Source organism: Hyla sarda, chromosome 1 (assembly GCF_029499605.1).
Source record: "Hyla sarda isolate aHylSar1 chromosome 1, aHylSar1.hap1, whole genome shotgun sequence".
NCBI lineage: Eukaryota > Metazoa > Chordata > Amphibia > Anura > Hylidae > Hyla > Hyla sarda.
The window spans coordinates 314,554,436-314,698,614 of NC_079189.1; the positions used below are offsets into that span (position 1 = coordinate 314,554,436).

At 45.0% G+C, this 144,179-nt stretch overlaps 1 protein-coding gene across 5 annotated transcripts in view; it reads right to left on the reverse strand.

Moving 5' to 3' along the window:
* Positions 1-137,884: 137,884 nt before the first annotated feature.
* PAX5 (paired box 5) overlaps positions 137,885-144,179 on the reverse strand; it is a 324,504-nt gene continuing 318,209 nt past the window's right edge. For all 5 annotated transcript variants that reach the window (XM_056518288.1, XM_056518291.1, XM_056518287.1 and 2 more), the window contains one exon: positions 137,885-140,391. In XM_056518288.1, the coding sequence (XP_056374263.1) occupies positions 140,318-140,391 (74 nt within the window). In that variant the 3' untranslated portion in view covers positions 137,885-140,317. The remainder of the gene's footprint in view (positions 140,392-144,179) is intronic.

Genomic DNA, 144,179 nt, shown 5'->3' on the forward strand with positions numbered 1-144,179 from the left:
ATTTTCTCTGAATTACTATCAATCTGACAATTAGACCAAATATTAACCTTTAATTATAGGTAGAGAACAAAGTTGGTGTGTTAAAAAAAAAATCCCATTGCATCCTAATTTTAAATATAGTACTTTGAAATAAGTAATATATATATTTAAATAGATGTAGGAAAACCCAGCATTTGTGCTCAGTCAACTAATTTCTTTTTAAACTGTTTATCTATCAATTTATTTCAACTTTTTTTTTCCTTCATAAGAACAAGAGTTCCACAAGGTGGAGAAACATGAACAAAACAAAAGATGTACATAAGTCACAATGAGTACATAGTTACAGCAATTCCCATCATATTATAACATTAGGTAAATAAGAAAGAAATGTCCAATACAACCTAAAAAAAGACCTATAAAGCTATAAGCTCAAAGGAGACAGAAACAAAAAATACATTTTAACGTACAGGTCCTGAGATATGCATAAATTGCAACCAAAAGGAACATTTATTTCTATAATAATAGAAAAGCTTTTAATGTATCTGCAGTCTGAAAAGAGTAGATTAATAAAAGAAAAAAGAAAGGGAAAAAGAGAAAAAAGGAGGAAGATAAGAGAAAGGAAGCAAAAAAAGAGAAAAAAGAGAGAGAGAAAACTTGAATGGCCGGCTATACATAATGAGGATATCTACCTTAGTCAGTGGGTTCAAGAGTTAAAGCATACCGTATATGCCGGCGTATAAGACGACTTGGCGTATAAGATGACCCCCAACTTTTACAGTTAAAATATAGAGTTTGGGATATACTCGCCATATAAGACTACCCCTCCTACCGCGATGTGCGGTACTTTGTAGTTCCCCCCACATTAGGTAGGCATCATGTTCCCCCACATTAGGTAGGCAGTATAGTTCCCCCCCACATTAGGTAGGCAGTATAGTTCCCCCCACATTAGGTAGGCAGTATAGTTCCCCCCACATTAAGTTGGCAGTTCCCCCACATTAGGTTGTCAGTTCACCCACATAAGGTTGCCAGTTCCCCCACATTAGATTGCCAGCTCCCCCACATTAGGTCGGCAGTTCCCCCACATTAGGTTGGCAGTTCCCCCACAATAGTAGGCAGCTCCCCCACAATAGGTCGGGAGTTACCCCACATTAGGTCAGCAGTTACCCCACATTAGTAGGCAGCTCCCCCACATTAGTAGCAGTTCCCCCCACAATAGTAGGCAGCTCCCCCACATTTGTAGGCAGCTCCCCCCACATTTGTAGGCAGCTCCCCCCACATTAGGTCAGCAGTTCCCCCACAATAGTAAGCAGCTCCCCCCACATTTGTAGGCAATTCCCCCACATTAGGTCAGCATTTCCCCCACAATAGTAGGCAGCTCCCCCACATTTGTAGGCAGCTTCCCCCACATTTGTAGGCAGCTCCCCCCACATTTGTAGGCAGCTCCCCCCCATTAGATCAGCAGTTCCCCCACAATAGTAGGCAGCTCCCCCCACATTAGATTGGCAGCTCCCCCCAACAGACATACAGCTTCCAGCCATATACAGTGTATGGCTGCAGGCTGTATGTCTGTACTGCCCCCACAGTGTTCCGATCACCGCTCCTCCGGCCCGGGTCACCATCTACTGCTATGGCCTATGGACCATAGCAGTAGGTGCCGGGACCGGGGAGCGGTGACCGGATCACTTAAGATAGCACGGCCTGTCACTCACCAGGCCCGGTCGGCGCGTCCTCCTGCGGTCCTCCTGGTCCTGCGCTCTTCTGCCTCTATGGTTGTAGGCACTTGACGTCACTGACGTCCCGTGCGTACAACCATAGAGACGGAGGACCGGACCGCAGGAGGATTGAAGGAGGATCGCAGGAGGACACGCACTGCCGGGGAATGGTTAGTGACCGGCGGACATCCTTATGTCCCGAAAACATTTTTCGGGACACAGGGATGTCCGGCATAGGAATACCTGTGATTATCTGCCCGGGCCGGCTCCCGTGTGTGGCTGCAGGCGGGGGGCGACCAGAGCAAGTAAAAACTAATACTGTATACTAAAAACCAGGGGGCCTCCAGCTGTTGTAAAACTACAACTCCCAGCATGCCCGGACAGCCTTTGCCGTGCTGGGAGTTGTAGTTTCATAACAGCTGGAGGCACCCTGGTTTTTAGTATACAGTATTAGTTTTTACTTGCTCTGGCCGGCCCCCGCCTGCAGCCACACACGGGAGCCGGCCTGGGCAGATAATCAGAAGTTTTCCTATCCCGGACCTCAATACCCGGCGTATAAGACGACCCCCGACTCTTCAGATGAAAATTTGGGGTTAAAAAGTCGTCTTATACGCCGGGATATGTAGTCTTTCCATGGTTTCCACACTTTATGGAACTATGGGAGTTTATTGTCGATCAAAGCTGAGAGGTTTTCTATCTGTCTCTTTGTCTTGATTTTGTTGATTAGAGCTGGAGTGGGCGGAGCTTCATTATGCTTCCACCACTGCGCATGAAGCAACTTCGCCGCCGTTAATATGTGAAGAAGGAGTCTGACTATTGTGTTAGGTAGGTCAGAGGGAAGGAGATTCGGGAGATAGGCAGTAGGGTTAAGGGGGATATGAACTTTCGAAACCCTAACTATAATGGATTGCACCTCAAGCCAGTAATGTCTGAGCGAATGACAATCCCAGAAGATGTGAGGGAGGGTGCCTATGTCGGCTTCACATCTCCAACAATTAGGAGATAGGTGAAGAAAAATACGATGTAAGTTATCAGGCGTGTGGTACCAGTGCGTGAGAATTTTAAACTGGTTTTCTTTGAGGGATGCACAAAACGAAGATTTAGAGGCTCGTTTCCATATAGTTTGTCACTGAGGCAAGGATAGTGGGCAGTTCAGGTATGTGTCCTATTTATCCATATATCCATGTTGGACGGTAGAGGCGTCATCTGGTGAGGATAGGATGTCATAAATGACAGATATTAGACCTCTAGTGGAAGTGGAACTCTTGCATTGCATTTAAAAGGGAGTAGGTTTTGGGAAATTATAGTTATCAGAGGGAATATCCAAATGTATTTTAATCTCCTGATAGCAGTAAACTCATTTCACCTCTGAAATATAAAAATACTTACTGAGAAGCTGGCAAAGCCCCTAAAAAATTTCATTGTATGGTTGTATTTTTAAATGTATTTGGAGAATAAATTGTGGTTTTATGCTATGTTATTGTGATATCCTAGCACAGGATGTTATCCTGTGGACTAAAGATTGCCTTGGGCATCTCTGCTGTCTCTGTGTTCAGCCCACTGCTCCATAGTGTAATTTATTATAATGTGTTGTATTCCTGTGTTGTGTTATCATTAAATAATGTACTGTTACTTTAACCCCTTAACCCCTTAAGGACCCGGGTTTTTTCCGTTTTTGCATTTTCGTTTTTTCCTCTTTACCTTTAAAAAATCATAACTCTTTCAATTTTGCACCTAAAAATCCATATGATGGCTTATTTTTTGTGCCACCAATTCTACTTTGTAATCATTTTACCCAACAATCTACGGCAAAACGGGAAAAAAAATCATTGTGAGACAAAATTTTTTAAAAAATGTTGTCAATTTTGGGGGCTTCCGTTTCTACACAGTACATTTTTCGGTAAAAATTACACCTTATCTTTATTCTGTAGGTCCATACGATTAAAATGATACCCTACTTATGTACCGTATTTACTCGAGTATAAGCCGACCCGAGTATAAGCCGAGGCCCCTAATTTCACCCCAAAATCCCAGGAAAAGTTATTGACTCGAGTATAAGCCTTGGGTGGGAAATACATCATCCCCCCCTGTCATCATCCAGACCCCCGTCATTAACATCCTCATCATTATCACCCTGTCATCATCCAGACCCTCATCATCATCACCTGTCATCATCCCCTTGTCATCATCCCACCCCCCCTTCATCATCCCCTTGTCATCATCCCCACCCCCCTTCATCATGCTCTTGTCATCATCCCCTTGTCATCATCCCCACCCCCCTTCATCATCCCCTTGTCATCATCCCCACCCCCCTTCATCATCCCCTTGTCATCATCCCACACCCCCCTTCATCATCCCCTTGTCATCATCCCACCCCCCCCTTCATCATCCCCTTGTCATCATCCCCACCCCCCTTCATCATGCTCTTGTCATCATCCCCTTGTCATCATCCCCTTGTCATCATCCCCACCCACCTTCATCATCCCCTTGTCATCATCCCACACCCCCCCCTTCATCATCCTCTTGTCATCATCCGCCCTCAGTGGTCTTCAACCTGTGGACCTCCAGAGGTTTCAAAACTACAACTCCCAGCAAGCCCAGGCAGCCATCGGCTGTCCGGGCTTGCTGGGAGTTGTAGTTTTGAAACCTCTGGAGGTCCGCAGGTTGAAGACCACTGCGGCCTTCGACATCATCCAGCCCCCTCTCACCCCCTTTAATTCTGTACAGTACTCGTCTCCGCTCGGCGCTTGTCCGGTGCTGCAGGACTGTCCGGTGGGGAGGTCGTCTGGTGGGATAGTGGTTCAGGGCTGCTATCTTCACCGGGGGCGCCTCTTCTCCGCGCTTCGGGCCAGAATAGATGCGTTGCCTTGACGATGACGCAGAGGTACGTTGGTAATGAACGTACCTCTGCGTCGTCGTCAAGGCAACGTGACTATTCTGGGGCCGGGCCCGAAGCACTTAGAAGAGGCCTCCCCGGTGAAGATAGCAGCCTGGAACCACTATCCCACCGGACGACCTCCTCACCGGACAGTCCTGCAGCATCGGACCAGCGCCGAGCAGAGGCGAGTACTGTACAGAACTAAAGGGGGTGAGAGGGGGCTGGATGATGTCGAAGGCCGCAGTGGTCTTCAACCTGCGGACCTCCAGAGGTTTCAAAACTACAACTCCAGCAAGCCCGGACAGCCGATGGCTGCCCGGGCTTGCTGGGAGTTGTAGTTTTGAAACCTCTGGAGGTCCGCAGGTTGAAGACCACTGCGGGTGGAGAGTTCACTCGAGTATAAGCCGAGGGGGGTGTTTTCAGCACGAAAAATCGTGCTGAAAAACTCGGCTTATACTCGAGTATATACGGTAGGTTTGATTTTGTCATACTTCTGGAAAAAATCATAACTACATGCAGGAAAATGTATACGTCATCTTCTGACCCCTATAACTTTTTTATTTTTCTGCATTTTAGGCGGTATGAGGGCTCATTTTTTGCGCCGTGATCTGAAGTTTTTAGCGGTACCATTTTTTAATTGATAGGACTTATTGATTTTTTTCATGATATAAAAAGTGACCAAAAAATGCACTACTTTGGACTTTGGCATTTTTTTTGCGCGTACGCCATTGACCGTGCAGTTTAATTAACAATATATTTTTATAATTTGGACATTTATGCACGTGGTGATACCACATATGTTTATTTTTATTTACACTGGGTTTTTTTTTATGGGAAAAGGGGGGTGATTCAAACTTTTATTAGGGAAGGTGTTAAATGATCTTTATTCACTTTTTTTTTGCAATGTTATAGCTCCCATAGGGGCTATAACACTGCACACACTGATCTTTTACATTGATCAGTGGTTTCTCATAAGAAACCACTGATCGATGATTCTGCCGCTTGGCTGCTCATGCCTGGATCTCAGGCACTGAGCAGTCATTCGGCGATCGGACAGCAGGAGGCAAGGTAGGAGACCCTCCTCGTGTCTTACAGCTGTTTGGGATGCCGCGATTTCACCGCGGCGATCCCGAACAGCTCCCTGAGCTAACCGGCATGGTTTCACTTTCATTCTAAAGGGTTAATAGCGCACCGCGATCAGTGCTGCGCGCTATTAGCCACGGGTCCTGGCGGTGGCCCCGCGTTATAGAACGGGAGCGGACTCATGACGTTCCGGTACGGGTCCTTAAGAGGTTAAGAACTCAGGGATTTTCCGTTTTTGCACTTTCATTTTTTTCCTCCTCACCTTTTAAAAATCATAACCCTTTCAATTTAACACCTACAGACCCATATTATGGCTTGTTTTTTGCGCCACCAATTGTACTTTGTAAAGACATCAGTCATTTTACCAAAAAATCTATGACGAAACAAAAGAAAAATCTGTGGGACAAAATTGGGGAAAAAAAATGCCATTTTGTAATTTTTGTGGCTTTCGTTTCTATGAAGTGCACTTTTTGGTAAAAATGACACCTTATCCTGATTCTGTAGGTCCATACAATTAAAATGATAGTTTTGATTTTGTTTTACTTCTGGTGAAAATATAACTGTTTGCACAAAAATTAGTACGTTTAAAAATGTTCTCTTTTGGCCCCTATAACTTTTTTTTATTTTTCTACATACAGGGCGGTATTAGGGGTCATGTTTTGCACTGTGATCTGAAGTTTTTGTTGGTATAATTTTTTTATGGGACTTTTTGATCACTTTTTATAAATTTTTTATGGTACACAAAGTGACCAAAAATACGCAATTTTGGACTTTGGAATTTTTTTTACGAGTACGCCCTTGACCGCGTGGTTTAATTAACATTAGATTTTTATAGTTCGGATATTTTCGCACACGGCGATACCACATATGTTTATGTTAATTTTTGTTTACATTTTTTTTATGGGAAAAGGGGGGTGATTCAAACTTTTATTAGGAAAGGGGTTAAATCACATTTAATAACTTTTTTTTACCTTTTTTTTTTTTACAATTGTATAGCCCCCATAGGGGACTATTACATGCAATTTTCTGATTGCAAACATTGATCAATGCTATGCCATAGCATAGCATTGATCAGTGTTATCGTGCTCTGATGCTCCAGCATCGCCAATCGGACGCCAATCGGACGCCGAGAAGGAAGGTACCGCGGTGATCCCGATCAGCTCCGTTGAGCTGCCACGAACCATTTTTTTTTTTTACATTTTAGATGCGGCAAACAACTTTGAACACCATGTCTAAGGGATTAATACCGGGCATCACAGTGATGTATGGTATTAGCCACGGGTCCCGGCCGCTGCTAAGTGCTGGAACCGACCAGCTATGAAGCAGGGGTCAGCGTGTGACCCTATAGCACGGAAGCGGGCGCAGGACGTACAGGTACGTCCTGCGTCCTTAAGAGGTTAAGGGATTGTAGCAGAGTGAAACAGAGGACCTTGACACCCCAATTGGGTACCCACAAACCTAGCCCTCATGTAGTGTAGGGGGGGAGGGGATGAACTGGTCAGTTAGTGAAGAGCTGCAGTTCAGTGCAGACCAGTTCAGAGGAGTGTGGAGTCAAGGAGTGTGTGGAGAAGTTGGAGGAAGCCTAAAGAGGAGAAATCTAAAATCTACAGCCATGCCAATCTCAGGACACCCTCTCGCTCAGGTGAAAGCCAACGCCTAGCAGTGAGCATAAAATTCTGAGGGGAAAACAGTCACTTCACTCAGTCATTCTTAAAATCTTCAAGTTAACGTTGCCCTGGTGTCACAAATTACACCCTTTATTCGGTCACCCCACCATCATCCCCACTGGGCACCACATTTTGTCTTTTTGGGATGGTATGTTCTATTTGTACTTGTTTCTGAGAAGTTTTACAGAATAAGCCTGAAGTTTTATGCACTGGATTGCTACGTGCTTGTTTCTACATTTGTATGGAGATTGCCGTGCGCATGGATGAGTGAAGCTGACTTTCACTATTTCTACTTAATCATTGAGTGTTAGTGGTGGACTGTAAAGACATGGGTTTTGGTACAGTGTTAATCTGTCAAAAAAATATTATTGCTCTCAGAGAGAGAAAAAAATTGCAGTCTTGCAGTTATGATACCATTTAATGAAAAAAAGTTAACAAATGATGTTACATGGCAAGCTTTCAGACCTGCTTAACCCCTTAAGGACACAGCCCATTTTGACCTTAAGGACCAGGCCAATTTTAGTTTTTTTCACTTTCTTTTCATCCTCTCCTTCTAAAAATCATACCGCTTTCAATTTTGCACCTACAGACCCATATAATGGCATGTTTTTTGCGCCACCAATTGTACTTTGTAATGACATCAATAATTTAATAACAAAATCTACTGCAAAACCAAAAAAATATTTATTTGTAGGGTGAAATTGAATTAAATTTTTTTTAAACTTTTGGGGGCTTCCTTTTCTACACAGTGCAATTTTCGGTAAAAATTACACCTGATCTTTATTCTGTAGGTCTATATGGTTACAAGGATACCAAATTTATGTCCATTTAATTTTATTTTCTACTTGGGGGTTTATTTTTGACACCGTGGTCTGTAGTTTTTATCGGTACCATTTTTGTTTTGATGGGACTTTTTTTTATTGCTTTTTATAATTTTTTTATGGTACATGAAGTGACCAAAAATGCACAATTTTTACGTGTACGTAACTGTGCATCGACTGTGCGGTTTAGCTAACCTTATATTTTCATAGTTCGGACATTTACCCATGCGGCATTACCGCATGATTATTTTTATTACATTATTTTATTTAAAAAAATGGGCAAAGGGGGGGGGGATGATTTAAACTTTTAATAGGTAAGGGGATAATTCACTTTTATTAACCTCTATTTTTACACTTTACAAATTTTATTTAGCCCCCACACTGGGCTTTAACATGCAGTCTTTTGATTAGCATAGCATTGATCAGTGTTCTCGGCACTCTGCTGCTCTAGCCTGCTGAGCAGGCTTGGAACAGCAGATCGTCAAACGGACAACAAAGAGGCAGGTGAGAACCTTCTCATCGTCCAGTAAGCTGATCGGGACATCGTGATTTTGTCACGATAGTCCCGATCAGCTCTGCTGAGCTGCCGGGATAGTTTTAGTTTCATTTTAGACGCCGCGATCAACTTTGATCTGGCATCTTAATGCCGGGCATCAGCCCAATCGGCCGAGCATTAGCCGTGGGTCCTGGTAGCCCGTAGCAACCCACCGGGTTTAAACTGTTCTCTGCTTGTGAGAATGGTTTAAACCCCGTTAACGGGACTCAGGACGTACAGGTACACCCTGTGTCCTGTGTCCTGGACAGGTTAAGGTTCTTCTTGTGGCATGGTATGACAAAGTATCAGAGAAGACATTAAAAAAAAACACATAAGAACAAAAGTTTGGAAAACAAATCCTTTCACAGTTCACAGATCAACAGGAGAGTTAGGCTATGTTTACACATCAGAATTTCCATGCAGAATTCTACATTTCAGTTCTGCACAGAGATTCCGCAGCAGCAGAGTCCCAATAAATTCAGTGGAATTCTGCTGCACTGTGCACAGAGCAGAAATTCCGTGCCAGATGTTTCTGGCGCAGAAATTCTAATTCCGGTGTCCACAGAAAGATTAAATATATTCATTCTTTTGGCAGACTCTGCATGTAATGCATTGCCGTCTATGAGATGGTGCATTCCTGTGCGGTCCTAGCACCGGCAAGTCATGCTGGCACCCGAAATCTGCAGAATGTCCACACAGAGATTTTTTGTGTGGACATTATGATGTCTGACCATAGCCTAAGAGTTTTATTGTGTTTTAATTGATGTGGACTCAAGTCCAGACACCTAATGCCCCGTTATATCTGGATCAGATTCCTAAGACTTTGGGATAAGTGATGTCGCGAGCATAAAATTTTCGGTTCGCGAACCACAAACGCGAATGTCCGCAAAAGTTCACGAACCGGGCGAACCACCATTGACATCAATGGGCAGGCGATTTTTAAAACCCACAGGGACTCTTTCTGGCCACAATAGTAATTTAAAAGTTGTTTCAAGGGGACTAACACCTGGACTGTGGCGTGTCAGAGTGGGATCCATGGCAAAACTCCCATGGAAAATTACATAGTTGATGCAGAGTCTGTTTTTTATCCATCAAGGGCATAAATCACCTATTATTCCTAAATGGTTTGGAATAACGTTCTTAAGCCCCCTTTAGGCAGCAGATAGAGCCCCCTTTAGGCATCACATAGTTAGATTCCCCCCTTTAGACAGCACATAGATGCCCCCATATTAGGCAGCACATAGTTAGAGCCTCCCTTTAGGCAGCACATAGTTAGATCCCCCTTTAGGCAGCACATAGATTCCCCCATGTTAGGCAGCACATAGTTAGAGCCCCCCTTGAGGCAGCACATAGTGGGATTTGAACACAAGGCCCGAGTGCTGCAAGGCAGCAGTGCTAACCTCTGAGCCACCATGCTACCCTTAGTATACATCTAATATCCACGGTTGCAAAAATGGACAGAGATGTCAGCAGAGAGTACTTGAAAAATTAGGAATGTACACGTGCCTGAAAAATTTGGTATTGTTGCAGCCGCTTCTGTAGCAGCGGCCATAAAAATTGCAGCACCATAACAATTGCAGCAGCAGAGGCCAGAAAAATTACGCATGCACACATGAATGAAAAATTGGGTATTGTCACAGACGCATCTGTAGCAGCAGCCAGCAACATTGCAGCACCAGAAAAAGTGCAGTAGCAGAGGCCAGAAAGATTAGGCATGTACACCTGGCTGGAATATTTGGTATTGTCGCAGCTGTAGCAGAGGCCATAAAAATTGCAGCACCATAACAGGTGCAGCAGCAGAGGCCAGAAAAATTAGGCATGTACACCTGGCAAGAAAATTTGGTATTGTCGCAACTGTAGCAGCGACCATAAAAATTGCAGCACCATAACAAGTGCAGCAGCAGAGGCCAGAAAAATTAGGCATGTACACCTGGCTGGAAAATTTGGTATTGTCGCAGCGGCCTGAAAATTTGTTTGTTTTGCCAGACAGAAAGTGCCCAAAAAAATTGCGGCTTGAACCCTAGTTGGTGGCGGATAAGTCACCAGGCATTCAGAGTTCAAATACAGCAGCGTGTGGACCATTTTTAGGCCAAGGCAGCTCATCTGATCAGGCCTTGTTTAGTCAAATGTATCGCCCAGTGTCAGTCCCTTCGGGATCCATCCCTCATTCATCTTAATAAAGGTTAGGTAATCCAGACTTTTTTGACCAAGGCGACTCCTCTTCTCAGTGACAATACCTCCTGCTGCACTGAAGGTCCTTTCTGACAGGACACTTGAAGCGGGACAGGCAAGAAGTTCGAGCGCAAATTGGGATAGCTCAGGCCACAGGTCAAGCCAGCACACCCAGTAGTCAAGGGGTTCATCGCTCCTCAGAGTGTCGATATCTGCGGTTAAGGCCAGGTAGTCTACTACCTGTCGGCCAAGTCGTTCTCTGAGGGTGGACCCCGAAGGGCTGTGGCGATGCGTAGGACTTAAAAAGCTCTGCATGTCCTCCATCAACAGCATGTCTGTACAGCTTCCTGTCCTTGCCGGCATGTTTGTGGGAGGAGGAGGAGGATTACTTTCACCTCTTCCCCTGTTAGATCTCTGTTGTGCTGTGACATGACCCTTATACGCTGTGTACAGCTTACTTCTTAATTTATTTTGGACCTGCTGAATCCTTTCTGCCTTGCTGTAATGCGGTAACATGTCAGACACTTTATGTTTATACCGGGGGTCTAGTAGCGTGGACACCCAGTACAGGTCGTTCTCATTCATCCTTTATATACGAGGGGCCTTCAACAGGCACGACAGCATGAAAGACCCCATTTGCACAAGGACGGATGCCGAGCTACTCATGTCCCGTTCCTCGTCCTCAGTGATGTCAGGGAAGGTATAATCTTCTTCCCCCCGCCAGCCACGTACAACACCACAGGAACCAGATAGGTGACAAGGAGCACCCTGGGATGCCTTCTGTGGTTGGTCTTCCTCCTCCTCTTCAAAGCCACATTCCTCCTCTGACTCCTCTTCCTCACAATCCTCTTCCAGCGTTGCCGCAGGTCCAGCAAGCGATGCTGATAAGGCTGTTTCTGGTGGTGATGGTGTCCACAACTCTTCCTCTTCACTCTCATCTACTGCCTGATCCAGCACTCTTCGCAGGGCACGCTCCAGGAAGAAAACAAACGGTATGATGTCGCTGATGGGGCCTTCGGTGCGACTGACCAGGTTTGTCACCTCCTCAAAAGGATGCATGAGCCTACAGGCATTGCGCATGAGCCTCAAGTAACGTGGCAAGAAAATTCCCAGCTCCGCAGATGATATCCTAGCACCCCGGTTTTTTCTTGTTGGAGCAGACGGTCGAACATTAGGAATGTTGAATTCCAACGTGTCGGGCTGTCGCAAATCAAACGCCTCACTGGCATGTTGTTTCGCCGCTGGATATCTGACAAGTGCGCCATGGCCGTGTAGGAACGCCTGAAATGGCCACACACCTTCCTGGACTGATTCAGGACATCCTATAAGCCTGGGTACTTGAGCACAAAGCGTTGTACAATCAGATTACACACATGTGCCATGCACGGCACATGTGTCAACTTGCCCAACCTCAATGCCGCCAACAAATTTGCTCCCTTGTCACAAACCACCTTGCCGATCTCCAGTTGGTGCAGAGTCAGCCACTCGTCCACCTGTGCGTTCAGGGCCGACAGGAGCGCTGGTGCGGTGTGACTCTCCGCTTTGAGGCAAGTCAACCCCAAGATAGCGTGACAATGCCGTATCCGGGATGTGGAATAGCCCCTGGGGAGCTGGGGGGGTGCCGGTGATGTGGAGAAGGACGCAGCAGTGGAAGAGGACTCGGCCGAGGATGTTATGGAAGAGGATTGAGTAGGAGGAGTAGAGGAGGTGGCAGCAGGCCTGCCTGCAAGTCGTGGTGGTGTCACCAACTCCTCTGCAGAGCCACGCATGCCATGCTTGGCAGCCGTCACCAGGTTTACCCAATGAGCAGTGTAGGTGATATACCTGCCCTGACCATGCTTTGCAGACCAGGTATCAGTGGTCAGATGGACCCTTGCCCCTACACTGTGTGCCAGACATGCCATAATTTCCTTTTGCACAATGGAGTAAAGGTTGGGGATTGCCTTTTGTGCAAAAAAATTTTGTCTGGGTACCTTCCACTGCGGTGTCCCAATGGCTACAAATTTTTTAAAGGCCTCAGACTCCACCAGCTAGTATGGTAAAAGCTGGCAGGCTAGCAGTTCCGACAAGCCAGCTGTCAGACGCCGGGCTAGGGGGTGACTTTCAGACATTGTCTTCTTGTGCTCAAACATCTCCTTGACAGACACCTGACCGTGGGCAGATGAGCAGGAACTGCTCAAGGCGAGAAGGAGAGGCGGATGGTTGAGAGGGGGCAAGGAGGGCAGCAGTGGTTGACCTGGCTGAAGATGCTGGACCAGGAGGAGGATGGCGGCTTTGACTTTGTGTGCTGCTTGAACTGACGTGTTGATCCCATAGGTGTTTGTGATGTGACATCATGTGCCTTTGCAAAGCAGTTGTGCCTAGGTGGGTGTTGGACTTCCCACGACTCAGTTTCTTCTGGCACAGGTTGCAAATGGCCTCGCTGTTGTCAGAGGCAGACACAGAAAAAAAATGCCAGACTGCTGAGCTCTGCGATGACGGCATTCTGGTGGTTGCAACAGCATGCGTTGATTGACGTCCCGTCTGGCTGACCCCGGGTGCCGATGCATGCTGTCTGACTGTGCCACTAGCTCCTTACGATGACCTCCCCCTGCTTTCAACTCGTCTCCTCCTCCTCTCTGTCTCCCCATCTGAACTTTCCCCCTCTTCTTCTCTTCTAGCGGGCACCCACGTGGCATCCACGGACACATCGTCATCATCAACACCTTCACCGCTATCTGACACCTCAAGAAAGGAAGCAGCAGCGGGTACAACATCATCATCACACCGTACGTCTATGTGTGTAATGCTGCCTGACTGAGACATATCCCTGTTAACTACATCCTCTGCCAATAATGGTTGTGCATCACTCATGTCTTCAAACTGATGTGTAAATAACTCCTCTGACGGATCAAGTAAAGCTGCTGTGGTGCTAGTGTTGGTGGTGGCGGCAGGTGGGCAAGTGGTAGCATGAGAGGTGCCCGAAGCTAAGCTGGAGGAGGAGAAGGACGGTGCGTCAATGTTCCGAGCGGAAGCTTTAGTAGTAGATTGGGTGTCTTGTGATAGCCAGTCAACTAAGTTCTCAGAACTTTGGGGGTTCAGGGTACGTGGCCTCTGAACACTGACCATTCGATGGCCAAAGGGAATCCCAGCACCACGACGGCCCCTGCGGGGTGGCCTTCCTCTGCCTGTCATTTTTTTGGTTAAATTTGCACAAGTGTCACACCTAATGTGATTTGCACTAGGGTGACACAATTTGCCCTGCAGGCAAGAAAAATGGCAACTGTGACGTGAACTAACAGTGACAACTGATTTTATTTACCAGCCAAAAAGGTATTTTTTTTTATTTGCACAACTGTCACACCTAATGTGATTTGCACTAGGGGGACACAATTTGCCCTGCAGGCAAGAAAAATGGCAACTGTGACGTGAACTAACAGTGACAACTGATTTTATTTACCAGCCAAAAAGGTATTTTTTTTTATTTGCACAACTGTCACACCTAATGTGATTTGCACTAGGGGGACACAATTTGCCCTGCAGGCAAGAAAAATGGCAACTGTGACGTGAACTAACAGTGACGACTGATTTTATTTAACAGCCAAAAAAGGAATTTTTTTTTTATTTGCACAACTGTCACACCTAATGTGATTTGCACTAGGGTAACACAATTTGCCCTGCTGGCAGGAAAAATGGCAACTGTGACGTGAACTAACAGTGACGGCTGATTTTATTTAACAGCCAAAAAATTTTTTTTTTTTATTTGCACAACTGTCACACCTAATGTGATTTGCACTAGTGTGACAATGAGCAAAAAAACTTGCCAGCGGAGTTCCCCTTTTATGCAGTGGTCCCCAACCAGGGTGCCTCCAGCTGTTGCAAAACACACGGACTGATATCTTTCAGCCCTTTGAATACTGTAGTAGTTAGTTGCTTGAAGGAACTTAAGTTTGATTCTGGAGTACCCCTTTTAACCAGCGGTTCCCTCCCAACCAGGGTGCCTCAAGCTGTTGCAAGACTAACGGACTGATATCTTTCAGCCCTTTGAATACTGTAGTAGATAGTTGCTTGAAGGAACTTAAGTTTGATTCTGGAGTACCCGTTTTAACCAGCGGTTCCCTCCCAACCAGGACTGATATCTTTCAGCCCTAAAAAGGGCTTTTTTGGGTGCTGTCCTTAAAGCAGATGTTACACTAGTGCTTTAGGAGTAAACTGGACCCGGAATACACCACCTAGCAGCAACCTAGCTATCGCTTTCCCTATACAGCAGGAGCAGTTTCTCTAACCCTCCACTTCCTAAGCCTGCAGCATGCTGAATGAGGCTAAAATGGCGTCCGTGCAAGAGGTAGGAGGGTCTGGAAGGGAGGGACTGCTGCTGATTGGCTGTAATGTGTCTGCTGACTTACAGGGTCAAAGTTTACTGCAATGTTAAAGTATAGGGGGCGGATCAAACTTCACCTATGTTCGCCCGGCGATGCGAACATGAACATACGAAATTCGCCGGCGAACAATTCGCGACATCTCTATCTAGGATAGATTTCTAAAAATCTGTGAGAGATTTAGTCCTATTTTCAATGTGTCAAAGATTCTCATTCTTAGAATTTGCACACAAACTGTTGTAAACCTCTAACTAAGCTGCTTGGCGATGGCCTTGTAGCCCATTTCAGCCTAGTGTACATCTACAATGTTGCCCCTGACATCCTTGGGCAGTTCTTTGATCTTGAACATATTAAAGAGTACCTGCAACCATCTCCATTGCTTCATATTCTGCTGCTGGTATGTTGCCCTCTTCATTACCTGCCCCCTGCAGTTTTTATTTTTCGTTTTCACCCAGTATTTCCTTCATAATACTCATTCAAAGCTTGCACACTGCAGGCAGTGTTCAATGTAGCTGAGGTGTGCCATGCAGCGTGCACAGCGCTTGCATCGCGTCTGATTGACAGGAAGGGAGCTGTGCTGTGCTCGTCAGTGTCCAGGCTGCACTATGAGAGATAGGACCCGTGCATGTATACAGGGTGGTATGAGGGCTCATTTCTTGCGCCGTGATCTGAAACTTTTATTGGTACCATGATTGTTTTGATCGGACTTTGTGATCACTTTTTATAAAAAATTTTAGGGTATACAAAGTGACCAAAAATTTAGGACTTTGGAATTTTTTTGTGTGTACATCATTGATTGTGCGGTTTAATTAACATTATGTTTTTATAGTTCGGACATTTACACATGCACTGATACCACATATGTTTATTTTTACTTTTGTTTACATATGTGTTTTTTTTTTCGGGAAAAGGAGGGGTGATTCAAACTTTTTTGAATTAGGAAAGGTTTAAATCACATTTATTTGCTTTTTTTTTTTTTGTTTACTATTTTTAGTACCATAGGGGATTATTACTTGCAATCCTCTGGTTGCATGCTCTGAACAATGCTATGCCATAGCATAGCATTGATCAGTGTAATGTGTGCTCGATTGCTCCAGCCTTGATTTCACCGTGGCAGTCCCAAACAGCTCCGCTGAGCTAACCAGCATTGATTTCTCTAGTTTTAGATGCTGGTCTAAAGCCCGATCCGGGATGTCCAGTATTAGCTGCAGGTCCTGGTTGCTAATAGCAACCAGGGCCCCGCAGATACAAAGCGCGCTCTCACACTACGGGAGCCGGCCACGGACGTTAAAATACTAATTTCACTGAGTACAATGCAAATCAATTCATAACTTATGGACATGGCCCATTTTGGCCTCGAGAACACTTTTCATTTTTGTTTTTTTTTCCGTTTTTTTTTCCTCCTCTCCTTTTAAGAGGCATTACTCTTTTATTTTGACACCTACATACTCATATGAGGGCTTAGTTTTTTACATAGCCAATTGTAATTTGTAATGGCACCTTTAATTTTACCATAAAATGTACTGCAAAACCCAATTTTTTTTTATTTGTGAGTAACACAATTTTGCAACTTTTGGGGGGTTGGGTTTCTACGCAGTGCAGTTTATGGTAAAAATGATACATTATCTTTATTTTGTAAATCAATGGGATTAAAAATGATACCCAATTTATATAGTTTTTCTATTACTGTGCTACTTTTTTTTTTTAAATGCAAACTTTTTTTAAAATTGGTATGCATAAAATTGTCCTTTTTTGACCCCTATAACGTTTTTATTTTTTTATGATATATATATATATATATATATATATATATATATATATATATATAGTAGAGGAGGGAAGCAGCACTCCTGCGATAAAGGTGAACGGGTGCCTGAACGGGTGCCTGACTGTTGTTGATCTGGGTCAGAGATCAAAAATAATGTAGTAAAGTAGGAGCAGTGGCACTCCAAGCTGGTGAAATAAAGTGATGTCTTTATTTACTCCAAAGTGAGCTAAGTTTCGGCAGCCTCCCGCTGCCTTTGTCAAGCAACAAAATGGTGGAGAAGGAGGGTACTTATAGGTCACTCAGGACTGCCCTCATAATTAGAGTTGACATGTAAACATGCAATAACAGCGATCAAAATCAAATAACAGTGCATGATACATGTGTACGTGGTGTGCATAGAAAAGGCGCACAGATAGTACAAAGAACAAATTATGTGACAATGAAATGCTGTGGCAGTTCTACAATCTAGATGCACAAGTGGGCGGGGGGCCGCGGTCACTCACCCGGCGAGGCAGCATGACGTGAAGGCAAAGACCAAGGCATTTCCGGCATGTACGGGAGCTTCATGCGGCGTGCGGAAGTGACGAGTATCAACAAACACCATGTGGGCTGTTCTGTGCACTGGATCCTGGAGACCGGGGCGTCCTGTGCGGCGCATGCGCACACTTGGAAGGAGCGAGGACAGCGCCATCTTGGAAGTGGTATGTGTGGGCTCCAGTGTTTCACGGCAATCTCCTGGTGGGTGATTTCAGCACAAGGTAAAAACCTGAGTGTCGCGGGAACCGCAGCTCTCTAGTTGTCCTGTGGGGCAACTCCGGTGGCCACCATAGGCAGTCAACACAGAGTGCCTGTGTGCCACCCGTCACTGGAGAAATGACAGCACCTGGTTGGAGTCACAAATGGGTGGGCTGCCCAAGGAGGGGGTGGTCTCAGGTCCAAATGCTGGTGGTGTGTTGTGTGTGGACAAGGTGCCTGGTCTGCCTGGAGGGTTGACATGGGTGAGTGAGGGGCCTCGAGTCCACTTCTGCAAAGAGAAAGAAAGAAAAGTTCCAATTTCTCATTGTACAATACCCCATCACCCCAGTACTCTACCTTCTTCCTAAAATCCACAAGACACTACAAAACCCCCCTGGCAGACCGATTGTCTCCGGCCGCGAATCACTAACCAGTCACATTTCCAATTTTTTAGACAAAGTGCTTAGACCCTATGTCTACAATGCACGTTCTTACATTAGAGATACTGGCGATTTTCTCAACAAAATCCATGACCTATTCATTCCGGACAACTCCACACTTGTCACATTCGATGTCACCAGCCTGTACACCTCCATCCCACATGATGGAGGTGTGCAGGCAGTTAAAACATGCATCCAACCCGATTTTTCCCGTGACCAACTCGATCTCATCATCTCACTACTACAACTGGTTCTCACAAAAAACTATTTTACATTCAATGACACCTTCTATGTCCAACTCGTTGGTACCGCCATGGGCAACAACGTGGCGCCCACATATGCGAACCTCTTTGTCACACACCTGGAAGAGGAGGCGGTCTATGTATCTCCCCACTTCGAACATGTTTTGAAGTGGTGGAGTCTTTCTCGTATGGATCGGCACAGACCCTCAACTCATTGACTTCCACTTGTTCCTCAACCAAATCTATCCAGGACTTTTATTCACCATCACATCATCCAAATCCACCATCCACTTCCTCAACACACAAATCACCATAGTTCAAAACCATCTTGACTCCGACATTTTCACCAAACCTACCGACAGCAACTCCATGCTCCGCTATGACAGTCATCACCCCCGGAGCATGGTCCGCTCCCTACCAATAAGTCATATGATTAGAGCCAGGAGAATTGTCAGCTCCGACTCTCGGGTTGACACAGCCCTTGACTCTATGGTCAACAACTTTCTCGACAGAGGGTACCCTAAACAATTAGTGCTAGAAAGCAAAGACAAAGTCAAGTCCATGACTAGAGAGAGCCTTCTCAGAACCAAGAACAAACAATCACAACAACGACTAGCCTTTGTCTCTACTTACTCGGGAATGTCACAGAAAGTTTCCAACATTCTCAGGAAACATTGGCATGTCCTGCGTAATGGTACAGACAACATCCCAGAACAACACAATCCCCCTATCATGGCCTATAGACGTCCACCCAATCTGCAGGACAAACTTTTCAAAGCAGACATTGCCCTTTCAAAGAACACACAAAGTTACTTCAGGGGTGCCAACCCATGCTCATTCCCCTGCAGAACTTGTGTCAACTGTTCATACATGTTAAAAGGCAACCAATTTACACACCCAACCACAGGCAAAACATATGACATAAAACAATATCTAACCTGCACCACCCCCTATGTCATCTACGTCCTACAATGCCCTTGCCGCCTTCTGTATGTGGGGGAAACTTCGTTGGAAGCAAAAGTAAGAATCACCCAACACAGATACACCATCAGAAAGAGGAAACTTGACTTACCAGTGCCAAAGCACTTTACTGAACACAAACACCTTGAAAAAGACTTGAAATTTACCCTGTTAGACCATGTACCTCTTTCAAAACGTGGGGTTAACAGATCGGCTAAACTTAAAGTAGAGAGCTCTGGTGGATCAACGAGCTGAATTCACTGAAACCTGCAGGGCTTAACGTTGAGTTCACCGTTACTCACGATATTTGCAATGCATAATTAGCTCTGTTCATCTCCTTTTGTCCTCCCTCTCAGTATAGGTTTGATTCTTATATTATTTTATTTTACTGTATATAAACTTCTTTTATTCACCTTAACTTTTCTTTCTTTCTCTTTGCAGAAGTGGACGGCGAGGCCCCTCACTCACCCATGTCAACCCTCCAGGCAGACCAGGCACCTTGTCCACACACAACACACCACCAGCACTTGGACCTGAGACCACCCCCTCCTTGGGCAGCCCACCCATTTGTGACTCCAACCAGGTGCTGTCACTTCTTCAGTGACGGGTGGCACACAGGCACTCTGTGTTGACTGCCTATGGTGGCCACCGGAGTTGCCCCACAGGACAACTAGAGAGCTGCGGTTCCCGCGACGCTCAGGTTTTTACCTTGTGCAGAAATCACCCACCAGGAGATTGCCATGAAACACCGGAGCCCACACATACCACTTCCAAGATGGCGCTGTCCTCGCTCCTTCCAAGTGTGCGCATGCGCCGCACAGGATGCCCCGGTCTCCAGGATCCAGTGCACAGAGCAGCCCACATGGTGTTTGTTGATACTCGTCACTTCCGCACGCCGCATGAAGCTCCCGTACATGCCGGAAATGCCTTGGTCTTTGCCTTCACGTCATGCTGCCTCGCCGGGTGAGTGACCGCGGCCCCCCGCCCACTTGTGCCACAGCATTTCATTGTCACATCATTTGTTCTTTGTACTATCTGTGCGCCTTTTCTATGCACACCACGTACACATGTATCATGCACTGTTATTTGATTTTGATCGCTGTTATTGCATACCACATTGATTTGTTTACATGTCAACTCTAATTATGAGGGCGGTCCTGCGTGACCTATAAGTACCCTCCTTCTCCACCATTTTGTTGCTTGACAAAGGCAGCGGGAGGCTGCCGAAACGTAGCTCACTTTGGAGTAAATAAAGACATCACTTTATTTCACCAGCTTGGAGTGCCACTGCTTCTACTTTACTATATATATATATATATATATATATATATATATATATATATTTATAGTGATTAAAAGTCAGTGAGGTGTTTTTTGGTGTTTGTTTTTACATTCTTAAAATTATAGACTGATAATTTCTTCATCAGTGGGAAAACATGCACATACTTTTTTCATAACTGTGCATACAGGCTTATAGAAGAACATGAAAGATGTATACGACGTGTAGACAATATATAAGACAGATAAATTGTTGGGGACAGTGGAGAAAAAAATTCTGTGAAATTAGATCCCATAGCAATATGTACTGTATACAAGAGATCCCTAGAGCTGTTTGATGGACTGCGTTCTATACATTTCAGTGGAGGAAGACAGCTTGTTCCTTGTGATGTGGTCACACTGGTGCCCATCCTTAGAAAGTTAAGAAACCAGACATGGACTGTGTTTGAATAGTGGTTTATTTATTACTCCAGAGCTCTATTTGTTTTTTCCATTTGATGTCAGGACTAGTGATGTCAGGTCTCGACGCACTGCAACCTGGGAAATCCTGAGACATTAGTAATTTGGTATGCTGTTAAAAATAAATATTGGGGCAATAATCACAGAAAAATTGTAAGACCTACAGAACAGACCAAAAGTTTGGGCACACCTTCTCATTCAAAGAGTTTTCTTTATTTTCATGACTATGAAAATTGTAGATTCACACTGAAGGCATCAAAACTATGAAGTAACACATGTGGAATTCTAGACATAACAAAAAAGTGTGAAACAACTGAAAATATGTCATATTCTAGGTGGAAAGTGCCGTCACAAAAACCATCAAGAGCTACAAAGAAACTGGCTCACATGCGGAGCGCCTCAGGAAAGGAAGCCCAAAAGTCACCTCTGCTGCGGAGGATAAGTTCATCCGAGTCACCAGCCTCAGAAATCACAGGTTAACAGCAGCTCAGATTAGAGACCAGGTCAATGCCACACAGAGTTCTAGCAGCAGACACATCTCTAGAACAACTGTTAAGAGGAGACTGTATGAATCAGGCCTGGATGGTAGAGTATCTGCTTGGAAACCACTGCTAAGGACAGACAACAAGCAGAAGAGACTTGTTTGGGCTAAAGAACACAAGGAATGGACATTAGACCATTGGAAATCTGTGCTTTGGTCTGATGAGTCCAAATTTGAGATCTTTGGTTCCAACCACCGTGTCTTTGTGAGACACAGAAAAGGTGAACGGATGGACTCTACATGCCTGGTTCCCACCGTGAAACATGGAGGAGGAGGTGTGATGGTGTGGGGGTGCTTTGCTGGTGACACTGTTGGGGATTTATTCAAAATTGAAGGCATACTGAACCAGCATGGTTACCACAGCATCTTGCAGAGGCATGCTAATCCATCCGGTTTGGGTTAATTTGGACCATCATTTATTTTTCAACAGGACAATGACCCCAAACACACCTCCAGGCTGGGTAAGGACTATTTGACCAAGAAGGAGAGTGATGGGGGTGCTGCGCCAGATGACCTGGCCTCCACAGTCACCAGACCTTAACACAATGAAAGCAAAAGGGCCAACAAGTGCTAAGCATCTCTGGGAACTCCTTCAAGACTGTTGGAAGACCATTTCAGGTGACTACCTCTTGAAGCTCATCAAGAGAATGCCAAGAGTGTTCAAAGCAGTAATCAAAGCAAAAGGTGGCTACTTTGAAGAACCTAGAATATGACATATTTTCAGTTGTTTCACACTTTTTTGTTATGTCTATAATTCCACATGTGTTTTAATGCCTTCAGTGTGAATGTACAATTTTCATAGTCATGAAAATAAAGAAAACTCTTTGAATGAGAAGGTGTGTCCAAACTTTTGGTCTGTACTGTATATTATAAACTACACTAACTTTACAGCCACTGTAGCAAATAAAAGAAATACCCCTTTAAGCTCAGGGACCATCATTTGTTACTTTATGGCAGAGTAGGCTTTAGTCTCCTTCTTGTGTTATCTATGTTATTTGTACCCCTTACAGCTACATCCCTGCTTCAAAGGTGAATCTATTTTTTAACAATATACCTTGCATTCTTGTAGCAGTACTTAGTAAAAACAGCCCCTGGTGAGAATAAGAAAAATACACTTACACTAATAATATGCAAAAAGAATTGAATACATTTGGAATTATTGAGAAACATAGCCATTTCTATAGAATTTGATTGCTTTTAGAATTCATGCATTATTAAATTTTGCATTGCATAATTTGGTGTGGAAAGTGGCACAAAAGGTTATAACATTTGTTTGACGAAGTATAGAAACTCTTAGAACATAGAACGCATTTCATGTTCGTCAGTGTTAAAGGGGGCTGAGATATGTCTTTGCATCATAATGTGATTTCAGCATTAAAATTATCATTAGTTTTTTTTACAATTTTACAACTTTATTTGAAACTTTGTGCTTTGGTCATATTATTAGCTAAGAAAAGAACACCAGGTAAGCTCTGTCATTCATTAACTTGCTCCTGCCATTGTATTCAGTAGATGGTGAAAATAAAGAGAAGCTGCTGTTATCTTCTGTTAAGGTTTAATTTAAAAATCTTTCATGATTCTTAAATAATCCAGCGTTCCCTTTGAGAAATTCTGTATGCAAAAATATACATGTAGAAATGAGTGAAGGTTAAGGAATATAGTGATATGTATGGACATTATGAAGGCACATTGAAAATCTAAAAATGTTCATGGGTAAAGCTATTGTGATACATGTTTGCAATCAGGCCTTCAGCAGTTTCTATTATCTAATATTAATGTAAGGTGTAAATGCATTGAATATGTTATGCCTTGTGTTAATATTGATTTATTTCTATGTTTGTATATAACAGTTCCATCTAGTGGCTGTTTACATACAATGTACATCTATAAGCAACCTCTTTTTTTGGACCACTTCACTCACCGTAAGTGTGGCTTATAAATCTGAATAACATTATCAGCTCTTCCCATAGCAGCTCTCTTCCTTATTCGGCCATTCAGTTAACTGTGTAGCCACAGTACCAAAGTAGCCAGAATCCAAAGCTGTCATCTCCATCCAAGTTTTTGGTAGCCTCACTGGTATGTCCAAACATAGGCGTGCGCAGGGGGTGTGCCGACCCTAATCAAGCCCGGGGGGGGATTCGCGGCCGCCACTGAGCAGCCCACAGGGGGCCCCGTCACATTCTGGACATCCCTGTGTCCCAAAAGATCTTTTCGGGACACAAGGATGTCTCGGTTACCTTTCTGCGGTGGCCCTTGCGTTAACTTTAAAAACGCAGGGGCTTCCGGGAGGTAGCGCTTGCAGGGACGTCACTGACGTCCCGTGCGTGCGCCCATCGGAACGGAGGAGTGGAGCATCGATGAGGAGGAGGATACGCGCTGGCCGTCATGGTAAGTCGCCAGCACCAGCTGGCAGCCCGACTACCACTCCTCCGGTCCCGGGACCTACTGCTATGGTCTATAGGCCATAGCAGTAGATCATGACCCAAGACTGGAGGAGCGGTGGCTGGAACACTGAAGTGGGGCAGTACACAGACATACAGCCTCCAGCCATACACTGTATATGGCTGAAGGCTGTATGTCTGTGGGGGAACTATACTGGACCTAATGTGGGGAACTGTACTACATCTAATGTGGGGAGCTATACTGCACCTAATGTAAAGAACTATACTGCACCTAATGTGGGGTAACTGTACGGCGCCTAATGTGGGGGAACTGTACTGCACCTAATGTGGGGGAACTGTACTGCACCGAATGTGGGATAACTGTACTGCACCTTATGTGGGGGAACTGTACTGCACCTAATGTGGGGGAACTGTCCTGCACCTAATGTGGGGGAACTGTACTGCACCTAACTTGTGTGTGTGTATGTTTGTAGCTTTGCATCTTAATTCATATTAATGCACTTTTTATGTTTTTGCTGTTCTTTCACAGTTTATAGTAGGCAGCTAGGGACCATGCTTTTTCACAGATAGGATAGCATTCCTATGAATGCTTATCATCACTTATACAGCTGTGATATGGGTAAAATACAAAAATAGTTTCAGCTCACCTGGGCTTGTATTGTACAGCACTCCTCTCACAGATAGATTATGAACAAAATACTGGATCAGCACTATTCATAAAAGCTTGAATAACTTAAATTCATATTAAGGATTCTGAGAAAAGGATACTTTATCCTCACTAATTAGCATATTGTCTAGATTATAGTTCATAAAAAATGATTATTAAAAACATAAATTTGGTTATAGGACACACTAATCACAATAATGTAGAATGCAATCCATTCTATTATTTAATCCATGTGGAAAATTACAATCTAACAATTTATATAAGCATGTTACATGTGTTTTGGAATCAGCAGCATAAATAATTTCAGAGCATGGTGATGCAAGTTTGCATACCATACCACGTAACAAAATTCAGAGCATTAACCCCTTAACGACCACGGACGTAAATGTACGCCCTGGTTTGGCGGGACTTCCCGCGCCAGGACGTACATTTACGTCCTGTGCATGACCGCGAGCATCGGAACGGTGCTGGCGTCATACATGGCAGGTTCCAGCTGCCAGTAGCAGCCGGGGACCCGCTGGTAATGGCCGACATCCGCGATTGCGCGGATGTCCGCCATTAATCCCTCAGATGCCGTGATCAATACAGATCACGGCATCTGCGGCAGTGCGGCACTTTGAATGGATGATCGGATCGCCGCAGCGCTGCTGCGGCGATCCGATCATCCAGCATGGCGGCCGGAGGTCCCCTCACCTAGCTCCGGCTGGCTCCCAGGGTCTTCTGCTCTGGTCTGAGATCGAGCAGACCAGAGCAGAAGATGACCGATAATACTGAACCGTGCTGTGTCCTATACATAGCACTGAACAGTATTAGCAATCAAAGGATTGCTATAGATAGTCCCCTATGGGTACATAAAAAGTGTAAAATAAGAGTTGAAAAATCCCCTCCCCCAATAAAAATGAAAATTGTCAGTTTTTCCCATTTTACCCCCAAAAAGCGTAATTTTTTAAAATAAACATATTTGGTATTGCCGCATGCGTAAATGTCCATACTATCAAAATATAATGTTAATTATTCCGTAGGTGAATGGCGTAAACGTAAAAAATAAAAAAAAAGTCCAAAAATGCAGCTTTTTTGTCACATTTTATTTTAAAAAATGTATACAAAATTATCTAAAAGTTTTATATATGCAAATGTGGTATCGATAAAAAGTACAGATGACGGCGCAAAAAAATTTGCCCTCATACCGCCCTATATACGGAAAAATGAAAAAAGTTATTGGTTGTCAAAATAGGCGATTTTAGATTACTGATTTTGTACAAAAAGTTTTAGATTTTTTTTTAAGCGGTACAAAAATATAAAAGTATCTAGCCATGGGTATCCTTTTAATCGAATTGACCCACAGAATAAAGAACACATGTCATTTTTACCGTAAAGTGTATAGTGTGAAAACAATACCCTCCAAAATGTGCCAAATTTTGGTTTTCATTTAAATTTCCTCCCTAAAAAAATATTTTTGGGTTCGCCGTACATTTTATGTTAAAATGAGAGGTTTCATTACAAAGTACAATTTCTCATGCAAAAAAACGGAGGAAGGTGAGGGGACCTCCGTGCGGCGTTCTGAATGATCGGATCGCGCACTGCCGCAGATGCCGGGATCTGTATTGATCCCGGCACCTGAGGGGTTAATGGCGGACGCCCGCGAGATCGCGGGCGTCGGCCATTGCCGGCGGGTCCCTGGCTGCGATCAGCAGCCGGGATCAGCCGCGCATGACACGGGCATCGCTCCGATGCCCGCGGTTATGCACATGACGTAAATGTACGTCCTGGTGCGTTAAGTACCACCGCACCAGGACGTACATTTACGTCCTGCGTCCTTAAGGGGTTAAAGGGGTACTCCGGTGGAAAACATTTTTTTTTTAATCAACTGGTGCCAGAAAGTTAAACAGATTTGTAAATTACTTCTATTTAAAAATCTTAATCCTTCCAGTTATCAGATGCTGTATTTTCCACAGGAAATTCATTTCTTTTTGAATTTCCTTTCTGTCTGACCACTGTGCTCTCTGCTGACACCTCTTTCCATTTTAGGAACTGTTCAGGGTAGGAGAGGTTGGCTATAGGGGTTTGCTTCTTCTCTGGACAGTTCCTAAAATGGACAGATGTGTCAGCTGAGAGCACTGTGGTCAGGCAGAAAGGAAATTCAAAAAGAAATGAATTTCCTGTGGAAAATACAGCAGCTGATAAGTACTGGAAGGATTAAGATTTTTAAATTTACAAATCTGTTTAACTTTCTGGTACAAGTTGATTTGAAAAAAATGTTTTCCAGTGGAGTACCCCTTTAAGGTTAAAATGGGCTTGGTCCTTAACCCCTTAAGGACCCAGCCCAAATATACCTTAAGGACCCGGCCATTTTTTGAACATCTGACCACTGTCACTTCAAGTATTAATAACTCTGGGATGCTTTTACCTTTCATTCTGATTCCGAGATTGTTTTTTTGTGACATATTCTACTTTATGTTAGTGGTAAAATTTTGTTGATACTTGTTTAATTTCTTTGTGAAAAATTCAAAAATTTGATGAAAAAAATGAATGTTGCTTTTTTTTTAAACTTTGAAGCTCTCTGCTTATAAGGAAAATGGATATTCCAAATAAATTATATATTGATTCACATATACAATATGTCTACTTTATGGTTGCATCATAAAGTTGACATGTTTTTACTTTTGGAAGACATCAGAGGGCTTCAAAGTTCAGCAGCAATTTTCCAATTTTTCACAAAATTTTCAAAATCTGAATTTTTCAGGGACCAGTTCAGTTTTGAAGTGGATTTGAAGGGCCTTCATATTAGAAATACCCCACAAATTACCCAATTATAAAAACTGCACACCTCAAAGTATCCAAAATGACATTCAGTACGTGTGTTAACCCTTTAGGTGTTTCACAGGAATAGTAGCAAATTGAAGGAGAAAATTCTAAATCTTCATTTTTTACATTCGCATGTTCTTGGAGACCCAGTTTTTGATTTTTTACAAGGGGTAAAAGGAGAGAAATCTTCCTAAAATGTGTAACCCAATTTCTCTCGAGTAAGGAAATACCTCATATGTATATGTCAAGTGTTCGGCGGGCGCAGTAGAGGGCTCAGAAGGAAAGGAGCGACAATGGGATTTTGGAGAGTGAGTTTTCTAAAAAGGTTTTTGGGGGGCATGCCACATTTAAGAAGCCCCTATGGTGCCAGAACAGCAAAAAAACACATGGCATACTATTTTGGTAACTACACCCCTCAAGGAACGTAACAAGGGGTACAGTGAGCCTTAACACCGAAGAGGTGTTTCACGACTTTATGTCAAAGTTGGATGTGTTAATACATTTTTTTTTCACTAAAATGCTAGTTTTCCCCCAAATTTTAGATTTTTACAAGGAGTAATAGGAGAAAATGCCCCCCCAAATGTGTAACCCCATCTCTTCTGAGTATGGTAATACCCCATGTGTGGACATCAAGTGCACTGCAGGCGCACTACAATGCTCAGAAGAGAAGGAGTCACATTTGGCTTTTGGAAAGCACATTTTGCTGAAATGGTTTTTCTAGGGCATGTCGCATTTAGGAGGCCCCTATGGTGCCAGAACAGTACAAAAAAAAAAAAAAACACATGGCATACTATTTTGTAAACTACACCCCTCAAGTAATGTAACAAGGGGTACAGTGAGCCTTAACACCCCACAGGCGTTTGACGACTTTTCGTTAAAGTTGGATGTGTAAATAAAAAAAAAAAATGTTTTCACTAAAATGCTGGTTTTCCCCCAAATTTTAGATTTTTAGAAGGGGTAATAGGAGAAAATGCCCCCCAAAATGTGTAACGCCATCTCTTCTGAGTATGGAAATACCCCATGTGTGGACGTCAAGGGCTCTGCGAGTGAACTACAATGCTAAGAAGAGGAGTCGGCACGTTTGGCTTTTGGAAAGCACATTTTGCTGAAATGGTTTTTCTAGGGCATGTCGCATTTAGGAAGCCCCTATGGTGCCAGAACAGCATAAAAAAAAATAAATACATGGCATACTATTTTGGAAACTACACCCCTCAAGGAATGTAACAAGGGGTACAGTGAGCCTTACCACCCACAGGTGTTTGACTACTTTGGATGTGTAAATTATTTTTAACTAAAATGCAGTTTTGTCCCCAAATTTTTGATTTTTAGAAGGGGTAATAGGAGAAAATGCCCCCCATAATGTGTAACCCCATCTCTTCTGAGTATGGTAATACCCCATGTGTGGACGTCAAGTGCACTGCGGGCGCACTACAATGCTCAGAAGAGAAGTCACATTTGCACATTTCGCTGAAATGGGGGGGGGGGGCATGTCGCATTTAGTGCCAGAACAGCAAAAAAAATGTAAATTGGTAAATACATTTCTTTGGAATAAGAACATACCTAATATCTGGACCGGTCATAGAAGAACAGGAGTGCAGTCAGGGGCCTTGAGCTTCGAAATTGCACTAAGCAGTGGGACCCCCTCAAGGGGCATTACATGAGGTAATTAATAAACGTTACATGGGGTAAGTTACTAAAATGGGGTAGAGTGGGACATAAAATTATAAAACAGATTATGTTCCCAGAATGATGACCCAGAGCATAGCCAAAAAGAATATGCCCACCCCAATTCCTATGCTCTGAATCATTATTCTGGGAATGTGATGTGTGTGGCCGTCCCTAACCTGTTGCCTCAAATGCGCACCCCGCTCAAGTGGAGAGAGAGCGCTGCGCATTTGAGGGAACATAAAAAGTCCCCGATGATAGTGACTCAGTGACCCATGACCCATTTAAAAAAAAAAAAAAAACACCCCCAGAGATCTTATAATTTTTGTATTTTTTTTTGGCAGAAATTTTTTTGGGGGCAATTTAGTGGTTTCATGGGGTTAAAATTTGGAATGTACTCTGGACTTGGTACATTGGGGTGAAATTATGGAAAATTAAAATGAAAAGGGAAAATATAGTACCGCATGGAAGTGTGATACACCCTGAAGCAATTTTTAATGCAGAGGCCCGGATGATCTTGTCCGGACCATATGAAGTAAGAACCCCTGTGGTTGGAAATGCATCAACTCACACTTTGTGCTTTTTTTCTAGTGTTTTTCACTTTGTATGTCTTTTTGGATGAAAAATTTTTTCTTAGGATTTTTATATGGATTAAATAAAGTGTGATATAAGCAATTTACATTTAATGCGCATGTTTGTATCTGCACTACCTTGTACAGTAATGAATTATAATAAATGAAATTTTACATTGCTCTATTGTCTGTGAATTGCAGAGAAAAGTTAATCTGTCTGTCAATTTATGCAACCTCACACATAAACAGGAAAAACATTTGCATGTAATAAAAAAAAAATTATATAGAAGCAAATATAATACATTTATAATACACATCTTGTCACCCAAGGCATTTTACTCTGCAAGACCTGACTGCCAAAATGACCTAAACTGATAAAATCATAGTGGCCCTGATTTACTACTGTAAACTTGACCTATTTTTCTCGTGTTGTGCAGCAAAAATGTTGTCTGCGCCAGAATTTTTGGTACATTGCACCAATATAAACCTACAAACCTGACAAACCTGAAAATGGGGCATGGTTGGTCAGAAAAGGGGCATGATCAACTATGTGGTGGCGGAATTGGGATAAAGCCTTTCGGGGGTGTAGGGTAGTTAGGGTGTTACTGTTCAGAATAATAAAGGGCGCTGTTAACCCTTGTCACTCATGACGCCAGGGTGGTGGGTTAAATACGGAAATTTTGAGAGGCCTATTGCCACCCTTCCCAAGAGCAATAGTTGATGCAGAAATAAAGGATTGTCCACAACCACTGTTAACTGAAAACTTGCAGGAACTTTTACTGAAGAATTTCTGTACATGCAGCAATAACAGTCCAGATAACAGAGATTCTATAGATATAGCTGAGCAGCGATTGACAGTTGGTTGGGATCAGATAAGCTCAATTTAGCTTCTTATTGATTGCATAGCATAGATCCGCTGGATTTAAGGGTGCGTTTAGGTCCAGTGATCTTGCGGTGAGTAGCGGGGAATTGCTTAATCCGCTATGTTAGAGGCCTAGGCCGCAAGGCTTTGGCCTAGTATATCGTCTTGTAAGCTGTGGTGGTCCTACCTCTTCCAGAGTCAGCAACCCAAGAGAGGGATTAAGAGGGCACAGGTCCTTTATATGGACAGGGGCTGGCCGTTTTGGATTGGTCCATAACAACTGTCACTCACCGTTACAGTGCATGGTGGGTGAACACATCATGGGAACCTCCAAAGGTCCTGTAGCAAAACCATAGAGTTCTAATCTGATCACGTGACCTGCAGGTCCTGCTATGCTCGAACAGGTAGGCAATTAAATATATACATATATCTATACTTATACTTATATTGATAAGAACTTCCATACAGTCATAAACTAAATGAGGGGTGACAGGGGAATAATTACAGAAGAGGGACCCCGATGTCCTAGGGACTCTGACTATGGGGACCTCTATAAAGGTAACGTATACAATACGGTACCGGGACACGTCAACTACAACTCCCAGCTTGTCCTCACTGACATTAGCGGGACACAAGCTGACAGTGGGAGGATTTTTACTCCAGCTGTTAGCCCTACGCTCACAGCTGTCAATCAAGGAAGTGTGTCCATGACATAGGTGATGACGCATGGACACAGCAGGACTAGTATGTGTCCAAGCAGACAGGGGGGCAGTTGTTTGACTGACTTTTTCAGTATTAAATACAGAAAATGTTATAATGAAAGTAATTGCAAAACCTATTGGTTATACATGCTTTACAACATATCAAAAGCTTTTGTATCTGGGACAGTGCCTATTTAATGTTGGGTTCACACAGTTTCACAGCTAAAACCTCATTGATATTACAGTCAGCATGATTTTCACATTGATTGCACTTGCATTTTGATTCTTAAAGACTATCCATATTTTCACCAAACCAACTTGCACTGCTAAGTATCTTAGTTCTTAGGCTCTATTCAGATCAGTGTCATGGTGAGCATATCGAAATTGGAACAAATCCATAAAGGGCAGGGGCGTACCTAGAGCATTTGGCACCCGGGGCGGACCCTTTGTTTGACACCCCCCCCCTACACACACACACACACGCACCCCCCCCCCCTAATTACACCCCCTCCCCCAGGGGCGGACTGACAACACTCGGGGCCCCCGAACCCAAAAAAAGGCAAGGACCCCTGCTAGGCTTCAGCTCGTCAATCTTCTGCCATGCTCCTATTCCACCCAAATCCCACACACAATAAATTTAAATTTATATACCGTATTTATCGGCGTATAACACGCACTGGCGTATAACACGCACCCCCATTTTAACAGGGAAATTTAAGTAAAAAAAAAAATGTTAAATAAATTACTTGGACTAAATGCCACATCATCCCCCCCAACTATGTTTTCTTCTGCACCTGTTTGGTCCCGTCCCCTCCAGTGCCACATCATTCCTTCCCTTTTATCAGTCCCTGTGCCACATTTACCCCTCTCATCGCCACCCCCCCATGTCTCATCATTTCCCCCTGTCATAGATCACCACTAGCCATACAGACATTAAGCATTTAGTGCCTCCCCCACCATCATTTCCCCCATCATTCCCCCCTCATCATTCCCCCACCCTGTCTCATCATCCCCCACTCTGTCTCGTCATGTCCTCCATCATTCCCCCCTCATCATCCCCCCACCCTGTTTCATCATCCCCCACCCTGTCTCATCATGTCCCCCATCATTCCCTCCCTCATCATCCCCCCCACCCTGTCTCCTCATCCCTCACCCTGTCTCATCATGTCCCTCATCATCCCCCCTCATCATCCCCCCACCCTGTCTCATCATCCCCCCACCCTGTCTCATCATGTCCCTCATCATTCCCCCTCATCATCCCTCCACCCTGTCTCATCATCCCCCCACCCTGTCTCATCATGTCCCTCATTCCCCCCTCATCATCCCCCCACCCTGTCTCATCATGTCCCCCATCATTCCCCCTCATCATCCCCCCACCCTGTCTCTTCATTCCCTCTCATCATCCCACCACCCTGTCTCATCATGTCCCTCATCATTCCCCGCTCATCATCCCCCCACCCTGTCTCATCATCCCCCCACCCTGTCTCATCATGTCCCTCATCATTCCCCCCACCCTGTCTCATCATCCCCCCCTCATCATTTCCCCCTGTCTCATCCCCCCATCATTCCCCCCTCATCATTTCCCCGTCTCATCATTCCCCCCCCTCATCATTTCCCCATCTCATCATCCCCCCATCATGTTCCTCCTATGGCAACCAGTGGTCTTCAACCTGCGGACCTCCAGATGTTGCAAAACTATAACTCCCAGCATGCCCGGACAGCCAACTGCTGTTCGAGCATGCTGGGAGTTGTAGTTTTGCAACATCTGGAGGTCCGCAGGTTGAAGACCACTCTTCCCCTTTCCTTACTTGTCTGCGCTTCGGCTGTTTTGCGGGCTGCGGGGTCAGTGAAGCAGATGTTAAGTCCTCTCCCAGCTTCTCTGTGCGGCATCAGGGATGTCACTTTTTGGCGGCGACTACAGGAAATGAAAAGTGACGTCAGTGATGCCGCACAGAGAAGCCGGCAGAGGATGTCACTCATCTGCTTCACTGACCCCGCAGCCCGCAAGACAGCCGAAGCGCAGACAAGTAAGGAAAGGTCTTCAACCTGCGGACCTCCAGATGTTGCAAAACAACAACTCCCAGCATGCTCGGAGAGCAGTTTCCTTACCTGACCTGCCGAAGCGCAGCCAGGTAAGGAAAATAAACAAAACTATAAAAAGCAGGAAAAGGGGGAATGATGAGGGAGGGGGGAGGTTCTCCCGCACTATACACAGGTACTGATGGATAGTGCGGGAGACGCTGATTAAAAGGTAGGGCAGATCCGGACAAGGTAGGGCTCATTTTAATCAGCGTCTCCTGCACTAACCACCACACCAGTACCTGTGGATAGCGTGGGAGAAAACAAGTGACAGAGCGGGGAGGAGACGCCGCTGGTCACTGATTTAAAGTGGCCGCTGCCGTGCTGTTAACACTGCTGCTGCGGCCGCTTTAAATCAGTGACCAGAAGATCTATCGGCGTATAACACGCAGGCAGACTTTTTGCCTTAAATTTAAGTTTTAAAAGTGCGTCTTATATGCCGATAAATACGGTATGTAAGAAACACTTTAAAGTAGGTAAATTTCAATGACCAATAATACTGGTATACAAGGAGTAAATATATACCACCACACAATAACTGAATAATACCGCCATACTGTACTGAATAAAACCACTATACACAGACCAGTATACTATAAAGAATCTGTATACAATATAAGTGATTATATACAGGACCATATGGCGGTAGATATCAGCTGTACACAGAATACGTATACCATATAAGCAATTACAGTTACATTTTGGGATTCACAATTACGTCTTTTCTGATCAGCGGCGTCCTCTTTCCTTTTCTTCTCCGTCCGGATAAGACCACCATGTGGATCTCTTAACCTCTTAAGGACGCAGGGCGTATGGATACGCCCTGCATTCCGAGTCCTTAAGGACGCAGGGCGTATCCATACGCCCGTGGGAATTCCGGTCCCCACCGCTAGCCGGAGCCGGATGCCTGCTGAAATCGTTCAGCAGGCATCCCGGCATATCGCCCAGGGGGGTCATTATGCCCCCCCATGTCGGCGATCGCCGCAGATCGCTGGACAATTCAGTCCAGCGATCTGCGGGGATTCCGGGTCAATCGGGTCTCCAGTGACCCGGTGACCCGGAATTACTGGCTGTTCGGGGCCGTCTCTGACGGCCCCGAACAGCCAGAGCCTGCAGGGGTGAGGTGGCACTGGTGCCACCTCACGATCGCCCTGATTCGTCGGCCGGATTACCGGCCGACCAATCAGGGCGCCTGCTGCGGGTGTCACGCCTGCACCCGCTCCGCCCCTCTTCCGGAGGGCGTGAGCGGGTGCGGGAAGACGACCCCGGGTGCTGGGGACCCCGATCCCCGGCGTCCATGTTTGGATCGGGGCCCCAGGAGCGACGGCGGTGGCGAGGGACAGCCTGCGATGGAGCAGCAGCAGGAGGTGAGTTACAGCCTCCTGCTGTTGCTTAGCAACAGCTCCCAGCATGCAAAAAGGGCATGCTGGGAGCTGTAGTTATGCAACAGCAGGAGGCAGACCACCACAATTCCCAGCATTCCCTTATGGGCATGCTGGGACTTATGGTTTTGCAACAGCTGGAGGCACATTTTTTCTATGGAAAAGTGTACCTTCAGCTGTTGTATAACTACAACTCCCAGCTTGCACAAACAGCTAAAGTGCATGCTGGGAGTTGTAGTGGTGCATCTGCTGGTTGCATAACTACAACTCCCAGCATGCCCGTTGGCTGTTGGTGACTGCTGAGAGTTGTAGTTTTGCAACAGCTGAAGGCACACTGGTTGTGAAACTTAGAGTTTTTTTTTACCTAACTCAGTGTTTCACGACCGGTGTGCCTCCAGCTGTTGCAAACTACAACTCCCAGCAGTCACCTTACACCATGCACCGTACATGCTGGGAGTTGTAGTTTTGCAACAGCTGGAGGCACACTGGTTTTGAAACACTGAGTAAGGTCACAAACTCCGTGATACATAACCAGTGTGCCTACAGCTGTTGCAAAATTAAAACTCTCAGCATGTACAGTCTGTCAGCGCATGCTGGGAGTTGTAGTTTTGCAACAGCTGGATGTTCCAGCCCCCAATGTGAATGTACAGGGTACACTCACATGGGCGGAGGATTACAGTAAGTATCGGGCTGCAGCAAATTTTCTGCAACAGCTCAAACTGCCAGCGAGAAACTACTGTGAACCCCCGCCCGTGCGACTGTACCCTAAAAACACTACACTAACACAAAAAATAAGATAAAAAGTAAAAAAACACTAAATATACACATACACCTACACAGCCCCCCTCCCCTCCCCAATAAAAATGAAAAACGTCTGGTACGCCACGGTTTCCAAAACGGAGCCTCCAGCTGTTGCAAAACAACAACTCCCAGTATTGTCGGACAGCCGTTGACTGTCCACGCATGCTGGGAGTTTTGCAACAGCTGGAGGCACCCTGTTTGGGAATCACTGGCGTAGAATACCCCTATGTCCACCCCTATGCAATCCCTAATTTAGGCCTCAAATGCGCATGGCGCTCTCACTTTGGAGCCCTGTCGTATTTCAAGGCAACAGTTAAGGGTCACATATGGGGTATCGCCCTACTCAGGAGAAATTGGGCTTCAAATTTTTGGGGGTATTTTCTGCTTTTACCCTTTTTAAAAATGTAAAGTTTTTGGGAAAAGAAGCATTTTAGGTAAATTTTTTAAATTTTTTTTTACATATGCAATAGTCGTGAAACGCCTGTGGGGTATTAAGGTTCACTTAACCCCTTGTTACATTCCCCGAGGGCTCTAGTTTCCAAAATGGTATGCCATGTGGTTTTTTTTTTGCGGTCCTGGCACCATAGGGGCTTCCTAAATGCGGCATGCCCCAAGAGCAAAATTTGCTTTCAAAAAGCCAAATGTGACTCCTTCTCTTCTGAGACCTGTAGTGCGCCAACAGAGCACTTTTCACCCCCATATGGGGTGTTTTCTGAATCAGGAGAAATTGGGCTTCAAATTTTGGGGGGTATTTTCTGCTTTAACCCTTTGTATAAATGTACATTTTTTGGGAAACCAAGCATTTTAGGTAAATTTTTTTCTTTTTTTTTACATATGCAAAAGTTGTGAAACACATGTAGGGTATTAAGGTTCACTTTACCCCTTGTTACGTTCCCCGAGGGGTCTAGTTTCCAAAATGGTATGCCATGTGTTTTTTTTTTGCTGTCCTGGCACCATAGGGGCTTCCTAAATGCGGCATGCCCCCAGAGCAAAATTTCCTTCAAAAAAGCCAAATGTGACTCCTTCGCTTCTGAGACCTGTAGTGCGCCAGCAGAGCACTTTTCACCCCCATATGGGGTGTTTTCTGAATCGGGAGAAATTGGGCTTCAAATTTTGGGGGGGTATTTTCTGCTATTACCCTTTTTAAAAATGTAAAACTTTAGGGAAACCAAGCATTTTAGGTAAAAAAATTTTTTTTTTTACATATGCAAAAGTCGTGAATCACCTGTGGGGTATTAAGGTTCACATTACCCCTTGTTCCGTTCCCCGAGGGGTCTAGTTTCCAAAATGGTATGCCATGTGGGGTTTTTTGCTGTTCTGGCACCATAGGGGCTTCCTAAAGGTGACATGCCCCCCAAAAACCATTTGACGCTCCTTCCCTTCTGAGCCCTCTACTGCGCCCGCCGAACACTTTACATAGACATATGAGGTATGTGCTTACTCGAGAGAAATTGGGTTTCAAATACAAGTAAAAATTTTCTCCTTTTTACCCCTTGCAAAAATTCAAAAATTGGGTCTACAAGAACATGCGAGTGTAAAAAATGAAGATTTTCTCCTTCACTTTGCTGCTATTCCTGTGAAACCCCTAAAGGGTTAAAACGCTTACTGAATGTCATTTTGAATACTTTCGGGGGTGCAGTTTTTATAATGGGGTCATTTATGGGGTATTTCTAATATGAAGACCCTTCAAATCCACTTCAAACCTGAACTGGTCCCTGAAAAAAAGCGAGTTTCAAAATTTTGTGAAAAATTGGAAAATTGCTGCGGAACTTTGAAGCCCTCTGGTGTCTTCCAAAAGTAAAAACTCATCAATTTTATGATGCAAATATAAAGTAGACATATTGTATATGTGAATAAAAAAAATGATTTGTAATATCCATTTTCCTTACAAGCAGAGAGCTTCAAAGTTAGAAAAATGCAAAATTTTCAAATTTTTCATCAAATTTTGGGATTTTTCACCAAGAAAGGATGCAAGTTACCAAAAAATTTTACCACTACGTTAAAGTAGAATATGTCACGAAAAAACAATCTCGGAATCAGAATGATAACTAAAAGCATTCCAGAGTTATTAATGTTTAAAGTGACAGTGGTCAGATTTGCAAAAAATGGCCGAGTCCTTAAGGTGAAAAAGGGCTCAGTCCTTAAGGGGTTAACATCTGCAGGAAAAACATGTCAGACTCTGCATATATTCAGTGCCCTCCTCTACACAATCTTTCCATCTATAGGCCCACAAACTGTAATAATGCCCTCCTTGGTGTCCTGCACAGTAAAAGGGCAGGTAGGTAGGTAGCCAGGTAACCCCCTCTTTACCATAGGTATATGCAGAGTTACACCCCCCTCTTCCCCATAGGTATATGCAGAGCTACACCCCCCCTCTTCCCCATAGGTATATGCAGAGCTACACCCCCTTCCCCATAGGTATATGCAGAGCTACACCCCCCTCTCCCTCCCTTTCCCATAGGTATATGAAGAGCACCCCCCCTTTCCCTCCCTTTCCCATAGGTATATACAGAGCACCCCCCCCTCTCCCTCCCTTTCCCATAGGTATATACAGAGCACCCCCCTCTCCCTCCCTTTCCCATAAGTATATGCAGAGCACCCCCCTCTCCCTCCCCTTCCCATAGGTATATACAGAGCACCCCCCTCTCCTTCCCTTTCCCATAGGTATATACAGAGCACCCCCCTCTCTCCCTCCCTTTCCCATAGGTATATACAGAGCAACCCCCCTCCTTCCCTTTCCCATAGGTATATACAGAGCACCCCCACTCTCCCATAGGTATATACAGAGCATCCCCCCTCTCCCTCCCTTTCCCATAGTTATATACAGAGCACCCCCCTCCCTCCCATTCCCATGGGTATATACAGAGCATCCCATAGGTATATACAGAGCACCCCCCTCTCCCTCCCTTTCCCATAGGTATATACAGAGCACCCCCCTCTCCCTCCCTTTCCCATAGGTATATACAGAGCACCCCCCTCTCCCTCCCTTTCCCATAGGTATATACAGAACAACCCCCCTCTCCCTCCCTTTCCCATAGGTATATACAGAGCACCCCCTTTCCCATAGGTATATACAGAGCACCCCCCCCACTCCCTCCCTTTCCCATAGGTATATACAGAGCACCCCCCTCTCCCTCCCTTTCCCATAGGTATATACAGAGCATCCCCTCTCCCTCCCTTTCCCATGGGTATATACAGAGCACCCCCCACCCACTCCCTCCCTTCCAAATAGGTATATACAGAGCACCCCCCTTCCCCATAGGTATATACAGAGCATCCCCCCTTCCCCATAGGTATAGGCAGGGTTAATGAAATAAAAAAAAGGATGCTTACCTGATATCCCACGCAGCGATCTCCTCAGCTTCAGGGCCCGCGTGTTCTCCCCTCCACAGTGACGTCACCGGCGCCTGTACTGCATGCTGTGTGGGGGTGGAGGTCACGTCTCCTCTGTGTGAGCTTCAGATGCGGCTCACACAGAGGGGACGCCTTCTCCTGTATGTGCGTGTATCGCGCATACAAGAGAATGTAGCGCTGTCTGCTGGGGATCTGGGACGAGTGTCCCAGATCCTCAGTAGTTGCGGCGGCGGCGGGTCAGTCCGCCCCTGGCACCCCCCTTGAGAGTGGCAACCAGGGAGGGCCGCCCCCCCCCCCCCCCTTGGTACGCCACTGATAAAGGGGTACTCCGGTGGAAAACTATATATACATTTTTTTTAATCAACTGGTGCCAGAAAGTAAAACAGATTTGTAAATTAATTAGAAGGAAGGTACGAGCCGGCACCACTCACATATGCTTTGGACAGTATTGGCAGTAAGAGGCTATATCCACATACCCGTGCTCAGTAGAGAAAGGCAGAAAGTCCACAATTGCAAATGAATAAATGAAGCCACAACACTGGGTAAGTTTTGCAGTTAAAATGTTTTCTTTATTGCAGCATAGCAGGTCAACTCCCATATTGCAATAAAGAAGAAATTTTAACTGCAAAACTTACCCAGTTCAAGATTTGTAAATTACTTCTATTAAAAAATCTTAATCCTTCCAGAATCAGAATCCTTCCTTATCAGCTGCTGTATACTACAGAGGAAGTTGTGTTGTTTTTTCAGTCTGACCACAGTGCTCTCTGCTGATACCTCTGTCTATGTAAGGAATTGTCCAAAGCAGGATAGGTTTGCTATGGGGATTTGCTCCTACTCTGGACAGTTCCTGACATGGACAGAGGTGTCAGCAGAGAGCACTATGGTCAGACTGAAAAGAAATTCAAAAAGAAAAGAGCTTCCTGTGGAGCATACAGCAGCTAAGTACTGGAAGGATTATGATTTTTTAATAGAAGTAATTGTTTTCCTTTCTGTTTTACTTTCTGGCACCAGTTTATTTAAAAAAAAAATACTTTTCCACAGGAGTACCCCTTTAATGTATGCAATTATATTCAATAAAGCTTGGCAATGTTGCAATTCTAGCATATTTGTTTGTGCAATACGTGGGAAATTTGTTCCTACCTGAAATTTCCATTTCCTGGAGTCCGTAGGCGGCACAAAGGGTTAAAGGATTTTCCTGTACCAGAAAACAGAAGAACATACAAAGCAATACATGCAGGATGCAAGTAAAATTATAACCAATTAGCTTAAGCACCTCCTTACTCCTGTACCACCCCCCGCTCGTATATAGCCCCACAGAGCCAGAGTACACGTGTATAGTATGCAGCAGTAAAGAGTTTATTTATGGGAGGGTAAAGTTGTGCCGCCTACGGACTCCAGGAAATGGAAATTTCAGGTAGGAACAAATTTCCCACTTCCTGATCGTCCTACGGCGGCACAAAGGGATTTGCAAAGCAGTGCAAAGAATCAATCAGGGAGGGAATAATGCCCCCCTGCCGCCTGGATCACGCTAGCGCCAAAGACTGATCCCTCAGAGGCAGAGATGTCTAATCGGTAATGCTTTACAAAGGTGGATGGTGAAGCCCATGTTGCGGCTCTGCAAATTTGCTCCATAGGGACGTGATACCTTTCCGCCCAGGATGTTGCAGTGGAGCGAGTGGAGTGGGCTCTCAGCGATAATGGAGAAGTAGATCCATCTAGCTCATAACAATGACAGATAGTATCCCTGACCCATCTGGCAAGGGAGGATTTACTTGCTTTTTGACCCTTCTTGGATCCTTGGAACAGAACAAAAAAGGCTTCCGAGGATCTAAAGGCACTTGTTCTCTCCAGGTAAGTGAGGACCGACCTTCTTACATCCAATAGATGGAGACTTGTATCTTCATCATCCCTCAGGACCGGTAGTACTAACTCTTGATTGAGATTCTGTGGTGAAGGCACTTTTGGAAGGAACCCCGGCATCGTCCTGAAAATGACAGCGTTGGGTAGAATTCTGAGGTAAGGTTCTTTGCAGGAAAGAGCCTGTAGTTCCCCTATTCGCCTGGCTGAGGTGATGGCTACTAGAAAGAGAGTCTTAAAAGATAACCACTTCAAGGGAGCCGAATCCAGTGGCTCAAAAGGCTCCCCCCCAAGTCTCCTTAACACCAGCGGCAGATCCCAAGAGGGTAAGGGATGATGATACGGAGGGTGTAACCTTCTTAGTGCTCTGAAGAATCTCGAAACCAACATAGATTTAGAAAACAGACCATTGAGATTGGCATTAATGGCCGTTACCTGCACCTTCAGAGTATTAGGTTTGAGTCCCTTCTCAAACCCTTCCTGTAAAAACAACAACAAAGAGGGAGTGAGCATCGGATCTCTATTATTTCTAGAACACCAGTTGGAGTAGAGACGCCAATTTTTGCCGTAGGCTCTTAGCGTAGATGGCTTCCTGGATGCTAAGAATGTGTTCACTACCCATTCCGAGAAACCTTGACTGGTCAAAGTCTGGCGTTCACATTCCAAGCCGCCAAGCTCAGACTGCCCGGGTCTGGATGGAAAAGACTCGCCTGGAGGAGGAGATCTTTGGAAACTGGGAGCATGAAGTAGTCTCCTTTCGATGCTTCCCACACGACTTGAAACCAAGCCCGTCGAGGCCAAAACGGGAGAACGACTATAGCCCGGGCTTGGTCGTCCACAATCTTCCTCAACGTCATGGGGATCAGAGGTAACGGGGAAAAGCGTAGACAAACATCTTCATCCAAGATATTGATAGACCGTCTATCGCCCAGGGTTGGTCTACTCTGGAGAGAGAGCAGAATTTTGGGAGCTTCTTGTTCTCCTGTGTCGCAAACACATCTATAAGAGGAAGGCCCCACTTGGCCGAGATCTCCCTGAAGACTTTGGGGTTGAGTCCCACTCCCCCGGTAGGATCCTCCCCCTGCTGAGCCAGTCTGCCGTGCTGTTCATTGATCCCTTTATGTGAGTCGCTGAGATTGACTGTATATTTTCCTCCGCTCAGATCATTATGTTGGCAAATAACTTCTGCAGAGACTTGCTTCTCGTACCCCCCTGCTTGTTGAGGTAATAAATTGCCGGCAGATTGTCTGAAAGGACTTGAACATGCTGGTTGTGGATCATATTCCTGAAATGAATCAGCGCCAGACTGATAGCTTTCAGCTCCCTGTAGTTGGAGGACATCCTCCTCATCTCCGCAGACCACGCTTCTTGAACCCATGAATCCCCCACATGGGCACCCCAGCCGGAGCCTGAGGAATCCGTGGTGAGGACTACTGGCTGAGGCAAACGGAGAGACCTGCCCTGCAGGAATCTGGCTGGCTGTAACCACCACTTCAGGTCCTTCTTGACTCTCTCTGGAATAGGAATTGGTGAATCCAGGTGAAGTTGGTTTCTGTTCCAGAGGGACAGGATGTGGGCTTGGAGGGTCCTGATGTGAGCCTTCGCCCAGGGCACTGCCTCTATGGCTGATGTTAGAAGACCCAGAACTTTCATAGCGAGGCGCACTGTGCAGGACTCCAACCCTAGGAAGAAATGAAGATTCTGAATTATATTGTCCTGCCTTTCTTGTGACAGAAAGAGCTTTATCAGATCGGAGTCTATGAGAAATCCTAGATAAGAAATTCTTTTTGCTGGTGACAAGCGGGATTTTCTGAGATTTACTAAGAATCCGTGATCCGTCAGTACCTTCATGGCTATCTGGAGATGTTGAATAAGCCGGTGTTTAGAGCTTGCCTTGAACAACCAGTCATCCAGGTAAGGTGTTACATGGATTCCCTGCAGCCTCAGATGGGCTACGAGCACGACCACTACCTTGGTAAATACCCTTGGCGCTGCGGTTATGCCGAAAGGGAGGCACGTGAACTCGTAGTGTAGGATTGTGATGATGTTCTATGGCCAAACGTAGAAATCTCCTGTGAGCTGGACGGACTGGAACATGCAGGTACGCGTCCTGTAAATCCAAGGACGCCATGAAATCCCCATCTGCGATATCTAGGACAGCTGACCTGATGGACTCCATTTTGAATCTCTTTCTGACAAAGAATCTGTTGAGAACAGACAGATCGATGACAAGTCTCCACTCTCCTTCCGATTTTGGTACGGCAAAAACCGGGGAGTAGAAACCTTTTCTCTTTTCTTCGTCTGGAACTTCTTCCAGAGCATTCTTCTGAAGAAAGGAATGGATCAGATCCACTACTACTGAGGAAGCTGTGCTGATCATGAATCTGTCTGGAGGAATGATCCTTAGCTCTAAGGTGTAACCTGTTCTTATCAAGTCTGAGACCCAAGCATCCGTACACGTTCTTGACCAAATATCTGCAAAGGCTTGGAGTCTCGCTCCTACCGGGACTACCGCGAGCTCGGCGTCATTGTTCTTTCTCCTTGGCAAGAAAGGGCTTCTTCTTGAAGGAGGAGGAGTCCTGCTTTTTCTTATATTGACGCCTTGAATCCTGGCGAAAATTACTTCTTTTCCTGAAGGGACTTCTATACCTTGTCGGCCTATATTTCCCAGGCTTGGTCCAGCGATAAGGAAAACTTTCGCCCTTGTCCTTATGGAGCGCTTTGAGAATCCCTTTTAGCTGGGGTCCAAACAAGGAAGAGGGATGGAACGGTAGAGAGACAAAGCTATTTTTCGAGGAAATATCCCCCCCCCCCCCCAGTTCTTAATCCATAGAGCCCTTCTGGAGGCATTGGACAGGGCCAGGACTCTTGATGAGAATTTCATCACGTCTAATGGAGCGTCACAGAGAAATTCTGAGGCCGACTTCATTACCGAAAGACTTTTTAACAGGTCTTTTCTTGACACTCCATCCTCAATGTCCCTGGAAAGCTCAGATTCTGAGAGCCCTCGCTACTGGAAGGGAAGCTGATGCTACCTTAGCTGCTGCAGCCGCCGCCGTATATGATTTTTTATTTAGCATATCCGCTTTTCTTTCCATAGGGTCAGAAAGCATAGATGACTCCTCAGAAGGGAAGATAGCCTTCTTGGCAGGCCTCGCAGCCGCTAAATCCACCTTGGGAGGATTTTCCCACTCTTGACAGGCCGCTGGGGAGATTCTATAGGCAGACTTCAGCCTTGCCCCTGGATCCGTTCTCTTCTCTGGCTTAGACCAGTCCTTAGAAAACCAGTCCTTTAAGATTGGGTGAGAAGGAAGCAACCTGTCTCGCGAGGGAGGGAAATAATATAACTGGTCTTTTTGCAGTTTGGAGGATACGTCGTCATCACATTCCAAGACCTCCTTAACTGCTGACAAAAGATCTGGCAGCTTATCTTTATTTAGGAGATATAAGTCTTCTGTAATCTCCATGACTTCTCTCCTGTCACTACAGGCACTATCAGAATCCGAGATGGAGCTGGAGGATGAAGACGAGACAGGAGAGACTTCCCTATGGGTACTCTGTTTAATCCCATCACCCTTAAAAGCCGACTTCACTTCCGAAAGGGTAGAACACAGCTCTCATTTCAGCCAGCCTAAAAAGGCTTTGGGTTCCATAGGGGTAGAGGAAGTATGAGCAGGTGTGGTGCACAGACTGCATATATCCGCCTCCCAATTATCTGCCAGTAACTCCTGACATCTGACACAGGAGCGGTGTCTGGTCTTTCTTGACCTTTTCCCTCCAGGACGAGACATCTGGAAAAAAAGGGGTAAGTATACATAAGAAATCTTGCCTCTCAGGTTCCCAAACACACAGGGACAGAAGGAGTCACCGCAAATTACCTCTGCCGGCTGAGAAACCTGCTGCCAAAGGCTAAGGCTAAGGCTCCCAGCGGCAGGACCGGCATTTTAAACACTTCCGGGATCTTGCGCATGCTCCGTGCGTCAGGCGCCAGCCGCGACTGCACACTAGGCTCACCCCGCGCCATTTTGGTATACCCAGTGAAGGCGCCGTCGCCAAACTCCCACGAGTACCGTACGCTCCACCACAGAGAGCTCACCTGTCCTGGAGCTGTGGATGATTGCCAGTCGCGCGACCCATGTCCAGGGAGGATACGCTGCCATGCCAGGAAGCCCCTGGATACCGCAGCGTCGGGGTGAAGCCGAGGGACCAGGGAAGCCCCCGGTATACAGCTAAACTTCACTCCAGGGACCTGAGCAGCCCCAGGTATGGAGCCCTTGCATCCTTGTTCTTCTTCCTAGAAGAAAAATAAATACACGTGTACTCTGGCTCTGTGGGACTATATACGAGCGGGGGGTGGTACAGGAGTAAGGAGGTGCTTAAGCTAATTGGTTATAATTTTACTTGCATCCTGCATGTATTGCTTTGTATGTTCTTCTGTTTTCTGGTACAGGAAAATTCTTTAACCCTTTGTGCCGCCGTAGGACGATCAGGAAATCAAAAATACCCTTTATTTGGTAGCAGAGGCTTTATTCTGTTGTTTAACAGAGCATCCTTCAGGCTTGGCCATTGTCCTGGATGATCTTGTTTTACTTGTGTAGATATTTACTTACAGGAGTGTAGTCATAGCAGTAAGACCCTGCATTATTTTCCTTATCTGGGGTTTACCTTTCAGCTTCTTTCCCTCCTGAGGAATCTACACAACTTGGTTATATAGCATTTTCTTCTGAAGAGCATTCTTATTAAAAGCAGCTTGGCATTTTTTTTTTTTTTATTATAGAGAGCAGGCTCATCTTCATGCATACTAATGTAGTGGGAGGTTCATGTTTTATGTGGACATTCATGCACTTTCCCTGACATGATAGGAGGATGCAACTAAGCGCCTTTGGCTGGCCTGGAGCTTCTGCTGCGGCATTGATCTACGCAGCAATCCTTGGGCTCTTACCCATGAGAAACCGATGCCAAAATGTTTGCTGGTGCAAAGGATTCAGGCAACAAGGAGATGTCCTATGTCACAGGTGGCTAGGGTTATAAAGTAGACCCCCAATTAATTTTTTTTGGCTCACATTTTTTTCCCCTCCTCCTCAGCCATAACTTTATTATTTTGTCCACTGACAAAGTTGCATTAGGGCTTATTTTTTGTGGGACATGTTGTACTCATTGGTGAACTTTATTTTATCATATAATGTATTATGGAGCCAGAAAAAAATATATGTAAGGCAAAATTGAAAAAAATGCACAATTTTGTGGGACAATTGTTTCTTTTTAGGAGTTTACAATGCGGTAAATCTGACATGCAAACATTATTCTATGGGTCAGTACGATTCCAATGACATAAAAAAAAAATTCCTATTTCATATAACCCCTTAAGGACGCAGGACGTAAATGTACGTCCTGGTGAGGTGGTACTTAACGCACCAGAACGTACATTTACGTCCTGTGCATAACCGCGGGCATCGGAGCGATGCCCGTGTCATGCGCGGCTGATCCCGGCTGCTGATCGCAGCCAGGGACCCGCCGGCAATGGCCGACGCCCGCGATCTCGCGGGCGTCCGCCATTAACCCCTCAGGTGCCGGGATCAATACAGATCCCGGCATCTGCGGCAGTTCGCGATTTAAATGAACGATCGGATCGCCCGCAGCGCTGCTGCGGGGATCCGATCATTCAGAATGCCGGACGGAGGTCCCCTCTCCTTCCTCCATCCGGCTACCGGCGTCTCCTGCTCTGGTCTGTGATCGAGCAGACCAGAGCAGGAGATGACCGATAATACTGATCTGTTCTATGTCCTATACATAGAACAGATCAGTATTATCAATCATCTTATTGCTATGAATAGTCCCCTATGGGGACTATTCAAGTGTAAAAAAAAATGTAAAAAAATGTAAAAGTTAAAGTTAAAAAAAAGTGAAAAATCCCCTCCCCCAATAAAAAAGTAAAACGTCCGTTTTTTCCTATTTTACCCCCAAAAGCGTAAAAAACATTTTTTATAGACATATTTGGTATTGCCGCGTGCGTAAATGTCCGAACTATTAAAATAAAATGTTAATGATCCCGTAAAGTGAACGGCGTGAACGAAAAAAAAAAAAAAGTCAAAAATTCCTACTTTTTTTATACATTTTATTAAAAAAAAATTATAAAAAATGTATTAAAAGTTTTTTATATGCAAATGTGAAATAAAAAAAAAGTACAGATCATGGCGCAAAAAAAGAGCCCCCATACCGCCACTTATACGGAAAAAAAAAGTTAGAGGTCATCAAATTAAAGGGATTATAAACGTACTAATTTGGTTTAAAAGTTTGTGATTTTTTTTAAGCGCAACAAGAATATAAAAATATATAATAATGGGTATCATTTTAATCGTATTGACCCTCAGAATAAAGAACACATGTCATTTTTACCATAAATTGTACGGCGTGAAAACAAAACCTTCCAAAATTAGCAAAATTGCGTTTTTTGTTTTAATTTCCCCACAAAAATAGTGTTTTTTGGTTGCGCCATACATTTTATGATATAATGAGTTATGTCATTACAAAGGACAACTGGTCGTGCAAAACACAAGCCCTCATACTAGTCTGTGGATGAAAATATAAAAGAGTTATGATTTTTAGAAGGCGAGGAGGAAAAAATGAAAACGTAAAAAATTAATTGTCTGAGTTCTTAAGGCCAAAATGGGCTGAGTCCTTAAGGGGTTAATGATGAAAAAAATTGAAAACTTTAAAAAAAAAGGTTTGTTCAATGCCATGTTCTGACCTGTAAAACTTTTTTTTAGTTTTACACCTAAACTGCTATGTTAGTGTTTATGTTTTTCACCATGAGCTGTAGTTTTTAACAGTACCACTTTCGCTTATATGTGACTTGTTGATCACTTTTTATTACATATTTTCTGAGACGTGATGTGATAAAAAAAAAATCAGCAATTTTGGCGTTTGGAATTATAATTTTTTTGCATTTACTCATCATAATTAAATTGTTCAGACAATTACGCAAGTGGCGATACCAAATGTGTTTTTATATATTTTTTTTCATCCCCAAATCCCCATAGTAAACTTCTCCTGCTCAGGACAGTTCTCGACAGGGCCGGACTGGGACCAAAAATAGGCCTGGGCATTTTAGATTAAGCAGCCCATTTCAGTAAAAGGTGTGGCTATGTGAAGGCGTGTCACGATTCGGCTTACAGGTAGTGGATCCTCTGTGTCAGCGAGGGATTGGCGTGGACCGTGCTGGTGGACCGGTTCTAAGAGGCTACTGGTGTTCACCAGAGCCCGCCGCAAAGCGGGATGGTCTTGCTGCGGCAGTAGCAACCAGGTCGTATCCACTAGCAACGGCTCAACCTCGCTGACTGCTGAGAAGGCGTGGGACAGAAGGACTAGGCAGAGGCAAGGTCAGACGTAGCAGAAGGTCGGGGCAGGCGGCAAGGTTCGTAGTCAAGATGGATAGCAGGAGTTCAGGTAACACAGGCTTTGGACAACACTAAACGCTTTCACTGGCACAAGGCAACAAGATCCGGCAAGGGAGTGCAGGGGCAGTGAGCAGATATAGCCAGGGAGCAGGTGGAAGCCAATTAAGCTAATTGGGCCAGGCACCAATCATTGGTGCACTGGCCCTTTAAGTCTCAGAGAGCGAGCGCGCGCGCGCGCACCCTAGAGAGCGGAGCCGCGCGCGCCAGCACATGACAGCAGGGGACCGGGACGGGTAAGTGACTTGGGATGCGATTCGCGAGCGGGTGCGTCCCGTGCGCGAATCACATCCCCGGCGGCCATGTCAGTGCAGCGCTCCCGGTCAGCGGGACCGACCGGGGCGCTGCAGGGAGAGAGACGCCGTGAGCGCTCCGGGGAGGAGCAGGGACCCGGAGCGCTCGGCGTAACAGTACCCCCCCCCCCTTAGGTCTCCCCCTTTTTTTGTCCGACAACTGCTTTACCTGGGACGAGGACACCGGGAGTGAATGGAGGGTTTCCTCAAAGGCAGGCAGTACAGCAGGAGTGGGAATGGGGAGGGAGGGCAGAGGGCGAAGCCTGGCACGGGGCAGTGTGTCACCAGGACGGGGGCCATGAGGAGGCACTGAGGCTTGCCTGACGGGACTGGGAGGGGGGGAGAGGCACTTCCTATGGCAAGCAGAGTCCCAGTTCTTGATCTCCCCGGTGGTCCAGTCAAGGGTGGGAGAATGAAGCCGGAGCCATGGCAGACCGAGGAGGACCTCAGAGGTACAGTTGGGAAGGACGAAGAACTCAATCACTTCGTGATGGGGTACAATACACATCAAGAGGGGTTCTGTGCGGTAACGCACGGTGCAATCCAATCTGACTCCGTTGACCGCGGAAATGTAGAGCGGCTTGACGAGACGGGTCACCGGGATGCAGAATTTATTCACCAAAGACTCCAAAATGAAATTCCCAGAGGCACCAGAGTCCAAGCAGGCCACGGCTGAGAGGGAGGAGTTGGCTGAAGGAGAAATCCGCACGGGCACCGTGAGACGTGGAGAAGCAGACTTTGAACCAAGAGACGCCACACCCACGTGAGCTGGGTGCGTGCGTGCGTTTCCCAGACGTGGAGGACGAATAGGGCAATCCACCAAGAAATGCTCGGTACTGGCACAGTACAGACAAAGATTTTCTTCCCTACGGCGATTCCTCTCTTCCTGGGTCAGGCGAGACCTATCCACTTGCATGGCCTCCTCGGCGGGAGGCCCAGGCGTAGACTGCAAAGGATGCTGTGGGAGAGGTGCCCAGAGATCTAAGTCTTTTTCCTGGCGGAGCTCCTGATGTCTCTCAGAAAAACGCATGTCAATGCCGGTGGCCAAATGGATAAGTTCTTGCAGGTTGGCAGGAATCTCTTGTGCGGCCAGCACATCCTTGATGCTACTGGATAGGCCTTTTTTAAAGGTCGCGCAGAGAGCCTCGTTATTCCATGATAATTCGGAAGCAAGAGTACGAAATTGGATGGCGTACTCGCCCACTGAAGAATTACCCTGGACCAGGTTCAGCAGGGCAGTCTCGGCAGAAGAAGCTCGGGCTGGTTCCTCGAAGACACTACGGACTTCAGCGAAGAAGGACTGGACTGTGGCTGTGGCAGGATCATTGCGGTCCCAGAGCGGTGTGGCCCAAGACAAGGCCTTTCCTGAAAGAAGGCTCACTACGAACGCCACCTTAGACCGTTCTGTAGGAAACAAGTCCGACAACATCTCCATATGCAGGGAACATTGAGACAGAAATCCACGGCAGAGTCTAGAGTCCCCATCAAATTTGTCCGGCAGGGACAAGCGGAGGCTAGGAGCGGCCACTCGCTGCGGAGGAGGTGCAGGAGCTGGCGGAGGAGATGGTTGCTGCTGTAGCAGAGGCAGAAGTTGCTGTAACGTGGCGGTCAACTGCGACAGCTGCTGTCCTTGTTGGGCAATCTGCTGCGATTGCTGAGCGACCACCGTGGTAAGGTCAGCGAGACTTGGCAGCGGCACCTCAGCGGGATCCATGGCCGGATCTACTGTCACGATTCGGCTTACAGGTAGTGGATCCTCTGTGTCAGCGAGGGATTGGCGTGGACCGTGCTGGTGGACCGGTTCTAAGAGGCTACTGGTGTTCACCAGAGCCCGCCGCAAAGCGGGATGGTCTTGCTGCGGCAGTAGCAACCAGGTCGTATCCACTAGCAACGGCTCAACCTCGCTGACTGCTGAGAAGGCGTGGGACAGAAGGACTAGGCAGAGGCAAGGTCAGACGTAGCAGAAGGTCGGGGCAGGCGGCAAGGTTCGTAGTCAAGATGGATAGCAGGAGTTCAGGTAACACAGGCTTTGGACAACACTAAACGCTTTCACTGGCACAAGGCAACAAGATCCGGCAAGGGAGTGCAGGGGCAGTGAGCAGATATAGCCAGGGAGCAGGTGGAAGCCAATTAAGCTAATTGGGCCAGGCACCAATCATTGGTGCACTGGCCCTTTAAGTCTCAGAGAGCCGGCGCGCGCGCGCCCTAGAGAGCGGAGCCGCGTGTGCCAGCACATGACAGCAGGGGACCGGGACGGGTAAGTGACTTGGGATGCGATTCGCGAGCGGGTGCGTCCCGCTGTGCGAATCGCATCCCCGACGGCCATGTCAGTGCAGCGCTCCCGGCTGACCGGGGCGCTGCAGGGAGAGAGACGCCGTGAGCGCTCCGGGGAGGAGCAGGGACCCGGAGCGCTCGGCGTAACAAGGCGCATGTGAAGGCACAAGAGGGAGGGGCCAAATGTTAATTATAGTCAGGTATAAAAGGGTACATTACGGGAAAAACATAATATATATATATATATATATATATATATATATATATATATATACATACACACATACATTAAGATAGCTAAGACAATATCCCATGATATCTCTAAATAAATCATATAGTTACCAAATAATACTGGTATACTGAGACCAATATTACCAATAATACCAGTATACAAGAAATATTATCACCCTATATATTACCATCATACTGTTACTGAACAAATCCTTTATGCTGACCAATATTACCAATAATAACAGTATACAAGAAGGGAATATTGTCACCATACATATTAAAATCATAATGTTACTGACCAATTTTAGAGTACTAGAACAAATATTACCAATGATACAAATATACAAGGAAAAAAAATATACCCACATACTGTAATCATATAGAAGGAGATTTATCAAGCTTCTTAGTAGATTTTTTTTTTTACGTAAAAAAAAGTCGCATGTACTTGCGCACGTGCGACTTTTCTATACATGCTGTAAATTTTTGCTTATTCCAAAGCACATTTCTGAAATCTGCTCACGTAGTAATTTACTTTGCAGTGGTCATGTATTTATCAATTGCGATAGTCGCTATTTATGAAGAAAAAAAGTAGTATCTCCATTTAAAAGTCGCATATATCCTCCAGGTCCATCCTGGCTTACAGAAAGTGCAGACGTCTGCACAAAAGGACATTAACACCCACTATAACAACTCTTCTTGTTCTACATCATGAAACAAAGCTACTACATTAATGTTAATGTTAATTATTGAAAAGATTAATTATATAACTAATAACTATTAATTTTAAGGTTGAAAATACACACTGAACACCTTGTTAATTATCGGACACGTACATGCTGACGTACCCACTAAATTTTAAAATTAATATTGTGTTAAAATAGAATAAGGCACAAAATAATTGTGTAAGATTTTTTTCGGACTACATAAATAACCCATATGTGGCACTAAAATTTTTCCTCAAAAAAAGAAACATCCATAGTAAAACAGCTTCGTGCATATTTTGGGGTGGGTAACGTACCAAGCTGTTTTTTTTTATTTTATTTGTGTTGCTTCACTATTGTTTATGTGCCTGTTGGTGCTGCTCTGTCTTCCTTCCTGATGTAAACACCGGCCTCAGCGCAGCAACGCAAGACTCTGCCCACCAACGTAACAAAATGCAGGCTCAAAATTAAACAAAAAGCCTCCAGAGTATGTATATTCATGGTGCGGCATAGTATGTTTTCAATATTTTTTTTATTTCTGAGGAGGGAGGATGGGTTGTTGCGGGATAGTTGGAGTGCAGCTATTTAGTGCAAGGCTGGCCAGTCAGGGTGTCACCCGATGTGGTACGCCCCCTCCCCATCACTCTCTAGCAACGCTACTGGTAATAAAGGGCAGTTAAAGAACTTCAGCTATTAACATAAGGGAAAACTTTTCTGCTTTAAAAAATGCTTTTGTAAGCGGGTTTCGCTTATGCGTGATTTATTTATCAAGGTTGTGTGACTGTTTAATAATAGGTTGCATGTAAGCAAAAGTAAATAAAAAAAATTGTCATATAAGCCATTCGTTTGAAAAGAATGATAAATCTCCTTCATAGTGGTAGATAACAGCTCTACACAGTCTTTGCAGTGATTACATACAGTTACATCAGGTGACTCGCTAGGGATGTCTTCTCTAATCAGAATCATTTACTCTCCTTTTTCTTCTCCATCCAGTCCAGACCATCATAAAGATTTCTTCCAGACACAAACCATCTCCACAGAACCTGCCAGGCAAACATTTTAGGCTACGCACTTTTCCAGCACCTATAGTGCCCCAGACCGTAATAAGAACCCCCTTGGTGTCTCACACAGTAGACTGGGTAGATGAGGCTGGGTTCACATATGTTCGGCATGGGTGAACTCAGCCTAGATTCTGGCACAACTGATGCCATAACTAATGACAATGGCATCTGGCATCCATTGTTTCTGAAAGCTGCGTTCCCCTGTCCGGTGCAATCCACGGTGTCCAAGTATTCGGTGTCAAAATTGAGATGCTGGATGATTGTGAACTCTCCCATTCAAATAAATGGAATCCGTTCTAGCAAACTATGCCGGACGCGTGATATATGTGAACTCACCCTAAGTGATATAGAGAAGAGTCGGTATGTTCCCCCCTATTAAGTAGACAGGTCCCTTTACCTAGTTCTCCCCATTACACAGGTGCCCGAATAGGTACGTGCCACCTGTAAGTAGGCCCCTATAGTTAGCTGTCCCCTGTAGATAGTTGCTCCCTTTAGGTGTAGCCCCCTCTATATAGTTGCAGCCCACCCATATATAGCAGTAGCAGTCCCCTTTTGGATAGTTGTAGCAGCCCTTTTAGGTAGTTGTAGTAGCCCCCTTTAGGTAGTTGTAATGCAGCAGCCCCCTTTAGCTAGTTGTAGTGGTAGCCCCCTTTCTGTAGTTGTAGTGCAACAGCCCCCTTTAGGAAGTTGTAGTGCAGCAGCCCCCCTTTGGCTAATTATAGTGGCATTTTACCTTACCTACCCTAGGACAAGAGGCTGGTGGCTTGTTGAGGTGGCACTATCTTCTATGTTCTGCTCCTCCCTATCAGGGCTGCCATCAGAAGTTGTGGGGCCTCTTATTCAGTTCAAGGCTTGGGCCCCATTCCCCCTGGCCTTCCCCAGAGTCCAACCTCAGGGCCCACCCGTTATTTTCCCCACTGTCTATGAAAAACAAGAGCCCTGTAGTTCAATGAGTAAGGAAGAAGACAATATTATCACATACATATAACCATCATGCTGTTACTGATCAAATCCTGTATACTGTGACCAATATTACCAATAATACCAGTACACAAGGTAGAAAAGTACTGTCACACGATGACCACTACTATTATCACCACATGGTGACTGTATAAAAATCACTAAACATAGACCATACAAAGCCCATAAAGTGGAACCCCAGCTCTACACAGGGACCGTAGACCGTAAAAGTGATTACAGTGCAATAACATTTACTGACTCACAGGGGGTGTCTTCTTGGAGTCGTTCTCTTTCTTTTTCTTCTTTGTTATGCTCAGACAGCCATAAAGTCTTCTTCCAACCATGACTCGTCACAGCAGAATCTGCCAGACAACAAACATTAGGCTCCAATTTTTTTTCAGCACATCCCCCACCTGTTCCCTACCCTCAGTGCCCAAGATAATGCCTACCTTGGTGCCCTGTGTAGTAGGAGGGAGTAGGTAAGTGTGTTGGGGGAAAGGGTGGGGAGATTGGGTGGTGTTGGGTGAGTAATTACCCCTTCTACATTAGGTAGTGCCCCAAGAAGGTAGGTAAGGAATTTCCCATATAAGATAGAAGCCCCAAGTAGGTCTGTGATGCCCCCAGTAGGTAGCTTGTAAGTCATGGCCCCCAGTAGGTAGTAGGTAATGTCTCCAGGTAGGTTGGTAGTAGGTAGTGCCTCCAGTAGGTAGTGTTCCAGGTAGGGATCGAACGATATCGATTTTTTAGGGCCGATACCGATAATCTGTCAACTTTCAGGCCGATAACTTATACCGATATTTCGGTATAAGTTATCGGCTATTTCAACCCCCCCCCCCCCCAGAAGCCGTTGCAGATCAATGATTTAAAGGGCGCTTTAAATCATTGAACTGCAGCGGCTTTTGCGGTGCCAGAGACCGCCGCTGCTGTCGGCTTCTCTCCCCCTGCCTGTCCTGAGTCTAACCACCACAGTTGCCCCATCGCCTCCTCCCCATCCTCTGCCCACATACCGCCGCCGCTGCCCCATTGCCTACCCCCTTCCTCTGACCCCATACCGCCGCTGCTGCCCCATTGCCTTCCCCCATCCTCTGGCCACATGCCGCCGCATCGCCTCCCCTCCCTATCCTCTGCCCACATACAGCCGCCGCTGCCCCATCGCCTCCCCCCATCGCCTCCCCCATCCTCTGCCCACATACCGCCGCTGCCCCATCACCTCTCCCCATCCTCTACCAACATACCGCCGCTGCCCCATCGCCTCTCCCCATGCCCAGTGTTATAATCATCTGTTCCTGGGGGGTCCGCGATCCTTCTGGCTCCATCGGCGTCCTGCGCTGTCACAGTGCGTACTGATGATGACGTGGCGTTGGGGACGTCACTCGTCATTACGCAACGCACAGGAACAGTGCAGGAGCCAGAAGGTTTGCGAACCCCCGGGAACAGGTAATTATAACACCGGGGATGGGGGGAAGCAATGGGGGGGTAGCGGCGGCGATGGGCGGGGCATTATTGGCAAGGTAATTGCCGATACAGATAATGTCCAAAATCGCGATTATCGGCCGATAATATCGGCCAAACCGATAATCAGTCGATCCCTAGTTCCAGGTAGGTAATGTCCCCAGTAGGTAGTAATGCCCCCAGATATGTAGTGCCCCCCAGTAGCCATTGCCCCCAGTAGAAACTGCCCCCAGTAGACATTGTCCCTAGTAAACATTGTCTCCAGTAGATAGTGATAGTGATAGCAGCCCCTGTGCTGATTTTAAAGGGCCCACAGACTGTCCCAACATTTGAGTAGGGGCATGGGCGGGGGGTGCTAGACTTGGGTTCAGAGGCTGGTGGTGGACCACTTTTCTAGTCTGGCCCAGCCTCTAAGAAGATGAAGGTAGATTAAGGGTCTATTCACATGTACAGTATTCTGTGCAGATTTGATGCGCAGAATTTCAAGCAGTGTTCAGTCATTCAGTTTACATTGAGATCTGCGCATCAAATCTGCGCAGAATACTGTGCGTGTGAATAGACCATTAAGGTTTGGGCTCTTGGGCAGTGCCTTGGTGCCCGACCTGTCAGTCTGCCCCTGGATATAAGAGAGATCTATAGATAGATAGATATGAGATACAGTAGATATGAGATAGATATGAGAGAGAGAGATACAGTCATGACCATAAATGTTGGCACCCCTGAAATAAAAATAAAAAAGGAAGTATTTCTCACAGAAAAGGATTGCAGTTGTGTTTTGCTATACACTTGTTTATTCCCTTTTGTGTGTATTGGAACTAAGCAAAAAAGGAGGAAAAAAAGCAAATTGGACATAATGTCACACCAAACTCCCGTTCACGACTACGGACGTAAATGTACATCCTGGCTTGGCGGGACTTCCCACACCAGGACGTACATTTACGTCCTGTGTATGACCACGAGCATCGGAACGGTGCTCGCGTCATACACGGCAGGTTCCGGCTGCTAGCGATCCGCGATCGCGCGGATGTCTGCCATTAACCCCTCAGATGCCATGATCAATACAGATCACGGCATCTGCAGCATTGCGGTACTTTGATTGGATGATTGGATCGCCCACAGCGCTGCCGCGGCAATCAGATCATCCAGCATGGCGGCCGGAGGTCCCCTCACCTGGCTCCAGCCTTCTTCCGGGGTCTTCTGCTCTGGTCTGAGATCGAGCAGACCAGAGCAGAAGATCACCGATAATCCTGAGTAGTGCTGTGTCCTATACATAGCACTGCACAGTATTAGCAATCAAAGGATTGCTATAGATAGTCCCCTATGGGGACATAAAAAGTGTTAAAAAAAAGTTGAAAAATGTAAAAATAAAAAGTAAAAAAAAAGGGAAAAATCCCTTCCCCCAATAAAAATGAAAATTGTCAGTTTTTCCCATTTTACCCCCAAAAAGCGTAATTTTTTTTTTAACAAACATATTTGGTATTGCTGCATGCGTAAATGTCCAAACTATCAAAATATAATGTTAATGATCCTGTATGGTGAATGGCGTAAAAGTAAAAAATAAAAAAAAGTCCAAAAATTCTGCTTTTTCGTCACGTTTTAGGAATTTTTTTTTATATAAAAAATGATCTAAAAGTTTTGTATATGCAAATGTGGTATCAAAAACGTAAAGGTGACAGCGCAAAAAATGAGCCCTCATACCGCCCTATATACGGAAAAATGAAAAAGTTATAGATGGTCAAAATAGGGCGATTTTAAAGTTTTAGATTTTTTTTTAAGCGGTACAAAAATATAAAACTATCTATCCATGGGTAATATTTTAATCGTATTGACCCACAGAATAAAGAACACATGTCATTTTTACCGTAAATTGTACAGTGTGAAAACGAACCCCTCCAAAATGTGCAAAATGTTGGTTTTCATAAAAATGTCCTCCCTAAAAATTTTTTGGGGGGGTTCGCCGTACATTTTATGGTAAAATGAGAGGTTTCACTACAAAGTACAATTGGTCACGCAAAAAACAAGCCCTTATATGGGTCTGTAGATGGAAATATAAAAGAGTTATGGATTTTAGAAGGCGAGGAGGAAAAAATGAAAACGCTAAAATTAAATCGGCCTGGTCCTTAAGGTGAAAATGGGCTTGGTCATTAAGGGGTTAATATTTGTTTGCACACCCTTTGGAAAAAATAACTGAAATTAGTCACTTCCTACAGTAGATAGATAGCTAATTGGATGGATAGATAGTTTCTCAACCAGTGTGCATCCAGCTGTTGCAAAACTACAACTTTCAGCATGCCTACATTGCCAAGGGCATGATGGGAGTTGTAATTTTGCAACAGCAGGAGGCACCCTGGTTAGGAAACCCTTTCACAGCCTCCCATACTGCAACCGGCCCCCTTCCCTTTTTCCCCCTAGAAAAGTCACCTACCTATGGGTTGAATTAGTGGTGCGCAGGGGAAGTCCTCTTGTTTGCAGAACCGCAAGCAGGACCGCAAGAAGCTGTGGTAGTGCAGGAAACACGTGCCTGCTCCACCAATAGGGTTTCACGCATAGGAGCCTGAGGGGGGAGAGGATAGTAGGAGGAGTATCCCTCTCTGCTGTATTCCCATAAAATCAGTGCGGCCATGCCCCCTGCGCTGGCTTTATAGGGCCCACAGACTAAATTTAAAAAAAAGGAAATGGTTCTGGCAGCAATGGGCCCCCTCTCAAGTTGGAATGCAGCTATGAGCAATGTTAGGGGCAGGGATTAGAAGCTGCACACCCTGACCGCCTGTCAGCTGTGAAAACTTTGTAATGGAGCCGCTGTGGCCAGTACAGTAAGACAGCCATGTGACGTGCGTGTGTATAGATGTGCCGCACAGGCACGTCATGCAGCTGCTCTCAAAGCGCTGGCTACGGCGGTTCTATTACAAAGTTTTCACAGCTGACAGGTGGCTAGCGGCAATCTGTTCTGAATTTGAATACTGCCATATGCCATTGTCAAAATGGTGGCCACGGCCGGCTGTTCCTGATGTGTAGTGAGTGAATTTGTGGATGAATGTGTGTCACATCAGGGGAGGCGGACGGAGGTGTCAGCAGAGAGCACTATGGTCAGACAGAAAAGAAATTCCAAAGGAAAATAACTTCCTCTGTAGTATTCAGCAACTGATAAGTACTAGAAGGATTAAGATTTTTAAATAGAAGTAATTTACAAATCTGTTTAACTTTCTTCCACCAGTTGATTAAAAAATATATATATGTTTTCCACCTTTAAGCAATTTTCTCTAACTCCAGGCAGTGAATCCATAAGCCCTGAAGCAGTGTAGTCTCTGGATGCAACACTAGTAAATCCTGCAACCTCTTTGTCAGCACATCAACAATCAACACCATTTATAAAAGTGCAAAAACAATCATTGAAAAGTGCAAAAGCAATGATGGAAGAATCTACAAAGAGTTTCTGTAGTCATCATAAGCAGGAGCAAATAAGCCAAAATGAACTAGGAACATGTACCAAACACTTTAAGCTGATCATGGAAACTATCCAGTACAAAGCTGGAGGAACACAATGGCCCTCATTTACTTAGAAAATCGGGTTGTAAGTCTATCTTGCTTTCTTACCCGACTGCTTTTTTCCCCTGGTATTTATTATTATGTCGCATCCTGTTTGTCGCACTGGGTTTTGTAGGTTTTGGTTTCCAACTCCTCTGAGTTGTCGGGAAAAAATCCACAACAATTCAACAAATTCGGGTTGGAAACCTTTATAAATACGTGGGAAAGCTCAGAAATGTCGGGTTACGCCCCTTTTTCGGGTTTGGGAGAATCCACATCGGGTCCGTCGGGAAAAAATGTCGCATTGTGTCGCAGACTGGCACACCATGTCTGCGACATGGCACAGACAATGATGCGACAAAAAAAAAAACGACAAAAGAAGTTGGGTTTAGAATAGTAAATGAGGGCCATTGATTTAGTTGATGTTGCTGGGACAGGGCTAGACTCCTCCAATGACTCTGCTGTCAATATTCACAGTTTTACACACTACAAGGAGTGGGCCAACAGGAACATGGGAAGAGTATTTCTGTATGTTAGAAGGGGTATAAAACCAAAATGTCAAAGCAGCAACAGTGAATGATTGGAAGGATGTTAACACCTTGTGGGTGGAATTACAAGAGAAGGATGAGAAAAATATGTTTGTCCTTATACATTTTGTAAAATGGATAGACTTTGTAAAAAAAAAAAAAAAAAAAAAATAATAAACTCTTTATAAATGGTTAGTGAACCCCTTTGAATTAAAGCTGAACGTCTACACTTACTTCAAATATTGATGGTTTGTGTAAAATGCATTGTGCTGGTGTACAGCACTGAAATGATTGAATTGTTTCACCGATCAGATACTGTAGTTCTGGACAACGCTGTATGTGACCAGAGTCTAGAGTGGAACAAAGTAACAATGGTAATGTCCTTTTAACACAGGATGAGCAAGAGAAAGGTATTACCATAGAAGAGTTTACCTCTCATTTCAATATGACTAAAGACTGGAAATGTGATTTCTCATATCGTTACAAAGAAAGGCTACAGGCAATTGTAGAGATATGACATGGCTTTATGTCTCTGGGGAGGTGTTTTGTTTTTGTGATACTCAAAGTATATAAAACGGAAGTTGTTGCTTGATTTCAAACTGTTGGGATGAATGGGCTGTATAACACCACAGACTCCTATGGAGAATTTTAGAGAAATCTTAGAATCTGAAATATTGATTTGACTGCATGCACTATTATTTATAAAGCCTTAAATTGTTATACATAAAGTCAACTATTGTATTATTAGGGATGGTCCACATTACGTAAAAGATACAGTTTGTTATGATGATACCATAAGGAAATGGTGCTGTTCTGCTCCTCCCTGCTGCCAGTGTTTATTAACTACAGCAATGATGTGCCGAAACACTTTGCAGCCAACCACTGGCCTCAGTGATCTCTTGTTGACATCTGAAGCCAGTTCTTGGCTGTCTGTTCCCCTAAAAATCAAGTTAGTCAGGTGTATTAAGCAAAGCATGTTATGCGGGGAAATAAACAAAGGAGGAAAAGATAACTTAGCAGCAATACTGCAGGGGAGTATAGCATATCTTGTTACTTTATCCCCCTATTAGGCTGTAATATTATTTTTTAAAGGAATTGCACAACCTCTTTATAAGTCAATGTGACTTCTGTATGCATATAGCATAACCATCTATACAATTTATAAAGAATGGTACAAAAAGAAAAAATATCCAGTGAGCGCCAGTTGTGTGGACGGAAATGAATTGTTGATGTTAGTAACTGAAATAACTACTTACAACCATGATATGCAGAGTACAGCAGCAGAAGACCACAGCCAGTGACACTCCTTAGTAGAGTTGAGCGAACTTTTGAAAAGTTTGGTTCCCCAGACTCGCCGAACCTTTTGGAAATTGCGAGTTTGGCTCGGTTTGACTCGAAACAACAGTGAAAAAAGCCCCTAAACACTTTTATAACAATGCCTAACAGCTCTAAACCTTTGTTTAACATTGTTATGAGTGCATTCAAGTAGTTTTAATGTGTTTTTAAGGCTAAGTTATGGCAACATGAGGTAACCCATGATAGCGATTCCAGCTCACCCATCTTTTAGGCTTATTCACACCAAAAGTAAAGCTGCATAAAGTATTCCTGGTTGTCGGTAGCTGCCTGCAAGTGTTAATACACACACGGAGGCATAGGAAGATGCTGTGGCTTTATCCTGGCATGGCAAAATGATCCCTTTTTTTGGGAGTAGTAACAGTAGCGAAGACTAAAGAAGAAATAGCTCTTGGATGAAAAGCTGAAAAAATTATCCCTTTTCTGGGAATGATAGGTTGTGTATGTGTAGGCCTGGCTGAAAGTAAGGTTATGGTGGATTGGTGTTACTTGTAGTATCCTGTGTACAGCAGATAGTGGCTGATGTTAACAGCATACAGCATGAGATGGAAGATAGATGTTTGTAGTGTACAGCAGGAGATGGCATAGTGGCAGGAAGGTTGGGGTCTGGTGGCTAACTGATATTACTATTGTACAGCATGAGATGGTGGACTGATGTCACTAGCGTACAGCACAAGATGGTTGACTGATGTTACTAGCAAACAGCATGAAATGGCGGACAGATATCACTAGCGTACAGCTTGAGATGGCAGACAGATGTCACTAGCGTACAGCGTGAGATGGCAGACAGATATCACTAGCATACAGCATGAGATTGTGGACAGATGCCACTAGCATCAAGCAGGCGTGGTGATAGCACTGCCTAATTGGTGGCATCTGGCACAGGAGGTTTAAATTCCTCACTGATCCATGCCTGATTCATTTAGTAAAAGTCAGTTTTTCCATGATGCTGGCAGACAATCTTGTTCGCTTCGGGGTGACCACACCACCTACTGTGCTGAACACTCTCTCCGAAGCCACACTAGAGGGGGGACAAGACAGAACACTCATGGCAAACTGGGCAAGCTTGGGCCAATGGTCTAATCTGGTGAGCCAGAAGTCCATCGGTTCTGGGCTCATGGTATCAACCTGGTTGTTAAGGTTGTATTTTACATCCCTTTGATGGCTCATGTCAGGGGAGCATACAGGATGCAGAAACTTCGCCATCATGTGTTCAATGTCACTGCTGCTGCTGATGCTCCTGCTCTTGCTGGGGTAGTGCTGGCAGAGGTAGTTGAGCGATGACTTTGCGGAGAGCGGAGACTGAACCCCTGGTAAGCAGCTGCGTAGTTTCACCTTATACAAAATCCAATTTAACCTCCTTCTCAGAAGGTGCTAAAAATTCCCCCATTTTGGGTTTATACCGAGGGTCTAAGAGCATGGCTATCCAGTACTTTTCTCTTCCCTTCAAGCCCACAATATGCTTGTTATTGTGCAAGCAGTAAAGCATACACCTAGCCATCCTTGGCAGCTTTTCTGAGGGCCCAGCTTGTTCCACCTCTGTCCCATACTGCCAAGGTTGGTCATGGTTGGTCCTCATCCCCTCTCTCTTCCATGGAGTCCATCTCCAAATCCTCCTCCTCAGGTCCCACTACCTCCTCATCCAACTCCTCCTCCACAAGGAGAACATCTGTATTGCTGCTATTAAGATTTGAAGTCTTTTCCATCCCACCTTTTTCCATCATCGCCATCAGCGTCTGCTCCAAGAGGAATTTAATTTTGAAATAAAAAGAAAAATTCAATTATATGGTCTGGACTGATGATCATGACATGCTTGGGTTGTGTATGCGTAGACCTGGATGAAACTACCAGCAGAACATGTCAAAGGGGCTTACTGGAAGAATCTATAGTAGCCTGCGTACAGCAGCAGGTTGAGAAACCTTCAGAATCAATTTGATTTTGTCCCAACCAAGAGACCCAGGCCTGGCTGGAAGTAGCAGGTTTGCCAAAAAGTCGATATTAATTTGTCCAGCAGCTCTGGCTGGCCACATGGGGGGTTGCAATAACAACCGCTATAAAATTGTTGAATTGTGGCCCATCAGTCGGCCCAGTCCTGGCTGGAAGTAGCAGGTTTCCAAAACAAGTAATTTTCTTTTTGGTCAGCAGCCCTGACTGGCCACAGGGTGGTTGCAAAAGCAACTGCTATAAATTTGTTGAATTTTGCCCCAGCTATGTGTCCCAGGCCTGGCTGGAAGTAGCAGGTTTGCCAAAAAGTCAATTTAATTTTGGCCAGAAGGCCTGACTGGCCGCAGAGTGGTGCAAAATGTGTTGAATTTTGCCTTAGCCAGGAAGCCCAGGTCTGGCTTGGGAATAACACTGAGACCACAACAATGGTGCCAAACTTTTTTCTGGCCATGTATTGTCCCTGACTGTAAGTACTATTCCACATATCAACCGTGGCATGCAGGGTACAGATTTCTCAGCAAAATAATGACAACCTTGGCTGGGCACATGCCATTAGTTGCCTGAAGGCTGTGGAGTCCACCAGATGGTATGGAAGGGCATGTGCCAACAAAAATTTGGCTAGGTAGGAATTGAGGTGCACTACAACAGGGTGACTGGGAGAATACTGTTGTTTGGAGGACATGAATTACCCAATGGATAACTGATGGGATTGGGGAGGAGAAGGGCACGACACAGATGAGGCAAATTCCGAAAATGTACTGCCTATGAAAGAGGTCTGGCTGTTAGACAGTTAGAAGTAGTGTTGAGCGAACTTTTGAAAATTTCTGTTCACCGGACTCGCCGAACTTTTCTGAAATCGCAAGTTCAGTTAGTGTCAGTTCGACTCAAACTAGCAATGAAATAAAACCCTCCCCATTGTTAGGAGTGTGTCAAAGTATTTTTTAAGTGTTTTTAAGGCTCAGTTATGGCAACTTGCGGTAACCCATGGTAACAATTACAGCTAACCCATTTTTTAGGCTTATTCACACCAAAATAAAGCGCATAAAGTATCCTGATTGTCGGTAAATGCCTGCCAGTGTTAATATGCACACTGTGACATGGGAAGACTCTGTGACTTTATCTCAGTGCGTGAAAATTTTTTTTGTAGTAGCAACAGGTTCTTAGTTTTGCAAGTGAAGAAGACGATATGTATTTTCCAAGCGCAAGCGTCCCAAAAAATTTTCCAAGCATCCTAAAAACATTTTCTTGCCACACTTTAGGCCCCTTAGCACAAAGTGAGCATCATTTAAATTCAACAGCCTACCTAAGTATTATTGTTGGGCCATACCCATCTATTTATGACCACAGCATACCTATCTTCTGATCGCTACTTTCAGTAGGATAAGCTCCATGTCACAAATCTCACATCATCTCAAACTGGTTTGTTGAACATGACAATGAGTTCACTGTACTCCATTGGCCTCCACAGTCACCAGTTTTCAATCAAATAGATAACATTTGGGATGTTGTGTAATGGGAGATTTGCATCATGGGTGTGAAGCCAACATATGTATAGCAACTACAGGATGCCATCATGTCTATATGGACAACATCTCTGAGTAATTTTTCTGGCACCTTGTCAAAAGTATAACTTGAAGAATAAAGGCAATTCTGAAGGCAAAAAGGGGTCCAACCTTGTGCTAACCAGGGGAACCAAATAAAGGGGCCAATAAGCATATATTCACATGTTAAAAGCTTAGATGTGCCCATGTGTGCTGATGTGTACCTTTTGAAATAAATTTAAAATATAGTATATAGCTTTATAAACATTCTTCTTTCTTAGCTTGGCTCTCAAGATGTACATCACTAGTTAACCACACGCCAATAATAGTTCATGGTTTGGGAATGGTATAAATTAGACACCAGAAAAGAGTGAAAAAAGCTAAAACTTAACACAAAAAGAAGGAAAATCCATACCATCCAACCTGAGCAAAATGCCAGGAATCATTAACCAGTCAAGCCCTATGACAAAAGCAAAAAAGTGTTTCAGAAGCAAATGGAATTATTGATATTTGTTTAAATGTGCCAATAGCTTAGACAATGGAACATTGCATGGGATCTAAAAATGTACTATGTCAAAGAAAAAGACTGCAAAGAGCCCCATTTACCAATCTTGACCAGTCACACTAAGAATGGTTTGCCAATATCTCATGGCTCTTTATCAGTAGAGGCCCGTGACTGCCTTTAGAAAAGATTAAGAAGTTAAGCGGCTGTAACCTAATAATGAAACTGGGGCTAGCATTAATTTCAACAGTAATTTAGTTATACAGAGTTCTCAGTATGTTTCAACAAAATTGTTGCACACCATGTGAACCCTCTGTACTGTGAACTGTAGGGGTAGTTTTTCCTTATTTTAACCATTTGTGTTTATGCCACTTGTCCCGTAGCATAAACACTTGCCCATTGGGTCCTTTGTTTTTTCTACTACTGTGTTACCACTCCTGGGTGCTCTACATCACTTGTGCATTGGCTGAAAACTACAGGATCTCTAGTATATTAAGATAATGGAAAACAGCTATTCAACTTTAACAAGCTTTAACTGTTTCCAAAATTACAGTACCCATTACCTATAGCCCCTGGTTATGCTTTGTCTTTTTACTGGACGGTATTTATGACCTTAATAATATTTGAGTTTAAGGCATATGCAGTCATGGATGTCTGCACCCTGACTTTATATTCTGGGCTACACTTGCAAAACAAAACTTTGTATGCAATCTCAAGAAAGTTTAGTGTTCTGGTTACTGAGACCTAATAAAAAACACCACAGGGTGGGCCATTTATATGGATACAACTTAATAAAATGGGAATGGTTGGTGATATTAACTTCCTGTTTGTGGCACATTAGTATATGTGAGGGGGGAAACTTTTCAAGATGGGTGGTGACCATGGCGGTCATTTTGAAGTTGGCCATTTTGAAGCCAACTTTTTTTTTTTTTCAATAGGAAGAGGGTCATGTGACACATCATACTTATTGGAAATGTCTCAAGAAAAACAATGATGTACTTGGTTTTAACGTAATTTTATTCTTTCATGAGTTATTTACAAGTTTCTGACCACTTATAAAATGTGTTTAATGTGCTGCCCATTGTGTTGGATTGTCAATTCAACCCTCTTCTCCCACTCTTCACACACTGATAGCAACACCGCAGGAGAAATGCTAGCACAGGCTTCCAGTATCCGTAGTTTCAGGTGCTGCAGAATGGGCAAAACAAAAATTGGAACAGGACCCTCAGTTTACGCAGAAGATTTTGTTCAGTGATGAGGCAAACTTTTATGTGAATGGTGAAGTTAACAAACAAAACCACCGCTATTGGTCTGACACTAACCCACATTGGATAGATCCCTCCAAGACTGTTGGAACACAAAAATTGATGGTATGGTGTGGTATATGGGGTACAAAGATAGTGGGGCCATTCTTCATCAATGGAAACCTCAAGGCCACTGGATATGCGAAATTGCTACATGATGATGTGTTTCCCTCTTTATGCACTGAAGCTGGCACGTTCCCTGAGTTTTTCCAGCAAGATGGTGCACCACCACATTATGGGTGTCAGGTCCGAGCATTCCTAGATGAACAGTTTCCTGGAAAGTGGTTTGGTCATCGTGGGCCAGTTGAATGGCCCCCAAGGTCTCCCGATCTGACCCCCTTAGACTTTTATCTTTGGGGTCATCTGAAGGCAATTGTCTATTCTGTGAAGATACGAGATATGCAGCACCTGAAACTACGGATACTGGAAACCTGTGCTAGCATTTCTCCTGCGGTGTTGCTATCAGTGTGTGAAGAGTGGGAGAAGAGGGTTGCATTGACAATGCAACACAATGGGCAGCACATTGAACACATTTCATAAGTGGTCAGAAACTTGTACATAACTCATGAAAGAATAAAGTTACGTTAAAACCAAGCACATCAATGTTTTTCTTGTGAAATTCCCAATTCCCAAACAGGAAGTTAATATCACCAACCATTCCCATTTCATTAAGGTGTATCCATATAAATGGCCCACCCTGTAATACCATCTCTATGTAAGAGATCAGACAGAGTGCTCATATACTCTGCCTTGTCATGGAGAGAATTGTATGGCTGTACAGTCTGAACAATGTACAAATAAAACAAGAAGTTGACTGTATGTATGAAAATTTAACCTCTTCACAGACCTTACCCACCATAGATGCTGGTAATAACCACTTATCTGCCCCAGACCAGCAGTGATACATATATTAACCCCTCTACTGCCCTGGATAACAGAATTGTACACATTAATACCTTTTCTGCCCTAGAGTTCTTACTATAAACACTTTCAAGAATTTTGCTAGTTATAGCTGATATGGCATTTTTGCAGCTTCATTTTTTTCCCTCTGTTTTAAATCACTCAATTCAGAGAAGCCGTGCTCACATTGCCAACTGCCCTGCTTACAATCTACCAAGGAAACATTTTCCACTGCTAATCTTGTATCTACTAGAGAAAACAAAACCATAACTGGCAATAATACTCATCCTCCTCATGTATACACACAACATACAGTACTATAATACTATATTTGGCTCCTCCACCTTCCCACATTACTTTGCCCTGATGTACATCTGAGTGAGTTGGGAGGTGTAAGCCACGCAGCACTAACTCCAGCAAGAAGCCCACAGAGAGTTTGAAAAAAGTGTTTGAAGAAGAGTCCTTTCTCAACAGATAATTGAGATGAATTCCCTGTATGTGTTGACTGGACACAGGTCTGAGTTGATCTCTTTCATAGCACATGGTACCATGATGACCATGACCGACCCAGAGCTGCCTCAGGTTAGACTTTTGCAACTGGAACTGACTCATGGCCATGGTAAAGTTAACTTGATTTACAGCAGGCTTAGCTGGTAACAGGGATACTAAACTAGACAAGACATTCTCTCCTCACATGGCTTAGCAACAGGCTGTGGGTACTCTCTGGCTTGAACTAGACTAGACTGAAGTGTTTTGTTTCCAGCCATATGGAGAGAGAGGAGAACTCGAGAGAGAACTCGTATGAGGAAAGGTCATATGACCATAGTTTTATGCATCCTTAATGTAGATAGCAGAGTGACAGACAAAATGGCAAGCTATACATGTGAGACTCATGAGACTCATTATTTCCACATAAACATTTCAGTTATATGGCAAGAATTTCCTCACACGACAACCTTAGACTATAGGAGCTAGGAGGTGCTACCGGGACACAGCAGCTTTTAATTAAAGGAGAAATGCAGCAGACATTGTTACGCCGAGCGCTCCGGGTCCCCGCTCCTCCCCGGAGCGCTCGCTACACTCTCGCTACTGCAGCGCCCCGGTCAGATCCACTGACCAGGTGCGCTGCGATACCGCCTCCAGCCGGGATGCGATTCGCGATGCGGGTGGCGCCCGCTCGCGATGCGCACCCCGGCTCCCGTACCTGACTCGCTCTCCGTCGGTCCTGTCCCGGCGCGCGCGGCCCCGCTCCCTAGGGCGCGCGCGCGCCGGGTCTCTGCAATTTAAAGGGCCACTGCGCCGCTGATTGGCGCAGTGGTTCTAATTAGTGTGTTCACCTGTGCACTCCCTATATATACCTCACTTCCCCTGCACTCCCTCGCCGGATCTTGTTGCCCTTGTGCCTAGTGAAAGCTTTCCCTTGTGTGTTCCTAGCCTGTGTTCCAGACCTCCTGCCGTTGCCCCTGACTACGATCCTTGCTGCCTGCCCCGACCTTCTGCTATGTCCGACCTTGCTTCTGTCTACTCCCTTGTACCGCGCCTATCTTCAGCAGTCAGAGAGGTTGAGCCGTTGCTAGTGGATACGACCTGGTCACTACCGCCGCAGCAAGACCATCCCGCTTTGCGGCGGGCTCTGGTGAATACCAGTAGTGACTTAGAACCGGTCCACTAGCACGGTCCACGCCAATCCCTCTCTGGCACAGAGGATCCACCTCCTGCCAGCCGGCATCGTGACAGTAGATCCGGCCATGGATCCCGCTGAAGTACCTCTGCCAGTTGTCGCTGACCTCACCACGGTGGTCGCCCAGCAGTCACAACAGATAGCGCAACAAGGCCACCAGCTGTCTCAACTGACCGTGATGCTACAGCAGCTACTACCACAGCTTCAGCAATCATCTCCTCCGCCAGCTCCTGCACCTCCTCCGCAGCGAGTGGCCGCTTCAGGCCTACGACTATCCTTGCCGGATAAATTTGATGGGGATTTAACCAAGAAGAATGCCAATCCTAAGTCCTGGCCTCCTCAAGCGGAAGACGCCTTTAAACGGCTCAAGTCGGCCTTTTCTTCTGCTCCCGTGCTCTCCAGACCTGACCCATCTAAACCCTTCCTATTGGAGGTTGATGCCTCCTCAGTAGGAGCTGGAGCGGTTCTTCTACAAAAAAATTCTTCCGGGCATGCTGTTACCTGTGTTTTTTTTTCTAGGACCTTCTCTCCGGCGGAGAGGAACTACTCCATCGGGGATCGAGAGCTACTGGCCATTAAATTAGCACTTGAGGAATGACGGCATCTGCTGGAGGGATCAAAATTTCCAGTTATTATTTACACCGATCACAAGAATCTCTCCTATCTCCAGTCTGCCCAACGGCTGAATCCTCGCCAGGCCAGGTGGTCTCTGTTCTTTGCCCGGTTTAATTTTGAAATTCACTTTCGCCCTGCCGATAAGAACATCAGGGCCGATGCTCTCTCTCGTTCCTCGGATGCCTCGGAAGTAGAGCTCTCTCCGCAACACATCATTCCTCCTGACTGCCTGATCTCCACTTCTCCAGCCTCCATCAGGCAAACTCCTCCAGGGAAGACCTTCGTCTCTCCACGCCAACGCCTCGGAATCCTCAAATGGGGTCACTCCTCCCATCTCGCAGGCCATGCGGGCATCAAGAAATCCGTGCAACTCATCTCTCGTTTCTATTGGTGGCCGACTCTGGAGACGGATGTTGTTGATTTTGTGCGGGCCTGCACTGTCTGTGCCCGGGACAAGACTCCTCGCCAGAAGCCTGCTGGTCTCCTTCACCCTCTGCCTGTCCCCGAACAGCCTTGGTCTCTGATTGGTATGGACTTTATTACAGACTTACCCCCATCCCGTGGCAACACTGTTGTTTGGGTGGTCGTTGATCGATTTTCCAAGATGGCACATTTTATTCCTCTTCCTGGTCTTCCTTCAGCGCCTCAGTTGGCAAAACAATTTTTTGTACACATTTTTCGTCTTCACGGGTTGCCCACGCAGATCGTCTCGGATAGAGGCGTCCAATTCGTGTCAAAATTCTGGAGGGCTCTCTGTAAACAACTCAAGATTAAATTAAACTTTTCTTCTGCTTATCATCCTCAATCCAATGGGCAAGTAGAAAGAATTAACCAGGTCCTGGGTGATTATTTACGGCATTTTGTTTCCTCCCGCCAGGATGACTGGGCAGATCTTCTACCATGGGCCGAATTCTCGTATAACTTCAGAGTCTCTGAATCTTCTTCCAAATCCCCATTTTTCGTGGTGTACGGCCGTCACCCTCTTCCCCCCCTCCCTACTCCCTTGCCCTCTGGTTTGCCCGCTGTGGATGAAATAACTCGTGATCTTTCCACCATATGGAAAGAGACCCAAAATTCTCTCTTACAGGCTTCATCACGCATGAAGAAGTTTGCTGATAAGAAAAGAAGAGCTCCCCCCATTTTTTCTCCCGGAGACAAGGTATGGCTCTCCGCTAAATATGTCCGCTTCCGTGTTCCCAGCTACAAATTGGGACCACGCTATCTTGGTCCTTTCAAAGTTTTGTGCCAGATTAATCCTGTCTCTTACAAACTTCTTCTTCCTCCTTCTCTTCGTATTCCTAATGCCTTTCATGTCTCTCTTCTTAAACCACTCATCCTCAACCGTTTCTCTCCTAAACTTATTTCTCCCACTCCTGTCTCCGGTTCTTCGGACATCTTTCCTGTAAAGGAGATACTGGCCTCCAAAAAGGTCAGAGGGAAAACCTTTTTTCTGGTTGACTGGGAGGGCTGTGGTCCTGAAGAGAGATCCTGGGAACCTGAGGACAATATCCTAGATAAAAGTCTGGTCCTCAGGTTCTCAGGCTCAAAGAAGAGGGGGAGACCCAAGGGGGGGGGTACTGTTACGCCGAGCGCTCCGGGTCCCCGCTCCTCCCCGGAGCGCTCGCTACACTCTCGCTACTGCAGCGCCCCGGTCAGATCCACTGACCAGGTGCGCTGCGATACCGCCTCCAGCCGGGATGCGATTCGCGATGCGGGTGGCGCCCGCTCGCGATGCGCACCCCGGCTCCCGTACCTGACTCGCTCTCCGTCGGTCCTGTCCCGGCGCGCGCGGCCCCGCTTCCTAGGGCGCGCGCGCGCCGGGTCTCTGCGATTTAAAGGGCCACTGCGCCGCTGATTGGCGCAGTGGTTCTAATTAGTGTGTTCACCTGTGCACTCCCTATATATACCTCACTTCCCCTGCACTCCCTCGCCGGATCTTGTTGCCCTTGTGCCTAGTGAAAGCGTTCCCTTGTGTGTTCCTAGCCTGTGTTCCAGACCTCCTGCCGTTGCCCCTGACTACGATCCTTGCTGCCTGCCCCGACCTTCTGCTACGTCCGACCTTGCTTCTGTCTACTCCCTTGTACCGCGCCTATCTTCAGCAGTCAGAGAGGTTGAGCCGTTGCTAGTGGATACGACCTGGTCACTACCGCCGCAGCAAGACCATCCCGCTTTGCGGCGGGCTCTGGTGAATACCAGTAGTGACTTAAAACCGGTCCACTAGCACGGTCCACGCCAATCCCTCTCTGGCACAGAGGATCCACCTCCTGCCAGCCGGCATCGTGACAGACATATTTTAAGTTCCCCTGTGCCCAGGCTGCAAAAAACAAACAAAAAAACTTTAACTCACCTTTCTATGTTCCCCCCGTTTCTCTGGTATCGGCGTTCCGTTCCGCAGCTGCTGATCGACTCTGTGCTTCTTAGGCTTGGAACATCACATGGCAGTCAGTGTATCGCCGGCCCTGTCATGTAAGGAGCCCAGGCAGCAGGGAGATGGCAGGGCCGACAATACACTGACCGCAGTGTGACGTTCCGAGCCTAAGAAGCATGGAGCCGAGCACCGCCACAGGAACAGGACGCCGATACCGGAGCAACGGGGGAACGTAGGAAGGTGAGTTAAAGTTTTTTATTTTAGTTTTTGCAGCCCGGGCACAGGGCAACTTAAAGGGGTACTCCGGTGTAAACTTTTTTTTTTTTTAAATCAACTGGTGCAGAAAGTTAAACAGATTTGTAAATTATTTCTACTTAAAAATCTTAATCCATCCAGTATTTATCAGATGCTGTATAATACAGAGGATGTTCTTTTTTTTACATTTATTTATTTTTTTCTTTTCTGTCTGACCACGGTGCTCTCTGCTGACACCTCTGTCTGTCTCAGGAACTGTCCAGAGCAGGACAGGTTTGCTATGGGGATTTGCACCTGCTCTGGACAGTTCCTGACATGGACAGAGGTGTCTGCAGAGAGCACTGTGGTCAGACAGAAAGGAAATTCAAAAAGAAAAGAACTTTCTCGGTATTATACAGCAGCTGATAATTACTGGAAGAATTAAGATTTTTTAATAGAAGTGATTTACAAATCTGTTTAACTTTCTGGCAACAGTTGATTTAAAAAAAAATATTTTCCACCGCTTTAAAAGATTTCTGCTGCATTTCTCCTTTAAGGGCAATTGTGTTGTATTACAGGAATACAGGACTCTTCTAATAAACAATTCGGACTGGAAACTCAGGTGTCAATCAAAAGAGAGTTGCAAGCCACATGTGGATCTTGAACTGCAGTGTAGCAACTATTGGTCTGTTGGAACTCCCATCTCTATCACCTAGCTACATGTAACATTATTTTGAATAATTATAATCCCTATTTTCATCAATAACATTTAGATCTTGACCCCTTTTGCCTGCAATGGGCCCCCACTTATTTTTAAATAAACATTGGGACTAACATTTAATTACCTTTCAGAAACATGTAAGTTTGGAAATCTCTGGTGGCCTTGTTCAGATGTGGATTATAAATTGTCAAATCTAAAGATGCTTAATAACAAACATAGCTTTTCTCTAAGTGCTGCAGATAATCTTGTATCCACTAAATGTTTCACACTATCTAATTGGCTGGGGACCCCTTGGCACGGTGACATAGCTCATTATAATAATAACAAAGTGAATTTTAATATAATTCCTATGCTTAAATTCCTCTAACAAGTAAACAGCTTATACCAATACCAAATAATGTCATTAATTAAGTCTTAAGTTTATACACTTAACTTAAGTAAATTTAGCTAAAGGGATTATCTGGTGGGTTATTTTTTATTTTTATTTAGTGGCCAGCCCAGTGAAGGCCACTGCATTTCTGCAACTGCCCTGTGCTCTCCAGTTACCACTTCCTGGTCTCATCTTGACATACAAACATACATCAAGTTCCTGCTTAGCCAATGACTGGCCACTGCTTCGAAATGCACCATCTCATTGACGGCAATGCATTTCCTTGCAGACTCCGCAAAAATTCAATCATGTGAACATATCCTTGGAAGTACAAAAAGACCTTTGCCTGACCTGAGTCTGAGTTTGTTTGTCTTTTGTTCATCCATATTGTACTGTTTGGTCTGTTTTTTACTTTTTGCCTTATTGTCTTTTTTTGACTTATTGACTTTTTGTCTAGACTTTGTTTCCTTACTTATTTGACTGTGTTTTGTGGTTTATTTGTCGATGTTATGCCCGGCACTTACTTAATACAAGGAACGTCACCCAGTTGGGGGTCTGTCACATAGGGCAGATCTTCAAGTAGGCAGCGACAGTATTGCGGGTGAGACTCAAATTGCACTCTTCCCTGCCCGACGTTCACGCATCTCTGTTTGTAAGCATTCTCTGCCCCACATAAACAATTATGGTCCTGAATGAGGGATTCAATTCTGTTAATTCAGAATTCACTATACCAAAGAAGCTGTTTAACTATTTATTGTTTTACATCAATCAGGTTGCATTTAGAAAAAGATAGGCATCCAAAAATCTATGCAACCTTTTTGATAGCTATATCAACAAACAAGTCTGTGATTCCTCATTCAAAGCAATAAAATCCCCAATAAATGTATTCCTGTCATCTTAACATTAAAAATTATTTTATAATTCGGACATTTCCGCACGCAGCGTTACCACATATGTTTATTTTTATTTTTCTTTACAATATTTTTTTTATAAATGGGAATAGGGGGGTGATTAAAGCTTTTATTAGGGAAGGGGTTAAATAATCGTTATTAACTTTTTTTCACTTTTTTTTTGCAAAGTTATATATGGGGCTATAACACTGCACACACTGGGTCTTTTACATTGATCATTGTTATCCAATAGGATACCATTGATCAATGATTCTGCCACTTGACTGCTCATGCCTAGTTCTCAGTCACGGAGCAGTCATTTGGTGATCGGACACACAGGAGGAAGGTAGGGACCCTTCTAATGTGCTCCAGCTATTCAGGATGCCGCGATTTTGCCACGGCGGTCCCGAACAGCCCACTGAACTAGCCGGGGTAGTTTACTTTCACTTTAGACGTGGCGATCAACTTTGAACGTCGCATCTAAAGGGTTAATAGTGTGCAGCACCGCAATCAGTGCCGTGCTCTATTAGCCACGGGTCCCGCCTGTTGTTAGAGACCGGGCCTAACCCACTATGATGCGGGGCCACGCCGTGGCCCCATGTTATAGAAAAGGAGCGGACTCAGGGCGTACAGGTACGCCCTGAGTCCTTAAGAGGTTAACTATTTATTGTTTTACATCAATCAGGTTGCCTCTAGAAAAAGACAGCAATTCAAAAATCTATACAACCTTTTTGATAGCTAAGTATATACCAACTAACTAGTCTGTGCTTCTTCATTCAAAGCAATAAAATCCCCAATAAATGTATTCCTGTTATCTTAACATTAAAAAGCAAATGTAGTTTTATGTCATTCAAAATGTAACTGTTATCAGACTACACAATATTAATGCCTGTAGAATATTGTACTTCCATTGAAGCAGCTTCATGTCTATTACTTTAATGGGAAATGTATTTGAAAGAATTTGTCCAAGACAAGCAAGTTTTACACTTTAAAAAAAACAAATAAACGTAATGAACTTCAGAAGAGTGAACAATGTTCTACTGGTGATTTTCCAATTCACCACCACCAATCTGTCAAACTGTCAATGTGTTCATGTGCCAAGCTGTTTTCCAACAATAGATCATGTTGGTTTCTGAAAACTATTAAGTAGTGGAAAATGATGTGAAAAAATGCTGCTTATTTCTAGAACATGGGAGCGCCTGGTAGACTTTAAATAGACATTTAACAAAGCATACTGGCACAGTCTCAATTATTATGGAAGGTGGTGAATCAAACCATCAATACAGCCTGTAATAGATGGCACTTAAATATTTGTCTGTTTATTTAATTTTTATATGTCATTTAACCTCTTAAGGATGCACGCCCTGCGCCCGGTCCCGGTGTTTAAAACGGGGTCACGCCGTGATCCCGCATCAAACCGGGTCGGTCCCGGCTGCTATTGATAGCCGGGACCCTGGGCTATTAGCGCGCGGCACAGATCGTTGTGCCACGCGCTATTATCCCTTCAGACGTGGTGATCAAAGTTGATCACACGTCGAAAATGAAAGTAGAAGCTTCCCGACAGCTCAGTCGGGCTCCGTCGCATCCGATCGGCGTTTGATTGCTCCAAGTCTGAGCTACAGGCTTGAGCAATCAACCCCCCTATTACTCTGGGGGGTTGGAACATCCAAGACACCTTATATACACACCTGTTAGAGGTGGGTGGGGTGCAAGGCCAACATGGAGGTAGCCACTCCCCCGTATGTGCAATACAGACAAAGAATAAGTCAGCCAGCACTTTAGTTGATACCAAACTAGGTCCATATAATAGTTTGGTATTATCTATCTATCTATCTCATATATACATATATCTCTCATCTATTTATCAATTTATCACATATTATTAAATTTATCACAGCCCCTTATCGCAAGTCTCCCACCTAACATCGCTCTCCCTGTGCCCCTACTCACATAGACACCAGAACGGGCTGCTGGCCCTTTACATTTAGCACAGGGGCTGGTACTACAGGCTACTATCTACTGGCGGCATTACCTACCTAGTGGAACTACCAATTGGAGGCATGACCTACCTGGGGGCACTATTTTCTGGGGGAACTAACTACTGGGGCACTATCTATTGATGGTACTTCTTACTAGTACATTACATACCTGGGGGGCACGATTTACTGGGAGCATTATTTACTGAGGGGGCATTACCTACCTGTGGGAATAACTTACTACCTACTGGGGGAATTACCTATTACATACCTGCTGGAGGCATTAACTTCAACCTATCTGGCGGCATTACCTACTGCCTGACTACTGGAATATTACCTACCTGGGAGCATTACTGGGGGAATTACCTACTAGGGTCATTATCGACCTACTTGTGGGGTTCTACCTTAAATAACCTACCCTCCATCCTATCCCCCAACCCTTTCCCTTCACACACTTTACTTCCTTATACTATTCAGGGTACCCGTGGGGGGGAGGGGGGGATTTTTTGGGCCCTTAGGGTAGGGAACATGTGGAAAATGTGCTAAAAAAAAAGTGCAGGGCCTAATTTGTTTGTTGTCTAGCAGATTCTGTGAACACAAGTCATGGTTGGAAGAAGACTTCATGATGCTCTGAGCAAGACAGAGAAGGAAAGAGAAGAGAGCTACTCCAAGAAAATGCCTTCTGTGAGTCAGTAGATGTAACTGCACTGTAATTACAGGGACTGCAGAGCCAGGGTCACTACTATGAACAATATGATGATAATATGTATGGTAATAATATTCCTACTTGTATACTGGTATTATTACTAATATTGATCCCAGTATACAGGATTTGGCCAGTAACAGTATGCTGGTAATATTTATAGTATTTCCTCCTTCTTTCCTCTTTGAACTAAAGGGGTAAGATAGTGGGCGGGCAATGGGGGGTAGACTTTGCCGTGGGCCATGGGAGGGGGGCCCAAGCCTTAAGCTGTGTAAGGGGCCCCAACATTTCTGATGGCATGCCTGGCTGTACTTACTATTCTACTGGTGAGTTCACTGTGTACATAGATTACTTTACTTATCCTGTACTGATCCTGAGTTATATTCTGAATTATACTCCAGAGCTGTACTCGCTATTCTGCTGGTGGAGTCACTGGTGGAATGTACATACTTTGCAATCACTCACCAAGCCGCTGGGCCCTTTAAAATCTGCGCAGTGGCAGGGTAGCAGACGTGTGAACCTCGCACAGACAAGTATGTTAAAGAGCAGCAAGACATCAGTGACCCACCAGAGAGGAAGTAGTGAACACAACGGACCATTTCTGGCCCTTCACGACAGCTGCCAATTAGTTGCTAATATAAAATGCACTGGGGCGAAGTCAGGAGTGATATAGTGTACAGTGTAAATAGGAAAAAAAAATACAAATGTAAAAAAAAAAAAAGTACCATAAAACAATAAAAAACAATCAATACCGTATTTATCGGGGTATAACACGCACCCTCATTTTACCAAGGATATTTGGGTAAAAAAAGTTTTTTACCCAAATATCCATGGTAAAATGAGGGTGCGTGTGTGCGCGTGTATACCCCGATATACCCCCAGGAAAGGCAGGGGGAGAGAGGCCGTCGCTGCCCGCTTCTCTCCCCCTGCCTTTCCTGGGGTCTAGAGAGCTGCTGTTGGCCCTTTTCACCCCCTGGTTATCGGCGCCGCTGCCCGTTCTGTCCCCCTGACTATCGGTGCCGGCGCCGATAGCCAGGGAGAGAGAAGCGGCGCTGACAGCCAGGGGGAGAGAAGGGGCAGCGGCACCCATTGCCGGCGCCGCTGCCCCGTTGCCTCCCCCCATCCCCGGTGGCATAATTACCTGAGTCAGGTCCGCACTGCTCCAGGCCTCCGTCGTGCGTCCCCAGCGTCGTTGCTATGCAGCTGTTACGCCTAGCGCTCCGGGTCCCCGCTCCTCCCCGGAGCGCTCACGGCGTCTTTCTCCCTGCAGCGCCCCGGTCAGTCCCGCTGACCGGGAGCGCTGCACTGTCATGGCCGTCGGGGATGCGATTCGCACAGCGGGACGCGCCCGCTCGCGAATCGCATCCCAGGTCACTTACCCGTCCCGGTCCCCTGCTGTCTTGTGCTGGCGCGCGCGGCTCCACTCTCTAGGGCGCGCGCGCGCCAGCTCTCTGAGACTTAAAGGGCCAGTGCACCAATGATTGGTGCCTGGCCCAATTAGCTTAATTGGCTTCCATCTGCTCCCTGGCTATATCTGATCTCCTTCCTTGCACTCCCTTGCCGGATCTTGTTGCCTTGTGCCAGTGAAAGCGTTTAGTGTGTCCAAAGCCTGTGTACCTGAACTTCTGCTATCCATCCTGACTACGAACCTTGCCGCCTGCCCCCGACCTTCTGCTACGTCTGACCTTGCCTCTGCCTAGTCCTTCTGTCCCACGCCTTCTCAGCAGTCAGCGAGGTTGAGCCGTTGCTAGTGGATACGACCTGGTTGCTACTGCCGCAGCAAGACCATCCCGCTTTGCGGCGGGCTCTGGCGAAAACCAGTAGCCTCTTAGAACCGGTCCACTAGCACGGTCCACGCCAATCCCTCGCTGACACAGAGGATCCACTACCTGTGAGCCGAATCGTGACAGTAGATCCGGCCATGGATCCCGCTGAGGTGCCGCTGCCAAGTCTCGCTGACCTTCCCACGGTGGTCGCTCAGCAATCGCAGCAGATTGCCCAGCAAGGACAGCAGCTGTCGCAGTTGACCGCCATGTTACAGCAACTTCAGTCGCAACTTCTGCCTCTGCTACAGCAGCAACCATCTCCTCCGCCAGCTCCTGCACCTCTTCCGCAGCGAGTGGCCACTCCTCGCCTCCGCTTGTCCCTGCCGGACAAATTTGATGGGGACTCTAAGTTTTGCCGTGGCTTTCTTTCACAATGTTCCCTGCACTTGGAGATGATGTCGGACCAGTTTCCTACAGAACGGTCTAAGGTGGCGTTTGTAGTAAGCCTTCTTTCAGGAAAGGCCTTGTCTTGGGCCACACCGCTCTGGGACCGCAATGATCCTGCCACAGCCTCAGTCCAGTCCTTTTTCGCTGAAGTCCGGAGTGTCTTCGAGGAGCCAGCCCGAGCTTCTTCTGCCGAGACTGCCCTGTTGAACCTGGTCCAGGGTAATTCTTCAGTGGGCGAGTACGCCATCCAATTTCGTACTCTTGCTTCCGAGTTATCATGGAATAACAAGGCTCTCTGCGCGACCTTTAAAAAAGGCCTATCCAGTCGCATCAAGGATGTGCTGGCCGCACGAGAGATTCCTGCCAACCTGCAAGAACTCATCCATTTGGCTACCCGCATTGACATGCGTTTTTCTGAGCGACACCAAGAGCTCCGCCAGGAAAAAGACTTAGATCTCTGGGCACCTCTCCCACAGTATCCGTTGCAATCTACGCCTGGGCCTCCCGCCGAGGAGGCCATGCAAGTGGATAGGTCTCGCCTGACCCAGGAAGAGAGGAATCGCCGTAGGGAAGAAAATCTCTGTCTTTACTGTGCCAGTACCGAGCATTTCTTGGTGGATTGCCCTATCCGTCCTCCACGTCTGGGAAACGCACGCACGCAACCAGCTCACGTGGGTGTGGCGTCTCTTGGTTCTAAGTCTGCTTCTCCACGTCTCACGGTGCCCGTGCGGATTTCTCCTTCAGCCAACTCCTCCCTCTCAGCCGTGGCCTGCTTGGACTCTGGTGCCTCTGGTAATTTTATTTTGGAGTCGTTTGTGAATAAATTCAGCATCCCGGTGACCCGTCTCGTCAAGCCGCTCTACATTTCCGCGGTCAATGGAGTCAGACTGGATTGCACCGTGCGTTACCGCACAGAACCCCTCCTGATGTGTATTGGACCCCACCACGAAAGGATTGAGCTCTTCGTTCTCCCCAACTGTACCTCTGAGGTCCTCCTCGGTCTGCCATGGCTCCGGCTTCATTCTCCCACCCTTGATTGGACCACCGGTGAGATCAAGAACTGGGACTCTGCCTGCCATAGGAAGTGCCTCTCCCCCCCTCCCAGCCCCGTCAGGCAAGCCTCTGTGCCTCCTCATGGCTCCCGTCCTTGTGTCACCCTGCCCCGTGCCAAGCTTCACCTTCTGCCCTCCCTCCCCATTCCAACTCCTGCTGTACTGCCTGCCGTTGAGGAAACCCTCCATTCTTTCCCGGTGTCCTCATCCCAGGGGAGGCAGTTACCGGACAAAAAAAAGGGGAGACCTAAGGGGGGGGGTACTGTTACGCCTAGCGCTCCGGGTCCCCGCTCCTCCCCGGAGCGCTCACGGCGTCTTTCTCCCTGCAGCGCCCCGGTCAGTCCCGCTGACCGGGAGCGCTGCACTGTCATGGCCGTCGGGGATGCGATTCGCACAGCGGGACGCGCCCGCTCGCGAATCGCATCCCAGGTCACTTACCCGTCCCGGTCCCCTGCTGTCTTGTGCTGGCGCGCGCGGCTCCGCTCTCTAGGGCGCGCGCGCGCCAGCTCTCTGAGACTTAAAGGGCCAGTGCACCAATGATTGGTGCCTGGCCCAATTAGCTTAATTGGCTTCCATCTGCTCCCTGGCTATATCTGATCTCCTTCCTTGCACTCCCTTGCCGGATCTTGTTGCCTTGTGCCAGTGAAAGCGTTTAGTGTGTCCAAAGCCTGTGTACCTGAACTTCTGCTATCCATCCTGACTACGAACCTTGCCGCCTGCCCCCGACCTTCTGCTACGTCTGACCTTGCCTCTGCCTAGTCCTTCTGTCCCACGCCTTCTCAGCAGTCAGCGAGGTTGAGCCGTTGCTAGTGGATACGACCTGGTTGCTACTGCCGCAGCAAGACCATCCCGCTTTGCGGCGGGCTCTGGCGAAAACCAGTAGCCTCTTAGAACCGGTCCACTAGCACGGTCCACGCCAATCCCTCGCTGACACAGAGGATCCACTACCTGTGAGCCGAATCGTGACAGCAGCGCATAACAACGACGCCGGGGACGCACGACGGAGGCCTGGAGCAGCGCGGACCCGACTCAGGTAATTATGCCACCGGGGATGGGGGGAGGCAACGGGGCAGCGGCGCCGGCAATGGGTGCCGCTGCCCCTTCTCTCCCCCTGGCTGTCGGCGCCGATAACCAGGGGGTGAAAAGGGCCGACAGCAGCGCTCTAGACCCATGGAAAGGCAGGGGGAGAGAAGCGGGCAGCGACGGCCTCTCTCCCCCTGCCTTTCCTGGGGGTGTATCAGCGTATAACACGCACACAGACTTTAGGCTAAAGATTTTAGCCTAAAAAGTGCGTGTTATACGCCGATAAATACGGTAAGTCCCTTGAAAACTAAAATAGTACCAATAAAAACTACAAATATCAGCTCAAAGAATGAGCCACATACATCCCTATTTACAAAAAAATAAAGTGTGATAGGGGTCAGAAAAGAAAAAAATGTATGCATATTACTTTTCTTACAAAAAGTTGTACATTTTTTTTAAAGTAATCATTGTGGTGTCCCAATACAGGAGTTGCACTCCTGTGCCCTTGCTGTCCTGTCTGGCGGACTCTATTGCAGTGTCCCCTGGGTCCACATCCCTCTTATGGACTGTCAAGTGTTAAATATGCAATATTTTCTTATGTTATGTTTTGGTTAATCTTTTGTGGCATATGTGTCTTTAAATATTGTTGCTAAGCCTATATAACCAGGGAAGGTGTTAGTGACCAGGTGCCTTGTGTGGTGACCTATAGGACCCATCCAAAGTCTCCCCCATATAAACCAAGGGAGGAGCTAGTCAGTTCAGAGGAATTTAGACCTTGCTGAGGAACAGTCAAGACCTGAGAGTAACTAAAAATTAAGGAAAGTGCTCCTTAGTGTGATAACATGTATGTAAATAAAAGTGAAGAGCAGATAGAATAGTGCTTACCAACGGTGGTTGTACCAGCCAAGTACAACAATGGTAAAAGCGTGTGGAAATAAAGACAGATGAGAACCTGCAGCCGCTCATAATGCAATAGACAACAAACCAACGAACACCTCCAATGAGTAGTATCAGGATCAAGCAAGGTGCTGGAACTCTTCAATGGTAAAAGGATTTATTACCCATCATGCAACGCATTTCGTGGAAGGCATAAGCTGATGAAGCGGTCTTCCGCAAAATGCGTTGAATTATGGGTAATACATCCTTTTACCTTTGAAGAGTTCCAGCACCTTGCTTGATCCTGATACTACTCATCTGAAGACCTGAGAGTGTCTGGTGTCCTGAAGAGACCCAAGGCCTAACCATGCAGCCATGCTTCCACCAACCAAGTGCCCCACCGGGGAACATCAAAGCTTGGTAAGCTACACAAGGGGTGAAGTCTAGTCAGTCCTAGTGAAGTCAGTCAAGGCTGTCTAAATTCAGCATGGGTCTGCAGCATTCTGTCCAAGTCTAGTACAAGTCCCAGTGAGCCCGCAAGTCTCTATAGTCACTAGTCACCTCCTTGGGCCTAACTGTAAAGACTATTAAAGACTATTCCATCTGTCTGCTTTAGTAAAGCTGCCATTGTTCCCTAACTTGGTGTCGGGGTCATTGTTTGCCCCGTGCTTAGCTCAGGATTCAGCGGCACATACCTCGGGGGGTGCAGCGGTTAACCACGCCCAGGCATCACAAATACAAGGGGTTAATACCATCTGCCCCTAGGGTAATAACATCTGCCCTCATCAAACCCTCACCACATCTTTTGGCATCCTACGAACAGGACACGGGTGTGCGCCTTATGCAAAAAGAACCCCCCCAGTCTGAACTGTGTCCAGTAATGCAGAAAATTTGCACGCTGATGCGAAAAGAAATTTATGCTGCATAAAAAAGTGCTGGCTGTACCTGAGAGAGCTGAGAGTGCAGGAGAAGAGCGCAAAAATGTCCCGCACTGGTCAGCGTCCCGCCCCTGGGCTTGGAAGTCAGGTTGCCATTCCGAGTCCTAGGTGGAAGTGGAAATCAGCAATGCACCGCTGACGTAATTCCGGCCGGGGGCCATTTACCCGAAGTCCACTATAAAGGAAGCAGCGCCGCTGGGCCTCTTCAGTTTGCCGGAAGTCTGCAGAGAGAGCAACATGGTGGAGAAGCAAGCATGCACGAGGTCTGAGAGTCCTAAGATGGCGCCGAGAGACCAAAAAGTCGCAGTGGCCGCGGCTCAGATGTTTCAATAGCTGGCGGACCGGCTGCAGAAGCTTTCCATTTGGGCCCAAAACTCCTGCCTAAAAGTCCCGCTGCCCAATGACAACGGAGAGTGGTCAGCGACTCCGGTGGGCGGAACGCCTGCATCGTCCCCACATCACCGGACATTGGGATCCTGGGCGGAGATCCACACTGAGGAATCGAATGTGAGTACCCGGGGTGAGGCCACTTTCTCTACCCTTCCATCTACTCCTAGCCCAGAGCCTGCCCCCCCAGGTCCAGAAGTCCACAACACGCCCCCAATCACCACCACTGCCTCGGTGGCTATTTGGCAATGAACCGCAACTCATCCAGTATATGAGACAGCACCTCCTACCCCTGCAAGGGAAGACCCATCCCCCAGTTCCGACAGCCCAGTCTGAGAGGGCTAAGCAAGAGGCCCAGATGGCTGCCATATTGGAGGAGATGAGAACACAGAGGAAGAGAGAGTATGGCCTTAAAGGGGTACTACGGTGGTTAATTTTTTTGACTATATGGCATCTTCTTTGTAAGTTTTTTTGCAATATACATGTGTTATATGTTTTGGCAGCATGTGTGTGTTTTTCTTACCTGTTTGTTGGGCAGGAAGTTCTGTAGTTCAGAGGGTTTTCTTTTACTGTTGTCCACAGTTCTGAGTCTGTTGTGGACAAGATGTCACAGCTTTTTTTTTTTCTCTCTGTCTGCATGAGAGGAATAAGCCACAACCCCTCATCTCATCCAGCTGAGTACACAGCACCTCCCCTCCCCTCCCCCCTGCTCTGTATTCTAAGGATGCAGGTCTGCATAGGACAAGGACCTCACAGAGAAGATAAGTGTTATCTGAAGGGGAGGATGAGAAGGTGCATGGGCTGGGGATGTATGGACTGCAGGGGAATAAATCTCATACTGGGAATGATCTCTATGGGGGAGATTTATCAAAACCTGTGCAGAGGAAAACTTGCCCAGTTGCCCATAGCAACCAATCAGATTGCTTCTTTCACTTTTTACAGGCCTTCATAAAAATGAAAGCAGCAAGCTGATTGGTTGCTATGGGCAACTGGGCAAGTTTTCCTCTGCACAGGTTTTGATAAATCTCCCCCTATATGTGAAGGGGGAGGGGGACTCCTGAATGACACATTCTGGGAGCTGTAGTCCCTTTTGTGTGTGTGTATGCTAGGGTTTACAAACCAGTGTGCCTCCAGCTGTTAGAAAACTACATCTCCCAGCATGCCCTGACAGACTTTGGGCATGCTGGGAGTTGTAGATTTGCAACAGCTGGAGGTACACTGGTTGGGAAACACTGTTCTAGCCTATTCAGCATACACATCATGTTACACCAGTGTTTCCCAACCAGTGTGCCTCCAGCTGTTGCAAAACTACAACTCCTAGCATGCCCAAAGGCTGTCAGGGCATGCTGGGAGTTGTAGTTTTGCAACACCTGGAGGCACCCTGGTTGGGAAACACTAGTGTATGCCCTACAGAGGTGTGGTGAACTACAACCCCCAGGAGACTACAGAGGCAGCATGCTGATGTTATACCACAGACTGAAGACTCCTGAATGACACATGCTGGGAGTTGTAGTCCCTTTTCTGTGTGTATGCCAGTGTATCCCAACCAAGGCTGATTATATTAGTGTGCTGTGTATAAGGGGGCCGACCCGGGAAAATAGTAGGATGAGTAAAGGGCGGAACAAACAAACAAAAAAAAAAGGAGCTGCCCCAAACCAGCAAGGCATGTGGCATGCTGGGATTTGTAGTTTTCAGCACTGCAAGAAACAGGAAATAGAAGCAAAGATAGGAAAACAAAGTGGGGAATAAAAAGACAACAAGGAATGGAAATAGAGTAGGCTAAACAACAAGAATAGAAGTGAAAAAAAACAAATAGGGTAAGTCAAAAACGGAAAAAACACGTTGACCACCGGAGTACCCCTTTAAGCAAATGCCTTATGAAGTGCGCCAAGCACAACAACAAGACACTAAAGGCCTTGAAACCCTGTACATCAGGATGTTGGAAGACCCCAGATAAGGAGAGCCACCCTTAGAGAGGCGGAGAGCTACTGTCATCAAATTCGACAAAGTAAGGGAGTATGGCACCCTAATGGACTGCTGCCATCGTGGTTCCATTCTTGTGAATCGAAGGGCGGTAAAGAGAGACTATCTCCTACCACCACTACATTCTCTGGAGAGCGGAGAGATAGTAGAGTATACTCCAACCTGCAGTGTGAAAGGAGAGTGGCAGCGGCAACCTGTCCAAAGAACCAGACACAGATGCCTTTCATTTATTTCTCATCAGAAGATTGGAATGCGGACACCTTTGGCTTGCTGCTCCCATAGTCAAAGGTACCTGTCAAGAAGAAGAGTTCCTGTCTGAGGGCCCATCATGGCTCCCACATACCAACCAGGAACAAGCAAGAAGTCTTCAGATGTGCCCAGGCCTACTCCTGGTGTTGAGAAGGTTTGGCCTGCTCATTGGGCACCAACTAAAATGCCTCGGCCTACTCCTGCTGAGGAGGAGGTTTGGCCGGCACAACAGGCACCAACACTTTGTCCCCCAGTAGCGCAAGCCGCCTCTGTGCAGATGGTGGTCACTGTCAGTCCCCCAATCTCTAATTCTAATGTCTCCAGGGTGGCGTGGAAAACTGCTGTTAACCCCTTGGAGGGAGCCCAAGTGAGGGGCTCACGTTTCATGCCCCAGCCTAGGAAGCAGTCTGACAGGCGAGGCTGGGATGGAAAGTTTCCAGGCTAACTCTTATAAGGGATTATTTTGCCCGTCTTACAACCGTGATCTTTTACAACAGACACTTATGTACCAGAACTGTGGAGTGGTACTCAAACTACTTAAAGAGTAACATATTGTTTAATGTCTTACATTAGTGAATGCAATCATAATTCTTGTTGTGAAAATGTATTATGTGGGTCACCTTGTAATAAAGTGTACATAGAATGTTTACACAAAATGTCTATAGTGCCTAATGTTCTTTTATTCATGGCAGTTGTATAGGAGGTGTCCTGACCCTGTCAGGAGAAGCATACCCATTCACCTCATTACCATACATGCTAGGTATAGAGAGTTAAATGCCTATGTATAAAAGTTATCAGTCAATACTATTGTTTAGTCGCAATAGAGTATCTCATTTTTGCACAGAAAGTCAGTATAACTAGTCTCTGATGTACATAGCATATTTTGTGTACCTAAAATAGTCACATGTTTAGTCAGGACTGTAGCTAAATAGTCATATATTCAGTCTACTTCAGTCATCAAATCTCTAAAGTCTATTGTTTTCTGTCCACTATGCACAGGGTTCTCTTGTGGCCAGAGAGTTCTCCTGAAAGGCATAAGCAGCACATAAAGTGGCAGAGCTATTGTGTACATATGTAATATTTTCATGTGTTGTCAGAAAAATGTATAACTGCTAGTCCAATGTTATGGGGAGAAGTAGCTTAAGCCAAAGGGCCCCATTAGCACAGGCATCAGGCAGCCTGATCCAAACCAATTTTTTACCATCAAGCAGTTACAAGACCAAAACACCACACCATCATTTGGTTCAATTTGTCCTGGTTAAATACCCCAAAAGACTGAGCATGTATGGACATCATACACAATGCCACATGGACTCTTCCCCAGTTTCATCAGCCCTGTGAAGGACATTGGTTAAAATGCCTAGGAACTGTTTTTGTTGTCATCTCAAGGCCTTCAGTGGTCACTTGATATCATCCGCCCTCCAGGACTGGGCACCGAGGACGTCTGTTGTTAAGAGGGGGAGTTTGTGGTAGCCCAGTACAGGAGTTGAACCCCTGTACCTTTGCTGTCCTGTCTGGCGGACTCCATTGCAGTGTTCTTATAAAATGTGTTGGTTAATCTTTTAAGGCATATGTGTCTTTAAATATTGTTGCTAAGCCTATGTAACCAGGGAAGGTGTTAGTGACCAGGTGACTTGTGTGGTGACCGATATGACCCCTCCAAAGTCTCCCCCATATAAACCAAGGGAGGAGCTGGTCAGTTTAGAGGAGTTTCGACCTTGCTGAGGAACAGTCAATACCTGAGAGTGTCTGATGTCCTGAAGAGATCCAATGCCTAACCAGGCAGCCATGCTTCCACCAACCAGGTGCCCCACAGGTGAACGTCAAAGCCTGGTAAGCTACACAAGGGGTGAAGTCTAGTCAGTCCTAGTCAAGTCAGTCAAGTCTGTCTAAAATAATCGTGGGTCTGCAGCATTCTGTCCAAGTCTACTACTCCAGCGAGCCCACAAGTCTCTGAAGTCACTGGTCACCTCCTTGGGCCTAACTGAGCTGTAAAGATTATTCCATCTGTCTGCCTCAGTAAAGCTGCCGTTGTTTCATAACTTGGCATCGGAGTCTTATTTACCCCGTGCCTAGCCCAGGATACAGCGGCCATACCTCAGGTGGTGTAGAGGTTAACCACGCCCTGGCATCACAAATACAAGGGGTTAATGCCATCTACCCCTAGGGTAGTAACATCTGCCCTCATCACACCCTCACCACATCATACTGACCCCCCAAATAAAGATAACATGCCATTTTAACTGTAAAATATACTGTATAGAAACTGTATTAAAAGATTTATTTATTGTATATGGGAGGGGCATCTATATGGGTGTGGTTTATCTTTCAATCCTGGACAGGGGTAGACTGACAACTCATGGGGTCCCGTAATCCTTTATAGCCTGAGTTGTCAGTCTACCACTGTCCAGAATTGAGAGACTATGCTAACAGTGACTGTTTTTCTAGTCCTTTTTTGTAGAGAATGACAGTAGTTTTGACTGATAATATAGTGGATTGTTTGGCCAGTTCTGCCCACAACCTCATTAGGCTATGGGGCAATGGTTTTTATTATCTTTTTATTACTGTGAGTAACATGTACACTGCCCTCCTCCATCCCACATACCCTACTTTACTTTGTGAATACTTGTTTTTGCTGTTTTTCATGAATAGGAGGTAGAAATAATTCAGAAAACCATGTGATTTTTATTAGTAGTATTCTCTTTTTGACTTTCATATCTAACAGAAAACATGAAGCAATAACATTTTAAAGCTTTATTGTAGAAACTACTTTTCAGCCGTTTCCCATCTTGACATTGTAGATAACCAAGTGTACCACATAGACACTGTTTCCAGCTATTGATGCACTTCATGAAGAATATAACGAACCATGATGTCAAGGGGACATAAATGCAAACTTCTGTATTTATGATAATCAGAATAATTGCCACAGTAGCGTATTACCGATTCACTTATGTTTTTCAAACTGGAGTTACAAAAAGAATGGCTCATCTTCATGAATAAAGAAACTGGAATGTGAACTAAATGGAGCTGAATGCCATCCTTTTCCATCAATGTGGTTGTTTCAAAATTCAGTAAACTATTCAAAAGGTGAAGACAAACATCTAGCGTTGGATTAATAATATTAGTTCTTGAATTCACTAGCATTTACATTATTTTTTCCATCTGTTACAAATAATTAGAACTCAGATCCAAATTTTACTTATCCTGTACTGATCCTGAGTTATATTCTGAATTATACTCCAGAGCTGTACTCGCTATTCTGCTGGTAGAGTCACTGGTGGAAAGTACATATTTTGCAATCACTCACCAAGCCGCTGGGCCCTTTAAAATCTGCGCAGTGGCAGGGTAGCAGACGTGTGAACCTCGCACAGACAAGTATGCTAAAGAGCAGCAAGACATCAGTGACCCACCAGAGAGGAAGTAGTGACCATTTCTGGCCCTTCACGACAGCTGCCAATTAGTTGCTAATATAAAATGCACTGGGGGGAAGTCAGGAGTGATATAGTGTACAGTGTAAATAGGAAAAAAAATACAAATGTAAAAAAAAAAAAAAGCCTGCCACCTCCTCCGATCCCCTGCGATTCTTCGGTTAGTTAACCGACCAATCGCAAGGGGGGGGGGCGGTTACTTCCTCCCGTCCTGCCCGGCCCCTGAAAGTCGGGGGGGACGGGAGGAAGACCGGAGGATGCGGCGGGGGACGGGGGAGAGCTGGGGACCGGCCCCGGTACTTACCTCGTCCCTGAAGACCCGGCGACGGAGGCGGCGGCGGCGGCGACAGGTGAGTGGATCTTCAGCCGCGGTCGGGCCCTTTACAGCAATGCACGTCGCCGTAAAGCGACATGCATTGCTGTAATGGGACCCTGTAAACTACAACTCCCAGCATGCCCAGACAGCCCTTTGCGTCTGGGCATGCTGGGAGTTGCAGTTTTGCAACTTCTGGAGGTCCACAGTTTGGAGACCACTGTGCCCTTCCAGATGTTGCAAAACTACACATCCTCAGCATGCCCTTACTGTCCAGGCATGCTGGGAGTTGTAGTTCTGTAACATCTGGCCCTTCAGATGTTGCAGAACTACAACTCACAGCATGCCTGGACAGTAAGGGCATACTGGGAGTTGTAGTTTTGCAACATCTGGAAGGGCACAGATTGGGAACCACTGTATTAGTGGTCTGCAAACTGTAGTCCTCCAGATGTTGCAAAACTACAACTCCAAGCATGCTGGGAGTTGTAGTTCGGCAACATCTGGCTCTAAAGATGTTGCCGAACTACTACTCCCAGCATGCTTGAGAATGCTGAGAGTTGTGGTTTTGCAACAACTGGAGGCACACTGGTTGGGAAACATTGTCTGTTTCCTAACTCAGTGTTTCCCAACCCATGTGCCTCCAGCTGTTGCAAAACTATAACTACCAGCATGCACTGATAGACTGTGCATGCTGGGAGTTGTAGTTTTGCAACAGCTGGAGGTCCCCCCCCTGTGAATGTACAGGATACATTCACATGGGCAGGGGGCTTACAGTGAGTATCAGGCTGCAAGTTTGCGATGCAGCAAATTTTGCGCAGCAGCTCAAACTCGCTGTAACCCCCCGCCCATGTGACTGTACCCTAAAAACACTACACTACACTAACACAAAATAAGATAAAAAGTAAAAAACACTACATATACACATACCCCTACACAGCCCCCCTCCCCTCCCCAATAAAAATGAAAAACGTCTGGTACACCACTGTTTCCAAAATGGAGCCTCCAGCTGTTGCAAAACAACAACTCCCAGTATTGCCGGAAAGCCGTTGACTGTCCAAGCATGCTGGGAGTTTTGCAACAGCTGGAGGCACCCTGTTTGGGAATCACTGGCGTAGAATACCCCTATGTCCACCCATATGCAAATCCCTAATTTAGGCCTCAAATGCGCATGGCACTCTCACTTTGGAGCCCTGTCGTATTTCAAGGCAACAGTTTAGGGTCACATATGGGGTATCGCCGTACTCGGGAGAAATTGCCTAACAAATTTTGGGGGGCTTTTTCTCCTTTCCCCCCTTATGAAAATGTGAAGTTGGGGTCTACACCAGCATGTTAGTGTTAAAAAATAAATTTTTTACACTAACATGCTGGTGTTGCCCTATACTTTTCATTTTGACAAGAGGTAAAAGGGAAAAACGCCCCCCAAAATTTGTAATGCAATTTCTCCTGACTACGGAGATACCACATATGTGGGCGCAAAGTGCTCTGGGGGCGCACAACAAGGCCCAGAAGGCAGAGTGCACCATGTACATTTGAGGTGATTTGCACAGGGGTGGCTGACAAACGTAAAAAAAACTAAACCCCACATGTGACCCCATTTCGGAAACTACACCCCTCATGGAATGTAATGAGGGGTGCAGTGAGAATTTACACCCCACAGGTGTCTGACAGATCTTTGGAACAGTGGGCTGTGCAAATTAAAAATGTTGTACAGACCACTATTCCAAAGATCTGACAGACACCAGTGGGGGGTAAATGCTCACTGTACCCCTTGTTACGTTCCTCAAGGGGTCTAGTTTCCAAAATGGAATGATATGTGGGGGTTATTTTGCTGTCCTGGCACCATAGGGGCTTCCTAAATGCGACATGCCCCCCGAGCAAAATTTGCTCTCCAAAAGCCAAATATGACTCCTTCTCTTCTGAGCATTGTAGTTCGCTCGTAGTGCACTTCAGGTCAACTTATGGGGTACCTCCATACTCAGAAGAGATGGGGTTTCAAATTTTGGGGGGAATTTTTGCTATTAACCCTTGCAAAAATTTGAAATTTTGGGGGAAACACCCATTTTAATGAATTTATTCATTTTTTTACGTATGCAAAAGTCGTGAAACCCGTGTGGGGTATTAAGGCTCACTTTATTCCTTGTTACATTCCTCAAGGGGTCTAGTTTCCAAAATGGTATGCCATGTGGGTATTTTTTGCTGTCCTGGCACCATAGGGGCTTCCTATATGGGACATGCCCCCGAGCAAAATTTGCTCTCAAAAAGCCAAATATGACTCCTTCTCTTCTGAGCATTGTAGTTCGCCCGTAGTGCACTTCAGGTCAACTTATGGGGTACCTCCATACTCAGAAGAGATGGGGTTACAAATTTTGGGGGGTATTTTCTGCTATTAACCCTTGCAAAAATGTGAAATTTGGGGGGAATCACACATTTTAGTGAAATTTTATTTTATTTTTTTACAAATGCAAAAGTCTTGAAACACATGTGGGGTATTAAGGCTCACTTAATTCCTTGTTACGTTCCTCAAGGTGTCTTGCTTCCAAAATGGTATGGCATGCATTTTTTATTTGCTGTTCTGGCACCATAGGGGCTTCCTAAATGCAACATGCCCCCCAAAAACCATTTCAGAAAAACGTACTCTCCAAAATCCCCTTGTCACTCCTTCGGTTCTGGAACCTCTACTGCGCCCACCGAACACTTTACATAGACATATGAGGTATGTGCTTACTCGAAAGAAATTGGGCTACAAATATAAGTATACATTTTCTCCTTTTACCCCTCGTAAAAATTCAAAAATTGGGTCTACAAGAACATGCGTAAAAAATGAAGATTGTGAATTTTCTCCTTCACTTTCCTGCTATTCCTGTGAAACACCTAAAGGGTTAAAAGGCTGACCGAATATCATTTTGTATACTTTGGGGGGTGCAGTTTTTATAATGGGGTCATTTATGGGGTATTTCTAATATGAAGACCCTTCAAATCCACTTCAAACCTGAACTGGTCCCTGAAAAATAGTGAGTTTGGAAATTTTGTGAAAAATTTTCAAAATTGCTGCTGAACTTTGAAGCCCTCTGGTGTCTTCCAAAAGTAAAAACTTGTCAATTTTATGATGCAAACATAAAGTAGACATATTGTATATGTGAAAAAAAAATTAAAATATTTTGAATATCCATTTTCCTTACAAACAGAGAGCTTCAAAGTTAGAAAAATGCAAAATTTTCAAATTTTTCATAAAATTTTCACATTTTTCACCAAGAAAGGATGCAAGTTACAATTTTTTTTTACCACTATGTTAAAGTAGAATATGTCACAAAAAAACAATCTCGGAATCAGAATGATAACTAAAAGCATTCCAGAGTTATTAATGTTTAAAGTGACAGTGGTCAGATGTTCAAAAAATGGCCGGGTCCTAAGGTATAAAATGGCTGGGTCCTTAAGTGGTTAAACCCTCCTCCTTAGGCTCCCTCATCCTCCTCATCCAACTCCTCCCCAAGAAGAACATCCATACTGCTGCTGACCAGATGGGAACCTTCCTTCCTTCCTCCCTCCTTCCTCAATCATCCCAGTGGGCATTTGGTCCAGAAGGAATATTAGCAGCATAACATCACCTGCTTCATCAAAAGGAGGGCATGTTTAAAAGCATAAGAACAGCTAAACCAAACGCAAACTTAACATTTGAAAACAAGATTTAGCACGTGTACCATACAGGAAGAGTGTGTCATACCACCTAGACACAGAGCTTTTACAAACGTAACCACTTTACCCAATGTCAAATTACTAGTAGAGAGCCAGTGTGAAACTTCTGGTTGCAGACAAGGCAGCAACTTCTCCTCTTGTGTCTTTTGTCACCCAAGCTAGGGCAGATGTAGTACAGCATGGCAGCCCTTGACTTTGCACCAATGAAAGGAGGAGGATAAGTTATGCTCTTCCCTTGTGGGGTATGGAATATGTCTCGTCATAATCATGTCGCCACCAAAGGATAGGGAATAACATGTCTGATTGCCAGGGCCCGGGTGCTGAGGATCACCATGATCTCCGTCGCAGCACCCCAGTCATCCGTCGCAAGGAGGGAACTCCATTCCATGTTGGATGACTGGAGATCACAGCAGCTACGCCCCCTCTATTCATGTCTATGGGAGGAGGCGTGATGGCTGCGCACTAGCCGTCACGCCCCCTCCCATAGACATGAATGGAGGGGGCATAGTGTGATGTCACGATCATGGAAGCCCCAGGCTTCGATAAACCTTAACGCCGCAGTGCCAGCTTGGAAATCGTGGGGATCCCAGCAGCCGGATCCCCTGCGATCAGACATGTTATCCCCTATCCTTTGGATAGGGGATAACCTGTCTAGCAGCGGAGTAGACCTTTAAGCCTCCATGGTGTTCACTAGAGCTACATAGCCACTGGAGTCCTCTTCTACTCCTCCATGACGACATCCTGAAGCTGTTGGATGATAGAGACCTTGGGCTCCTCTACCTTTCATTTGAAGATGCCCAACAGGTGCTCAGGGTTTAGGTCTGGATATATGCTTGGCCAGTCCATCACCTTTACCCTCAGCTTATTTAACAAGGCAGTGGTGGTCTTGGAGATGTGTTTGGGGTTGTTATCATGTTGGAATACTGTCCTGCGGCCTGGTCTCTGAAAAGAGGGAATCATGCTCTTCTTCAGTATGTCACAGTCTGTTGTCATTCATGGTTCTCTCAATGAATGGTAGCTCCCCATGCCAGCAGTAGTGTTGCTCACGAATATTCGCAATTCGAATATTATTCGCGAATATCGCAAATTCGCGAATTTGCGAATTTCGCGAATATAGCGCTATATATTCGTAATTACGAATATTCGTTTTTTTTTTTGTTTGTTTTTTTTTCCACAGTACACATCACAGTGATCATCCCTCTCTGCTTCCAGCTTGTGTGGTGTAAAGAACGCTGTATTACTACTGTGTGAGACTGGCGTGCGAAAATTCGCATATGTGAAAATTAGCATATGCGAATTTTCGCGTATGCGAATTTTCGCGTATGTTAATTTTGTGTATGCTAATATTCACATATGTTGATTTTCGCATACGCGAAGTTTCGCATATGCGAAAATAAAACGAGAATATAACGAATATGCGAATATTCGCGAATATATGACGAATATTCGTCCATATATTCGCGAATTCGAATATGGCCTATGCCGCTCAACACTAGCCAGCAGCACTTATGAAGGCCGAAACTATGACACTTCCACCACCAAGCTTGACTGTAGGCAAGACACACTTGTCTTTTTTTTTTCTTATTCACACGTTTGACAATGATTTGAACCAAATAAATTAATTTTAGTCTCATCGGACCACAGGACATGGTCCCTGTAATCCATACCCTAAGACTGTGTGTCTTCAGCAAACTATGGGCTTTCTTGTACTTTATCTTTATAAGAAGCTTCCTTCTGGGATGACAGCCATGTAGATCACTATGCAGCATATGAACTGAGAACTGACAGCCTGACTCCCCAACCCTTCAACTTCTACAGCAATGCTGGGGACTCCTGTAATCTCAGGGTCGGCAGCGGCAGTGGTCGGAACACAGAAGCTTGGAGCTTCCGTGTTAGTGATGTCCCACCACACCCCCTCCATTCATGTCTATGGACATAAATGGAGGGGGAGGGGCTATAGTTGTCAGTCATCTGGCACGCAGCAGAGTTCACTACGTGTATGGATGACCGTTGTGCCCCGCCATCCTACATCTTATCCCCTATCCTTTAGATAGGGGACAAGATGTTTTTTTTGGCAGAGTAACCCTTTAAACACTGTTATACAGTCTGTGCACTCACTACTTTACATTGTAGCAGAGTTTAAAATATGCTAAGTCTGTTTGTCTTTAGCCTACTTTGGCCTTCCTTGTGCTTTATCTTTAGAAGAAACTTCCTTCTGGGATGACAACCATGCAGATCACTATGAGGCACCTGGTCTAAGAATTGACAGCCTGACTCCCCTCCCCTTCAACTTCTACAGCAATGCTGGCAACACTCATATATCTATATCTCAAAGACAACCTCTGGATATGATGCTGTGTTCTCACATTCTTTGGTCGACCATGGCGAGGCCTGTTCTGAGTGGAACCTGTCTTGCTCATGTTGACCAGTGACCAGTATTTGAGAGTGTGGGAGCAATAACACTGAGACCTTGTAACACTAATAAGTCACATGAGACCGGGAGGGAAAATGGCTATTTTGCCCAATTTGGAAATTTCCACTTAGGGGTGTACTAACTTTTATTGCCAAGGTTTAAACATTAATGGCTGTGTATTAAGTTATTGGGAGGGGACACAACATTAAAAGGGTTATCTGCTGGAAAAAATCTTCTCCTCTATCCAAAGGATAGGGTTAGGGGTGCAGCACCAGCATCAGGACCCCCGTGATCTCCGGTGCAGCACCCCTGTCAGGCATCAGACATCTTATCCCCTATCCTTTGGATAGGTGATAACATGTTTCTCGGCAGAGTACCCCTTTTACAAAAGGAGTGCCACTTTTGAAAAATATTTACAAAAATATGAGGGGTGGACTCACTTTATGTATATATCTTAATTGGGACATTACCATAGCAAGAGCAGCAGATTGTCTCACTGCAGAACAATAGTCTGAGGATTACATTTGTGTCTGAGGATTACATTCATGAATTAAGAACTTGAGCAGACAGGTAAGTAATGCTATTTGTTTCTGTAGTATTTTTATTTCTGTTTAACTAATGCCAAAATACCCCTTTCAAATTTTGGCCAGAAGTGAGAAAAAATTAATAATGATCATGTCAATGCTCAGATCAAATTTTCATTGAGATGCTCTAGGGAGATCTAACATAGACTTCCCTTGCAGGAAACTTCTCAATCATCACACAGGTGAAATATATTCTCCTTGAATGGTTAGGAAAAAATTTGCCTGGTAAGGGTAGGGTTACACATAGCATATACGCAGCATATTTCACGTGAAATCCGCTGCACAGCCGGAAATACGCTGTGTATTCTCCTATGAACAGACAGACCGGGCTTCTCGGGCACTAGTAGGGTTTGGAGACAACTTGACTGTGACAAACGGGCCACCTCCAAAGTTCACTGCCGCTAGGCAGTCCTGTGTGTCTGCTTGTTGTAGAATATGCAGAGTATTTCTTGCTGTGCAGTGGATTCTGTGCAATTTGAAATAAAAATTTTTCTGGCGTTTTTGCATTTCAGTGGAAATTGCATTTTTGGCCCCTTTGGCATTTAAAAAAAAAATAGTTGGGTACCAAAAAATATATATATATCAATAAATAAAAAAGGATGCCGTAGGGATGGGAAAAAATAAATTTTTAATAAAGTGTGTGTGTGTTTCACTTTTGTTTCTCTATTATTAAAATGTTTTCCATGATGGTAGTAGTAGTACCTGTACTAATAGACACATCACCCCGGGTGTCACTCCTGACACCCGATGCGATTGGCCATAACATAGCAGAGATGCGGAGCGGCTCTATACAGCGCTCACATCTCTGCTCTGTACTCCGGCCGGCCAGTGATTTGACTAGAACATCACTCATTCATATTTTCCACCTAGAGTGGGGATTGGCCGGATGGTTGCAGCCAATCACAGCTCTCAGCGGGAAATATGAATGAGTGATGTTCTATTCATATCACTAGCCGGCTAGAGTATAGTGCAGAGATGTGAGTGCAGGAGAAAGCTGCTCCGCATCTCTGCAACAGATAGGATGATCGCATTGGGTGTCAGGAGTGACACTCGCTGTGTTCTGTCCTTAACTGCAGGTGCTACAGCTCCCAACATGGAGCACACTCTGCTCCACGCTGGGAGCTCTGTCCTTAACTGCAGGTGCTACAGCTCCCAACATGGAGCACACTCTGCTCCACGCTGGGAGCTGTAGTACCTGCATTAATAGACAGATCGCAGCGAGTGTAACTTCTGACACCTGTTGCGATCTATTAATGCAGGTACTACAGCTCCCAGTATGGAGCAGAGTGTGCTCCATGTTGGGAGTAGTAGTACCTGCAGTTAAGGACAGATCACAGCAGATGTCCCTCCTGACACTCGCTATGATCCTCCTCATCCGTTGCGATCCTTCTGTATAATTTATAGATGCGGCCGGCCGCCCTTCTATGGTCCCCTGCACTGACGTATATATACACCTATTCATATTTTCCACAGAGAGTTGTGATTAGCTGGAACCATCTGGCCAATCACAGCTCTCTAAGGGAAATATGAATAGGTGTATATATACGGCAGTGCAGGGGACCATAGCAGAGCGGCCGGACGCATCTATAAATTAAACAAAAGGATTGCAATGGATGCGAGGTGAACTGTCAATTAGTACAGGCACTTCTACGCCAATAATTGAACAGTTTGTTCCATGCTGGGAGAAGTAGTACTACCTAAAAAAAATTAAAAATAAAGAAAAAAGTGAAAAACACACACACTACATTTTTATTAATGTCGGCTACATATTTAGTGCCCTGCCCGCCCACATTCGTTGCAATGCTAACTTTTCCTGAAATTTGTTAAGAATTCGGATTCGTCAGATTCGATTAGCTCATCCCTAGTCCCTGCAATAAATCATGTAGGATTGATTTGAAGAACATGAACAAGAAGTAAGGACTTGGCCTCCAAATGTTTCAAATTGAGATCTGACTGAGCATCTGTGGAATGACCTGGAAAACCAAGTCTGATTAACTTACAAGTCCTAAAGGAGCAGTGACGCATATGGTCATCCCAACGCTCCATTTTGAGAGGAGAAGGAGGACTCCATTCTCAAGAGTGTGGGGGCCCCAGGAGTTGGACTCCCCCTGCAATCAGATATTTATACCTCATCATAAGGATAGAAAATAGCTTATAATCATGGGACAACCCTTTAAGAGGTCATCATAGGACTCCTTCAGAGGTCTTGTAGAGTCCTTGTCTCAACAGGTCTGAGCTGTTTGGTGGCACCTACACAATATTATGTAGGTGGTTTTAATGTTACGGCTGATCGGTGTGCGTGTGTATTATACATATCTAGTGTAGGGGCTCTTTAAAAAAACGTAGCCTCCTCGTAGACTTAGAACAATACCATTTGAAATTGCGATGCCTTGCTGTATATATTCTACTAGCAATAACTTTAGCAAGTTTCATTTTCCAACAGAAAAATGTCTCAGATCATACTAGAGGAAAAGTAGACAATAATTTTGCCAGCTATTTCCCTTGACAAAACGAGAAATTTTCTCACAGGCATCCTGTGCAGTCTATGATAGGAGTGGGCTGCAAACTGACAGTGCCTCAGCAGCAGAGAGAGCTCATAGAAAAAAATTGTGAGATGAGCACAACCTTTCCAATCCCCTACATGAAGCTGATAATTAATAAATGAACCACCCTGGGATGCCTCTAAAGCTTTCTCCGATGACATATCTGTCGTGAGCTCGGCAAAGCATTAAATGGCCATTTTCTGACAGAATGACTTCACTGCCTTGGAGCCTTATGACTTTGTGTGTAATAATTTTTTCTCTGTTTTATTTTTTTTTTATTTTATTATTTTTTTTATTTTTTATTTCTCTTTCCCTGGTTGATAGCTCTAGTTCATTTCAGCCTGTTTAATTGGGCCCCGGATGAATTTAGTCGACAGGGCCATTCATCATGTGGCAGCCGCTGGCGGACAAGCCCAAAGGGAGCATAGCTGACAGCACCACAAGCTAAGGATGCTGCCTGGCTGTGGAAGTTCACGTATTTGGGCATTAGTGCAGCTATTAGTATAACAAGCTTCGTTTATCCTTGTCACTACCACTTCAACATCTCATGTAATCATCTGAAATGTAGATTACTGCTAGACAAATGGGACTGAGCATGAGAATCCTGGAGGAAAAATATCTGACATGGATTGCTTGTTAAAAGATGTTTTTTTTTTTTTTTTTTGTCTCCTGCTATTTTCCATCGTTTGCAACATGAATGCTTTGATTAACCTCAGATTCACATTATTTTAACTGAAATGCTTTAGATTCTACACAATCCACGGCTTGAAATAGAAAATATAAACCAGGCGATCACAAATATTGCAAATATTAGATAGACTCCGAACATACACCTTCCCCTTCCGTTACAAGTGGCATAGAGTAAGCAAGGAGTTGTCTATGTTATTTCTCATTTCACAACAAAGTAAATACTAAGCCTTATTCCGCCTAGGTTTCCACACAAGTTTTTGTTTTTTTGTGGTTTTTTTTTTTTTTTTTTGGAAAACTGTTGCTTCAGTTTTTTAGCCAAAGTCAGAAGTGTATTCAACGGTAAATAAAAATTGAGCTTATAAAATAATGACTTCTTCCTCCTGGAGTCACTTATGTCATTTTTTCAAAAACTGCACTGGCAGTTTTCCCAGAAAATGCCAGAAAAACCCTGTGCGGAAATTCTGTTGCAGCGGAGTCCTATTATTTTTAATGGGATTCTGCTGCACCATGCACACAGTGAAAATTCTGATTCTATCTGCCGCAGAATTCTAATTCCATCAGCCGCAGAAATTACGTTTGACATATCAAGTCTTTCTGCAGAATCCACTCAGACACTGCATGTCCAAACGGTCCTAGCTGTCTTTAGAATGTCCGTCCAGAAATTTTCTGGGTGGACATTCCGCCTTGTGAACATAACTTTACTAGTACTCTTTTAATAGGCTATGTTCAAATAGCTTTTATTTTCAGGTGTATTTCATTTGTAAAAATGCATCTGCAAAATTGTGTCCACATTTTTATTTACATTAAAGGGGTACTCCGCCCCTAGACATCTTATCCCCTATCCAAAGGATAGATGTATGATCATGGGGGGTCCCGCTGCAGGGGACCCCTGCGATCTCCCTGCTGCACCCAGCGTTCATTTAGAGCATCGGTTGCAGCCCCAGAGGCTTGTGACTTCACGGCCACACACCCTCAATGCAAGTCTATGGGAGGGGGCTGATGGCCGTCTTGCCCCCTCCCATAGACTTGCATTGAGGGGGCATGGCCCGTGATGTCACAAGCGGGGCGTGACTGAGACGTCCGGAGCCTCCACCACGAATTGCCAGTCATCTGGCATGGCTCTGTGCCTCAGATGTCTAGGGTGCCACAGCAGCGGGACCCCCGATATCAGACATCTTATCCCCTATCCTTTGGAATGGTCAGAACTCTGGCAACTGAAATTTAATGTGAATAAGTGCAATATCATGCATTTTGGGTGTAAAAACCCAAGGAGTATAGAATATGTGATACAGTCATAACCTCAGTATCTGAGAAAAGGGATTTAGAGGAGTACCCCTGTAAGGCTATCCTTCATATAATATAGGATCAGGGACTATTGATCATTTTCAAAATATTGGGCAGACTAGATAGGCCAAATGGCTCTTATCTTCTGGCAAATTCTATGTTTCTTATTACCTAGGATATTGCTTCTTATTCTTTAATTCCCTGAAGCATTGCAAATGGAAGCATTAAACAGCAGCAATTAAAGTAATATGATCATATATGTAAAACATTCCTGCACTGCATTCACAAGAACAAGAGACACCCTGGCTTATAGAAGGTTTCTCAGTAAATCCCCTATCCTTTCAACTTATGTACTTTATTAGGGAAAATGTAAAGTAGTTGTCAAAAGTGGCCAAATGAATGTGCTCACATGTTCTAAGTACTGTTTTTAGTGTCTTAACCATACAATACCCTTCTTCCGCACAGACAGAAAGTAAAAAGTACACCCTTGACTTAAGTTTACAGTTCAAGTTCCTGAAAAAAAGAATGGGGACATAATGGTAACATTCTAATGCTCTTCTCTGGATATTTCTGTGTTTCAACTCTTTTTCTCTTCTTCAATGTTTCATCTTTATGTCTAAAATATAAAGAAATGGAAACACTGCAGTGACTATCATACTTTTTGTGCAAAAATAGGTCAGACGAAGTCAACTACTTTATACGACTGGTTGAAAGTAATGAGATTGCAAGCAAAGACCCTTGAATTAGTAAGTTGAACAGCCCACATCACAAAGGAGTCACTTTATGTAAAAACCCATAAAAGATCATTTTATCTTTACTAATAGATTAATGCATATGAGAAAGCAATGTGACATTTTTCACATAACATCAAACACCTCCAACACTTTCTTTTCATGCACAACTGAGCAGAATAGAGCAGAGTTCAAACACCAAATTCCATTTAATAAAGTAGTAGATTTTATATTAAAAATAAGATGAAAAAAGTGAGTTACAATGTAAATGATGAGTTTTTTTTTTATAGTAATACAGTAAGGAAAGAAACTAAAAGTTACAAAACGTTTCATATTGAATAGTGTTTTAAATTACAAACAGGTGGTGTCCTGTCCATATTGCAACAACCTAACTACTAAAGTTACTTCCACATAATGACCTCAGCAAAGAAAGTAAACCTTGACTGGATGATACAAATTCCTGTAATGTTGTATGAGATTCTAATGAAAAACCTTGGGAAAGCAATGGTGCACATTTATCAGAGTGGCATACCTATAGAGGTGCCGAGGTAGCCCTCACATTTGGCCCCTGCATCGTGAGGAGATCCCAATGGCCCCCTATCATATGACAAGATATCAACATATCAACATTATAAATAGCACATAATAGATAGGAAGCCCTGCATAAGTTATGTTCCCCACACAAAATAAATTGATAACCCCCTCCCCCCTGTGCAATGTGGATTCCATGAAGATTTTTACATGGAATACATATCGCATTGATTTCAATAGAAAAAACTCTATAATCCAGAACAAGAAATGACAAGTCATAGGGGCTTTGCAGATCCACACAAAAAAAATCAGCATAAAAAAGTGTAAAACATGTCTGGTACTACCCTCTCAGGCTGGATGGAGTTCCACAACGGTGGCTTATGCTGCCCTGTATGGTTTCCACATTCTTACCTCCCCTTACTTCCCGCATAGGATAACACACTATTCTAAATGTCAAGCCTCCCATATTAATCTCTATCATAGTGTCTAGGCCTGTACACATTCTGCTTCCTACTGGGCTATGATAGCAGATTGCTTCTATGACCATTGGAGGTTGAGCGTGCCCATTTTGTCAAGGGCCATGCTCTTTTACCAACTACAGCCTCTACAGGGTGGCTTTACATCTGGTTTGCATGTTCTTGTAGCCATACTAGTGGATGAGGGATGTCACTATGGGAAGGAAGGGGGGTCCCTTCTGCTTGATTACTATCTTTAATGCCATAGCATTCTCTTTGGCATGTATGTAATTTGATGCCTTGTCCCTGCGTAGACAAATTCTCATTTGTTTACAGCATGCCTGTACATTTTGTATTCTTTATACGGAAATTTTGTTTCCAGGCTATGTTGACACAGTGTTTTTTCAGGCATGTTTCATTTGTAAAAATGCATCAACAAAATAGTGTCCATATTTTTTAACACACATGTGCTCTATGTAAGTCTATGTAAGTAGTTGTCTGTGTACACAATATATAAAAATGCCAAAAAAAAAAGCCAAATAAATAAGTATATTGAAATACTGGTCTAGAGAAGACCCTATTTACATGAATGGGAGAGTTTTCTAGACATTCTCTGTGATCTGTGCAGATATAATTTTATGAGAGAGGGTAGAGGGAATGGCTGAGCTCTGAGCAACAGCTATTGTGAAAAGCATGCCTAATCTCTCTTCTGGTGTTGCCTTTCACTGTGCTCCTGCCTGTGATATAAGGAGGATACAGGGCCGCTCTGCCTATAATTACAAAAATTAGCCTAATTCAATTCTATTGTTTAGACCTAGCGGTCCCTTTGCATTGCATCTAAGTATTCAACGAGCCTCACTCTGTAGTAAAGAAGTGTCTCTCTCCCCCCCTTCTGACGGTACTGGAACATGTTCAATGCCCGCAAATTTTAAAACATTTATGTCGCCATGATGGCATTCACGTATATGGGAAATTAACCGAAGGGCACCTTTTCCTGACCTGATGGAATAGAGATCTTCGCGTATTCTTGTGTTTAATTGACTCTTCGTCTTGCCAATGTAGAACATATTGCAAGGACAGAACAGGCAATAAATTACATACTTAGTTTTGCATGTGATGAAAGGTCTCAAAGAGTCCTAGGACTTTATCCACCTTTTCCAGCCCACCGGAGCACCTGAAAGCTTATTTATGCAGGCTAAAGTCAGCAACCGCCGAGCCGCGAGGTTCGTGTAGAATTGAATTACTGTAACTTCGCTCATCTCTAAATGAGAACTTTAATACCGAACATTTCATAATTGATCTATTCAAAGCCCTGAGAAAAATGTATCTGCACAAGTATTTTCATAATAAAAATTATTACAGTGACAACAGGGTTCGTCTCGAAGGCGAGGTCCCTTGCAATGTTAGCACATTAGGTTTTAGTGCCTCACATGAATTTTCTACTACAGATTTGGAATGTGTACATACAGTAGCCTCTTTAGATACTGATGTAGATTTAGATTTACTAGATACCATTTTACGTCCCCCCATTCACAGGTGGTAACCCTTCAAAGTTTAACCCCCCAGTCACACATGGTAAGCGGACATCTCTATTCCATCAGGTCAGGAAAAGGTGCCCCTCAGTTAATTTTACATATACGTGAATGCCATTGTGGTAGAGGGTGTGTTTTATGCTCAATACCACCCGAAGGTATACCGCTGGATCCTGGGCTAGGCATGGGGGCAATAATGACTATGACGCCAAGTTACAGACAACAGTAGCTTTACTGAGTGACAGATGGAACAGTTAATACAGTTCAGCCAGGGCCCATGGAGTTGACCAGTGACTTCAGAGACCTTAAGGGCTTGCTGGGACTTGCAAGAGATTTGGACAATTTTAGTGCAGGCCACTCTGACTTGACAATAGATGACTGTGACTGACTTGACTTGACTTGAGACTGACTAAGCTGTGACTGTAGCTTACTTGTAGACTTGAAGGCTTGTGGCTGCAGGAGGATTTGAGGCCTCCTATGGACTTCAGACACACTGTCGGACTTGACTGCACTGGACCTCAGCAAAGACTTAACTGGAAATCAAGAGCAAAAAAAGAGAGAACTAGCTCCTCCCAGGGATTATTTAGGGGAGACCCAGGAGGGGTCCCATAGGTCACCCTTAGGTCACATGGTCACTGATATCTCACGGGGTTAAACTCCCATGACAACTGGTGATCACATGTTAACATTTCTTAAAGCAATAACACTCTTATATACATTTTACAGTATAAACATTGGCAGAAAATAAATATACACAAGGAGACTGTTGTCGGGAGCCAAGGGGACACTGCAGGGAGGCTGCCTGACAGGGCAGACAGGGTACAGGGGTATAACTCCTGTACTGGGCCACCACACCATCATGGTGACATAAATGTTTTTAAATTTGCGGGCATTGAACATGTTCCAGTGCCGGCAGAAGGTGGGGATAGAGACACTTCTTTACTGCAGAGTGAGATTCGCTGGATACTTAGATGCAATGCAATGGGACCTCTAGGTCTAAATGATAGAATTGAAGTAGGCTCATTTTTGTAACTATTTTAACACTGTATATGTTTTCTTTGTGGGCTTGTTTTGTTTGTATTGGGTTTTGGTCCCTCCCCCATACCTGGTTTTAAAACACACCCTGTATGTGATGACACTAGTGGAGGCCGGAAGAAGCACCTTGCACAGGTGGGAAACGGTCGTTGCCAATCCACACTGCTTGTTTGTCTTTGTCTCCCTGCTCTGTGGCTGTTTGTAAGTTTTTACCATATTCATGGAATAAAGAAGAACCTGTTTGGATATCTATTTACCTGGCAAGTGCTCCATCTTATTTCTGTTCCTTGCACCGAAGATATCTGTACCATATCTGCATAATTTGGATTTTTAGAGTACCGAGGCATGTTACACTCACACAGCCCTCTCCATTACAAGATCCAAGCTTAGCACCATCCATTGTCAGCATTTGGCCGGCTATTACAGATACGGTGCCCGATCTGTTTCTGCCCCAGAGACTGTATTCATTTTCTAAAATGTTTAGATTATAAGATTGACAAAATTTGTTTTGTTTTCCCATAACAACCAATAAGCTCTGGTAATTGAAATCTAAGTTGTGATTGCTAGTCATGGGAAAACCAGACACTTTCTGTCCTCAGGTATATTGGTAAATCTTGGTCCTTGTTTGTATGATTCTCATTTCCCCAAATCTCTAAAAGTAGAACATCCCAAAAACTTAATCTTACTTTGTATGAGTCAAACTCCATTTGGAATGAGACGATGTGCTTTTGCTAGTAGCAAGAATTAATAAACTATGAGATCATGGAAATTTCTTGCTCTTTGGGGATTGCAGTTCTCACTTCATTGACTAAAAGAATCCATTTGATTAGCTAACTTAAAAAGGTGTTAAGCTAAATACATTTAGTATCCTTGCTTGAAGGATTAAGTCATGTAAGAGCTTGAATTTTGATCAGAGGTGAAAGGAAGTATGACAATGTTTGAATATTGATATTTAATCTTGCTCTTTGCTGCATACTTGTATACTAAATAGATCACAATTTCTAATGCCTTCTATGCAGTTGTCTTTAAAAAAGGGACAGAAAATTCAATGCACTTAAAATTACACTGCAATGTAATGTAAGAAGTACATTCTCATACAACCCAATCTTTAGGAAAATGTGAGGTTTGTTCATTAAATTGCTGTTAGGGAATGGTCACATTTTTTCACCAAGGATTTTGTCTTCTGCCCCCAATCTGTATGTGTTTACAATGCAAGGGGTGCTATCTGCAGCATGTCTGTGGCAAATCTGAATCTAAGTCACCATCAAAATTAGCAGCCACCGTAACGTATGAGGATTTTGCAGCAGATTCAGTCTCATTGGGGCAAAACGTATTGAGGAATAGGGATTTGTTATTGGTAATGGTTAAGCTGGAGATGTTGGCAAAGCCATGGAAAAGCTTAAGCAAATTGGAAAGGGAAGTGTGGAGCTGGGGTTTTAATGAGCAATAAAGGGGGATTCAAAGAGGATGATGCAAAATTATAACCTTGGTATTCATAACATAACACAAATTTATTTACATAAAACTACACTCTATTTATCCAAGTTTTATCTACACACTACAAATGTGCAAAGTGATTTCCATTAGAGATATGGCAGATGTCTAAGTGGTGGAGATGTATTCCAGCATATTTGAGGATATGCTTTGTCTCAGGTCAGTCAGATCCTTTGACTGGGGGGTGGGGGAGGGCAGGGGTTAGATACACTGAATCCTTGGTGTATCCTCCCAGAAATGGACTAAATCATCCACCAACTCCTGGACAGTCTGTGGTGCAACGTGGCGTTGGTGGATGGAACAAGACATGATGTCCCAGACGTGCTCAATCAGATTCAGGTCTGGGGTTGGGCCAGTCCATAGCATCAATGCCTTCCTCTTGCAGGAACTGCTGACACACTCCAGCCACATGAGGTCTAGCATTGTCTTGCATTAGGAGGAACCCAGGGCCAACTGCACCAGCATATGGTCTCACAAGGGGTCTGAGGATCTCATCTCAGTACCTAATGGCAGTCAGGTTAACTCTGGCAAGCACATGGAGGGCTGTGAGCCACTCCACACCATTACTGACCCACCGCCAAACCGGTTATGCTGCAGGATGTTGCAGGCAGCAGAACGTTATCCACAGTGTCTCCGGACTCTGTCACATCTGTCACATGTGCTCAGTGTGAACCTGCTTTCATCTGTGAAGAGCACAGGGCGCCAGTGGGGAATTTGCCAATCTTGGTGTTCTCTGGCAAATAACAAAGGTCCTGCACGGTGTTGGGCTGTAAGCACAACCCCCACCTGTGGACGTCGGACCCTCATACCACCCTCATGGAGTCTGTTTTTGACCATTTGAGTGGACACATGAGTGGTAGCCCAGTACGGGATATGTTGCCCCATACCCTTGCTGACCTGTCAGGCAGACTCCTTCAGTGTACCCAGGGCCCCTTGCACCTGTTTTCCCCTCTGTACATATGTTCTGTAGTGTATTATATTATAAAATGTGTTGTATCTTTAAGAATTTTTTTTTTCAACTATAATTTTTATTGAGCATATATTGATACAAAAACTTAGAACTGACAGTCCATCCCACTCGCAGGTGGGGTAGAATGCATTGCCCATAATTTTCAGTAACAAGCACAAGCAACAAAAATAAGAAGTAGCATATACATACGATATCATAATCTGACACTGAAGGGGAGGTGCATATATATACAATCTGACACAATGTTGCTAACTGGGAATGAAAAAGTTTTCCGAACTGAGGAGGAGTACTGGGGGAGTGCAGCACTACACTCAGTGTGGGGATAGAATGAAGTAGTGGTGATAAAACTAGATTTGGAGCTTAACATGGTATGAGATGAAGGCATGTGAAGGGGGGAGGGGGGGGGGAGAGGTGCACCTAAGGAGGAGAGGAAAAGAGTAGAGAAATATTGCAATAAAGAAGTAGAAATATAGGGACGGGGGAAGAGAGGGGATATAGGTGGAGCAGGGGAGAGAACATGGAACGATAGGGAGAGGAGGAACATCAAGGGGGGGGTGAGGAAGGAGAGAATAAGAGGGGTACGAGTGGAAGGATGAGCGTGAAGGGGAGAAGGAAGTAAGGAAGGAAAAAGAGAGCGAAAAGAAGAAAGAAAAATAGAAGAGACAAAGTGGGTCGGCGTTCAACAAGTCCAGAAGAGGCTACAGGTGGAGGTAAAAAGAGTCAAGGTGGGGATCCACTTCCAAGGGTAGCCAGGTCCAAATCTAACCAGGGTTGCCAGATCTTGAGGAAGGAGTCATGGGTTCTATTAATTCTACTGGACATTTCCTCGAATCTGCATATCTGGGCAACCTTGGTGAGCCAGTCTTGTCTGGAGGGAGGGATTGGCCGAAGCCAGTTGATTGGTATTAGGCTCTTAGCCCCAGCCAGGAGGTGGGTCACTAACAGGTCAAAAAAGGGAACATACGAGATAGATGGGCATCCCAATAGGACCCCCTCAGGAGAGAGTTGTATGGTTGTGTCTAAAAGCGTGGAGAGCACAGTTTCCACTTCGTTCCAAAAGAGCACAATCTGAGGGCATTGCCACCAAATGTGTGCATGTGAGCCAATGTGCGCATTGCATCTCCAACAAAGGTTCGATTCAGAGAGACCATGTGCGTGTAGGAATTCAGGTACCTTGTACCAGCGAGTCAAGATTTTGAAGTGGTTTTCTTGCAGTCGCACACACCTAGACAGACCATGCGAGTTAGTAAGTATGCAGGATATCTCTGTATCAGTGAGGGGACGGTTAAGTTCCCTCTCCCAAGAGGAAAGGTAGCCCGGTTTCGATGCAGGCTGGGCCTGTCTACACAATCGTCTAGCAGTAAACAGCTTAAGGTTCGGAGCGGAAGAAACTTTTTAGCAAAGGCTCTGCAGCAATCCCTGACATGTTGAAAGTGTAGGAAAGATGTGGTTACCTCAGGCATCAGGGCGCGAAGTTGGTCATTGGACGGAATCCCACCATCAGGGAGGAACTGCATCAGAGGAATCCGCAAAATCTTTTCCCACATAGGTGAGTACGTAGGCGAAGACATCTCCACAACCACAGGTAGCAAATGTGAAGGGAGCAGAGGGGAAACAGGAGGGGAGAGTAGAGGGGAAAGAGAAGACCAGGAGGAGAAGATACCTCTGTACAAGAGCCAACCGTCATTCTGTCTGTATTTGCAATGGGAGGAGACGGGCATCCAGAGGTCGCCCAGCAAATCACCTTTGTAAACCATCTGCGCCCATTCTGCTACTTTCAAAGGGTATGTCAAGCGGGAGAAATGGACCCAACGCTTGAGCTGAATTTCTTTGTACAGTCTGCGGATGTCTGGTAACCCTAGGCCACCCTCCTGTTTTGGGCGTATGAGTAAGCTGTGTGACATGTGAGGCTTCTTCTGTCTCCAAAGGTATTTGGAAAAGATAGACTTGATGGAGAGGAAAAATGTCTCGAGTAGCGCCACTGGTAACATAGTAAGTTTATTGGTGATTTTAGGCAAGACATAACAGTGGATTACATTTTGTTTACCTATCCATGAGATTAGGGGAAGGTCATATTTGAGCAATATGTTCACGATGTCCGTCAGTAACGGTTCATAGTTTAATTTATACAAGGCTCCCATGTTGGTAGGTATGTTCACCCCTAGATATTTGATGTGTGTGGTTGCCCATTTGAATTGAGATTGCATACGCAGACTAGTAGCGCTCTCAGGGGACAAGGGGACATTGAGCAATTCAGATTTTGTTACGTTTATCTTAAAGTTGGAGACAGTCCCGAACTCAGCAAAGAGCTGCATCAGTGGGGGCAAGCTACCTAAGGGATCCGAAAGTAGAAACAATAAGTCATCTGCGAAAGCTAGAACCTTTAGTTCCCCGTGGGGGGTGTGGAAGCCCCTAATGGAAGAGAGTTGACGTGTCTTCTGGAGAAGCGTCTCCATTACCAAGATGAACAGTGTGGGGGAAAGGGGGCATCCCTGCCTGATGCCGTTCGATATGCGAAAGTAGGGGGATATTGAATCGTTCACCAGGAGGGAGGCAGAGGGGGGTCGAATACAGCGTCATAACGGCATTTATGAAGGGCTCGGGGAAATGAAAGCGTCTTAGGACTGCCATCATGAATTGCCAATTAACTCTGTCAAAGGCTTTCTCGGCGTCAACTCTGAGAAGGGCCAACTACAGTCTGGAAGATTGCGCATGTGAAATGGTAAGTAAAAGCTTTTCTGTATTCGTGCAGCCCTCTCTCCCTGGGATGAAGCCGACCTGTTCTTCCCCTATTAGATGGGGTAGTAGTTTTCTGATCCTTAAGTAGAGGAGTTTAGCCTTTAGTTTGAGGTTGAGATTTAAGAGCCATATTGGGCGAAAGCTCCCACAATCAGTCGGGTCCTTGCCCTCCTTCGCTATTAAAGTGATATGCGCTTCAAGGGATTGTGTGGGCAACAGAGCACCAGTTAAGAGAGAGGAGCACCAGCTAGTCAGGTGGGGCAATAGTATAGTCCGAAACTTCTTATAATACGAGAAGGCCCGGGCTCTTCCCCGGGGGAAATGAGGACAAAGCTCTCCCCACCTCCTCCGGTGAAATAGGCTCAAGGAGGGTGGCTGCCATGCTCTCATCTACTCGGGGGAGTGAAAGGTCCTCTAAAAATGTACCTATCAGTGATGCTCTCGTATCACCGGTCAATCCTGAAGAATCATCGCTGAGGTTATACAGGTTAGAATAAAATTGTTGGAAGGCTACAGGAATGTCAGGTGTCGTGGAGCAGAGGGAACCATCCGCTCTCTTGATTTCATGAATATGTTGCTTCGCCTTTGCTTTTTTGAGCAGGGAGGACATAAGCTTCCCTCCCTTGTCTCCATGGGCATAAAGACGGTGTCTAAAATGTAATTAAGCCTTGGTGGACTTATAGTTTAAGTGTTGTAGAAGTCACTCCCTAAGAGAGACCAACTCTTTCTGAGTATCTGAGCTCCTTGATGTTTTGTGGACCCTTTCCAGCAAGGCAATTTGTCCTAGTAGTGAGTTTATTTCTTTCTGGCAAGCCCCTTTCAATTTAGTACCCCAGGATATAAAAATACCCCTGATTTAAGCCTTATGGTACTTCCAAACTAGAGGGACAGACAGACCGGAGTCGACATTGGTCTCAAAAAAAGAAGCCAAATGCGACTCAACATCAGCCCTTGCCTGCGGGTTTTCCAGAATGTGCTCATTCAGACGCCAACGGGTGGCTTTGACAGAAGAGGCAGGGGTGAGAAGTAAGAGGAAGACAGGTGCATGGTCAGAGATTGAGAGCAGGTGCATGGTCAGAGATTGAGAGCACTGCAACCTCGCTCCTAGCCCTCAGGATGATCGGGGCTGTCACTGACAGCTCCGATCATCCATATTTTCCGGGTGATCGGGTCACCAGAGACCCGATCAGCCCGGAATAGCAGAAAATCGCATGTCTGAATTGACATGCAATTTTCTGCGATCGCCGACATGGGGGGGTCTCAGGACCCCCCTCAGCGATGTGCTGGGATGCCTGCTGTATGATTACAGCAGGCATCCCGTTCCAGTCCCCAACCGGCTAGCGGCGGGGACCGTAATTCCCACGGGCGTATACATACGCCCCACGTCCTTAAGGACTCGGGATGCAGGGCGCATGCATACGCCCGGCGTCCTGAAGAGGTTAAATTAAATAAAAATTACATAAAAAATCTGCCACATCCAGATGTTCTGCATGTCATACTGAGCAACAGTATTATTTCACTAACACAGTACACTCCCTATACGTGTTAGGACAAAGCAAAGAGTTCTACACCCCTATTGAACCTCTCTGTAATCGCTGTTTTTAACAGAAATAGCTGTTTTAAATAGCAATTCGCTGCAAATAAATTCTGACCGAACCAAATTTTTTGGGAAAGTTTGGCGAATCGTCCAAATCAAATTTTTTTTAAATTTGCTCATCTCTAACTGTCACCAACAGGAGAGTCCCGCTGCGGTTAGTAAACCTGTCTGATTCTGCTAATGTCATCCAAATACACTCCTGTAGTCCAGCTGTACCTCCTAGAGTTGAAAGACATTGTAACTGAATGTCTGGTGGCCCAAAAGCGTGCAGCTCAAGTGGCCGAAGGATCCAGTGTGAGCCCTCCAGAGCCCTGGTTGGCGCAACTCCAGTTTGGAGACAACACTACCCCAAGGGACCAAGTCAATGGAATCATCAATGTTACCAAGAGGTACCATGAGGCTTTCAGCAAGCACCCTACAGACTTCGGGCAGACTTCATTGATTCAGCACCACCCGGCATGTATTAGACTGTAAAGAAGATGCTGGCCGACATGAAAGAGGCAGATGTAATCAAGGAAAGTCAGAGCCCTTGGGTGGCGCCACTTGTCCTAGTCAAGAAAAAGGACGGAACCATCGGCTTCTATGTTGATTACAGGATATTGAACAATGTCACACATAAGGACACTTATCCATTGTCAAGGATTGAGGAGTCGATCACCACCCTCGGGTCGGCTGCTTACTTCTTCACCCTGGACTTAAAGGGGTACTCCAGTGGAAAACTCTTTTTGTTTTAAATCAACTGGTGCCAGAAAGTTAAACAGATTTGTAAATTACTTCTATTAAAAAATCTTAATCCTTCCAGTACTTACTAGCTGCTGAATACTACAGAGGAAATTACTTTCTTTTTAGAACACAGTGCTCTCTGCTGAAGCACGAGCACAGTGCTCTGTGCTGACATCTCTGTCCATTTTAGGAACTGACCAGAGCAGCATATGTTTGCTATGGGGATTTTCTCCAACTCTGGACAGTTCTTAAAATGGACAGAGATTCCAGTAGAAATAGAGCACTGTGTTCGTGATGTCAGCAAAGAGCTCTGTGTTCCAAAAAGAAAATAATTTCCTCTATAGTATTTAGCAGCTAATGAGTACTGGAAGGATTAAGATTTTTTAATAGAAGTAATTTATAAATCGGTTTAACTTTCTGGCACCAGTTGATAAAAAAAAAAAAAGATTCCACCAGAGTAAAGGGGTACTGCCGTGGAAAACTTTTTTTTTTTTTTAAATCAACTGGTGCCAGAAAGTTAAACAGATTTGTAAATTACTTCTATTAAAAAATCTTAATCCTTCCAATACATTTTAAGGGCTGTATACTACAGAGGAAATGCTTTTCTTTTTGGATTTCTCTGATGTCACGACCACAGTACTCTCTGCTGACCTCTGCTGTCCATTTTAGGAATTGTCCAGAGCAGCATATGTTTGCTATGGGGATTTTCCCCTGCTCTGAACAGTTCCAAAAATGGACAGCAGAGGTCAGCAGAAAGCACTGTGGTCATGACATCAGAGAAATCCAAAAAGGAAAGCATTGCTTCTGTAAGATTTTTTAATAGAAGTAATTTACAAATCTGTTTAACTTTCTGGCACCAGTTGATTTAAAAAATAAAAGTTTTCCACAGGAGTACCCCTTTAAGCATGGGCTGAAGATCAAACCATTAAAGTGTCACTTGCTCGAACCTCAGGTACACTACTCTGGTCATGTTTTCAGCGCAGAGGGAGTCCACCCTAATCATGAAAAGGTGGAAGTTGTCAAGAACTGGCCAACCCGCCCACGGTGAAAGATGTCGGGAGCTTTCTGGGTTTGCCGGCTACTACCGCCGTTTCATTCCCCACCTCACCCAGATTGCCGAACCCCTCATAGCTCTTTTACGGGGTACGGCGAAGGTGAACTACAATGGAAGACTACCTGTTGAATGGGCCGAAGAGCAAGAGACAGCGTTTCGAGCTCTCAAAAGTCTGCTGACAGAACCACCCATCTTGGCGTATCCGGACTACAGTCAGCCATTCCGGCTGTATACTGATGCCAGTTTTGCAGGTCTAAATGCTGTCTTGTCCCAAGTCCAGGAAGGGCAAGAGCGAGTAATTGCCTATGCCAGTTGTAACCTACAAGGAGCAGAGAAGAACGATGTGAATTACAGTTCCAACTACATTCAAGTTGGAACTTCTCAACCTTATGTGGGCCGTGACCAAAAAGTTAAAAGACTATTTGGCTGCCACACCATTTACTGTCTATACGATTAATAACCCGTTGGCCCACCTGAACACTGCCAAGTTGGGTGCCATCGAGCAGAGTTGGGCTACAGGATTAGCCAATTACAGTTTCACCATCAAGTCCAGAAGTGGCAAGTTGAATATCAATGGCGATGTACTGTCTAGGATGACCCCCCGGTGAAGAACCCCCTATCGAAGACGTGTGGGAAGCTGTGGAGATGCCCCCATTCAACCATAGGTTCATGAACCAGAATGTTGTGACCACCGTCATGGATGGTGAACCAAGGTCCGAAAAGGTTAAAGAAGACCTATGCACCTGGAAGACTCTTCAGGAGGAAAGTTGAGTCATGGGGGATCTGTTGGACTACCTTCTGGCTAAAAAAGGTATCAACCCTTCTATGGGGCAGTGTGACTACGAGCTGAAATGTCTGTGGCGACAGAGGAAGCGACTGTTTGGGCACAAAGGATTGTTGTACTGAAATTCTTTGGATCCAGTCTCTGGTGATTGACTTAATCAGTTTCTGGTTCCCCGAAGAGATGCAGCGATGGTCCTCAACGCATACCATCATCAGTCGGGACACTTTGTAGACCACAAGACCGAAGCTACTGTCAGGTGAAGATTCTATTGGATCAGAATGCGGAGCGACATTGAGAAATGGTGCAGTGAATGTTCTGTCTGTAACATCACCAAGAACGTGCGCAAGGACACAAGAGCACCCCTCCATTCCATCCAGAGTTAAAGGCCTAACCAGTTGGTCGCATTAGACCATGTCAAGTTGTCTCCTACCCGGTCCAGGTACACCTATGCTCTCACCATGGTGAATCACTACTCTAAATGGGATGTCCTTGTCCCCGTAAAAGATCTCACAGCCAAGACAGCTGCCCAGATGTTCTACTCCAATTGGGTGCAAACCCTTGGGTATCCGGAGTATGTCCTAAAGGACAGTGGAATGGCCTTCGAAGCCCAACTCTTCCAAGAGCTGTGTCAATGACATGCCTGCAAGAAACTCCAGACTACTGCTTATCATCTCTGTGAGCACATCAATCAAGACTTTATCCACATGTTGCGAGCAGCCTCCGTGTCAAGACAAGAAGAGTGGCCCCGACTGCTGCCTGGACTATTGGAGATCTATAATAACACAGTCCACTGTTCTACGGGGTGCACCCCTTTCTACTTGATGATGGGGCAACATGGACATCTGTCTAAAGACCGAACATTTGGGCTGCAGGCCCCGTTCAACAACTCTCCACAAGCCTCCCTGGAGTTTGTCTTTGACCACCAGAGAAGAATCCAAGAAGCTAAAGAAATTGTCATCAAGAAGATGGACGAGGCTCAGCAAAGACAACGACAGCACTATAATCGTCATGCCTCTGCCAAGCACTTCAACTGGGCAACAAAGTGTGGCTGCAGAAGTTTCGAAGAACCCATAAGTTAGACTCTATCTGGGAGACAGAACCGTACACCGTGACGGCCATACCCTATCCAGATTCTGATGTGTACGAAGTACAAAAGCATGGGTATGAGCTGCAAGTTGTTCACCAAAACCAGATCAAGTTGTGTCTAAAAGAAGATCTGTCAGTGCTCCCAGCATCATCTCCTCCAGCCGTCAGACCTGCAAGAGAGTACGTCCCAAGCAAAGGGATCCATTTCCTATGTTTTCTCCTAGTCAGCCTGTGATCTTCTGTGTCTCACCAACCCCGGGGCCGGTCCAACCCACACCAGTCCCAGTCTTGTCACCGTTGACTCCAGCTTATACCCCCATCTCTGGGGTGCTGACCCTGTCACCAGTCTCTCCACCACTGCTGCCAGCAACTCCGAGTCCAACTAGTCCTGGACTAATACCAGCTCCTGAGTTCGCTGAAGAAGAGCCAGCTGCCGTTCCAGAGGTTCCATGAGCTCCCTAGGGCAAAGGCATTCCAGACTCTCCAGAAGTGGTGTTGCGCAGGTCCCAAAGGTCAACACAAGGACAAATTCCCACAAGGTACAAAGATTAACTCACAATATAGTGTACAAGGTTATATACCACACATTCATATGTTCATCAGTTCACACGTAAACACTTAAGTTAGGACTGTAACATAGCCTCAGTCCACAAATGTCTAACATTTTTCTGACCTGGGGTACAGGGTGCTCTACTGGCCAGCGGGTCACCCTGGAACTAAAAGTAAGACACGTGACTAGGCAGAGTACATTATGCAGAGGTAAAATGGTTATATAGTATCACACTACTTGTTAAGATCTGGGGAGAAGTTTTAAGAACTGAAGGGGCCCCAGCAACCAAAGCATTGGTAGATAGTCTCCGGCAGCCCAATCTGCAAACTTGTGTGTATTATGGTCTAAAATGTGTTCCTAGAGCATATACAAAGCTCATAATCCCACATGTTTACCAAACCAAGGAGCATGAATGGACATTTACATTGCTACATGGACTCGTTTCTACCTTGTTCTATAACCAGACCGGTGAAGGACATTTTGTATAATTCCCCTGGAACTGTCACTAGGCCACAGTAGTCACTTCAGTCCTCCGCCCTCCAGGACTGGATGTAAAGGACGACTGTATTTAAGAGGGGGAGTTTGTGGTGGCCCAGTACAGGAGGTGTTGCCCCGTACCTTTGCTGCCCTGTCAGGCAGCCTCCTTCAGTGTCCCCAGTGCACCTGTTCCCCCCCTGTACATATGTTCTGCAGTGGATTGTATTATAAAATGTGTAGTATCTTTAAGAGTTATGTCATGTGATTGTTACCCAGGAGGTACCAGTAATCCCAAGAGTGACCTACAGGCTCCCTGCTAGTCTCCCTCATATAAGCCCTGGGTGGAGCTAGCTTCTCTCTCTTGGAGCTTAGAGCTCTTGCTTCCTGCTGAAGTCCAGTGCAGACAAACCTAGTGTGTGTGTTCAGAGTGTTGATGGCCTCAAAGTCAAGTACTGCAGCCACCATCAATTCAAGTAAGCTAAAGTCACAGCTTTATGAGTCAAGTCAAGTCAGTCCCTGTCATCTGTCAAGTCAGAGTGGTCTGCATTTTAATTGTCCAGTCCTACTACAAGTCCCAGCAAGCCCTTAAGGTCTCTGCATCACTGGTCACCTCCTTCGGCCCTGGCTGAACTGTATAGACTTTACCAACTGTCTACCCTCAGTAAAGCTACAGTTGTCCGTAACTTGGCGTCTGAGTCTTTATTGCCCCAGGTCCTAGCCCAGGATCCAGCGGTATACCTTTGGGTGGTTTTAGGCTAAACCACATCCTGGCGTCCCGAATAAAAGGGGTTAATGCCATCGGCCCCTAGGGTAACAATATCTGCCCTCATCACACCCCGCTACCACACATGCACATTTATGGCCTGCTGGAGGTAATCTTGCAGGGCTCTGGCAGTGCTCCTCCTGCTCCTCCTTGCACAAAGGTGGAGGTAGCGGTCCTGCTGCTGGGTTGTTGCCCTCCTACGGCCTCCTACACATCTCCTGATGTACTGGCCTGTTTCCTGGTAGAGCCTCCATGCTCTGGACACTACACTGACAGACACAGAAAACCTTCTTGCCACAGCTCGCATTGATGTGCTATCTTGGATGAGCTCTTCACTAATCGGACCAATATATGGAGGGTAAAATTAATTTATCAACCTATAGATCCCTATTAATAGGAATCCAAAAATCCCTAATTTCCCATATATATTCTCTTTATGGTGAACCCACAAGCTTTAATAAAGTAATTGTGCATGAACATATAATGAAAACTCACATGGGTTAAAAATTGGCAGAGCAGCAGCTCAGTGTTTGGACTGATATCTAGCTACTGTATATCAAGGCCAGTATTCTCTAGCCTAATCTGACTCTGCTAAAGTGGAAATGCCCGGCGTGCCTGCAGTGCACGCTGAGCAGATTCTGAGCTACTGCTTTGCTTTATATTAAAATTGAGTCCCTACTCTGCCCCCCTCGACATGTTTCGCTGCCTCTGCAGCTTTATCAAGAGGTAGCGGGCATATGAGCGCGGGCGTCCTCTAAGTTATATTTATAGACTCCCCTGATGTTCATTTGATATTCTGGCAGCCTATCACAAGATGCCTCTATCGCTATTCGCATCATGATTGGACATAGGCTATGATTGGCACCTCTGATAGCCTTTCAAAGAGCTGAAAAAGCATCCGCCAATCATGTGTGGATATCCGCTTAGCTCCTCAGATTGGTTAAGAGACATTTTCATCACATGCGCACTCTCATCTGCGCCGTGGAAGATATCCCGAGACTACGGACCTGCGCGATCTCGTCTGCGCTGATACTTAGTTCCGATTGCCGGTGTTAGGTCTCGGTGCGCATGCGTGCATCGGTACCTACGTAATCTGCGCGAGTTTAATATGCGCAGGAACTTGTTTTTTTGGGACATTCTACCTATTTGGTGTTCTTCCTTACAGGTATTGGCAAATAGTAGGTTACCCCTTACATTATATACACATTGTATGTGTCTCAAAGAGAGGACCTTATAATTACTTGTACTTTTTGGAATCCTGATTATTATATGATGTCGATTATGATTTATTTCTAAGATATAATCTATTTGATTCATATATATACAAAAGACCTCTCTTGGTATATTGTATAATGCATCACATCTGTATTTAGGGGTACATCTTTATTGTGATCTTACTAAATCTTTAATATATTTTATTCAGTACATTCAATATTTACTTGTGAAGTTAGTAGTTTTACTACCATAAAGGAGTTTAAAAAAAAATGGATAGATATTATGATTTTTTGCCTATATGGCGCTACATAATTGTCCCTCTGGTATTTTAATATAGAAGGTTCCTACTACTGCTTCTATCACATTATCCACCCTGCTGGGTGTTAATTAGTTTAATATTAGTAATGCCCATTCTTCGTATCTTAAACTTTTTTACTCTTCATCTTTTAGCCCGTTGTCGCTGTGACTCCTCACCACCGAGGGCCATCTCTCAACCAGTGAATATACCACACCCATGTCCACCACGTCTTGTTCCAGTAATTATGGTAAGTATTCTTTTTCAATATATAATTTTTATTTTTATTATTTTTATTATTTTAATTTCTCATATATCCATAAATATGGATGGAAACTGATTTTAGGCTTGCCTTATTAATGGTTATTGTAGGTAGTCGTTTCATAAGATTTAAGGTAAGTCTCATTATCTGACCATATTGGTTATGACTAATATATTTTTTTAAACTTTTTTCAATTAATGGCTGGTCACAAAAATGCTGTAAAAGTAAAACCCTCGTTAATACCCTGAGGGCTCAATGCTTTCAATCTGTGTATCCACATTGCTTCTATTTTAAGTAGCAATTTGTCGATATTGCCCCCTCTTGGGCCTAACTTGGGTTTTTGAATACCACAGAATTTTAATTCTGTCACGTCTCCTTGATGTATATCCCTCATATGCCTAGCTAGTGGGGTATCTTTTCCTGTTCTTATTGTACTCATATGCTGTGATATCCTTCGCCAGAGCTGTTGACTAGTTTTGCCCACGTAAATCTTGGGGCAACTACACTCAGCCAGGTATATGACCCCTTCTGTTTGGCAATTAATGAACTCTCTGATCTCAAATTTACGCCCGTAGAAATCTGCAAAATGTGCATGACCCACATGGATAGGATCCCTTGGATCTATGTTCTAACCATGTGGTCTCTCTTTTTTCTGCATAGTGGCTTCTTACCAATTGCTCCCTAATGTTGTGTCCCCGACGATATGTGACACTAGGATACGGGGTAAGTACCTCTTTTAAATCTGAATCGGCTAACAGTATTGGCCAATATGTTTTCAATATCCCCATTACTTGTTGGTTGTTCTGGTCAAAAGTTCCTATACACCGGACAAGCCTTTGGTCCTGTACTTGTGTCTTTTCTTTTAGTAATTCTGATCTCGGAGTGAGATCACTTGGATGAGCTGCACTACCTGAGCCACTTGTGTGGGTTGTAAACTCCGTCTCATGCTACCACTAGAGTGAAAGCACCGCCAGCATTCAAAAGTGACCAAAACATCAGCCAGGAAGCATAGGAACTGAGAAGGGATCTGTGGTGAAAACCTGCAGAACCACTCCTTTATTGGGGGTGTCTTGCTATTGCCTATACTTTCCACCTGTTGTCTGTTTTATTTGCACAACAGCATGTGAAATTGATCAATCAGTGTTGCTTCCTGAGTGGACAGTGTGATTTCACAGAAGTGTGATTTACTTGGAGTTACATTGTGTTGTTTAAGTGTTCCCTTTATTTTATTTTTTTGAGTAGCGTACATTACTGAGGATTAGCTGTAACTATCACCAGGTTTCCCACCCTTCATTTTATGTTTTGTTTCTGGTAAGTAGACACAAGACAAGGGATGAAATGGAGGTAAAAGTATGCCACTCTAGGCATTTTGTTTATTTTAGAATAGATTTGTTGTGGTAATAATATGGTTCAGCTGTCTGTTAGACTTTCTTTATTGTGCTTTGGGAGTCCTGAGATTTGGAAACAGAAAACCAATGCACTTTTGTTCCCTGCACGAGATTTGAAACTGTATTTAGGCCAAACTATTAATGTGGCTGCAAATGAATATAAAGTGTTCTGCAGTCAATACAGCATCCAATACAGCATACATTTTTGAGAGTTTTAAACACATTTTGAGTTTCCACTAAAATAGTACTCATGACATTGTATATAACTGCATGCAGTTTACACTATAGTGATAAAATTTATAATAAAGATCTTAAACACAACCAGCTTTAATGAAGCAAGTAAAATAACTCTTAAATTTGTTGCCTTCAGTTTGATTTTCTGCTTGACTAGTTTTCTTTAAGACCTTTGTAAGGATGCCAGCTCATCAGCTTTTATTGTTCATCACAAACATAATTTTATAAGTCCAAATCATACAATTCTTTATTGTGCTGAGTATGATAAGCAAGTTAATGAAAATTTGGCATTTAGGAACTCTCCCTTGTGTCAGAATGCACGTTAAGACTCTTCTGTAAATGACTCCTGAAATTATGTCGTTTCCTTCCTGCATATGAAGAGAACTATGCTAATGTATGTACTTGTTGCTTGCCCAAAAAGCCTGAATATTCACAAGGGAATATCAAAATGATTTACTTTAGTATTTAAAAAGATAAGTCACTATTGGCGTTGATAATTCCCATTCGTTTCATGACCTTGAAGAAAACAACTTTTGGGTATTAGTGTTAAATAAATTGTCTAACAGTGCTCATGGTAATTACAAAACATGTATACTTATAAAAAAAAAAGATATTGGGGGAGATTTATCAAAAGGTGTCCAAAGGAAAAGTTGCTATTACGTCCTGCGCTCCAGCTGCCTGCACCGGCTACGAGCCCAGTGTTCACTTGTCCCCGGCTGTCGGCGGGGCTGGGATTCGCATCACATTCCCGTCTCCTAGGGCGCGCGCGCGCCGGAGCTCTGGGATTTAGAGGGCCAGTACGCCCATAATTACTGTTTGCGTTTGCACCTGACACTATCTTTTAAAGTCCCTGTACCTCCCACACTTCCCTGCCGGATCCTCAGTGCCCCTAGCCTGAGATTAAGCGTTCCCTATAGCCTGTTTGCCTTGCCCGTGTATCCAGACCTTCCGCTACGTTATTTGACTCTGCACCTTTCCACCTGCCTTGACCTTCTGCTACGTTGACTATGCTACTGCCTTCTCCTCCTGTACCTCGCTTTGCCCAGCTACCTGTGTGGTCGAGCCGTGTCGGGGGTAGCGACCTGACTGTCACAAGCAGCAAGCCCATCCTTCCTTGCGGCAGGCTCCGGTGAAGACCAGCGGCACCTTAGACTGCGCTCCCCGATACGGTCCGAGTCATCAGCCACACAGGTTAGAGGATACACATCCAGCTTTGTTACAGTTGACCAGATACCCATAACAACCAATCAGATTGCTTCTTTCATTTTGCAGAGGCCTTGTTAAAAATGAAAGAAGCAAGCTGATTCGTTGCTATGGGAACAAGCTTTGATAAATCTCCCCCATTGTGAATATATTAAATGGTTTTGTTTAGAAAACCCACTTATACATTTTTGAAGAAATTCTAAGTTAGTAAATAGGAGCACTTTATTTGGGGCCATCATTAATATTCATGGTCGCTGAAGGCACAAGCGCTCATGTGACCAGTGACCATGAAAATTCAAATCCAGCTGGTGGGCCTACCTCCATTGCGCAAATCAGAGAAGACCGAAGAGGATCTTCAGAGGGACTGGGAGCCAGACTGCAGGTATGTATATTAGTCAGAGACCCCACCTCGGTCTCCTGTTCACCAGGATTTTGTGTAGGTTAACGGGTGACCATTTCCTTTTAAACAAAAAAAAAACTATATTAACCTCCCTCGGTCTCCCTGTATCCTCTGGTATTGCTGCCCCTGGTTTCTGTTACATTCACTTCCTTGTTCTGGGGCCTGGATGTGAGACTGCTGTTCCGCCAGACACAGTATGAGACGAGACACCTCTGTGGCTAGTGATTGGCTGAGCGAACATGTAATGCATTGGGCAACTGTACAAAGAAGTGAAGACCAAGTGAAGACCAGATCTCGCTCAGAGTAAATTAGAAAAAATTTGGTTTAAAAAACGTTTAAAATTTCAGACTCTCAGCTGGTATGAGCCTGGCATTGGCGCCGACATTTGCAGAAGCAATAAGAAGCACATGGTGTTTTGGCACCTGAATGAATGGAGGTACTACTAGGAACAATGAGATGATGTCAGAGTATTGCAGCAAGCGGTCAATACTCAAAAGAAAAAATGTTCCTGAGAGTGTTCAGGGCAAAATTGGCAATAAACAACCTATGAGGGGTGATTCACTCATTTTTGAAAATGACCCCCAAAATTTGTAACCCCATCTTTCTGAGTATGGAAATACGCCATGTTAGGGCATAAAATGCTCTGCGGGTGAACTACAATGCTCAGAAGAGAAGGAGTCAAATTTGGCTTTTGGAAAGCAAATTTTGCTGAAATGGTTTTTGGGGGGCATGTCGCATTTAGGAAGCCCCTATGGTGCCAGAACAGCACAAAAAACCACATGGCCTACTCTTTTGGAAACTACACCCCTCAAGGAAAGTAACAAGGGGTATAGTGAGCCTTAACACCCCATAGGTGATTGAATAACTTCCGTTAAAGTGGGACGTGAAAATTAATAATTTGATTTTTAACACTAAAATGCTGATGTTACCCCAAACTTTTCAGTAATAGGAGTAATAGAAGAAAACGCCCCACAAAATGTGTAATCCCATTTCTCTCGAGTAAGGAAATACCTCATATGTGGATGTAAAGTGCTCTGGTGGTGCACTAGAGGGCTCAGAAGGGAAGGAGCGACATTGGGCTTTTGGAGAGCGAATTTTGCTGAAATGGTTTTTGGGGGCATGTGGCATTTAGAAAGCCCTATGATGCCAAAACAGTAAGAAAAAACAAAACAAAACACTTGGCATACTATTTTGGAAACCACACCCTTCAGAATTTAATAAGGGATGCAGTGAGCATTTACAACCCACTGGCATTTGACAGATCTTTGGAACAGTGGGCTGTGCAAATGAAAAGTTTCATTTTTCATTTTTACGGACGACTGTTCTAAAAATCTGTCAAACACCTGTGGGGTGTAAATGCCCACTGCACCCCTTATTACATTACTTGAGGGGTGTAGTTTCCAAAATGGGGTCACATCTGGAGGGTGTCCACTTTTCTGCCACCATGGGGGCTTTGTAAACACACATGACCTTCAATTCCAGCCTAATTCTCTTTCAAAAAGCCCAATGGCACGCCTTCTGCTCTGAGCATTGTAGTTCGCCCGCAGAGCACTTTACATCCACATAAGGGGTATTTATATACTCAGAAAAAATGTGGTTACAAATTTTGGGGGGCTTTTTTCCTATTACCCCTTGTTAAAATGAGCATTTCAGGGGAAAAAAAACAAATTTTTAATTTTCCTGTCCAACTTTAACGAAAATTTGTCAAAGACCTGAGGGTTGTTAAGGTTCATTATACCCCTTGTTACGTTCCGTGAGGGGTGTAGTTCACAAAATGGGGTCACATGTGGGTGTATATTTTTTTTTGTGTTCATGTCAGATCCGCTGTAACGATCAGCCACCAATGTGCAAATCACCAATTTAGGCCTCAAATGTACATGGCGCTCTCTCACTCCTGAGCCATGTAGTACGTCTGCAGAACATTTTACGTACACATATGGGGTATTTCCGTACTCAGAAGAAATTGCGTTAGAAATTTGGGGGGTCTTTTTCTTCTTTTACCTCTTGTGAAAATGAAAAGTATGGGGCAACACCAGCATGTTAGTGTAAAAATTTTAATTTTTTTACACTAACATGCTGGTGTAGCCCCAAACTTTACCTTTTCATAAGGGGTAAAAGGAGAAAAATCCCCCCAAAATTTGTAACACAATTTCTCCCGAGTACGGAAATACCCCATATGTGGCCCTAAACTGTTGCCTTGAAATACGACAGGTCTCTAAGAGAGCGCCATACGCATTTGAGGCCTAAATGAGGAATTTACAATTGGCGGCGGACCCCAATACAAGGATGGGGCTTGTCTCCACCAAAACCCTACAGCAGTGTTTCCCAAACAGGGTGCCTCCAGCTGTTGCAAGACTCCCAGTCTGCCAGGACAGTCTATGGCTGTCCGGCAATGCTGTGAGTTGTGGTTTTGCAACAGCTTGAGGCTCCGTTTAGGACGTATGAGACGTTTTTCATTTTTATTGGGGGGGGGGGGGCGTGTAAGGGGGAGTATATGTAGTGTTTTACTTTTTATTATTTGTTAGTGTAGTGTAATGTAGTGTTTTTAGGGTACATTCACACAGGCAGGGGTTCATAGTAAGTTTTCCGCTGGGAGTTTGAGCTGCGGCGGAGAATTTACCGAAGCTCAAACTTGTAGAAGGAAACCCGCTGTAAACCCACCTGTGTGAATGTACCCTGTACATTCACATGGGGGGGCACCCCAAACCTTCATCTGTGGCAAAATGACAACTCCCAGAATGCACTGAGAGACTGTACATGCTGGGAGTTATAGTTTTACAACAGCTGTAGGCACACTGGTTGGGAACCACTGAGTTAAAAAACAGACTCTAGCTCAGTGATTCCAACCCGTGTGCCTCCAGCTGTTGCAAAACTACAACTCCCAGCATGTACGGTCTGTCAGTGCATTCTGGGAGTTGTAGTTTGACAACAGCTGGAGGCACACAGGGTAGAATCACTGAGTTAGGAAACAGACTCTAGCTCAGTGTTTCCCAACCAGTGTGCCTACAGCTATTGCAAAACTACAATTCCCAGCATGGCCAGACAGTCAGGGATGCTGGGCGTGTAGTTCTGCAATATCTGGACATTCTGTGCATGCTATGAGTTGTAGTTATGCAACAACTGGGGAAGAACAGTTTGGAGACCGCTAAGTAGTGGTCTCCAAACTGTAGCCCTCCAGATGTTGCAAAACTACAACTCCAAGCATGCCCAGACTGTCCAGGCATGCTGGGAGTTGTAGTTCTGGAACATATGAAGGGCCAGATATTGCAGAACTACATGCCCAGCATCCCTGACTGTCTGGCCATGCTGGGAATTGTACTTTTGCAACATCTGGAGGGCTACAGTTTGGAGACCACCGTATAGTGGTCTCCAAATTGTGCCACTTCAGATATTGCAAAACTACAAGTCCCAGCATGCCCAGACAGTCAGTGCATGCTGAAAGTTTTGCAGCTTTTGGAAGGCCACAGTGAAGGTCACTTACCGCGATCTTCACTGCAGCCTTCTCCACACCGCCCTTTCCTTCCGCACTCCTCCTGCTGCCGCCGCTGCTCCAGGATGCTGCCTCCGCCGCCTTCGCCGGTCTGGGTAAGCTGGCCATGCTTCCCCCCCACCGACCGTGTTCCCCTCCGCTCTGCCACGACTTTGATTGGTGGGCAGAGCGGGGGAAATTAACTCTAAACCCCCCCCCCCCCGCCCCCCTCCTGCCATTGGTCGTCAGCCTGATCAACCAATGGCAGGGAATAGGAGGAGGTGGCAACACTGCCACCTCGCTCCTATCCTTTAGGATGGTCAGAGCTGTCTCTGACAGCTCCGATCATTCTTATTTTCCAGGCGATCGGGTCACCAGTGACCCAATTGGCCTGGATCGCGGCAAATCGCCGGTCTGAATTGACCGGCGATTTGCCGCGATCGCTGACATGGGTGGGGGGTCTCGGAACCCCCCTAGGCATTGACAGGGGATGCCTGCTGATAGATATCAGCAGTCATCCCAGTCCGATCACCGCCCGGCGAGCTGTGGTGATTGGAAATACGGAGGGCGTATGGATACGCCCTCTGTCCTTAAGTGACGGGACGCGAGGGCGTATGCATATGCCTTCGGTCCCCAAGGAGTTAAAGATATGAGTACGGGATAGCCCCACTGTTAGACCCTTGGTATCAAGCCAGAATAGGGGAAATTGTTTCACCTTTTGAGAAGGAGGATGCTGGAAAGCTTTTACAGCTTTCCAGCAGCAAACATCTGCCGGACCAGGGTCCAATCTACACTCCCTGCTTCACTACCTCTGCCAACCCCTGCAAGAAAAAGGAGTATCAGTAGCATCTTCAAGTTGGTGTACATGATGGCGAAGTTTTTACATCCAGTATTCCTTCCTGATATATCATCACCAAAAGGGTGCACAATACCGCCTTAACAATTAGGTTAATGCATACCTAAGCTGTGACCTTTCTTTGACAAGCACAGTGAGTGGAGATGAGCAAAGTTACAGTGATTCGATTCGTCACAAACTTCTCGGCTCAGCAGTTGCTGACTTTAGCCTGCATAAATTAGTTCAGCTTTCAGGGTGCTGTACATTTGATAAGAGTTAAAACACATGACACAAACCCATGTATAATGAATGTTATACAGAGTGAATTTCAGATATAGAGGGAGAGAGGGCCCTGCCCATAAGGGATTACAGTCTATAAGGGGAGAGGAGGGTAACAGCAGATGAGAGAGACAGCTAGTCATCTAAGAGAAGTTAGGAAAGTAGCTGTTCCCAGTGCAGTAGCAGTAGGGTTATTGTAGGTCATAGGCTTTCTTGAAGAGATGGATCTTCTGGTTGATTGATGGTGGGTGAGAGCATGATGGGTCTGGGTAGTAGTTGTTTGAGAATGGACAAGGGGAGAGCATAGGCGGAGGTCTTGAGAGGATGGGAGATTACGCAAGGAGCTGTATGGGAGATTGAGTCAGAGATTTGTGTAGTTTGATGGAAGGCCACAGAGGAGGATGTTGCCACAGTCCAAGTGGAAGATGCTGAGTAGTGTTGCTCGTGAATATTCGCAATGCAAATTTTATTCGCGAATATCGCATATTCACGAATATTCGTGAATATAGCACTATATATTCGCAATTACGAATATTCATTTTTTTTTTTTTTTTTTTACAGTACACATCAGAGTGATCATCCTGAATTTCCGCTTATGCAAATTTTCGCATATGCTAATATACTCATATGCGAATTTCCACTTATGCAAATTTTCGCATATGCGAATTTTCGCTTATGCGAAAATAAACGCTAATATTACGAATATGTGAATTTAGCGAATATATGATGAATATTCGTCCATATATTCGCGAAATATCGCGAATTCGAATATGGCCTATGCCACTCAACACTAAGCTGAGGGCATGCACTAATAGTTTAGTTGAGTCAATGTTGTAGTAATATATAATATATATGTCCATTTAGTATTGCTTTATATGTTGACCAAGATATACGTACTAGTGCTTTTTAATAACATCCACTTACTGTACGTCCATAGGCTCCCTCAAACCCCAGTGTTACGCCGAGCGCTCCGGGTCCCCGCTCCTCCCCGGAGCGCTCGCTACACTTCCCTCACTGCAGCACCCCGGTCGGTTCCACGGACCCGGGGCGCTGCGTTACCACCTCCGGCCGGGATGCGATTCGCGATGCGGGTAGCGCCCGCTCGCGATGCGCACCCCGGCTCCCGTACCTGACTCGCTCCCCGTCAGTTCTGTCCCGGCGCGCGCGGCCCCGCTCCCTAGGGCGCGCGCGCGCCGGGTCTTTGCGATTTAAAGGGCCTCTGCACCGCTGATTGGTGCAGTGGTTCCAATTAGTGGTTACACCTGTGCACTTCCCTATATCACCTCACTTCCCCTTCACTCCCTCGCCGGAACTGTTGCCCTAGTGCCAGTGAAAGCGTTCCTTGTGTGTTCCTTGCCTGTGATTCCAGACCTTCTGCCGTTGCCCCTGACTACGATCCTTGCTGCCTGCCCCGACCTTCTGCTACGTCCGACCTTGCTTCTGTCTACTCCCTTGTACCGCGCCTATCTTCAGCAGCCAGAGAGGTTGAGCCGTTGCTAGGGGATACGACCTGGTCACTACCGCCGCAGCAAGACCATCCCGCTTTGCGGCGGGCTCTGGTGAAAACCAGTAGTGACTTAGAACCGATCCTCTAGCACGGTCCACGCCAATCCCTCTCTGGCACAGAGGATCCACCACCTGCCAGCCGGCACCGTGACAGTAGATCCGGCCATGGATCCCGCTGAAGTTCCTCTGCCAGTTGTCGCTGACCTCACCACGGTGGTCGCCCAGCAGTCACAACAGATTGCGCAACAAGGCCAACAGCTGTCTCAACTGACTGTTATGCTACAACAGTTACTACCACAGCTCCAGCAATCATCTCCTCCGCCAGCTCCTGTACCTCCTCCGCAGCGAGTGGCCGCTTCTGGAATACGACTATCCTTGCCGGATAAATTTGATGGGGACTCAAAGTTTTGCCGTGGCTTTCTTTCCCAATGTTCATTACACTTGGAGATGATGTCGGACCAGTTCCCCACCGAAAGGTCTAAAGTGGCTTTCGTAGTCAGCCTGCTGTCTGGAAAAGCCCTGGCTTGGGCCACACCGCTCTGGGACCGCAATGACCCCGTCACTGCCTCTGTACACTCCTTCTTCTCGGAAATTCGAAGTGTCTTTGAGGAACCTGCCCGAGCCTCTTCTGCTGAGACTGCCCTGTTGAACCTGGTCCAGGGTAATTCTTCCGTTGGCGAGTATGCCGTACAGTTCCGTACCCTTGCTTCAGAATTATCCTGGAATAATGAGGCACTCTGCGCGACCTTTAAAAAAGGCCTATCCAGCAACATTAAAGATGTTCTGGCCGCACGAGAAATCCCTGCTAACCTACATGAACTCATCCATCTTGCCACTCGCATTGACATGCGTTTTTCCGAACGGCGTCAGGAGCTCCGCCAGGATATGGACTCTGTTCGCACGAGGCGTTTCTTCTCCCCGGCTCCTCTCTCCTCTGGTCCCCTGCAACCTGTTCCTGTGCCTCCCGCCGTGGAGGCTATGCAGGTCGACCGGTCTCGCCTGACACCCCAAGAGAGGACACGACGCCGCATGGAGAATCTCTGCCTGTACTGTGCTAGTACCGAACACTTCCTGAGGGATTGTCCTATCCGTCCTCCCCGCCTGGAAAGACGTCCGCTGACTCCGCACAAAGGTGAGACAGTCCTTGATGTCTACTCTGCTTCTCCACGTCTTACTGTGCCTGTGCGGATGTCTGCCTCTGCCTTCTCCTTCTCTGCTGTGGCCTTCTTGGACTCTGGATCTGCAGGAAATTTTATCTTGGCCTCTCTCGTCAACAGGTTCAACATCCCGGTGACCAGTCTCGCCAGACCCCTCTACATCAATTGTGTAAACAATGAAAGATTGGACTGTACTATACGTTTCCGCACGGAGCCCCTTCTAATGTGCATCGGATCTCATCATGAGAGGATTGAACTGTTGGTCCTCCCCAATTGCACTTCTGAAATCCTTCTTGGACTTCCCTGGCTTCAACTCCATTCCCCAATCCTGGATTGGTCCACTGGGGAGATCAAGAGTTGGGGGCCCTCTTGTTCCAAGGACTGCTTAAAACCGGTTCCCAGTAAACCTTGCCGTGTCCCTGTGCTTCCTCATGTAACCGGTCTCCCTAAGGCCTATATGGACTTTGCGGACGTTTTTTGCAAAAAACAAGCTGAGACTCTACCTCCTCACAGGCCTTATGATTGTCCCATTGACCTCCTCCCGGGCACTACTCCACCCCGGGGCAGAATCTATCCTCTGTCCGTCCCAGAGACTCTTGCCATGTCTGAATACGTCCAAGAAAATTTAAAAAAGGGCTTTATCCGTAAATCCTCCTCTCCTGCCGGAGCCGGATTTTTCTTTGTGTCCAAAAAAGATGGCTCTCTACGTCCTTGCATTGACTACCGCGGTCTTAATAAAATCACGGTTAAGAACCGCTACCCCCTACCCCTCATCTCTGAACTCTTTGATCGTCTCCAAGGTGCCCATATTTTTACCAAACTGGACTTAAGAGGTGCTTATAATCTCATCCGCATCAGAGAGGGGGATGAATGGAAAACGGCATTTAACACCAGAGATGGACACTTTGAGTATCTGGTCATGCCCTTTGGTCTATGCAACGCCCCTGCCGTCTTCCAAGACTTTGTTAATGAAATTTTTCGTGATCTCCTATACTCCTGTGTTGTTGTATATCTGGACGATATCCTGATTTTTTCTGCCAATCTTGAAGAACACCGCCAGCATGTCCGTATGGTTCTTCAGAGACTTCGTGATAATCAACTCTATGCCAAAATAGAGAAATGTCTGTTTGAATGCCAATCTCTTCCTTTTCTAGGATACTTGGTCTCTGGCCAGGGACTACAAATGGACCCAGATAAACTCTCTGCCGTCTTAGATTGGCCACGCCCCTCCGGACTCCGTGCCATCCAACGTTTTTTGGGGTTCGCCAATTATTACAGGCAATTTATTCCACATTTTTCTACCATTGTGGCTCCTATTGTGGCTTTAACAAAAAAAAATGCCGATCCCAAGTCTTGGCCTCCTCAAGCGGAAGACGCCTTTAAACGACTCAAGTCTGCCTTTTCTTCGGCTCCCGTGCTCTCCAGACCTGACCCATCTAAACCCTTCCTATTGGAGGTTGATGCCTCCTCAGTGGGAGCTGGAGCTGTCCTTCTACAAAAAAACTCTTCCGGGCATGCTGTTACTTGTGGTTTTTTTTCCAGGACCTTCTCTCCGGCGGAGAAGAACTACTCCATCGGGGATCGAGAGCTTCTAGCCATTAAATTAGCACTTGAGGAATGGAGGCATCTGCTGGAGGGATCAAGATTTCCAGTTATTATTTACACCGATCACAAGAACCTCTCCTACCTCCAGTCTGCCCAACGGCTGAATCCTCGTCAGGCCAGGTGGTCTCTGTTCTTTGCCCGATTTAATTTTGAAATTCACTTTCGGCCTGCTGATAAGAACATTAGGGCCGATGCTCTCTCTCGTTCCTCAGATGCCTCTGAAATTGAACTCTCTCCTCAACACATCATTCCTCCTGACTGCCTGATTTCCACTTCTCCAGCCTCCATCAGGCAAACTCCTCCAGGAAAGACCTTTGTTTCTCCACGCCAACGCCTTGGGATCCTCAAATGGGGTCACTCCTCCCATCTCGCAGGTCATGCGGGCATTAAGAAATCTGTGCAACTCATCTCTCGCTTCTATTGGTGGCCGACTCTAGAGACTGATGTGGTGGACTTTGTGCGAGCCTGCACTATCTGTGCCCGGGATAAGACTCCTCGCCAGAAGCCCGCTGGTTTTCTTCATCCTCTACCTGTCCCCGAACAACCTTGGTCTCTGATTGGTATGGATTTTATTACTGACTTACCCCCATCCCATGGCAACACTGTTATTTGGGTGGTCGTTGATCGATTCTCCAAAATGGCACATTTCATCCCTCTTCCTGGTCTTCCTTCAGCGCCTCAGTTGGCTAAACAATTTTTTGTACACATTTTTCGTCTTCACGGGTTGCCTACACAGATCGTCTCGGATAGAGGCGTCCAATTTGTGTCTAAATTCTGGAGGGCTCTCTGTAAACAACTCAAGATTAAATTAAATTTTTCTTCTGCATACCATCCTCAATCCAATGGACAAGTAGAGAGAATTAACCAGATCTTGGGTGACTATTTACGACATTTTGTTTCCTCCCGCCAGGATGACTGGGCAGATCTTCTACCTTGGGCCGAATTCTCGTATAATTTCAGAATCTCTGAATCTTCCTCCAAATCTCCGTTTTTCGTGGTGTACGGCCGTCACCCTCTTCCCCCCCTCCCTACCCCCTTGCCCTCTGGTCTGCCCGCTGTGGATGAAATTTCTCGTGATCTTTCCACCATATGGAAAGAGACCCAAAATTCTCTCTTACAGGCTTCTTCTCGCATGAAGAGATTCGCAGATAAGAAAAGAAGAGCTCCTCCCATTTTTTCCCCTGGAGACAAGGTATGGCTCTCCGCTAAATATGTCCGTTTCCGTGTCCCGAGCTATAAGTTGGGACCACGCTATCTTGGTCCTTTTAAAGTTTTGTGTCAAATTAATCCTGTCTCTTACAAACTTCTTCTTCCTCCTTCTCTTCGTATCCCTAATGCCTTTCACGTCTCTCTTCTTAAACCTCTCATCCTCAACCGTTTTTCTCCTAAATCTGTTCCTCCCACTCCTGTCTCCGGCTCCTCGGACATCTTCTCTGTCAAAGAGATCTTAGCCTCAAAAAAGGTCAGAGGAAAAACTTTTTTTTTAGTGGATTGGGAGGGTTGTGGTCCAGAAGAGAGGTCCTGGGAACCTGAGGACAATATCCTGGACAAAAGTCTGATCCTCAGGTTCTCAGGCCCCAAGAAGAGGGGGAGACCCAAGGGGGGGGGTACTGTTACGCCGAGCGCTCCGGGTCCCCGCTCCTCCCCGGAGCGCTCGCTACACTTCCCTCACTGCAGCACCCCGGTCGGTTCCACGGACCCGGGGCGCTGCGTTACCACCTCCGGCCGGGATGCGATTCGCGATGCGGGTAGCGCCCGCTCGCGATGCGCACCCCGGCTCCCGTACCTGACTCGCTCCCCGTCAGTTCTGTCCCGGCGCGCGCGGCCCCGCTCCCTAGGGCGCGCGCGCGCCGGGTCTTTGCGATTTAAAGGGCCACTGCACCGCTGATTGGTGCAGTGGTTCCAATTAGTGGTTACACCTGTGCACTTCCCTATATCACCTCACTTCCCCTTCACTCCCTCGCCGGAACTGTTGCCCTAGTGCCAGTGAAAGCGTTCCTTGTGTGTTCCTTGCCTGTGATTCCAGACCTTCTGCCGTTGCCCCTGACTACGATCCTTGCTGCCTGCCCCGACCTTCTGCTACGTCCGACCTTGCTTCTGTCTACTCCCTTGTACCGCGCCTATCTTCAGCAGCCAGAGAGGTTGAGCCGTTGCTAGGGGATACGACCTGGTCACTACCGCCGCAGCAAGACCATCCCGCTTTGCGGCGGGCTCTGGTGAAAACCAGTAGTGACTTAGAACCGATCCTCTAGCACGGTCCACGCCAATCCCTCTCTGGCACAGAGGATCCACCACCTGCCAGCCGGCACCGTGACACCCAGTTAAGACACCAGTTCAGACCCACAACCAAAAACCTAAAATAATTGAGAATCAATTAAGTTAATTCAGATCTTTGATCCCTTCAGAAATTCAGACCCCACTTCAGACCCCACACTTTATTCATAAAATGTAGTGCAATAGCTTCTAGGCACACCATATTTGATTTTGTGGTGCCAGAGGTAAGAACTCCAGTCCACAAGTACAAGGCAGAAAAAAATACTTCTGCAGACACTTTTTTAGAATGTTAATTTGACTACTCAGCACTTGAGATAGACCTCCTCAAATTGACAATACAACCATGCCAAGAAGGGTTAAGTATTGCACTTTTTTATATTTTATGTTTTATAGTGGAAAAAAGTACATTATAAAAGTAGAAATGTAAATTATAATGAAATCTAACAGGTGAAAGAAAACAGGCTACAGCCTGCTAGTAGCTTATTTCTGATAATAAATTTTAATAAAAATAAATAAGAAAATATAATTATTTGATTTAATATTTCTACTGATTACTAATATTGAACATATGTATTAAAACATATTCCTGATTAATATGATTTAATTCCTATAACTCATAAGCATAATAAAACCCCTAAAAAATCTAAGCATAGATATTTTTTTGAAGTTACCAAACAAGTCTCTCTTACTAAAAAAGAAAAGTAGGCATGTGTGAACTTAAAAAAATTACTTTTATTTTCCGAACCAATAAAATTATGGTAAATATTTACAAATAATTATCTCACATAAAGATTACATAAATTCAGTTGTTCACAAGTAACAGTCACTCCAATGGAAAGACACACAGATATAGAATCTACGCCAATCTTATTGCATGTTTTTTTTTTTCAACTAATCTAAAAAATTTGCAGTCAATCATTTAACTTAAATAAATTCACAAATTTACAGACAAAAAAAACCTGATTAACAAAATTACTGGCCATCCCAATCCATAAGATAAAAATAAACAGAAAGAGTGAAACATCTTTGGCAAATTGGCACTGCTGTAATTACATTCAAATATACACACAAAGCAACGCACAGCACTATGAAATAAAACACCAAAATTTAAGTAAAATATCTTTCCTACAATAAAAGAAAAAATACAAAACATCCACATTTAAAGCAGAATTCTGTATTTTTGTAGGGATTAATAAAATTTTAAAAATTCCAAGGCATATGTTTTATTTAGTCATTTCTTAGCCACAAGTAAGCTTCATGTATGCAGCCATGATGAACTTTGGCAGACATATTATGTGTTTCACTTGTTATTGGGGATCCCTAGTTTAAAGAATAGCATCTAATTAGGAAAAAATAAATATATTGCATTCCGAATTTTAACAGGACAAAAATGGTACTTATGGAAATGTATTTCATGTTGTTTTTTTTTAAAGTATTTTTAGAATGTACAAGGCCACTAGAAAGTGAAAACCAGGTTACGATAATGTCATTTTGAGGCTGGATATTATAGGGGTCATACAGGATTAGAAAAACATGACTGCTTTTGTCCAGAAACAGCGCCTCTCATGTTACTAGCTTGAGGTTAGCATTGCAGCCGAGTTCCACTTAAAATTATCTAGCAAAGCTGCAATACCAACATAACCTAAGGATAAGAGTGTCGCTGTTACCAGGGGAAAAACAGTCCCTTTATTAATCTGATACAAGCCCTTTGTCAAATGAATAATTATGTCAAATACATTGTAAATATGGACTATTCAACTAACATCGCCTTTGCATTGATGACAAGGAGCCAAAGGGAAAATGTTGAGTAAATTGGCTATTGCACAGAGTCATTTTTTGTTTTGTGATCACATAACGGTGGTGATGATTCCCTATATACAATGGACCATTTACGGAACAATTACACATTTCCCCCTAGCTAGCAGGTATGATTTTCACATTTTAGGAAGTAATGACCAGGCAAATTACGCACTAGATTGGAGGATAGCTTTTTACTTTGCACTGAGTCTTATACAATAGTCACTCTATATATTACATCACCGTTTTATATATATATTTTTTGGTATAATCTTACTAAACATTTCTTACTGTAAACAGAAGCAAGATGATTTCAAAAATGCCTTTATTTCTGGAAGGTATGTCACAATTAGTATATTGTGATGTCACTCACTTGTTATGTCAAATGTTAAGAATCTATGATACCAACCTATCATATCAATTGCAAAATCTACCGCTCTCTGTTCCATTACCCTGTACAAGGCACCATGGCCCGTCCAATGTTAAAAGGATTTTAAAAATGCCATTATGGGGAAATTTTTTTTAATTAATTAAAATGGAATCGTTAAAGGAAATCTGTCATCAGAATCACCTGCACTAAACCTGTTACACAGGCTTGTAGTGCGGGTGATCCTGATTAAAACGCTCTTTACGTGGTTAAAAATGGTTCAGCAGTTCTTAAGATATCTTTATTTTTATTTTTCTGTTATTCCCTGGCTTGGGACTCGGTGGGAGGTGTTATCATCTCGGACTCGGCCACACGTCATTCTAGCTGGGCGGAGCTGCCGCCCGGCTCATGAATATTCATGAACTTATCCTTGTGGTCTAACTCCTTTTTCTTGGTCTGGTGGGGAGGGCCGCGCATGCGCCGCGTTCCGTACACCCGGAAGCGGCGTTCTCCCCCCTCCCCGGCTTCACTCGAGCTGCGGCCCTATACAAGTAAGAAGACGGGCTGCATGAGTGAAAAGCCGGGGGTGGGAGGAAGGGAGGGACGGAGGGTGTTTTTATTCACAAACTGAAGGAACAAGCAGGGTATATATAGATATATTTGTGAGGATAACTTCATGAATATTCATGAGCCGGGCGGCAGCTCCGCCCAGCTAGAATGATGTGTGGCCGAGTCCGAGATGATAACACCTCCCACTGAGTCCCAAGCCAGGGAATAACAGAAAACAAAAAATATGGATATCTTAAGAACCGCTGAACCATTTTTAACCAGGTAAGGAGCGTTTTAATCAAGATCACCCGCACTACAAGCCTGTGTAACAGGTTTAGTGCGGGTGATTCTGATGACAGATTTCCTTTAAATACTTAAAAGATACAAAAGCTTGTCTTTGCATCCAAGAAACATCATTTATTAAAAATAATATTTTTAATAACTAAACCCTTTTAATTAGAATTGATCAGAATTGTGCTTTTCTAATTCATAAATTTTAGATTTGTTAGACCCTGTTAATATACTTCATGGGGAATATTGCAGTACATTTATATAACTGGTGCACAAGAATGATTCCCACTGCATGGCTGACCATTAGCTAGTCATTTTCTTTGGGTAATTTCTGGAATTATAATTTTTAGACATTGTACAGAAGATCAGAAAATCCCATCTACGGCATGTAAAAATTTTGGAGACCCACAGTGACTTTGTAGGGCCATGTGTAGGAGGCTATGCACAGGTGCCATCATATGAGGCTTGGTCGTGCTAATATGGATTCTGTATGTATAAAGCAATAACTTGTCACTATTTGTTTCTATCAGATTCTGTCCAAAAGCGAACTGAGGTGCAGTAAGTCCTCATTCACATATATGTCCTATTGCGGCTTTGTACAATACAGAGTTGTAAGATGTCTGTGTGCTTGAGGCTTACAAGGAATACAAGTGTTCACATAGCAATATCGTCAGAGCTGGTGTTGAGAACCATAGTATTAAGATCACCATGATCCCATTTTTTAAAGAGTTCTATAGGCCATGTGAACACGGAAGAATTTACAAGCGGAATCAGCTGGAAAAATTCTGCTGAAAAAATTTGCTGCAAGAGAGTCCCATTAATTTCAATGGGATTCTGCTGCACAGTGCTGAATTTCCACAGCAAGTTTATTGTTTCTATGGATTCTGCTCGGAAATGCATTGCCATCTATGAAGACGACACATGTCCGAGCTGTCCTAGCACTGGCGGAACAAGCAAATGTGGCATAATGTCTGCACATTTTCCACCATGTGAACTCAGCCTAATTCTTTGAATAGTGAGGAAAGCAAGCACAAATCCAACGTTGCTTACCCTCGTCACATGTTTGAACTCTGGATGCTTTACCGTGACCCATTGAAACAATAAGGCAACAATTTGCTTTTGTTCATCTATGTGTATTTAAAGCTATAGGAACTAGACTAAAATACACTAACAAATAAATGGGGTAAGGGAATGCTTCCTGCTTCACTGGGGACTTGTTAGTAATATGTTGCAGCATAACTGGGCACATCTGAATAATGTACATGAACATTTCTTCCATGGGCAGCTGAATTTCATGGGCGTCTACTATGTTCTAAAATGAAATGTTGTAATATTTGTATTTTATATAAATTTATTAGAAAGTCATTACAGAGCAGGTAAATACAGTAGCTGGTTTCCTAGAAACAATTTAATAAAACAATCAATCCTCTGCATTTGAGACCATGTTTGCATGTTTCAGTGTAATAGAGCTTTCTCCTGTTCAAATATCCCTTGGGTCTTCACCCACACTCTTTATGGGAAGCAGCTCCATAAAAATAAATAATCCTTTTAAACCCATTCCATGCTGCTTTTCCCTCTACATATAAACAGATAGGAGCTGCGGGATTTGACCTCATATGTTACCTAAATAGATGCATTGTGCTGTGTTTTGTGTCTATTTGCAAATTCATTATAAAACTAGGCACCATACACAATGGAAGTGCAGGCGGTGATTTTACAATATGGTTAAAGTGAAACAAAGTATCTGTACTGCAGAGATGCCACCGGATTCCTGCACAATGAGATGTCTTTTCCATTATACCAGCAAAGAATATATATATATATATATATATATATATATATATATATATACAGTAGAATCTCACAGAGAATAAAACAGTTTCCGCCATTGAGAGATGTCCCTTATTGGGAAAAAGGCTCAAAATTCATCCTAAATGATGGAATACTGTACTGTTCTCACATCAGAGTGTAATTACCTATAAAACATGATGAAAAGCAATATTACAGTAGAATCTCCCAGTGTCGTTTAATCTCCCCTTATCTCCCCCCAGTGAACCTTTTCATCCCCCCTTTTATACCCTGGGCCATCTTATTCCCCGTGCATTCTGCCAAATTATCCTCCCCTTACCCCCTGTGCCACATAATTTCCCCTTGAACCCCCACCCCCTCCCTGTGCCATTTCATTCCCCCTTCATTACCCTCTGTGTAAATTCATCACCCCCTCTTTATGAAGTGGCACAGGGGATAAAGGGAGAATAAAATGGCACAGGGGTGGTAAAGGAGGGTGATGAATTTGCAAAGAGGTCTATAAAGGGGGAATTAAATAGCACAGGGGGGAGATCAAGAGGAAATGATGTGGCACATAGGGTAATAAAGGGGGGGGTGATTTGGCACAGGGGAATAAAGTGGCATGGGGGGGAAATCAGGGAAGGAGGGGGTGAATGATGAGGCCAGCGGACATACAGAAACCGGAGACCACATTTACACATCGGTCTTCTGCTTCTGTGCTGGGGGTTCTGCAGGGGGTGGAGTGGGGGCCTGGGCCCCTTATTGTACCCCCTGATGGCGGCCCTGTGTACAAGGTAGAGCTGGCACATAAGCCTGGTTGTCCTCTATTGGGGGTGTTTTGTCCCCCTAATGGAAGTGTTTTGTCTCCTATTGGGAGGGGTTTTGTCCCCTAATTGGGAATGTTTTGTCCCCTATTAGGTGTGCCCGTGTCTGTTATTGAGAATGTCCCCTACTCGGAGGGTGCAAATACATTAAGTCTTATGGGACTCTGCCGGGTAATTAAAATATGTCCGCTATTGGGAGGTGTCCCCTATTGGGAGGTGTCCACTAAGGGAGATTTCACTGTATATTCAAATGATGGGAATAGGCAAGGGGAAAAAAATTGTTAACCTCTTGACCACGCAGAACAGGTATAGTCAACCTGTGGCCATCATCAGTGTATGGAGCAGGCTTGGAACTCAAGCCCGCTCTATACCCAGTTGTTTTCAGGAAATTGCTCCATGCTGGCTATTTTAACTTTTTAGATGCCGCAGTCAAAACTGACAGCAGCATTTAAGCAGTTCAGGGGATGGATCTGCCTCCTGCAATGCCCTCGCAGAGAGCTGATCTATTGCCAGAGCAGCCCAATGGCTCTGCAGATGGAAAAGAATTATAGCTCTTAGAAGACTGTAACTGTAGGAGCACCACTATATCTGTGTGGACATAGCAGTGTACCTAGAGATACCATCACACCCTAAGTGCACCACAGAGCTAATTTGCATGTTGAATACAAAACTTCCCAGACAATGATATTAAAGGTAGTGTTCATTTTACAATAACATCTTCTATTCAGCAATACTAGTGGTTTAATTTAGTCAAAACTGCTGGTAGACTCCCTTTAATGATATTGTCCACTAACAATGTCCCAGTGATTCAGTAACTTTCCATGTTGAGTGACACTGTCAATGAAACTTAAAGGTTCAGGCTTTGTTGTGAATTATGCTTTTCTATCTGCATCAAAACCATGACTACAAAGGAGCAGAGTGGGAACCTAAAGCTACTGGGCTCCAAAGTAAAATCTGCAATAGGGCCCTCCAGCTTCATAGTACTGTCTCCTCATATGGCAGAGAAAGAAATTTAGGTCCTCCTCTGGCTTCAGGGCCAATGTATAACTGCATCCCATATAATTACCTCACTAGAAATATGCTTTCTAAGAAGGTATAGAGACAGAAGTGGCTTATGACAACACCCTCAGCAGTCAATGCATTTTTGAACTATTTTGTATAGCTTCGCTTGTCTACCATTGGTGATTGATTATGTTAGAGGTGAATATCATATATATTGAATTAATTCTGTGGTTCGGCTCCATACTTGTAAATGAACATTTTATAGTCTATTAATGATCCCCTTTAAATATTACTTTGCACACATACAACAATCGGATATAATAAATGTGTACAGATTTCCTCACCGAGGAATGTAAATTATAACAGATTAACGCTTCTTCCATGGCATAAAACTTTTAATATGGTGACCATTTACTGCACTGTGCAGTGTATCATGCTTCCAATTCTTAACACATGATGGAATGAACCTCATACATATATTGGGAATGGATGTCAGCCTCATATGAAGCCATAATGGATAGTAACCTGGTTTAATGTTGGATTAAAGCTTACTGAATTCTGTGAATCAGTGCAGCATTTTATAAAACAAGCACTTGAAGTTACAAATGTGTATTGTGTTGCAGTATATGCTAAGCCACTCTCATAAATTACACAAATGAGCATGTTATTTACAATGGTGCAGTATATGAGATTAGGCCTCTAGGCCAATAACGTGAAGTCTCGTGTTAAAATGAACAATACGAGCAAGTTAATTGGTTAATTGTTTTCATCTGTCCCAGTGTAGCCAAATCAGCATATCATTCCAATATTCATTAGGCTGCACATTTCAGCAAGCTCAGTGAAGTACAGAACAATATAAACAAGTTAAAATCAATTCCTATGAAAAGGATGGAAAATAAATTATTGGGTTGTTGTGTGTCTCTCCTGGTATACTCCTTCTTCTCATCTTGAGATATTATAGTAATATAATTAATATGATACAATTCCTACAAATGGTGTTGTAAGTGCTTATGTTCCCATTGCATTCTGTCAGTGACGATCGTAGGCAGTGGCAGCAGTAGGGGGCGCTGCTCCTCTTGCTGCGCTGTAATAGTATGGAGAACCTGAAAGATAAAGATAGCGGGTAAGTAAAAGTGCGTAATGTTTTCATGCTAGACATTTACTTTGATTATCCGGCAGTCACTAGATGTTAGCAAGTGGACTAGATGTTAGCAAGTGGAAACCACCTAAAAAGGTAGTGCAGCCCATAATTTGAAAATTTTTGTCATATAAAATTAAGTAAATCGACCATCAATCAAGGGAACAAAATTTCCTAAATGCCCTTGTGAAACAATAATGCACCTGTGTGACCACTACTTCATTGCTGTCTTTTGGGCACAAAAACTAAATACCAGGGGATGGGTGATAAATGCTGTTAGCGGTGAAACCCTTTTAACTCTATGTTTGGAACTTCAAATCAAGAAAAAACTAAACTCCAATCTCTTTAACAATATATATATATATATATATATATATATATATGTATATATATAAAAGAAAATATAGCGGAGGGCAGCACACCTTGTAAAAAGTTTTTTTCTGGTGCAAGCAGCCAAAATGGACCCCGGTCACTGGTCCCCAATGTAGAAGGCAAAAAGCGGTTGCAGCACACAAGATAAGTGAAAAAAATAGTGGTAGCTTTAATCCATTATAAATACAGATGCAACGTTTCAGCTGCCAATGCAGCCTTTATCAAGATGCTTGATAAAGGCTGCATTGGCAGCTGAAACGTTGCATCTGTATTTATAATGGAATAAAGCTACCACTATTTTTTTCACTTATCTTGTGTGCTGCAACCGCTTTTTGACATATATATATATATATATATATATATATATATATATATACTCTTTTGCCCCTAAAAATCTAAACTGAGTGGCAATGTATGATTTTTCCACTAAGTATTGGAAAGGTACTGGGAGTCTGGCAGTACCTACCCATTGGGGACCTATTTATACAATCTGCAGATACTATGTAGATCTGGAATCACTACTGTGTGGGCACTATATGAGAGGATATTAGTCCTTGTATATTATTTTTTATTTAGTATGCGTATGTTAGTATTATCCAGTCTCTATGTGGTAGAAATGTTAGTGGTGATTGTGTGGCACAAATATTTGTGCCTTATATTGCATTATTTGGGATAATAATCTGTACATAGTAGTTTTTACTTTATATCAGTATGATGGTATTATTTAGTCACTGCATACAAAATACTTTGTCTAGCCCTGCTTGCTGCCATCCCATACTAATGACACTGCAAGGAAGGGAAAAGGATAACTGTTTACTTTTAGCGCCTTAGTTTTAATACTGTCGAATTTCTAAATAATATCTTAGATTTGAATATGATATTTTTAGGTTCATCATTTCCTCAGAATTTACCTAAGTGCTAAAAAAAATCCTTTGAATTAATGTACCCTGCTTCACATGATTAACTGTCCTAAAAAGATGGTCAGATTCCAGTAAATAGTTACATATTTTGTTATTTAAGATAAAGACCATGACTGATACATTGCATTCTTCCCATAATGTATATCGCTAATACTAATCAATAAGTCTTTTGGCATGGTTTATTAGGGCATCACACCCGCTGAGGCATATTTGATTTTGGATATACTTATTCAGGGCAAAGGGATGTCGAGGTCAAAGCCATATTCTTTTTTCAAAATTCCATTAGAAAAGTCCAATTGAATAAAAGGTTAAACATTCAGCTATTAACTTTATTGACTCTCTGTTGTAAATCATCTACATAGCAAAATGACTAACATGAAAATAGGTTATTGACATATGGAGAGTAAAACATTAAATGGGTTGTAAGTGAAACGTAATTGTCACGATGCCGGCTGGCAGGTAGTGGATCCTCTGTGCCAGAGAGGGATTGGCGTGGACCGTGCTAGAGGATCGGTTCTAAGTCACTACTGGTTTTCACCAGAGCCCGCCGCAAAGCGGGATGGTCTTGCTGCGGCGGTAGTGACCAGGTCGTATCCCCTAGCAACGGCTCAACCTCTCTGGCTGCTGAAGATAGGCGCGGTACAAGGGAGTAGACAGAAGCAAGGTCGGACGTAGCAGAAGGTCGGGGCAGGCAGCAAGGATCGTAGTCAGGGGCAACGGCAGAAGGTCTGGAATCACAGGCAAGGAACACACAAGGAACGCTTTCACTGGCACTAGGGCAACAAGATCCGGCGAGGGAGTGAAGGGGAAGTGAGGTGATATAGGGAAGTGCACAGGTGTAAACACTAATTGGAACCACTGCACCAATCAGCGGTGCAGTGGCCCTTTAAATCGCAAAGACCCGGCGCGCGCGCGCCCTAGGGAGCGGGGCCGCGCGCGCCGGGACAGAACTGACGGGGAGCGAGTAAGGTACGGGAGCCGGGGTGCGCATCGCGAGCGGGCGCTACCCGCATCGCGAATCGCATCCCGGCCGGAGGTAGTAACGCAGCGCCCCGGGTCCGTGGAACCGACCGGGGCGCTGCAGTGAGGGAAGTGTAGCGAGCGCTCCGGGGAGGAGCGGGGACCCGGAGCGCTCGGCGTAACAGTACCCCCCCCCTTGGGTCTCCCCCTCTTCTTGGGGCCTGAGAACCTGAGGATCAGACTTTTGTCCAGGATATTGTCCTCAGGTTCCCAGGACCTCTCTTCTGGACCACAACCCTCCCAATCCACTAAAAAAAAAGTTCTTCCCCTGACCTTTTTAGAGGCCAAAATCTCTTTGACAGAGAAGATGTCCGAGGAGCCGGAAACAGGAGTGGGAGGAACAGATTTAGGAGAAAAACGGTTGAGGATGAGAGGTTTAAGAAGAGAGACGTGAAAGGCATTAGGGATACGAAGAGAAGGAGGAAGAAGAAGTTTGTAAGAGACAGGATTAATTTGACACAAAACTTTAAAAGGACCAAGATAGCGTGGTCCCAACTTATAGCTCGGGACACGGAAACGGACATATTTAGCGGAGAGCCATACCTTGTCTCCAGGGGAAAAAATGGGAGGAGCTCTTCTTTTCTTATCTGCGAATCTCTTCATGCGAGAAGAAGCCTGTAAGAGAGAATTTTGGGTCTCTTTCCATATGGTGGAAAGATCACGAGAAATTTCATCCACAGCGGGCAGACCAGAGGGCAAGGGGGTAGGGAGGGGGGGAAGAGGGTGACGGCCGTACACCACGAAAAACGGAGATTTGGAGGAAGATTCAGAGATTCTGAAATTATACGAGAATTCGGCCCAAGGTAGAAGATCTGCCCAGTCATCCTGGCGGGAGGAAACAAAATGTCGTAAATAGTCACCCAAGATCTGGTTAATTCTCTCTACTTGTCCATTGGATTGAGGATGGTATGCAGAAGAAAAATTTAATTTAATCTTGAGTTGTGTCACGATGCCGGCTGGCAGGTAGTGGATCCTCTGTGCCAGAGAGGGATTGGCGTGGACCGTGCTAGAGGATCGGTTCTAAGTCACTACTGGTTTTCACCAGAGCCCGCCGCAAAGCGGGATGGTCTTGCTGCGGCGGTAGTGACCAGGTCGTATCCCCTAGCAACGGCTCAACCTCTCTGGCTGCTGAAGATAGGCGCGGTACAAGGGAGTAGACAGAAGCAAGGTCGGACGTAGCAGAAGGTCGGGGCAGGCAGCAAGGATCGTAGTCAGGGGCAACGGCAGAAGGTCTGGAATCACAGGCAAGGAACACACAAGGAACGCTTTCACTGGCACTAGGGCAACAAGATCCGGCGAGGGAGTGAAGGGGAAGTGAGGTGATATAGGGAAGTGCACAGGTGTAAACACTAATTGGAACCACTGCACCAATCAGCGGTGCAGTGGCCCTTTAAATCGCAAAGACCCGGCGCGCGCGCGCCCTAGGGAGCGGGGCCGCGCG